At 38.5% G+C, this 144,179-nt stretch overlaps 3 protein-coding genes and 2 pseudogenes across 4 annotated transcripts in view; 3 read left to right on the forward strand and 2 right to left on the reverse strand.

The window, feature by feature from the left end:
* The window catches only part of Heph (hephaestin), an 88,517-nt gene extending 88,413 nt beyond the window's left edge, over window positions 1–104 (reverse strand). Inside the window, exon 1 of the mRNA XM_048335879.1 lies at window positions 1–104. This exon is cut by the window's left edge and continues 151 nt beyond it. The gene's annotated coding sequence lies outside the window, so the exon portion shown is untranslated.
* Window positions 105–11,333: 11,229 nt separating this feature from the next.
* On the reverse strand, window positions 11,334–26,479 carry LOC125343087 (annotated as a pseudogene).
* Window positions 19,561–19,676, forward strand: LOC125344393 (annotated as a pseudogene).
* Window positions 26,480–26,486: 7 nt separating the features above from the next.
* On the forward strand, window positions 26,487–71,084 carry LOC125343088 (heat shock factor protein 3-like). The gene is made up of 12 exons (XM_048335382.1): window positions 26,487–26,588; window positions 32,793–32,901; window positions 46,472–46,596; window positions 49,827–49,948; window positions 52,051–52,126; window positions 52,341–52,402; window positions 54,112–54,193; window positions 54,396–54,529; window positions 63,393–63,720; window positions 65,840–65,965; window positions 69,649–69,706; window positions 70,771–71,084. Exons 1-12 carry the CDS (start codon window positions 26,487–26,489, stop codon window positions 71,082–71,084), a joined length of 1,638 nt encoding a protein of 545 aa, XP_048191339.1.
* A 21,853-nt stretch (window positions 71,085–92,937) lies between these two features.
* Window positions 92,938–118,231, forward strand: Vsig4 (V-set and immunoglobulin domain containing 4). Of its 2 annotated transcripts, none has more exons than XM_048336489.1 (8): window positions 92,938–93,089; window positions 98,816–99,172; window positions 100,420–100,701; window positions 109,760–109,822; window positions 110,790–110,882; window positions 114,190–114,294; window positions 117,123–117,144; window positions 117,499–118,231. In XM_048336489.1, the coding sequence occupies exons 1-8, from the start codon at window positions 93,035–93,037 to the stop codon at window positions 117,740–117,742; spliced, it is 1,221 nt and encodes a 406-aa protein (XP_048192446.1). In that variant the 5' UTR covers window positions 92,938–93,034; the 3' UTR covers window positions 117,743–118,231. The 2 variants fall into 2 exon arrangements, with proteins under 2 accessions (XP_048192446.1, XP_048192447.1); XM_048336490.1 differs by having other exon boundaries at window positions 117,505–118,231.
* The last annotated feature ends 25,948 nt before the right edge of the window (window positions 118,232–144,179 follow it).

Consider the following 144,179-nt stretch of genomic DNA (forward strand, 5'->3'; position numbering starts at 1 on the left):
GGGTCATAAACCACTAGAGACTTTAGGGTGCTCAGACACAAAGGAGCTGCCACACACAATGCAGCCCTGGCCAAGCAGATTGTGGTCAAGGGAAACTGGATAAAGTCACGGCAGCACCTGGGATTATCTGCTTGGCACAGATGTGGACCTTGAAGTTGTAGGGGGAAGGTGGATCCAAATCCATTAACCTGGGATCTAAGTCCAGGCTCCAAGGCATTTATGACAGGGAGGGGAAGGGATAGGGCTTACTCTGACTCATGAAATGCAGCAAAAAACAAGTCATTACAGACGCTCTTGAGTCAACACAGTGAAGACTACAGGAGGCCAGCTAGGTTAGATTTCCTGGCCTCTATTATTTATTCACCAAATTTCACACCGAATACACATAGTGTCCACCTCTCCTGCACACCATGGATACATTTCTGATGACTTCTCTTGAAGGTCACTTAGAAAACATTATTAAGTTGACGCTGAAAGACCACAGTTTGGAAAGTTTCCTGGTAAGGGTCACTTAATAAATATTTTGTTTGCAGATTATACAGTTTCTGTATGTTGTAACCACTCCAATCTGCAGTTGTAGCTCATCAGGTGTGCCCATATGTCAATAAATATCATTTCAATAAAACAAACAGGCAAATTTTATCCATGAGTTATACAGTTCAACAACTGCTGACCTAGACTTTTGTTTTACAACATAAATGTCTGAAATGTGGCAGCATTTTTAAGAGCATGGAAAAGGAAATCAAATATCCTTGACTGAAATCTTAACTGTAGCATTTCCTCATTTGACAACCTTGAAAAAATATTTATTTATTTAGCTGTACTAAGGCTTAAACTCAGGGATGTCACACTGCCTGGACTTGCTCATCAGCTAGTGCTCAACTACTTGAACAACACTCCAGTCTACATATTTTGCAGGTTATTTGGGGGTTCAATTGGAGATTCTGCAGTTCTCAGCCTCTTAAGTAGCTAGGATTAAAGGTATGAGCCACCAGTGCCTGGCTCTTTAATTACTTTCAATCTTTCTAAGCCTCCATTTTTACTTCTGTAAAATAGTGATTAGATACTATTAGAGGCCTGTTCCGTGAGAACTGAAATAAAATTATACACATGAAACATATTTTGACACATTAACTGTCATATAGCAGTAGATAAATTTGAAGATTATTTTAATTTTAATAAATAAATTGAAATAATATTAGCTGTATTAATTCATGCCAAAATGTTATTATGAATCCTGGCTTTACATTGTAGTATGCTACTAAAGAACCTACAGTGATCCTGAACAAGTAATTTTGCCCTCTGGTAGTTAGTTCCTTTTCTATAGCACAGATAAGGGAATCTACATTTGCTTTTCCCCAAATTAACCTTGGCAGCAGAACCATTCCCCCATCAGTATCTTAGGAAACACTCACCACTAATGGGAGATGAAAGTGGATCTGTTCAAGGCAACTGTGGGGGTTGGGAGGTCAAATGGGCATGGCTGAGGAGACCCAGGGACATGCCCAGATAGTGTGCCTTCCCTTCACATGGACTCATCACAAGCACAGCAGAGCTGGTTTACCCTATTTGTCTCAGGAGCCTCAGATGAGCTTGTGCTGAGAAGTTCTTGAAAACAAGGGGAAAGGAGAAGGTGCAGACAAGGGGTTGTTTCCAAGAGGCTAAACCTCTAAATCTGGACTCACAGACCACACCTCTGACTCTACAGGCCTATCATTTCACAACTCCCCCTACACACACACACACACACACACACACACACACACACACACACACATCCGCATTATCCAGAACCCCTGAGGGTTTGTTAAGATGCTACCATGCCTCTCTTTGGGAAGTTTTTGGATGTACCAAGGATTCCCATTTCCAGAGTTCCAGAAAGCAGCAGTTGCTGCTGGTCTTAGAATCACTTTTCTAAAAGACTCTCACTTGGAAGCTCATACTCTCCCCATTCAATTTCCACAATTTCATGTGTGGTCTCATGCTTGAATTCCAGACTCTGCTGGTCTGCAGAAATTGACCTTCAGCCACCTGGCTTCTCATTCAGGTGGAGTCTTCTTGGAAGTTCTTTGAACACCTATTTGCCCAATCCTTCAGTCCCAGACTTTTTCGCTGGCATGGAAGAACCTGCCATTTTTCTTCCTCCATCCGCTACCTTGTCTTTCTTTCCAGATGTATGTCTGGGGTGGTTTGCTCAGCCTTTATTTGGCTATCTGGTGCTGTGGGTAGGAACAAGTCTGATTTGAGTCTTAGTTCTGCCTCACACTGAAGTGTTTGGTGTGGGGGGAAAACACTGTGTTCTCTGGCCTCAGTTTTGTAATCAGTATTATCAGTCTGTGAAAGTAAAATGGAAGAATGTTTAGCCAGCGCTGATGGCTCAAGCCTGTAATCCTAGCTACTCAGGAGCCTGAGATCTGAGGGTCGTGGTTCAAAGCCAGCTGGGGCAGGAAAGTCTGTGAGACTCTTATCTCCAATTAATCACCAGAAAATGGAAGTGATGTTGTGGCTTAAGTGGTAGAGATCTAACCTTGAGCTCCTAAGCGCAAGGATAGTGCCTAGGCCCAGAGATCAAGCCCTATGACTGATTAAAAAAAAAAGGAAGAATATCTCTAAAAGAATCTAGTGGAGCACCTGATCAGCATTATCATTCCAAATCCCATTTTGGTAAATCCTGTCATGTCTTATATTCTAAATACCTTTTATATTATGCCATAGCCATCTGGGCTCTTAAGTGGACCACTGTAAAAACCTCCTCACAGTTCTTTGTTACCTCATACCCCATCCTTGTCCACCCCCCCAAACTACTCTTCAAATAATAATCAAAGGCATTTTATTTTTAAAAAATATTTACTAGTCCTGGGGCTTGAACTCAGAGCCTTGGCACTGTCCTGTGCTAAAGGCTAGCGGTCTACCACATGAGCCACAGTGTCACTTCTGGCCTTCTCTGTTTATGTGGTACTGAGGAATCGAACCCAGGGCTTCATGTATGCTAGGCAAGCTCTCTATCAGTAAGCCACATTCCCAGCCCATCAAAGGTATTTTCTAAAAACATAAATGTGATTGCAAAGCCTTCTTCCTGTAATCTTTCAGTAGTGCTTGCTTTATTGGCTGAAATAATATAGAGAAAAAAGGGCCCCTGGATGAGAACATGCAAATTGCAGAAATGTTCCCTTTGTGTGAGTGTGAGTATACACATGGAAATATCAAAATTAATTAAAGATTAAATAAAAAAAACAAGGAACAGAGAGTGAGCATCTGTTGGGCTTTTTTGCCCCTCCCGGCTCAGACTCTTACTTCTTCCTTTCCACTCTCCCTTTCACGCCCTCTCCCCTAGTCATCCGACCTGCAAATAAGCTAGAGTGGAACGGGGGAGATAGCTCCGACCTGTCTTGCACGTGATCTGCCGCAGATATGTGCCCGCCTCCTTACGCTAGAAGTCTGGCGTACATATGCAACGGTGCTAGCTTCTTAGAGCGAACTTACTTTATTGAGTCAAGGACAAGGGGAGATGATTCCGACGGAGGGGTTTGGCCAGGATGTCTATAGGCTGAAAGGTATTACCTGACCCCCAAGAGATTTCGTCACTCGAGCGCGCCGAAACAGGGCGGGGTTGGTAGGCGCCGGGCTCGCTAGCGAGTTGGGTTGGGGGCTGTTTGCCCAACCGGTTTCTCTGGATTCCAATCCAGAGGGGGTAGCAGGGCCGCATTCCCCAGGGCTGGGGGAGGTGCATCAAGCCCCTTCCATCAAGGGGAAAGATGGATCCCAACAAGCATCTTTGTATTATTTTCATGAGAGCATAATAATATTCTTCTGGAAATAGTAAAGTATTCTTAGCAGTGATTTCTTTAAGGTAGAGAGGAATACTTGCTGGGACAAAGACTTTTAGTTTTCATTTTAAACTATTTGGATTTTTAGGCTTTATGTATTTTAAGTCTTCTTTTAAATTTTTTTATTTTATTGTAAAGTTGATTACAGAGGAGTTACAGTTATGTAAGTCAGATAAAGAGTACATTTTTTGTCAAACATTGTTGCCCTCATTTTTCCTCACTTTCTACCCCCAGTCTCCTCACCCCAAGTTGTAAAATTTATTTCCAACATGTGTCTTGTTGGATTGATTGTTGGATTGATCTTGTTGGACTGATGCATTGATTTGCCCTTTGTTCTCTGTCTCACCATTTTGTTATTCCCTTTCGCTTCCCCAAATCAAATTAACGTATATACAAGGCAATGGATACCAAAATCAAAAACAATGACAACAGGGGATAAACTAAAGGGGAAAAGAAGCAAAGGAAAAATAAAGCACTTCGCATAGTACATTAGAAAAAAAACTTGTTTGAATATCTTGGACTTCATTTTGATTAGTATCATTTTATATGGTCATATTACTCTTTTCTTAATGTATCTGATGGAAGGGGTGACACTGATAAAGATGCACTGCACTCATAAACTGACATGTTGAATTGAAAATCTACTGTACAAGTACTTAAGGATAATTTTTATAATGTTTAAGTATCTCTCAGGAAGTCAAAGGGATTTGGTTGGGTTATGGCTATGTTGAGAAGAGATTGTGAAATATATTTTTCCTAAAAAAATAAGTATCTGTATAATGAGTATGAACCCATTTCTGTTTCCTTCTTTGTACTTCTATTCCTGAGGAAAAGAACCTTGCAATTGTTAAATTAGGACATTTAAGAGCTTGGGCTGGGAATGATGACTTAACTGAAATTCAAGCTACTATGGAGGTAAAGATCAGGAGGATATCACTTTGAAGCTGGGAAGAAGAAAAAGTTAGCAAGACTTCATCTCAACAAATAAGCCAAAGTAGTGATATGGGTCTGTCTTCTCACCTATGCAGGAAGCTGTAGGTAGAAGGCCCAGGCAGAAGGATGGCAGTTGGTCCAAGACTGGTCCAAAGAGTGGATGGAGGAAGACATGAAACTGTATGAAAAATTAGTAAAGAAAAAAAGGGCTGAAGGCATGGATTACGTGGTAGAGTACCTTCCTAGCAAGTTAAGGGCATTGAGTTCAAATTCAAGTACTCCAAAAAAATCTTAAAAAGAAATTAGGTCTAGGGGTATAGTAAACTGACAAATTGTCTAGACATGCAATCCTTAACATCAAACGCACACACACACACACACACACACAGAGGCATACAGAGTGGTGTTACCCTAATAGAGCAAATATTAAACTCCTTTAGAATGACAGGACCCCTCCTAATCTTTGAGGTGCTACTTGCCCTGTCCTCATAATGTATGCCTCACTTATGCCAGTGTTCAGTATGTTATTTGCTTTTTCTTACCTCCATACCTTCTTACATGTTGTCCCTCCCATCTGACTTGAACACCTTTCTCTTATTTCTCCTCTCATTCTTCTTTTGGTTTAGAAAATTCCTGTTCAAGAGGTGTTCCTTGACAGTCCGTGTGTCTGGATTACATGCTGCTGTCATGTTCTCTCAAGTCACTCTGTTCATTAAAACACAATTGATTGAAGTTCTTTCCTTATCTGCCTCTCTCCACAGGTTATAACCAAAGCTCTGAGGTTACATATTTCTTGCTTTCCACTGTAGTCTCAGAATCTAGAACAGCATTTGATATATAAGAAGAACCCAGTAAATAGTTACCTGATGGATAAATGGTATGCATGATGAATGACAGCATGAATAAATGGCTGGGCTTCAAGGACACCAACATCTTATTATATATCCTCACAATATTAATGTTTGGACAACAGCCAAGTTTCCAAGGACTATGTGTATGGTACTGCCAGTCCTGGGTTGTCCAAAATAACAACTGGCTGAATACTGTTTTTATTCCCCAAATCTCTTGTGCCATACTCGTTTAGAAGAACTATGAGGAGCTAGAGGTGTGGTGTGACTCAAGTGATAGAGTCCCAGCCATAAGCAAGCTGAATGAGCATGAGGCCCAGAGTTTGAGCCCGGCAGAAAAATATAAAAATAAAAGAATTAAAGAGGGAAAAAAGAAGCATTAGAAACCTTGGAAGGTATTTCAGATCAAATTGCCTTACAAAGTTTGCCTTACAAAGGGGTTTCATTTATAGGCTTGATATTCTGGGTACGATAGCCAGGAAAACTTTCACTTGATGAGAAAATTCTGGACAAAATAAAATTGAACACCCTTGCAACCCCTCCCTGCCCAAATCCAGGCTGGATTTGTAACTGTGGTAATGTTTGCCTACTTTGTCTTGAACTTGACCCCTGGCACTCAGGCAGGGGGAAACATCTCAAATCTACCTATAGCATTATTTTCAACTCTGCTTGGATACTTCTAGTAACTGAAAGTTCAGTAGCTCCAAAGCAAGTCATTTCAACTCTAGATGAATTTTCTTTATAGTGACTGAACATACATATGCCTTCATTGTTTCTCTTTCTCAAAAATTCAGGACTTATGCATAAAAATGACTACTATTCATCCCACATCTTTGTGTGTGCCAATAATAATGCTTGAATTCAAGGCCTGGGTGCTGTCCTTAAGCATTTTGTTGAAGGCTACTACTCTACCGCAGCTCCACTTCTGGTTTTTGGGTGGTTACTTGGAAAAAAGAATCTTATGGACTTTCCTTCCCAGGCTAACTTTGAATCTCTATCTTCAGATCTCAGCCACCCTAGTAGCAAGGGTTACAGAGGTGAGCCACTGCTGCCCAGTGACCCACTCCTTAACAGCAAAGGAAGAAGCCTTCTGATGAAGATCCTTTCTCTTTTTAGGCACCTACAATGCAGTCCTGGCTCCCAAACTCCATCTTTTCTTTATTCTCATACATAATACTTCTTTTATTCCCAGAGTCCTATGGTAGAAAATCCCACTACGGTTGCAGGCTTAACCACCACCTGAAGGAAGTGGTCATATTCATAATGTGATTTAACAAGCTAAAAACCCACTTTCTCCCCCAAATTGAGCTTAATTTGGCTCCTATGAAGCTGGTCTTTGGGTGCCTTTCCAGCTCTCACATGCCATGATTCTTTGACTCAGGGTTTTGGATTAGAGCCCAGAAATATCTAGAAGATACATGCAAGTGTCTGAACACAATTTATTGGCCTTCTGAGTCTGCACAAATAACTTTATAGTAAGTTCAATGTTTGAGAAAATGAAGCATGTGTGACTTCAAGCTCTGACTTTCTTTTAGCACGCCGAAAACCCAGAGATCCTTCCAATGCAACTGCTCTTCCACAAAGTGTGAGTAAAGTGAAATTTTAGCATCAACTCCAGGCAGAAGAAAGTGAGTTTCTACTCACCTCTATCTTCAATACCAATTCATCTTGTCTCTATTACTTCTCTGGAAAATTTTGAATCCTTTTTTTTTTCATTGTGAAATACACATAGCAGTTTTTTCCCCTTTATTGTCAAAGTGAATTACAGAGAGGTTACATTTGCATATATAAGGAAGTGAGTACATTTCTTTTTTTTTTCAAATTTTTATTATCAAACTGATGTACAGAGAGGATCAAACTGATGTACAGAGAGGTTACAGTTTCATATGTTAGGCATTGGATAAATTTCTTGTACTGTTTGTTACCTTGTCCCTCATACCCCCCTCCCTCCTCTCCCTTCCCCCCCCCCCCCCGCGGAGGTGTTCAGTTCACTTACACCAAACAGTTTTGCAAGTATTGCTTTTGTAGTTGTTTGTCTTTTTTTACCCTGTGTCTGTCAAATTTGGTATTTCCTTTCAATTTCCTACTTCCAATACCAGTATACACAATTTGCAATATACTCAGATAAGATTACAGAGATAACCGGAACAGGCCTGAAGACCAATGGAACAGAATTGAAGACCCAGAAATGAACCCACAGAACTATGCCTACTTAATCTTTGATAAAGGAGCTAAAACAATAGTATGGAAGAAAGATAGCCTCTTTAACAAGTGGTGCTGGCAAAACTGGCTCAATACATGCAACAAACTAAAACTAGATCCTTATATATCACCCTGCACCAAAATCAATTCCAAATGGATTAAAGACCTTGAAATCAAAACAGACACCCTGAAAACACTAAAGGAAGGAGTAGGAGAAACACTTGGGCTCCTTGGCGCAGGACGGAACTTCCTTAACAAAGACCCAGAAAGGTTACAAATCAAAGAAAGGTTGGACAAATGGGACTGCATCAAACTGCAGAGCTTCTGCACGGCAAAGGACATAGCTCGCAAGATAAACAGAAAGCCCACAGACTGGGAGAAGATCCTTACCGGACATTAAACAGAAAAAGGCCTCATCTCTAAAATATATGCAGAACTAAAAATATTACCTTCTTCCAAAACAAAACCACAAAGAACCAATAGCCCCCTCATCAAATGGCCAAGAGACACATGAAAAAATGCTCTATATCACTGGCCATAAAAGAAATGCAAATCAAAACAACATTGAGATTCCATCTCACCCCAGTAAGAATGTCATATATCAAGAAAACTAACAATAACAATTGTTGGAGGGGATGTGGACAAAAGGGAACCCTACTTCATTGTTGGTGGGACTTTAAACTGGTTCAGCCACTCTGGCAAGCAGTATGGAAATTCCTCAGAAGGCTAAATATAGAACTCCCCTATGACCCAGCAGCCCCACTTTTGGGTATCTATCCAAAAGACCACAAAAAATATCACAGTAATGCCACCAGCACTACAATGTTCATCGCAGCACAATCTGTCATAGCGAGAATCTGGAACCAACCCAGATGCCCCTCAGTAGACGAATGGATCAGGAAAATGTGGTACATATACACAATGGAATTTTATGCCTCTATCAGAAAGAATGACATTGTCCCATTTGTAAGGAAATGGAAGGACTTGGAAAAAGTTATACTAAGTGAAGTGAGCCAGACCCAAAGAAACATGGACTCTATGGTCTCCCTTATTGGGAATAATTAGTACAGGTTTAGGCAAGTCATAGCAGAGCATCACAAGGCCCAATAGCTATACTCTTATGAACACATAAGATGATGCTAAGTGAAATGAACTCCATGTTATGGAAACAATTGTTATATCACAGTTGTAACTAATTTCAACGTCTTATGTGTATCTGTAGCTTCTATTATTGATGATGTTCTTGTATCACCTTCCTGTGGTTGTACCTACACTATCTCTGTAATGTTATCTGAGTATATTGGAAACCATGTACACTGGTATTGGAAGTAGTAAATTGAAAGGGAATACCAAAATTGAGAGACACAGGGTAAAAAAAGACAAACAACTACAAAAGCAATACTTGCAAAACTGTTTGGTGTAAGTGAACTGAACACCTCCGGGGGGCGGGGGAAGGAAAAGGGGGAGGAGGGAGTGGGGTATGAGGGACAAGGTAACAAACAGTACAAGAAATGTATCCAATGCCTAACGTATGAAACTGTAACCTCTCTGTACATCAGTTTGATAATAAAAATTTGAGAAAAAAAAAGAAAAAGAAAAAGATCGAAGGTTGAAAAAATAAATAAATTGCAATCCACAGATCTCAGCCTCCTGAGTTACTAGGATTACCGGCATGAGCCACCAGCACCTGACATGTCAATCACTTTCTAATAAGTCATTGTTTTGGTGTGAGGGTGACCTACCTGACCTGTCTCTCTCTTCTTAAGGACTGAGGCACATGAACTCACTCAGAAGAGTACTTTTCCTTCCTTCCTTCCTTCTGGTGGTAGAAAGCAAAGCTGTGGTCATTGCGGATGAAGAAATTTGATTTCTAAGTCCAGTGAAGTTAAATATGAGTACTGTTTTAAAGTAAGTTTACTGGGCTCATTACTGGGATCTCCTGGAGATAGTGCTGGCATAGTGCTCTGCCGATAAATCCTGTGTTGGACAGATTGAGCAAGGAATAATAATGGCAGCACACACAGTACAAAAGCACAAAACAGTTTAGGTTGAAATGGCTATCTGGATATCAGTCATACTTTCATGGAGAGCAAAGACTTGCTTGTAACTTTTCTTATTGCTTTTTATTTTCATAATCAACCTAAGTACTTTTTTTTGCCAGTCCTGGGGTTTAGACTCAGGGCCTGAGCAGTGTCCCTGGCTTCTTTTTGCTCAAGGATAGTACTCTACCTCTTGAGCCACAGCGCCACTTTTGGCTTTTTCTGTTTATGTGGTGCTGAGGAATCGAACCCAGGGCTTCACGTATATGAGGCAAGCACTATAGCCACTAGGCCATATTTCCAGCCCCAGTACTTTTTTTTAACTGGACTTAGGCTTTGAACTCAGGACCTGGGTGCTGTCCCTGAGCTTTATGTGCTCACAGCTGGTGTTCTCGCACTTGACTCCTAGTACCACTTCCAGTTTGGGGGTCGTTTATTGGAGATAAGAGTCTCAGATAATTTCCTGCCCAGGCTATCTTTGAACTATGATTCTCAGCTCTCAGCCTCTAGGATTTCAAGCTTTAGCCACTGATGCCTAGATCACAGTACTTTTTATTGATAAGTGTTTTGACACATTGTTAGAGTGAATCACGTTCTACCTAACTATAACTGTGACTTTATATAAAAGTTGTAGGTAATGTTCACTTGAGTTGAATACAACAATATGCCCATAAAGGACATACAATTCAGAGATTTTCAAGTGTAAGAAATAAATGGGTGTTGATGTGACTACATTATATATAAATAAATAAGTAAAACACGGTGTTTTGTAACTAAGTCTGAAGTTAGAATATTTTACTTGCCTTTAATAAGCATTTCAATCATAATAAACTAAAATGTTGGGCTAGGAATATGGCTTAGAGGTAGAGTGCTTGCCTTGCATTCATGAAGCACTGGGTTCAATTCCTCTTCACCACATAAATAGAAAAAGCTGGAAGTGGCACTGTGGCTCAAGTGCTATCCTTGAGCAAAAAGAAGCTAGGGACAGTGCTCAGGCCCTGACCAAGCCCCAGGACTGGCAAAGAAACAAAACAAAACAAAAAACAAAAAAAAAAACCCTAAAATGTCGCTCAAACAAAAGGAATACCAGGAAACTGGCACTTGAAAGGTGTGGTGGGTGGGAGGTCAAAGGGAGGAGGTTAGATAGATGAAGAGAGAAATGTGGGAGAATGAAGTCATACTATCCAATGCATATTCTATGATACTAGGAAATTTTAGGGAACATGTTGGGTTGGGAGGGTAGGTGAGAATGAAGAAAGGAGTAACATCGATCAAGATACATTGTACTCATAAACTGATTGGTTGAACGGTAACTCCTTTGTACAATGACTTTAAGATAACAAAAACACAACACAAAAGAATATCTCACATGCTGAAGCTGAAATGTCAAATTGAAAACAAGAGAATGCCCATAGCAGTAAAGTCATCAATCCTCCACACACTACTAAAAATTTTGAGATAGACATAGCTTCCCCCACCCCTTTTCAATTCAACCTGTGACCTCTTCTTTTTTCTGGCATTAGCAGTTCAAGACTGGCCCACCACAAGGGGCCAGCTTTCCTCTTAGTTGTCTCAGGCTCAGTGATAGTTACAGTTAAATAAATTCTCATCACTTCCCTAATTTCCAATTTTTATTAAATTCCTTCTCTTCTTCAAACACTATGAGGACACATAACAACACAGTATTTGCTTCTTCTCAACTAAGTTCTGGAAATTTAGCATATACTGAAATGATGACTTTACCCCCAGTCTGATACCAGTCATGTCTACACAGAACACCTTTTCCCCAACATCCATTTAGACCACATACTTCTTCTGTTGTACACTCCTCTTGGGCTAAGAATAATGTTCCACTAGAGAAACTCTAATATTTCATCCCCGCATGGGAAATAAGTCCTCTATAATAATAAACAGACTTCTTCTAGACTTTTTAGGCCCTGGTATGTCTTTGAAAATGCATCATTATTTACCATGAGGTACTAACCTTTATTTCAACACTGTCCTTTTCCTTCAACCCTTTTTCATTCCCTGAAGACAGCTTATCAAGTGTTTGCTTCAAGGAAACAGGTATTTTAATTCCAAATTTGTTATTTGTTCATCTGAGCATAGCCTTTTTATTGCTTCTATTGATGCTTAGCAGTTTGAATTATGTGCTACTGAAATCTGAATTTTGTTTCAGAGTGTTCTCAGTTGTCCTCACTTCAGGCTTGATTTGCTATGGTGACTTCTCATTAATATATCTACCTTGGGACAATCTACAAAGATTAAGAAATCAGAAAAATATCAGTTTTCTTAGAGTAAGACCACTCCTCTAATGCATCATGAAAGACTTGAATCGGGAAGAGTAAAAAAAAAACTGAAGGAATGGCTCCAAAGACATGTGAACAAGAAAGCTGAGTAAGAGCACAAGGCCCTGACTGGGGTCAAGCCCCATTGCTAGCACAATAAAATAAAATAAAATAAAATAAAATAAAATAAAATAAAATAAAATGGATCAGGATGTCCTTTCTTGGTGCCAGCTCTGGGCTTGAACTCAGGGCCTGGGTACCGTCCCTTAGATTTTCTACTCCACTTCTGGTTTTTTGTGTTTGATGAAAGTAAGAGTCTCATGGACTTCCCTGCCTGAGCGTGAACCATGATCCTCAGATCTCAGTTCCCTGAATAGCTAGGATAACAAGCATGTGTACCCTGCTAAAATGGACTCTTTTAAAATATTTTTTTTACTTAAAAAGAGTGGATTCTTCTCCTATTGAAACACTTATCTTCCTCCTCCATATTTTGTCTTCTCTCATTCATCCTTCCCACTCAAGCATTCCCTGTCCCATTTTCTATATTCTTTTTCCATACCTGTCTCTCTCTTCTTCCTTCATCACTGAGTCTCAATGGCCTCTCTTCCTGCTTTTTGGAATCTCGCTCCTCCTCTCTCCATCCTCTCACATCATTCTCTTCCCACCTTTACCTGTGTGTTAGTCTATGTCAGTCTGGTGGCCTGTGTGTGTCCTCACTTATCTGTCTCTCACTTCCATCTTAACTCAATCCCAGGTGAGCTCAAATCCCAAATGCTAGACTAATGGACTATGAATTGTATTCTCAACTTTATATGGTACAAACTGTATCATATCAGTTTGTAACATTTTGTGTCAATCCACACCGTACAGCGCTACTTGGTTTTATTTACAGTGGCTTTTATGGGAGTTCTCTCTAAATTATACTTTTGCAATACTTTTATACTTTTGCAAGGTGTAATATTAAATGAAGTTGCTCTGGATGTCACCACAGCAGCACAGGAAACAGCTGTCCGAAGTCAATCAAATCATTCAGAAGATTGCTTCAGAACGATGAGCGAACATATACTGAGAAGTAGGATTTGGGTGTTCCTGATTTGTTTTCTCTTTTCTGGGCCATTGCACTGGAGTAGAAAGTCAGGTGGCCTTAATTCAGTCCCAGTTCTTCCATTATTTTTTTTATGACCCCAGAATATGTGTCTCGCAATCTTCATCTGCTAAATAAGGAATAACAAACCATAGCCAGCAGACATACATTCCAGATTTCTCAAAACCCAATAAGAGAGTACATGTGAAGTGTTAGGAGAAAATATAAAATCTTTTCTATAAAGGTTCTAGATTCTTCCAGGTTACAAGCGCTCCCTCAATTGAGAGAAGGTCCACCAGGATTCTTACCTAAAAACTGAAAGATGACCATCACTGAAATGGAATGAAATGATTCTAAAAGGGAGTTGAGCAAATTTCCAGGACTGATTCCACACCCAAGATGAACACTGCAAGTCTCCCTGATGACTGATGAATTGACTGATGGTTTAGTAAATGACTTCCTGAAACATATTGAAAAGTAAATAAGCCTTTGCTCTTTTTTCTTCCATTCTTCTGAGCATGTCCTAGTCATCATCATTAAAAAGCAATAATTATGTATATTGCTCTTTCTGGTGCCGCATCAAACAAGACTTGATGTAAGTGTCCTCTGGTTACTTACAACAGAAAACAAGAATATATATTTTTTAAATAACGTGTTAGCCAGGCATCAGTAGCTTGTACCTGTAATCCTAGCTTATTAGGACTGAGATGTGAGAATCACAGTTCCAAAGCATCTGGGGCAGGAAGTTTGAGAGATTCTTTATCCCCAAGTAACTACCCAAAGAGCCAGAAATTGAGCTGTAGTTCAAATAGTACAAGCTCTAGCCTTAAACACAAATACTCAAGGACAGTGCCCTGCTCTGAGTTCAGGTCCCAGGACTGGAACAAAAAAAAAACAAAAAGAAAAACAAATAAAAGGTGTGTCAGGCACAGGTAGCTCATGCCTGTATCTCTTGCTACTCAGGATGCTGAGACAAAAGGATTACAGTTCAAACCCAGTTCAGGCAAGAAAAGTCTTTGAGACACTATTCTCAAATTAACCAAGAAAAGCTTGAAATGGAGCTGTGGGCCAAGTGGTAGCAAGCTAGCTGAGAGAGAGAGAGAGAGAGAGAGAGAGAGAGAGAGAGAGAGAGAGAGAGAGAGAGAGAGAGAGAGAGAGAGAGAGAGAGAGAGAGAAAGGGAGAGAGAGAGAGAGAGAGAGAGAGATAAAAAAACAACAACTCAGGGATAGTGCTTAAGCCTTGAATTCGAACCTCAGGACAAGCACACAAATAAAAGATCTTAGTATTTGAAAATAGTAAGGAATGGATTTGTGAAAAGGCTTAGAGTTCAGATACCTAGTTGGTACAGCAAGTTTTATCATCTCTTTGATTGTGCAGTCTGTCCATTGTAAAAAGAAGTGTGAGACTAGTTTTTATAAGGATCCCCTTCTGAGCCAGATGCTGGTGGCTCAAATCTATCACTCTAGCTACTCAAGGAGTCTGAGAGCTGAAGATAGTGATTCAAAGCCATCCCAAGCAGAGAATTCCACGAGGCTCTTCCTCCAATTACTCTAATCAAAAACCAGAAGCTAAGCTGTGGCTGAAGTGGTAGAGTGCTAGTCTTGAATAAAAAAGTTAAGGGAGGGCTGGGGATATGGCCTAGTGGCAATAGTGCTCACCTCGTATACATGAGGTCCTGGGTTCAATTCCCCAGCACCACATACACAGAAAATGGCCAGAAGTGGCGCTGTGGCTCAAGTGGCAGAGTGCTAGCCTTGAGCAAACAGAAGCCAGGGACAGTGCTCAGGTCCTGAGTCCAAAGCCCAGGACTTCCCCCCCACCCCCCCCCCCAAAAAAAAAGCTAAGGGAGAATGCTCTGGCCCTGACTTCAAGCCCAGGTACTGTGAAAAACAAGCAAGCAGGGGGTGGAGATATGGCTCAGCTGAAAGAGTGGTAGGCAACGAATGAAAGCATCTGGCACTAAGTTTAGAGACCTAAAAACAAAAGCTTCTGGCTCAGAAGTACCATGCATAGATGACCAGATAAGATAATTTAATTTAACTGGGTTTTTTCTTTCAAGTCCTTTTGATTACTTATGGTAAAGATGCAACATTTTTCCCTAGAAAATTGCATACCAACATCAGATGAAGGAACTCCTTTCCTCCTATGTACACTCACTTATAACTAAAAAAATACGTGGACTTAAGAAACACAAGAAGTCTCTTTAATGAGGGAAAGAAGAACAGGATCTGTAGGCATCTGGAAAAGATAATATAGTGATTGCTCTCACTTTACTGATGGCATCTCCATTTATTTGTGCAATGTACTCCCCAAACTCCCATTTAATGCCATCAACAAGATAAAAAAGTTCCAAGATAATTCTGTTTCCCATCTAAAGTCTTGAAAAAGAATTACATAAGAACGAGGATTTTTCTACAAACACTCAATCTTCCACTAGCCAAACTTAATGGGAAAAAATTCACATTTCCTGCTCACCCCACCCTCCAGCCAAAAGAAGTAGGTAATACTGGCAACATAAAGGAAAGGATAAATTTTCTGCTCCTCTCCCTCCATTGGGACAGAAGCTGAGGGGCTTGGTATCTCCCACTTCAGTGTTCTGTGAGGCTCCACAGGGAACTAAGACCTTCCTCTAGACTTTACACAGTGCTCTAATTCTTCACTAAGGTAATCACTATAATCTGGCCAGAAACTAGGTCCACCAGGGGGCTAGCCATCGGACATGTCCAGTTTTCTTTCCCTGGAAATCCAGAGTGGGATGGGAAGGAGCTACAGATCACCCACAGAGATAGAGAAACAATAGAGGCTGGTAGTTACATCAATGAGTGTTAAGAATAAATACTCCCAAATACATGATAATCAAGTACCTGAGAAAATTGAAGCTATTCTAAAAAGTGCTGGGGTGTGTGTGTGTGTGTGTGTGTGTGTGTGTGTGTGTGTGTGTGTGTGTGTGATATGCCTGAGCCTGCTAGTCAAGTGCTCTCTCACTGAACTAGATCAGGCCTGGAAGTAAGAGTGTTCAGCTTGAATAGAATGTGCTGATATATCCCTTAGGGATTAAGCACTAGGCCATTGGTTTTCCTGCAAAATCAAGTAGTTACTTAGATTACATTAAAAGGACTCTTCCAAGAATATAACAGAAAGAAAAAACAACAGGTATGTAAAAAAGCAACAGCTATGTACTGAGTGGCTAGTATGGATGGGACCTTGGGCTGAGAGTGAATTAAAATTTCACTAAAGTTGTAAAAAGACGTTAATGATCTCAAAATGACTGCAAAGCCATTGTAAAAACATAGGGGAGTCAGGGTCTGTGCTCTGTGGGAAAGTTTAAGCATGAGTTAGCTTGGCCCAAGTTAGATTCCTAATGCCAGAAAAATAAAAGGAGAGAGAGGGAGACATACAGGGAGACTGAAAGGAAATTGGGGATGGGGGGGAAGGAAAGAGAAAAAAAAGTAAAGTGTGAAGATGTCTTGCAAAAGAGCAGCTATATCTAGATTACCTGCTGATCACAAAGTCTTCCCACTTGGAAGGAAACTGAGTTGTTGAAAGTTGCTCTAAAGTGAAAAGTAACCATGTTCTTCTGGCTTCCATTTTATATTCTGGTCCTGTCCATAAGCTGCCAAAGCTAGTTATTTGTGTAATACTGCAGTCTTCTAATTTCACAGCGGCACAAAGCATCAATTAAAAGTCAAGAAACCTTTTCATCATTTAATTGCCTCAAGAGCTGATAAGATTTAGCTGGGTGTCAGTGATGCATGCCTGTAATTCTAGCTACTCAGGAGGTTGAGATCTGAGGATTATAGTTCAAAGTCAGTATCGGCAGTAAAGTCTGAGAGATTCTTGTTTCCAATTAACCACCAAAAATCCCCAAGTGGAGCTGTGGCCTAAGTGGTAGAGCACTACCCTTGAGAACAAAAGCTCAAGGACAGCATCTAGGCCCTGAGTTCAAGACATAGGATTGGTACACACACACACACACACACACACACACACACACACACACACACACACACCCCAAGTATGCTTTAAGGTAAAACATATTTTTTGTGGTGGTACTAAAATTTGTACTCAGGGTTTTGTGCTTGCTAGGCTGGTGCTCTACCACTCCTGGCACACTGTAGCCCTGCTTTTTTCTTTATTACGTTGGAAGAAGAATATTTGGGACTTTTCTTCCTGGAATGGCTTTAAACTTGGCTTCTCCATATTTCAGCCTCTTGAGTAAATAGAATTACAGGGTGAACCACTAGCATTCAGCTAGAGAATATTTATTGAGAGTCCTCCAAATGCTGAGCACTATGGCGACTGTTTACACAACTGCCAGTTCACTGTGTCCTCTCAATATTGTAGGACATTAGGGATTATAGTCCCTATTATACAGGTGAGGAATGAGAGTCTTAGATAGGTCACATCACTTGCCCTGGGTCACACAATTCAAAAGGTTCCAGCCAGGATATAAAATCTATTCTAACTCCAGATGTATTTCACACATCAAAAATTGTTGACCTTAACATGAGACTCTTGGGGATCATCGATCCTCTATCACAGAGCACCTCTGCAACTATCACTTCCTTTGTTAAAACAGGAACAATTTGATAATGTCCCACAAAACTGTCTTTTGTTTGTACTGTAACCAAGATCTAAGTATGTTGTTCATCAGTCAGTACTTAATGAAAATGAACTTGGTGAACAAGTGAATTAAAAAGAGATTGCCCTAGAAGGGTAAGGGCCTAGAAGGGTAAGACAGAAGTAATGAATGAAAACCATAGAAGCGTGTCAATAGACTGAGGTATGTCCCTGTTAGAGAAGGCTTAGCAGAGTTTATGGGGCTCAATTTGGAACAAGTATTTGGAAACTAGGCTGAGATAGTGAAGTGAAAGAAGGCATTTGGAGATAAAATCAACAAAAATCATTCAATTCAAGAGCCCTTGGGGATTTGAGGGAAGAGGAAGCAAAGTGACTTTGCAATGTAAGTTTGGGGCAAGAGCTAAGGGTTTTTGCATGCAGCCTAAGGCTTTTCAAGTTGTCATGGTAATCAGTCACTAACTATTCCATAGCAAGAAAAAAAAAACCACACAAGTGTACATTTATTTTGAAAGGAAATTATTTATTTATGTATTTATTCATGCATTAACTCATGCCAGTACTGGATTTGAATTCAGGGTCTAGGCACTGTTCCTTAGCTTTTTCACTCAAAGCTGGCACTCTGCCACTTGAGCCATAACTCCATTTCTGGATTTTTGGTGCTTAACTGAAGGAAAGAATCTCACAGACTTTCCTGCCTAGACTGGCTTTGAAGTGCTATCCTCAGATAGCAGCCTCCTGAGTACCTAGGATTACAGGTGTAAACCACCAGTCCCTGGCTTAAAAATAATTTAATTAGTATATCTTTAGTAATTTTTATGTATTGGTCCTAGGGCTTGAATTTAGTGCATGGGCACTGTCCCTTAGATTTTATGCTTGAGGCCGGTACTTTACCACTTACACTACAGCTCCACTTCTGGCCTTTTGGTGGTTAATTGGAATTGAGTTTCATGGACTTCTCTGCCAAGTCTGGCTTCAGATTGTAATCCTAAAATCTCAACCTCTTGAGTAGCTGCGATTACATACATGAAGCACTGGTGTCTGTCATCTTTTGTATTTTTAATATCTTTAAAAAATAATTTTAATCAGAGATATTGGATATTCTATTACTAGTCTGTGGGAAAGGCCATATACAAACATTAAGATAATAAATGCAATGGTGAGGGTTAAGAATGGAAAGAAGTGTAAGGATTGAAGAAATATTGCATTTAGAATCACAATGAGGCTGCTGTGGATTGTAGTTCAGGGATTAAACATGTGCTTATTGTGTGTAGGCTGTGAGTTTAATCCTTAGGAACACATATTAAAAACAAAAAAAAATAATCCACATGCACACAACACATTGATCTTAATTAAAATACCAAAAAGTAAGTGTTTGTATTTCATACTCATCAAGCATGCAAAAAATATACAAGCCTGTCCAAAATGATCTAAAATATTTGTTTGTCAAAAGATAGACAACTAGAGAATGACAATATAAAATGATGCTTATGGAAATAGGGAAGCATATTTTCTCTGCTTCAACTACCCCCCAAAAAATCAACCCCAAATATAATAAAGGCTTTACATCAGAGGAAAAGTAAACCTGAAAAATGACAGGAAGTAAGAGCTATGAGTACAGCATGGAGGTAGAGACTACGTGCAGAAGCCTTTAAATTCAATCTCCACCACTGCAAATAATATGGGGGGGTGGCAACTAAAATATATTATGTTTGAAATTCTACACAAGATATGGTTTCTTTTAAAAATTAATGAACATTCTGCAGACAATCAAGCCAAGTAGTTTCCTTTACCAATAGAGACTTGGTGTGAGCTAGCCGCAAACAGTAGCCTCCTCAGTGGCATTGCTTATATGAGTTATCCATTAGAGACAGTTTTCCAGCATATGTTCATGCCTCTAGTCTCACAAAGACCTCCTATCTAGGCTCCAGTCTGATATGCGAGGTGCTTTTGGGAAGTCCCAGGCCACAGTGCCAGGGACTGGAACTATTGACCAGGTAATCATGTCCATCCATAACAAGCTGCAGAATAAAAAGCATGTGATTGAGTCCTTATGTAGGGCCAAGTTCAAGTTCTGAGGCTGTCAAAATATTCACATCTCCCAGAAATGGAGCTTTATTGAGTTAAATGCAAATAGGCCTAAAGACATGGTAGCTGAAAATCATCTCATCTCTTATAACTGTAGTCAAATATATAACAAATCCTTTGGATAAGTGATGAGCCCTGTACTCCTGATGGCCTCCATTCACTGTGTTATACCACAACCCATCCCACTCCCTTAATCATCTGAATCATGATTACCATCTTGCATTGTGTCAATAGAGAGGGGGAAGGGGGTGGGAGGGAAGGACAGGATGGAAGGAAGGAAGGAAGGAAGGAAGGAAGGAAGGAAGGAAGGAAGGAAGGAAGGAAGGAAGGAAGGGAGGGAGGGAGGGAGGGAGGGAGGGAGGGAGGGAGGGAGGGAGGGAGGGAGGGAGGGAGGGAAGGAAGGAAGGGAGGGAGGGAGGGAGGGAGGGAGGGAAGGAAGGAAGGAAGGAAGCCAGGAGCTTGTAGCTCATGTCTGTAATTCTAATTTGCTCCTTAAAAGGCTGAGATCTGAAGATCGAAGTTGGAAGTCAGCCGAGACAGAAAAGTCTATGAGACTCTTATCTCCAAATTAAGCAACAAAAAGCCAGAAATAGAGGTGTGGCTCAAGCAGTAGAGCTCCTGCATTGAGAGAAACAAACACACACACACACACACACACACACACACACACACACAGAAACGATTGACAGAATTAAATGGTTGAATAGTTGTAGGTGGCAATGGAAAAGGAGTGTTGAATATTAAGATGATAATCAAGCTGAGTAACAAAAGGAACAAACTTATTCAGTAAGACAGGGAAGTGTGTGTGATGACATACTGTATCTCAGACAATGATGGTACTAAGAGCACTGGTTACTCCAGCGTGTAATCCTACTTACTGAGATGTGAAGATTGTGGTTCAGAACCAATCTGGTAGGAAAGTCTGTGGTATTACCTCCAGTTAGTCACCAAAAAAGCTGAAGTGAAGTTGTGGCTCAAGTGTTAGAGTGCTAGCCTTGAGCAAAATGCTAAGGGCCAGTGACTAGGTCCTGGGTTTAATACCCAGTGCATAAACACACACACACACACACACACACACAATCAGCTATGGCAAATTATAGAAGGGGAAAGACCTCATTTCAGAGACTGAGAAGGAAAGCAATGGGGAATAACAACTGCCACTGTTTCAGCCATCTCAAAGCCAAGCAGAAGAAAGTGATGAGCAGAGATAGGTAAGGATATCAGGCAGATAGATGATAGCAGAGAAACTGCTGGACTTACTTATTAGAGTTTATTGCTGACCCTGGAGAGAGCTGTTTCTGTGAAGAGCTTGGCATGAAATCCACAAGCAGACAGAATGTGTGAGTGGGCGGTGAGTGGGAGGCAGGGAGCGGAGCAATCAGCTACTGAGTGCTGAGCTGAAGTGGGTGTGGGCGTGATGAGAGCCATTTGCAAAGAGAATGCATTTTCAAGATCCATTGAAATCCAACTTCAAATGATACAGAATACTTAGGAATTTCTGGGAAATGACAGCTGGAGAAGGCAGATAGATTAATGTAATTTATAAGAATTCCTGGAATTAGTCTCATGCCTTTGTTTATCAAATTCATTTCTCTATATTAACTCATGTGATCCTGCCAGCATCCCTGGATACAAAACAGACCAGCTTTATAATTACAGGAGGTAAAATCTGGGGAGAGGGAAAGTGATTCACCTCAAAGCCAAAATGAATAAGTGGCTTTATCCTGGTAGGAATGGAGCAGTTCTAGCCAAACATGGATACAGGCCAGAATATAAAACCAATAAGCAGAGGTATAAATAATACCAACCTGGGTAAATAACTGTAGCTGCAAACCAAAGGCCAGTCTGCATGTGTGTGTAACCTAGAAAGAATTCCTAATCACACACCAGTCATTTATTTCAGTCACACATGGTTGGTATCGGTATCATGGTTACAGACATCTTATGACACAGCTGTCTAGACTAGATAAGAATAATTAAAGATTTCAGAATCTGAGCCTTTTTACATAGCCTTTTCCCTCCATGATGCATAAAGATAAACATTTTAGAACTATATGAAGAAAACTTGGGTGCTTAAACAAAGACTTGAAAAAAATTAGAAAGACAGTTTATTCTAAAATAGAAGCCTCAAAATTGGTTTTTCTCTTGAAGCTCATCTGTGTATTCAATATCACTATCTAAAAAGATTATTTTAAATAACTTTTAAAAAATGATACTCAAGGGGCTGGGGATATGGCCTACTGGCAGGAGAGCTTGCCTCGTATACATGAGGCCCTGGGTTCGATTCCCCAGCACCACATATACAGAAAACGGCCAGAAGTGGCGCTGTGGCTCAAGTGGCAGAGTGCTAGCCTTGAGCAAAAGGAAGCCAGGGACAGTGCTCAGGCCCTGAGTTCAAGGCCCAGGACTGGCCAAGAAAAAAAATGATACTCAAGTTTTGTGGGAAATGAAACCCATGAGAAGAGACAGAGTAGTTTTTACAAAAAAGAAAGAAAAGGAATGAAGAGGTACTGATCTTATTAGACATTATAATGTATTATAAGGTAATGTCAACTGAAAAAATTTTAGTAAAAATAAAAATATATATCAATAGAACAGAGTCCAGCAATAGGTCCAACATAGGAGCAACAGATTATTTAATAAATGTTTATGAATGAAAAGTGTTTCGAGTAATGTGAGGCCTTGTGTCAATCTGTAGCACTGAAAAAAACTAGAACAAGTGATTAGCCATTGCATAGCACACAAGCACACACATGCACGCACACACACACACATGTGCATGCACATACCCCAAATTAAATTTCAATCTCAACAAAAAAGAGAACTCCAAATAGAAAAATGTGCAAAGAAACATAAAAATTCATGTAAAAGAAAATATAAAATACAAGAAAGAAATGCAGCATAAAGAATGTTTTTCACAGGGTACCACCAAGGGCACAGGTCTGTTATCCCATCCACTCAGGAAGCTGAAATCTAGAAGATTGAAGTTTAAAGCTTGTCTGGGCAGAAAACTCCTCACGACTCCACCTGCAGAATAAGGAGAAACCAGGAGTTGACACATGACTCAAGTGGTAGAGTGTTAGCTATAAGCAAGAAAAATAAGATTTTCCAGCTATCTGGTTCATAAAGATAAAAAAAACTTGATAATACATATTACTAAAGAGAGTATTGGAAAACATTCATTCTCAAAATTAATGAACTGACTGAGCTAGAAATCAGTACACAATTTTTAAGAAAAAATTGAAATTGCAAAAATGCTAACCCATCAATTTCAGTTTAGAGAATTTATCATACAACTATGCTCATATGAATATATATTTATACACAAATATGGTACACACATAAACGTTTATAGTTGGTAATCACCAAAAAAATCCTGTAAGGCTTTCTTGTAGCCCTAGCCTTCTAAGTACTGCGATTATAGGTTTGTGCTACCAGACCTCAATAGGATTTGAATTTTAAACATTATAAAACAATTAATAGTGAATAGTTCATGTTAGTCATAGATAATTTTTAGATGAGATTTTGGCATTGTAGTTACATTAAAAGAAAAAGTGGCTATATTCCAGAAAGAACTCAAAGTATAGATTAATTATTTTTGAATTAATTAAAATGTTTGGATATTCAAAATAATCAAGGGATGATGAACATTCTGAATGGCCATGAGTTGATAATTATTAAAGTTGAAGAAAAGAAAAATATATATTGCTTATAAAACTCTTCCTACCTTTGTTTATGTTGAAAGGGAAATTATTGAATGGCTCTTAAACTACCATAATCCTAACTGCTGAAGAGGCTGAGATCGGAGGATTACAAGATGTTGGAATCTCATTATTAGATGGGATGGAGTCGAGGGCCTGTGTTTACTAGTCATGTACCCTACCACTATACTATACTTCCGTATTGAAATTTTTTATGATGAAAATAAGTTTAAACTTCTTGCTCAGTGTTATCTCCAGAGTTTGACATAGGAGGTTCCCAGCTTTTTTCTCTTTTTAAAAATTTAAATATATTTTATTGTAAAGATGATGTACATAAGTATAACAATGAGTAAATTTTTTTGTCCAACAGTGTTATCCCCTCCCTCATTTTCTCCTACTTTCTCTCCCTCCCAACTTCCCTCCCCCTTAAGTTTGTAAAGTTAATTTCCAACATAGTCTTGAGAGTATTGCTATTGCATTGGTTCACACTTTGTCCTTTGTCTCATCATTTTTATAGTGTTTTTTTTTTTTTTTCCAGAGCTGAGGACCAAACTTGGGGCCTTGAGCTTGCCAGGCAGGTGCTCTTCCACTGAGCTAAATCCCCAGCCCGTTTCATCATTTTGTTATCCCCCTTCCCTTTCCCAAATCACATAAATATATACATATAAGACACAGGGTACAATACAGAAAAACAGTGCTAGCAGGGGATAAGCCAAAGGGGGAAAATGAAAGAAAAAAGAAATAACTTCACATAGTATTTTAAGCAAAACAAGAAAACTCTTGTTTCCATATCTTGGAGTTCATTTGGATTAGCCTCATTTTATATGGTCATATGTACATAGCTATTGAGCTATTGTGATCCTCTGCTAAGTATATCCTAGACATATACTAATTATTACAAATGAGGGAAACCATGGAGCCTATGTTTCTTTGGGTCTGCCTTAATTTACTTAATAGGATTTTTCCAAAGTCTTTCCATTTCCTTATGAATGGGGAGATGTCAGATGTTCTGCTGTGTTTGCAATGTCACAGTTCAGCTATCAGATCTTCCAGACATGCCCTGGTCCTGAAAGTCCAAGTTAGGGCCCTCTACTTTCTCACAGCAACCTTTACCTATCTAATTAAAAACACTACAAGTTAATGTACTAAAACTTTCTTTAATTTATTTATAAACCCCATTTTCTTGTTAGAATTTTGTTAAGGATCAAATTTATCATGACATTTAAATTCCATCACCTAGAATGTAATAAGGCAATAGTTATTTGTTCAACAAACAATTCTCATCTATCAGGTAGAAGTAGATACATAACTTGTTGGGCACTAGTGGCTTATGCCTATATCCTAGCTAAGTAGGAGGCTGAGAATTCAGGATTGGGGTTTGAAACCAACCAGGGAAGAAAAGTACATGAGACTCTTATCTTCAATTCACCAACACAAAGCTGAAAGTGGAGATGTGGCTCATGTGGTAGAGCACTAGGTCTGAATAATAAAGCTCAGGGACAGAGCCCAGGCCTTGAGTTCAAGCCTCAGGACCAGCACACAAAAGAAAGAAAAAGAAAAGAACAAAATCCACTATTTGGTGCTTAGAATGCAGCTTAGTGGTAGAGTATTTGCCTTTTATAGATAAATTCCTAGGTTCCAACTCCAAATAAATTCACTATTTGCTAAAAAAAAAATAGTCACTGGGAGTCCATTTATTGCCAACTTAAAATTTAGAATGTTGAATCTTGACATTATTTCTCTTCTAACATTTTATGCAGTTGTGTCTATAAGTTACCAAAAATCTAGCAAACTACAAGTTGCTTTTTTGCTTGCTATTGGTAATAACTCTATAAAGGATGGGCAGTAGTGGCTTATACCTGTAAACTACTGAGAAGGGTGAGATCTGAGCACAGTGGTTCAAAGCCAGGCTGGGAAAAAAAATCTCAGGGACAGACTCTTATCTCCAGCTTCCCTCTTAAAGGGGAGGTGTGGCTCAAGCAGGACAGCACTAGTTATGAGAGTAAAAGCTAAGGGAGAGTGTGTGACGACCTTGAGTTAAAGACCCAGTACTTGCAGGCAAAACACACGACACACTATTACCAGAGAATTGCCAGAACTCAGCTCGAATTAGGGAGACACAGAAGATAGAAAACAGATGGTATTATGTTCCCTGTTTTCTAGTGAAAGGGGGTAATAAAAACAGGAATTGCCTGGAGTTTCTTAACTCACGTTTCTGTCTTCTTTATCTCCTTCCCGATATTATGAGTAGATGAAGGTCTGTTTTCTAGTATTTCAAGAGTGAAAAAATGTAGGCCCAGAATGTCCACCATTTCTCCAGAGAAAGAATCAAAACCATGTCCTGAAAATTGTTACTCTGTAAAGCCATTCAGTGTACCACCAATATACCTTCAATATGGTGCTGGTAAACTGCCATGTCTTGTGAGCCAGTTATGATGCATGTCATACAGGATAATTCCCTCAGCACTGTAACGTCATAACCACTGGCATATAAGTTTTGCCCTGAACTGTCTGCCGTACACACAAATCATGAACTACTTCAAAGTATGGTGCAGGAAATTGAAGCTACAGTAATTCCCCCCTATATTGGTGCGAAGAACCAGGAAATCCTTAGAAAACTCAACTTGAGGCATTGATTCCCAGTGTCTATTTGGCCTCATGGCCTTTTCCTGATCTTTAACATTTCCAGTCACGTGCCTGTAAGTCGCCAACAGCCGCCGTTGAACCAGCCAATGAGATTTGTCTGGTAGGCAGTTCCGTCCGCCCCCGTGTGCGTGGGCGTGCAACATCTGCAGAGGATCTGTACAAGCTAATGAGCTCGAAGTCTTGGCAGTTGCCAACCATTGACACAGTCTTTGACTTCCCCAAGATCCAGGTCTTCTTGGGCCATCGACGGGATGTGTAGTGCCGGTGAGAAGGTTCACGTTCCTAGCTTTCTTCTCAAATTGTGGACGATAGTAGACGACTCTGCATTTGAGAATGTGATTCGCTGGACTAAGGTAACAAGCCTTGGGAGGGAGGAAGCCTTGTGAGGAGAGAGACTGTCTAACATCTGGGGATACCTGGGACCTGTTTCCCACTCGTGGGTATTTGTCAAAAAGTCGAACACACTAGCTAGCAAGTCATCCGTCCTTACTGTCAAGATATGTATGTTGTGTGTTGTTGTTGGCCTAACTAGAGGTGAACCTAAGGTTCATGCCAAACAAGTTCTCTTTTCTCGTGCCACCCCTAGAAGCCCTTCTTTTATTAGTAACAGATGCTTTTCCTCTAAGTGTCCCTAAAATGACTCTTTTGGATGTTTACCAGAGGACTAGTTAACTATTGACACAGCCTCAGACAGTTTCCTTCCCACCAGCCCAGGTGGCTTTTTCTAGCCTAGTTCTTGGCTCAGACCTGAGAGGGGAGGGCTTCCAGGGAATTGCTTTAGGTCTAGCCCAGACTGGCCTTTGCTTTTTCCCAACCCTACAGGATCTGTGACAGGAAGATTGTGGCTACTTCTCTAATCCACTAATCAACATCATGACAAACTTGGGTAAAACTTTTTATTGATTATATAAAAAAAGAAACGCACACTCAAATTGGGACAAAGAACTCCCAAGTAACACAGACAACTGCACTAACTGATCAATAAAGGGATGGTCCCCGTACCAGAGGACCCCATTCCTGTACTGGCCCCCTCCTGTTTTATGGACAGGACCTACTCTAATGTTGTTGAAACAAATGTTACAGAGTGTGTTATTTCATTTATATCTTCTTAATACAGATTGAAAAGGAAGCAGTCTTGAAGTAAAATGTTAACACTTAATGCAATAAGGAGCTAGGAATGTGACCCAGTGCTAGACTACTTACCTTACCACATGAGCCCTGGGTCCCATCTGCCCCCCCCCTCCAAAAACCTCAAAAAGTGAAAGAAAACAAATGGATTCAGAGAGTTTAGAGAACATAATCCTCTTGAGTCCTACTTAGGGATTTTTATGATTAAAGTAGGTGATATATCTGCCTGAATACCTTCAACCTAAGTATTTGCAAAAGAATATGTACAAAAATGTTTGGTAAACAATGAAGTTCAACAGACATACATAGTATTCTTTATTATCTAAGTATAAAGCAATATAGCTGTTCATTTATTGAATAACCACTGAGATAAATATGAAAGCAGTGAGTGACTGACTCTAGTTTCACAAGAGGTTTATACAATTATTAGAGAGATACATAACTTCTGGATGAGTTACATACCTTCTGGATGAGTTAATTGATGGCTTTAGAAAAATGTGTAGTTACACAGCAAAACACTATTTTCTTTTCTTTTTGCCAGTCCTGGGGCTTGAACGCAGGGCCTGGGCACTGTCTCTGAGCTTTTGCTCAAGGCTATCACTCTAGCACTTGAGCCACAATGCTACTTTTGACTTGTTCTGTTTATGGGGTACTGAGGAATAGAACCCAGGCCTTCATGCATGCTAATCAAGCACTTTTACCACTAAACACATTTCCAGACCCAAAACATTATTTTCTAAAAATGTTATTATTACCCTTTTCCATCATTTCTGTGTATGTGTGGGGACACTATCCCCAAGCTCTTATACCTACTCTACAAATTTGAGCTCCCTTTCCAGCTTTTTTTGGTAGTTAATTGGAAATAAGAATCCCATGGACTTTCCTATTGGAGCTTGCTTTGAACCTTGATCCTCAGATTTCACCTTCCTGAGTAGCTAGAATTATATATATGAACCAATGACATCCAGTGTGTATATTTTTCACAAATTGTGCGCTGTCCCTGAACTTGTTTCACTCAAGGTTGGTGCTCTACAAATTGAGCCATAGCTCCACTTTTGGGTCTTTGGTGATTAATAGGAGATAAATATTTCATGGTCTTTGTGGCCTGGGCTGGCTTTGAACTATGAACTTGAGATCTCAGGATCCTGAGTAGATAGTCACTGGTGCTCAACTTTTTGAAAACAAAATTATAATATGGAAACTGGTTGCTCTCATTACTTTATCACTTGAGCCACAGCACCACTTCCAGCTTTTTGATGATTAATTGGAGATAAAGTGCTGTGGACTTTCCTGCCCAAGCTGGCTTTGAATCTTGATCCTCTGATTTCAGCCTCCTGATTAAGAATTATAGGCATGAGCCACTGACACCCAGTGTATACATTTTTCTTGTTGCAATCCTATTCAACCGCCAAAATTTCCTCAAAGGTTATATCATCTTAGTGAAAAAGTCCAATTTTCCAAGTTACATATTTAATTTATTCTCTAACAATCTTGTACATCACATTTACAATAACAATGAAAAATTTAAAAATTCAGAACTTTTCTCTGTACCTCACTGATTTTCCTTATACATGTGTTCTAGTTATTATTATTATGTCTCTTTTTACACGAAGTTTGTTGGTAGAAAGTAATATTTGAACTGATTGTACCTCTGTGCATAGCTCTACATTAAGACTTTATACTAAAACGTTGAAAGTACAATAGGGCTTCTAAATTCATTCTGTTTCAAACTTCGGGGTTTACACAACAAGCTTACAAGAGGTCTCTTGTGTCTCTACATCAAGCTGTACATGTGTTTGAGAAGAGATTTTTTTTTCTGAACATCATTTTATGCTTTTAGTTTTTTTCTTTGGGGGCCTTGGCTTTGCCATAGGGAAGAGGATACTCTTGATTTCTGACATTGTACTAGTGGATAGCAGGATTCTTTTTATTTACTTTTATTATTGTGACAGGAGGAATTGACCTAGACTCACCAGAAATAATGAGTAATACTTATTCTAATGTGTTCTAAACAGGCTCTGCACCTGTTCTTATTTTGGGTATCACTCTGTTGCTATGGTTGAACTGGAAATCCTTGGGGAGGGGGCGGGAACCTGTGGTAGTAGGGTGGGGTGGGTGAGAGTGCCGCCTGGTGACATTAAGTGATATTGCTCCTGAGTAGGGTTTCCTACTAAGCAAGTTAATGACAGACAAAATCGGTCAGCCTTTGAGTAGGTTCACTCGAAATAACATCATCATTTTTTTCTTGGCTTGGTGGTACTTAGGTTTGAAGTCAAGTTTCCCATTTCCTTTCATTGTTAATGTCCAGTTTCTTTTTTATTAAACTTTTTTCTTTATTGTCAAAATGTGGTACAGAGGGGATACAGATTCATATGTAAGGCAGTGAGTACATTCCTTGTTCAGCTTGTTACCTCCTCCCTCATTTTTCCCCAACCTCCTCCCTCTCCCTTTCCTTCTCTCCCCAAGAGTTGTGCAGTTGATTTACACCAAATGGTTTTGTAAGTATTGCTTTTGGAATGGTTTGTCTTATTTGTCCTTTGTCTCTCAAATTTGGTATATTTCTATACTGTATTTTGGATGGATATTTGAATTATTTTTATTGTTTAGGCTTATTCAAAATAAGCTATACTACTATGAACATTCTTCTCATAGCTCTTGTTGCTATGAACTCACATCTACAATAAGTTATATTCACAGGAAAATAACCATACTGGACAATACGAGAAACATGTTCAATTTGAAAAGATTATGACATGGTATTTTTCATTATAATACAACACTGATGATCAGTGTGTGCTCTTTTTCATTTTGCCCCATATTTACCATAGGTTACAGTTTTCTGTATTTTTAACTTTTATCATTTTTGAGAATATGTAAGGATATTTCACTATGGGTTTAATTTGAATACCTTGAGGACTAATAAGTTTGATCACTTGTTTGATGTTATTCAACCATGGCATCCTTTTCAGCAAAGGGCTTTGTTCAAGTCTCGTGCATTTTTAATTAGATTGGCTTTTTTCTTATTGTTTATATCAATTCTTTACTATGAATATACAACATACCAAAAGTGGTATGGCAGGATCATAAGGTAGGTCTATTTCATATTTGAGAAACTCTATACTGATTTTTTTCACAGTGATTGTACTAGTTTACATTCCCAACCACAGTGCACGAGGGTTCCTAAAGTTTTACTGCATCCTCACTAACATTATTTTTAAATTTTCTTGATGATTAACATGGTGACTGAGGGAACTTGGAATCTTAGTGTACGTTTGCTTTGCATGTCTTTCTGGCTATGGTATTTGAAAAATTCCTTCACATATTTACTAGTCATTTGTAATTCTTCTGAGGATGTATGTTTAATTCCTTGGCCCACTTATTAATTGAATTATTTGTTCACTTACCATTTAATTGTATGAGCTTTGTGTATACTCTGAATGACAGTCCTTTATCCATTGAATACCTGGCAAAGATTTTTTTCCCATTCTGTGGGTTATCTCTTGATTGTGGAAATTGTTTTCTTGATGTGCAGAAACTTCTTAGTTTGATGTCATCTCATTTGTCAATTCTTGCTCTTATTTCTGAGAAAATTGAGACCTTTTCAGAAAATAATTTTCTATACCTCTCTCTTTAAATATGTCCACTCTGCTTTTTATGGTAATTTCAAAAGTTTCAGATGTTACATTAAGACCTCTGATCTATTTCTAATTGATTTTTGTACAAGGCATGAGATAAGGGTTTACTGTCAGTTTCCCCAGCACCATTTGTTGAAGGTGTCATCTTTACTCCAGGGCATGTTTTTGATCTCTTTGTCAAAATTCAGAACCCTGAAGCTGTAGATTTATCACTTTATTTTTAAAGATAATTTCAGTATACATGTTTCATTTACATTTGTAATACTTAGTATGAGTGGGAGTTGTTTTCTACCTGCTATTTTTAACCAAAATGAGATAGTCTAGTACAAAATATTAAAATATATTATAAAGATCCCCAGATATACTAGATCTCATTAGTAATGAAAGGATGATATTACACTATTTATACTCCACAACTTTGTTTAGAAAGCCACAAGTATAGTTCACTCATTTAAATGGAATGCCCACATTTGTAGCAAAACTTTGTCTCTCCAAGTAGTTAATGTTTAGTCCACTACTGTGTCATATTCCTGGATATTTCCTGAGTGGTATATGAGGATAAACAAATGTAAAGCTGCAATGAGAATTTCTGATTTTATTGGGGAAGGAAATAAATAAAATTAGCCTCAATCAGTGAGAGTATAGCAAACACAAAGCTGTAAATGGGAAAACAAAGAAAATTACTAGAAAATTCAAGTTTCATAGTCTTTCAAACAAGCAAAATATTCTCCTATATACATTGGAACTTAATTGTTTTTCAGTTACAGTGTACAAGTGCAAGTTCTTATTTTGTGTATTGTGAATGGTTAAAACGTGTGGATTTTTTTTTCTCAAGACTAGCGCTCTACCATTTACGCCACAGCACCACTTCCAGCTTTTTCTGAGTAGTTTATTGTAGACTTAGACTTTCCAGCATGAGCTAGCTCCGTACTCTCATCCTCAGATATCAGACTCTTGGGTAGCAAGGATTACAAGCATGAGCTACCAACACCTGGCTACATTTACGCATTTTTAAAATATTTATGTTCAGCAGTACTAGGATTTGAATTAAAGGCCTTGTGCTTGTTAGTCAAGCACTTTACCATGAAACACAACTCCAGTACTTTTTAACTTTTAATTGTTTTAAAATTATTTGATATGGTCTTGCTGTTTTGAATATAAAACTATTTACTGTTCACCATTATTTACAATAAAGTAAATAATCTACAGTTGGATAAAATTCTGAATACTACTACTCCTGATTGTCTAGGATTGCCGGAATGAGCCACCAATGCCAAGCTTTGTAAGTGTTTTCAATGTTTGTGGGTCCATGTCTTGTTAGTTACATTGGCCCCCATGGTTTCCCTCTATCATATAATTTATTTATTTATTTTGCCCATCCTGGGACTTTAATTCCATGTCTGGGTACTGTCCCTGAGCGCCTTTTGCTCAAGGCTAGCACTCTACCACTGAGCTACAACACTACTTCCGGCTTTTCTTCCTGTTTATGTGGCACTGAGGAATTGAGCCCAGGGATTCATGCATGCCAGGCAAGCATTCTATCACTAAGCCACATTCCCAGCCTGTCATATACTTTATAAAGTATGTTTTATAACTGTTGGGATTGACCCCAGGGCTTTACCTCACTTTACCACTGAGCTACACCTCCACACTGAGTGTATTGGTTATATGGGCTTTATATTTTTACAAGTCCTTACAGTTGTTAGTTCCTAAAGCATTGTTGAAATATTACTTTGTTAAAACTTCCATTTTTTTTCTTCATAAATGACTACTTTGATTTTCTGTTATTTCTAGAGTGGACTCAGCTTTCAAATAGTAGATGAAAAATCATTTGTTGAACAAGTGCTTCCAAAATATTTCAAACATAGCAACATCTCCAGCTTTGTACGACAACTCCACATGTGTAAGTATGGCTTGTATCTGCAATTATTATTAAAATTTAGTGATACATGACAGAAAAAAACATATAGATAATCACTCTCAGATGAGTAAGAATCTGATTTTTGAAATACTTATCATGGGTTTGCAATGGTGGCTCAAGCCTGTTATCCAAGCTACTCAGAAAGCTGAGATCTGATGATCAGGGCTCAAAGCCAGCCCAGGCAGGAAAGTCCATGAGGCTCTTATCTCAATCACAGAAAAAGCCAGAAGTGTAGCTGTGGCTCAAGGGGTAGAACAGTAGACTTGAGCAAAAGGAGCTCAGGGACAGTGCCCAGGCCCTAAGTTCAAGCTCCAAAACCAGCAGGAAAAAAAATACTTAGTATTATTTATTTATTGGAGTTCCAGACATAAAAATTTTCTAGTGTAGTGCTGGTGGCTCACAGCTGTAAATCTAGCTACTCAGGTGGTTGAGATGTAAGGATTAGGACTTAGAACCATCCCAGGCAGGAAACTTAATGAGACTTGTATCTCCAATTAACCACAAACTGGCGGGGTATCAACTTGAGTGAAAAAGCATCTAGGCTATGAGTTGAAGCCTCAGTACTAGTGTGCACATGTGTGCTCAAGAGGACACATGCACACGCGCACACACACACACATACACACACAAAAAAATAAAAAAGAAAACATAAAAATTACCATTCTAGGAAGACTTACTATAATCCTTTTGAATTATACTATCTTAGAATTAAGGAATGAAGCCTCTAGAGATCACATATACTTGACAGATACCATATAGCCAGGCAATCTAAATATGGACCCAGGTAAAAGTACACACAAATATACAAATGAATACACACACACACACACACACACACACACACACACACACGGAATATCTTTTTAAACTTTTATTTATTTATTTATTTATTTATTTATTTGGACAGTCCTGGGGCTTGGACTCAGGGCCTGAGCACTGTCCCTGGCTTCTTTTTGCTCAAGGCTAGCAATCTGCCACTTGAGCCACAGCGCCACTTCTGGCCATTTTCTGTATATGTGGTGCTGGGGAATTGAACCCAGGGCCTCATGTATACGAGGCAAGCACTCTTGCCACTAGGCCATATCCCCAGCCCTAAACTTTTATTTTTAATCTGACACTTTATCAGAAATATTTTCCTATATTTAAAATATTTGATCATTTCATGCACTATCACGTGATCAGTATTAAAAATGATTTTACTTTCTTTTCTGTTACTTTCTTTTTTTTAAAGTTTTTATTATAAAACTGATGTACAGAGAGGTTACAGTTTCATACGTTAGGCATTGGATACATTTCTTGTACTGTTGTTACCTTGTCCCTCATGCCCCCCTCCCCCTCCCCCTTTCCCCCCCTGAGGTGTTCAGTTCGCTTACACCATACAGTTTTGCAAGTATTGCTTTTGTTGTTGTTTCTCTTAATTTACCCTCTGTCTCTCAATTTTGGTATTCCCTCTCAATTTCCTAATTCTAATACCAGTATACACGATTTCCAATATACTCAGATAAGATTACAGAGATAGTGTAGATACAATCCAAGAAGGTGATACAAGAGCATCATCAACAGTATAAACTACAGATACACATGGGATATTGAAAGTAGTTACAACTGTGATATAACAATCATTTCCATAAAATGGAGTTCATTTCACTTAGCATCATCTTATGTGATCATAAGGGTATAGCTATTGGGCTCTTGTGATCCTCTTCATAAAGGTTTTGTTTTTCTGATTTTTGATTTTTTTTTTGTGCCAGCACTGGGGCTTGAACTCAGTTAGCTTTTCTACTCAAGACTAGTGCTTTACTACTTGAGCCATACTGCTTCTAGCTTTTTGGTAGTTGATTGAAGATAAGACTGCCAGTGTTTCCTGCCTGGGCTGACTGGCTTTGCACTGTGAGCCTCAGATCTTAGCCTCCTGAGTTACTAGGATTAGAGGCATGAGCCACCTGTACCTGACCAATTCTAGTAATGACAAATCATTATAAAATTTTCTAAAAAGCTGCTCTCCACTTTAATGTATACATTATACCTAATCAACAACAATGGTTTGTAGACGAGCACTAGTCTCACTTTGTGTAGCCTGCTGTAACCTTTCTGGTATCAGTGCCTTTCTTCAAATTGCTTTCTTTGTGTGAAATGCCCTTCCTCCTCATTCGTTGTTCTTGGCTGTCTGCTTCTCAGAGTTCTGGTTATCTTTCAAGTTTCAAATTACATTTGACCTTCTTCAAGAAGTCCCATATGCTCATGTCAGGAGTAAATCTCTTCTTTTTGTATATTCCTACAATATTTAATTTACAAGACATCACAGGGCTTATCATGGTCTGAATTTTTACTACACAATTCATATACATATTATACAATTTTCCCATTTGAAGTGTCCAATTCCTTATTTTTTTATCATGTTCACAGGGTTGTACATAACCAAAATTTAAAATTTACTTACTGCTGGTACTTGCTAAGCTTGCTTGCTCATGGCTGATGCTCTAGGACCCGAGCCACATACCCAGCCTGGCTTAAAAAAAATTTATTGTTATTATAAAGGTGATGTACAGAGGGGTTGCACATACATAAGTAAGGTAAAGAGTATATTTCTTTTTGAACAATATCACTCCTTTACTTGCTCTCACCAGTCTGGATTTTTGTTGGTTGATTAAAGATGAAGTCTGCAGAATTTTTTTGCCTGGACCTGCTTTGAACCACCATTCTCCAGGTCTCTGCCTCCTCAGTAGTTAGGCTAATAGGGGTGAGCCAGTGATGATCAGCTACAATCTAAATTTTAATACTGTTTTGTGCAGGTTGTGAGGCTTGAACTCAGAGTCTTGGCAGAGACCTTGAGCTTTTTTGCCCAAGGCTAGCACTCTACCATTTGACTCACAGCTACATTTCAGCTCTTTGGCTGGTTAGAGATAAAAGTGTCACAGACTTTCCTGTCCCTATTGGCTTCTAACTGTGACGCTCAGATCTCACCCTCCTGAATAGCTAGGGTTATAGTCTTAGCCACCAGGACCCAACTTAATTTTTATACTTTTGTGGCCCTAGAAAGAAACCTCATACTGATTAGCAGTGACTTCCCTCTTGCTCTGCTCTAGACAGCCTTTTACTGTGGTTGTGTTGTGTGTTTATGTTTAAGTATATTTCACAAAAGCTTGTTACTTGTTAGATAATAAAGATTTGAGATCTTGTGAATATCTCTAAAGCATAACTATGAGCTTTATAATGATTATCACACATTCCATAGTAGTTGAATTGTTAAATAGACAAGTTGTTCGATAATGCAAATAAGTTTTTTTTTGTGTGTGTGTGTGTTAGTACTTGAGCTTGAACTCAGAGCCTGGGTGATTTCCCTTAGCTTTATCACTCAAGGCTGGTGCTCTACCACTTGAACCACAGCTCCATTTCTGGGTTTTTGCTGATCAATTTGCAATAAGAATTTCACAGGTATGTCTGCTTCAGCAGCTGGCTGCAAACTGTTAGCTCTCAGCCTTCTGAGTAGTTTGGAATCTAGGCATGAGCCACAACAATTTTAGAAACCTCTTTTGTTGAAATGTTTTTGGTGATCATCAGAATTTTTCACAATTTTGTGACTTTGAAAACTTATAGATGTCAAGGAAAACTATCTCATTTCTTTTTTCCCTTTTTCTGTGTTAAACATGCCAGCAAGTATTTTAAAATCCATCAGTATATATTGGACCAAATGGTTTGACACAGGGTTTCTTCCCATGTAATTCTGTATGAGTGTTGTTGTTCTTTTAAACATTTGTATGTTTTTTATTAATTTTATCTTTATTGAAAGGATGATGAGCAGGGGGGTTACAGTTACATAGGTAAGATAATGATTACTTTTGTTTTAAAGCAATATTACCCAATCCTTCATTTTCTCCTGCTTACCCCTCCCTACTCCCATTCCCACCCCTCAAGTTGTAGGGTTGATATCCATCCTAGTGTCAAGTGAGTATCAATGTTGCATTATTTCATCCTTTGTCCTGCTGTTCCTGTGATTCCCTTTCCCTTCCCCTGGTCAAATAATCTTATATACAAAATACAAGGTACAGGAGCTGGGGATATGGCCTAGTGGCAAGAGTGCTTGCCTCGTATACATGAGGCCCTGGGTTCGATTCCCCAGCACCACATATACAGAAAACGGTCAGAAGTGGCGCTGTGGCTCAAGTGGCAGAGTGCTAGCCTTGAGCAAAAAGAAGCCAGGGACAGTGCTCAGGCCCTGAGTCCAATCCCCAGGACTGGCCAAAAAAAAAAAAAAAAATACAAGGTACAGAAAATGAAGAGATGAAAGAAAAGAATAACTAAAAATAAAATACATAGAAATAAAAAAAATATGTACAGGACATTAAGACTCTCTTGTTTCCATATCTTGAGTGTTTTTATTCTTGTGAGAAATTTATTTTTTTTCTTTTATTTTCAACCTGATGTACAGAAAGTTTACAGTTTCATACATTAGACATTGGATACATTTCTTTTACTGTGTATTACCTCCTCTTTCATTCCCTCCTCCCCCCTGAGAAATTTATTTTCTGGAAATAAAACATTATATTTTCATACTTGTTTTGCCCAGTATTGGTGTTTGCTCTCAGGGCCTTAGCACTATTCCTGAACTTTTTTGTGCTCATGGCTATGGTGGTCTACCCCTTGAGCCACAGCTCCTCTTCTGCCTTTTTGGTGGTTAATTGACGTTAAGAGTCTCACAGACTTTCTTGGCTGGACTGGCTTAGTACCTCGACCCTCAGATCTCAACCTCCTGAGTAGCTACCTGGCTTGATTTTTCACTTTCTAGGTTTTAATTGAAAATATAACTAGACATATCCCTATCCATTGTAGGTATAATGCATTTTTCCTCCTATGATCTTCTTATATGATATATTGTAGGAGTTGTAAAATTTGTGTTATAGAAATTGTGAATGGTACTTTCTTGCAAACAAGAATTTAAACATGGTTTGTGTTTCCTCTAGAGCCTAGAGCAAGACGAAATTAATTTTTCAATAAATGGTAGTTAAATGGATATATGATAATAAAACTTATAGAGTAAAAGACCAGGGAATATGTTAGCTTGTTTGTTAGTGAATATATTCCAAATGGAAATTAATTATATCTTTCTTTAAAAAAATATCAGTTTTTCTGGGCACCAGGGGCCCATGCCTGTAACCCTAGGTACTCAGAAGGCTGAGATCTGAGAATCAAGGTTTGAAGCCATCCAAGGCAAACAATGTACAACACACTTATCTCTAATTAATCACCTATAAAAAGCCAAAAGTTGAGATGTGGCTGAAGTGGTAGAGTGCTTGTCTTGAGGGAAAAGACTCAGAGATAGTACCCAACCCTGAGTTCAAGCCTCAGGCCCGGCACCAAAAAATAAAAATAAAAAAACAGAAACAGAAAGAAAAGTAAGCATCTATGCTATCTGCTTTGATAGAGGTTGTAGGAAGTGGAAATGAAGTTAAACTTTTTACCACAGGAGGGAGAAGTAATGTTTTTGAAAGTAATTTCTGAAAGAAAAATGTCTCCTTTAAAATACATTCTATGTAAGATATAGATTTGTATGTGCCTATATTTTAATTGCATTTAGTTGCCTAAATATTCTTTTGTCTTTAACATATGCCAAGCAGACCTTACAAACATTACTTATTTCAAAGTAAATAATGATTTCCCCTATTCTAAAACATTCTCATGAAATTAACTCATTTAAAAAAATTATTTGACCATGAATATATTTACTTTTTATCAATAAAAGTGGTGCTTGTTCAATAAATGTATATGTTATGGTCAAATTAATAATTATCATATCAATGACATCAAATATCCATCATGTTTTGTGGCCAGAACTTTCAGAAATGTTTACCCATCTAGCCTTTTGGGTCTTATACTACAAAATGAAACATCATAGAAGAGACAACATTTTTTATACACATATCATTTGTATATCTTCTTTTGAGAAGTATCTTCTTAAGTTTATTGCCCATTTTCCAATTATATTATTTGTTCTGCTTTTGTTTTGTGGTTGAATTGAGTTCCTTATATAGTGTGAACTTCTAATTAAAATTTCTTTTTTTGTAACATGGGTTTCAACTCAGAGTCTCGGGCTTGCTCAGCAGGTACACTTCCATTGAGATGCCTTTTCAACCCTTTTTATGCACTGGTTCTAATTACATTTTTGCTGGCCTTGGGGCTTGAACTCAGGACCTGGGTACTCTCCCTTAGCTTTTTCACACAAACCTAGCGCTCTACCAGTTGAGCTACACAGCTCCACTTGTGGTTCTTTGGTGGCTAATTGGAGATCAGAGTCTGATTATTCAATCAGTGGAAGGGGAAGGGAATCACAGAAACAGGACAAAGGATGAACTAATGCAACATTGATAATCATTGACCCTATGTTGGATATGAACCTTACAACTTGGGGGGAGGAGAGGGAGGGAGGGGTCAGTGGGAGAAAATGATAGATGGGGTAATGGTCTTTAAAAACACTGTTACATGTATAATTGTAACCCACCTGCTTATCACCTTTTAAATAAAAATAAAACATAGTATCAAAATGCAAAAACAATTTAAAAAGTCTCATAGACTTTTGTATCCCGACTGGCTTCAAACCTTCATCCTCAGGTGTCCTTTTCCTGAACTAGGATAACAGGCTTGAACAGTGTGTGTGTTTGGTGTTGTGTTTGTATGTTATGTATGTGTGGGTGTGGTGTGTGGGTGTGTGTTTGTGTGCATACACGTGCTAGTAGTATGGTTTGAACTCAAGGACTGGGTGCTGTCCCTGACCTTTTATACTCGAGACTTATGCTCTACTACATAAGCTATAGCTCCACTTATAGATAGAATTTTGCTGGTTAATTGGAGATACCAGTCTCATAAATTTTCCTGACTGGACTGGCTTTGAACTGGTATACTCAGATCTCAGCCTTCAGAATATCCTGGATTACTGGTGAGAGCTATTGGTGCCTAGCCTGGCAATTTTTTTCATATTGACTAGGCTATCTTTTCATTCTATTGATTGCTATGCAGAAACTTTTTAGTTTAGCTGCTAGAGCTTTGAATGTATTTTGAAGTGTGGTAGTATAATACCTCTAAATGTGTGCTTTTTTTCTCAAGATGGCTTTTTTTTTTGCCAGTCATGGGGCTTGGACTCAGGGCGTGAGCACTGTCCCTGGCTTCTTTTTGCTCCAAGCTAGCACTCTGCCACTTGAGACACAGCACCACTTCTGGCCTTTTCTATATATGTGGTGCTGAGGAATTGTACCCAGGGCTTCATGTATATGAAGCAAGCACTCTTGGTACTAGGCCATATTCCCAGCCCCTCAAGATGGCTTTTATCATTAGCATCTTTTGTGCTCCTATATAATTTAGGATGATTTTATATTCCTGAGATGAGATGGTATTTTAGTTGCACTGAACCTATGGATTGCCTTGGGTACTATGTACATGTTAGTAATATTCTTTCCATTTACTTGTGTCCTCTTCAATTGCATTTAAATAGTTTTTAATGAAGTTTTTGTTCACTTTCTTAAATTTATTCCTAGATATTTTTGTAGCTATTCTAAATGCAATTGATTTTTTAAATTTTTTTCATATAGTTAACTAGAAATGTCAGTGGCAACTTGAGAGGTAGATATCAGGAATATTTGAAGTTTGAAACCAGTCAAGGCAAAAAGTTTGAGAGGACTCCCCTCTCCATCTCATCAATAGCTACCTGCAGTGGTGTAGGCTTGTCATCCTAGATACAGAGGGAATTCTATTTTCAGGCTAGCCAGGACAAAAAAAAATCACAATACCCCATTTCAATGAAAAACAACCCAGGCATGGTAGTAGATGTCTTTCCTGTTAGCTACATGGGAAAGTGTAATTAGGGGATTGCATTCCAAACAAAAAGTAAGAGCCTTTCTTAAAGACAGCCAGAATAAAAGGGGCAGGAGGCATCACATAAGCAGTAGAGCTCCTGTGTAGAAAGCATGAAACACTTAAGTTCAAACCCCACTGCTGCAAAAACTAAATTGTACTGATTCTTGTAGCTTGCAATCCTTCTGATTTCAGTTTTAGTTTTAACAGTATTTTGGTGTAGTTCTAGGCTTTTCTCTATATACAGGATTATCTCCACAAACAGAGATATTGACTTCCTCCTTTCCATTTTAAATGCCCTTTAATTTCTTCCTATTGCATACATTCTGGCTAAGATTGCCGGTACTTCCTTAAATATCAGGGGTACAAATAGGCATCCTTATCTAGTTCATAATCTTAGAGGAACAGTGTTCAACTCTTCACCATTCAATGTGATGATGTATATAAATTTGTCATATCTACACTAATTTGTTGAGTCATTAGTCTTAACGTACACAAGTGGGTTCCCTAGCTAATTCAGTATATACTTTATTATGGAGCAAAGGTGATCTAGGAATTTCCCTTCACATGCTTGTAGAGACACATACTCAGAATGTATGTACAAGCATAAGGCAGAGTGGTTGATTTTTCAAGAGGGACCGAACTACCACTATAAATGTGAGAATGCAAAGCTGGGTGATGTTAGCTCTTACTTGAAATCATAGTTACCCAGGAAACTGAAATTTGAGGATCATGATTTGAAGCCAGGGTAGGCAGTAAAGTTCAGGATATACTTATTTGGTATTAAACATTAAAAGCTCAAAGTGGAAGTATGGTTCAAGTTGTAGAGTGTCAGCCTTGAGCAGATAAAGCTAACAGTGCCAGTCAAGTCCCAGTACCAGCACACACACACAAACATAAACACACAGAAAGGTGCGAAAACAAAGATACTGTAATCTTTATTACATTGTTTCATGGGAAAATGTAATTTGAGTGGTGTGTAAGAACATAGAGGGCTGGGAATGTGGTTTAGTGGTAGAGTGCCTTAGAATTTAGAGTAGTGTTTAATTTGTAACTCAAGAGAATTTAATGATAATAGAATGGCTTAGGATAGACAGTGGAAACTATTAAAGAAAAATAGGGAAGAATGAATGGCTCAACACCTAAAAAAATACAAAAGATCAAGGGAACTGGGGTTCTAGCTTTTGTATACACCACAAAAAGAGATCAAAGAATAAGAAAAGCTTTTTTCTTGGCATTGTTAATTTATTAAGTGAAGGTATTTGAAGATGTCTCCTTTCAAGCTTTTACCATGGCAAGAATATTTATTTCCTTTTGCATTTCTTTCTGAGAAACTGCTCACTTCACTTGCCCATTTATTAATTGCATTATTTTTACTTTTGATGACCTAACATTTTTTATTTCTTTATATATCCTAGATATTAATCCTGACCTACTGAATAGCTGTTGAAAATTTTTCTCATTCTGTGGATTTTCTTTTGGTTGTGGCTATTGTATGTTTTATTGTATGTTTATTTTAGATTTGCCTGTCAATTTTTGCTTATTTTCAGTGCAATTGTGGTCCTATCCAGAAAATAATAAACTGTGCCTATATGTTCCAGAATTTTTCAACATATTTTCCAGCAGTAGTTTGAAAACTTTCAGATGTTACATTAAGCTCTGGTCCATTTGGAGTTTATTTTTTTCATTTCTTTATTGTAACAGTGATGTACAGAGGGGTTACTGTTTCATACGTAAGGGAGTGAGTACATTTCTTATTGGACTTGTTACCTCCTTCTTCATTTTCCCCTGCCTTCCCCTCCGTTTTCCCTCCCCACCCATGAGTTGTACAGTTGATTTACAGCATATAGTTTTGCATATATTGCATTGGTTTTTCTTTTTATCCTTCGTCTCTCGATTTTGGTATTCCCTTTCCCTTCCCTAGTTCCAATACACATATATACAATATCCAAGGTACTAAAATCAGTTACAGTGATATCAGGGGTAAAACCATAAGAAAGACAAACAAAAGAAAAAGGGCATAATTTCACATGGCATGTTGAAAATAACAACAATGTTGTATGAGGTGAGCGATAGAGGCCTAGTTTCAGTCTCCTCACCAGTTTTCCTAGAACTATGTGTTGAAGAGGCTGGTTTCTGTTTCTTTCTTTTTTTTTTTTTTTTTGAGGACGAATACTTTCAAGGCAAAAGTCTTAGTAAAATTTTAGAGTTGTGTTTTTAATATGGGATAATAAATTTCTTTTCGGTTGTGGCAAGCCTGTTATAGTGATGTTTAAGGCAAAAGTAGTAGACTTCCTACATTGAGTATTGTTTCTAGTCTATAGCGATATAAAGGATATGCCTGAGATCCTTTTAGATCAATGACTAACACATTGTCCACAAACTGGAATGAGATAGAATCTCTAGATTTTTGCCACCAAAACCTTCCTGAGGGGAGGCAAAAAAGAAAAATTAGACTTCTAATACAAGTAAACAGTGTTTTACTACTTTCGTACACAGATATACTCTGGTTAACAACTACTAGTATACTCTTTTCCTTCCCTTGCCTTGCTTCTGTTAACTATGAATTTATGCTTTTTTCTGAAATGCAGATTCCTTTTTGCTTGGTAAACACTCTTCCACTGTATTACATCCTCAGCTTAGGTCTATTCATTTTGAAGTAATGTAACACATAAGATTTAGTTATATAGTTGTGACATTTTTCACACAAAAATACACACAAGCTTGGCACCAGTGGCTCACTCATGTAATCCTAGCTACTCAGGTGGCTGCAATCTAAGGATTGTGGTTCAAAGCTACCCAGGCAGAAAAGTTAGTGAGACCCTTTTATTGTAAAGGTGATGTACAGATGGGCTACAGTTACACAAGGCAGGGAGTCCATTTCTTTTCAAACAGAGTTACCCCTCCCTAATTTTATCCCATTTCCCTCCTCCCAACTCCTCTCCTCCCCCAAGTTGTAATGTTAATTTCCAACGTATCACTGTTGCATTGGTTCACCCTTTGTCCCACCATTTCTGTGATTCTCCTTCCCATCCTCAACTCAGAGTATATAAATATAAGACAAAGGATACCGAAATTAGAAACAGTAACCACAGGGAATAAACCAGTGGAGACAAAAAAGAAAGACAAAAGAAAAAACTTCCAAAGTACACCACTAAAAAAAGGAAGAACAAAGCAACCACCAAATAAAACCCGCTTGTTTTCATATCTTGGAGTTAATTTTGATTAGCATCATTTCATAGGGTCATATACATAGCTATTGGGCTATTGAATCATTTCTAGGACTATCCTATATGTTATCATGCATTAGTTCATACCAATGGAGTTCAGTGATGTGTGTGTGTGTGTGTGTGTGTGTGTGTGTGCATGTGTGTTTGTATTTTGTTTTGTTTGCTTTCAGACAGTTTATTACTGTGTTTCCTTGCCTGGCTTTGAACTCCCAGGTTCAGAAGGTCAGCTTGTCTTAGCCTCCAGAGTGTTCCACAAGTGTGATATTTTAGCATATGTGTGCAACATGCACTAGTCAAGTCAGAGTAGTTAGCATTTTCCTTTCCTTATCATTTCTTTATGGTCAGAGCCTCTGATATTTCTTCTATATCTTCAAAAGCATATACTAAGTTACTCTGCACCATAATCATTCCTCTGGGATATGGAACAGTAGAATGTATTTTTTTAGCTATCTTTGGTACTCATCCAACCTTCTTAGATCCATGCTCTCCAACAAACATTTTCCAACCTCTAGTAATCATTATTCTCCATATAAGTGCACTGCTTTAACATCTATTTATGGGAGAGAACATGCATTATTTGTGTTTCTGTGTATGGCTTATATCACTTAACACAATTCTCTCCATTTTGCTGAAAATGACAGGATATCATTCTTCTTTCATTGGTCTGTTGATGGAACTAGGTTTATTCCCTATCTTGTCTAATGCAAAGTGTCCCAGTAAGTATGAGTGTGCAGATATCTCATAGGAAGGCAAATTTTTCGCCAATACTGGGCCTTGAACTCAGGATTTGGGTACTGTTCTTTAGTACTTTTGCTCAAGGCTGGTACTCTTCCCCCTTTAGTCATACCTTCACTTCTAGTTTTTGGTGATTAACTGGAAATAGGACTTTCCTATCCAGGAAGGATGGCTTCAAGCTGTAATCCTCGGATCTCAGCTTCCTGAGTAGCTAGGATTATATGTGTGAGCCATCAGCACCTGGCCCAGTAGAAAAAATTTTATTTTCTTTGGCTATAAATCCAGAAGCAGAGTTAATGGACCATATGATAGATTTATTTTCAGTTGTTGTTATAGTTGTTTTGAGGAATCCCCACAGTGGTTATATTCCAATAGAGTTCCCTTTACTTCACACCTGGGTTTTCTTCCTTTCTTATTATCTCCATTTGTACTAGAGCAAGGTGATACTACATTGTGGTATTTATTTCCATTTCTGTGACAAACAGTGATGCTGAACATTTTTAATGTATTAGTTGGTCATTTGTCTTTCTTCTTTTGAGAAATATTTATTTGAATTGATAACCCATTTTGGGGGTCTTTTCTTACTGATATGGGCATCAAATCTAAGACGTTGCACTTGCTAGTCAAGCGCTTTGCCACTGAGCTACATCCCAGCCCCGGAACACATGTTTAATTTGTTTTCATGATTCAGAAGCAGGTGATCTATTTTGCCACCTTTCTAAAACCCTTTGCATTTCTTCCTTTCTCATATTGGTTTTTCAGTCTCAAGAGTTCCTATTCAGTTTTTTTTTTTAAAGGAAGAACAGAACAATAAAAGGAGATGAAACTCAAATCATTTAATTTTGCTCCCACTCAGTAATCTTTGAGGTATATTTAGTGGGTGGTCAGAAAAATTTGAAGCTATTGGTAAAAATAAGTTTGAGTATTATATAAAATTTTAATCATCCACTAGTATTCTAGAATTATTTGTATTTTCCACTAAAAGACATTTTACCTCTTAGGAAAAGAACAGTAGTGTTTTGTCATATATCAGTACTGGAGCTTGGAGCTTGAACTCAGTGCCTAGTGATTTTGCTTGGCTCTTTCTTTCAAGGCTACAGTTCTACCACTGGAGCCATAGCTACACTTGCAATGTTTTAGCTTAATTGGACATAAGTGTCTGGTAGACTTCCCTACCCCCAGGTGGCTTCAAATCTCAATCATCTGATCTCAGGTTCCTGAGTATCTAGAATTACAGGCAGGGGACACCAGTGCCTGGCAAGAACAATACTTTTTTAAAATTTATTTTTTATTGTCAAAGTAATGTACAGAAATGTTACCGTTACATACATAAAGCAGTGAGTACATTTCTTATCAAACTTTTTCAGAGGAGGTGCAAGTTTGATCAGAGGAATACTTTCTACCAGTCAAGTTTCTAATAGAAAATAGACTCAACAGGTCCACCAAGAGAGGTCTGTACTGCAGAGAAAACTGCATGGGTATACATCAGCAACTATTTTTGGAAGAATTATTTCAGTGCAAGAGTCTTTTTTCAGTTTTATATAAGCAAAGGAGAATAAACTATGGAGATCTTGGTTCCATTAGGTTTGAAATGGTACTACTGTATAATGCATCAACTTAGTTATATTATGGCAATAAGATATTTTGAATATTGCTTATATATCCTGGGAATTTTCAACATTCCTGTCAAGAGTTGTTTGCCTTTGTCTTCATTATTTCATTTTGGTGTTTATTGTTTCTTTTAGATGGTTTCAGAAAGGTGAGTTCAGGGGAGAATGACAAATCTAGTGAGGAAAAATTCAGCATTGAATTTCAACACCCACTGTTCCAAAAAGGAGGATCAAGTCTTCTAAAAAACATTAAGCGCAAGGTAGGAATGTGGACTATTTTCCATAGAATTTTGAGTGGCAGCCAAACTTCCCTGGCTGTAAATATTTTCTGGTTTCTCTAAGTTACTGAAATATGCCAACGGTAAACTCATTGATGATGTATTTTCCTAGTTCTCTTATGAAATACATTTATCCCCAAACAGAATATAGACAGAAAGGCTTGCACTTATGAGATGTCTATGTATGTTTATATGTCACATGAAGGTAATGGTCAAATGATGACTGTACTGTATATTGAAAGTTCAGGGCCAAAAGCAAATTAAGAACTATTTGGAATATCACTTAGTATAGTGGTCTTCTACACATGAGGTTTTTTTGGTCATACTGAGGTTTGAACCCAGGTTCTAGCTTTTTGTTGGTTATTTTGGAAATTGAAACTATTGAGCTTTACTGCTTGGGCTAGCTTTCAACTGTGATCCTTGGAATGTCAGCCTCCTGAAAAAGTTTGAAACACCAGTGCCTGGCACAATGCATAACTTTTTACCTTCTAGGAGTCTTGAGAAAATTTTGAGAGACCTATGAGATGAAATATCTTAATAACATTGAAATATTATTTGTAATTTCTCCAATTTTTTATTCTCATGAGTACACTTAAATAGTTTCAAGGATACATGGTGTCTGATTGTATCATGTTAATATGAGAGGCTCATATAATTCTAACTTTGAAATTAGTGTTTAAAATTGTATCAATTTAAATTCCAGTATAGTAAATATTTATACATATTACCTGTACAACAAAATACCTTTCGGTTTAAAAAAATAATTAAGAGTAGTTTGAGGACTAAAGAACCATTGAGATTAACCAAATTCAGTTCATAGTATACTCTTTCTACACAACCAAAGCAACATGACCTTCATTTTAGTTGTGACCTTGCAAAGACCTTTCCCACTATGGAAGGTAGGAAATTTTTTTTAAAAAATGCTAACCTCAGTGCATCAGTATCCAATCGCATATGCCAGTGGCTCATGCCTATCATTCTAGCTACTCAGGAGGCTGAGATCTGAGGATTTCGGTTCGAAACCAGCATGGGCTTAATAGACTAAACCTACTCTGCAGAACTAAAGAATTGTCATAGAAACATGACATGTGGGAATCAATTGGAGAAACAGGCAAGGAACCATTAAAATCTCATTTCACATGGGGAAAAAAGTGTCATATAGATTTCTCTGAGTCTACTGAGCCACTCTATCTTCTTAGCTTTATTTATAGTAATATAGATATACGAACTGACCAACACTTATTTTTGAGTTAAAAGCCCTTATAATAGACATAACTGTATCTTATATCTCAGTAGTTACTGCAAGTGATAATCTTGGTATATGAAAACTGATGTACTTTTGTATGGAAGAAAACAAGACTTTCAAATGCTTTTCTAACTATTGTGTTGACTTTTTCAAGTCCATTTGTTTAATGAATATTTGGGAAGTGATACTTTCCATCTACAGAAATGACCAGGTTATGAGCTAAACAGATGACAGGCAATTTTTTCATTATCATAAAATCAGAAGAGACATCTGCTTCACTGCAAATGCAATTGCTCCCTATTCTGAATCTTGATGAAATTTTTTATCTGTGCTACTCATTTGCCGTTTATTACATACTGTTTTTGGTAGATAGTTATCATTTTATGTTTAAATAGCTAAGCTTCTCTTTGGATCAGTTAATTACATGAGGGATGTTTGACAGACCAGTTCATTCCTCAGACACCTTTGCAGCAGGAAAAAAAAACAAGTTGAAAATCTTCTTCAAAATTTTTCAGTTACAAATTCAGACACATTGAGTTTATAGTCTTTGCTTCTAAAACTCAGTTTTATTTAAGGAAGTGGAATGATGTAAAGCTTCAGTTTAGAGTTATTGATGATATGAGGCTTTATTGTCTTGAGAGTTTTATTTTTATTATTTCTCTTATCTATACTAAATGTTTGAATACACTCTTTTATTGTACCTATACCATGAGAACCTGAGTGAATAAAACTGTTTTGTGTGTTTGTCAGTCCTGGGGCTTGAACTCAGGGCCTGAGCACGGTTTCTGGGGTTCTTTTGCTCAAGGTTAGTACTCTATGACTTGAGCTACAGCTCCACTTGTAGCATTTTATAGTAATTTATTGGAAATAAAAGTCCCATGGACTTTCCTGCCTGGGATAGCTTTGAACCACAATCCTTAGATCTCAGCTTCCTAGGTAGCTAGGATTACAGTTTTGAGCCACCATTGCCAAAAAGAATGAATGATCCTTTTTAAAAAATTTGTTAACTATGGTGACAGTATATCTTACAGGCATACAAAGCCACTCTTGAAAGTGTTTCTAATTACAAGTTGTTGACATAATTACAACATTGTTATTATTGTCATTGTTTGACATTAAATTGTAGAACTCTAGCATGTGTGTTGCTTATAAAACGTTGACTTCATTGTTCTCATATCCCAGTAGATTTAAGAAGAATCTACAGTCTACTTCAGAAATTAACCACATTGTAGATTATCCATAGATAAAATTTCCTCCTCAACACTGCTCTAAATAGGAAAGTCTAAACAGAATGACAGGTTTCTCTTCAGATATATTTCTAAATTAATATACTTCCTATGTATATCAAAGTCACATATACTTTTTTAAAGATTTTGTCTTGTTACAGTTCCTTGTGTGTATGTGTGTGTGTCTTTTTCCAAGTAGATTATTTTCAGAATATGTATGTATATACACACACATATATACATCTGTATACATATATACATACATATATGTGTATATATATGTCTTTAACATTTCCTGAGTAGAAACTCTGACACATCCATATTTTTTTCTGGTTAAGCCAGGGTTCTGCTATTCAGCTCCATCTGGCCTAGAACTCACTGTTTTCCGGAGCATCTGCGTGCCCAGCTATACAGTTTGCAATGTGCAAATTTTACTCAAAGTTATATGATGAAGTTAATAAATGTTATTAGAAGACTATGTGTAGAGTGTTCTGAGAATCAGAGTTAAGGACAGCTAGAGAAGATATTTCTAATCTTCCAGACATTTTCAGTGTAGCAGGAAAGATGTCAGTGTATGTAAAAAAGTATAATACGAGGTATAATTTGTTTAGTGCTATAGTAGAATTTTTCTACTGTTTTAGATTAATCATGTCTATTTTACCTTCCAGTATGATCCATAATGAAGAATTGATGGTTTGTAAAATTTCTAATCAGCTTAATGTGTTTTGTTTCCATTTCAGGGACCATTAAAAATCGGAGAAGTCAGAATCTACTATGATGAGGTACAGAAAATGATGGCTGAAATACAAAGCTTAAGAGCCAAGCAAGGCAATGTGAATTCCAGACTGGCAGAACTGGAAAAGTGGGTATTGATCAAGATTTCCAATGCTTGTTTCCAAGATTTTCAGACTGATTGCTTCTGAGTTGAGGTTTCTTTTAAGTAAAACCACAGCACTGAATCAAATGCTTTAATGTTTGGATTGTTGTTAATGTTCCAATGGGATCACATAACTTTGGCTGAGTAGCAGACCACTAAATAAATCAGAAGTAAAATGACTAGCATCCAAGATAACTATGCAGGTGTGAATAATGTGGGAAATAAGTTTCCATTTCACACTAGGAGAAAAACAACCAAAAAGATGTTAAATATTTATGTTCTGCCTTACACTTTTGCCTTATTTTCTCATTCATTGGCCCATTTTTAGTTTGGCATATTAAATAAATACTTTGTTTTTTTTAATAGTTTATAACGAATCAGAGTGTGTAATTTCTGCACACAATGTAAATTAAGGCCTTTTATCTGGGTAGTAGTATTCAAAGGCAAAATGTAAAGTGTTAACATGTTTCACAATAATATGGAAAAATATTATGGCCCATTTAGAGGAAATGTGTGTTAATATGTTCCACTAAATATGCATTAATATTCCAATTAAATGTGACTGTTTCTGCAAATGTTTCAATGAAGTACAGATATATCTTTCATTTCATGATTCTATCTTTGGTAATAATTGATTTGAGGAGTTACACTTTTCACAACCAGCAAAAAGAAAAGAGACAGGGATTGGAAATTTCTTGCTTTTACATTAACATTGAAAATAAAGCAAGAATTTCATTGATATTGACTGTGAATGAACCGTTCATGCTAATTTTTTATATAAACCAGTTGGTGAATGTTAACCATAACATACGTGTGTATCATATGGGTTGATAGAGTTCCAGTGTATTTTGGCTGGTTTTATAGGTAAATCAGACCAAAAACTATTGAGAAATAATGAACTAGAGTAGCCTTCTGAGGGTCCTTCTTGCCAAATATTTGATATATTTTTCCCCTTGTGGAATTTGAACTATGTGTCAGAAAGCTATCTTTACTTCATCGCATACCATGTGTCTCTTGTAATATTGTTTAAGGGAAGTACAGATATATTAGTATGGTATAAACCCATTAGTCTAGAGATTTATCTGTTCTCTCAACCTTCTATGAAGTGGTTTTTCTACTCCTGTGATTGCTAGTAAGAAATTTATATTAGTATTATGCTAAATTACAGTGTTTTTCATTTTCTCACCTCTAGAATATTAAAGTAATCTGTACTTTAAAAAAAATTAACATGGAACAGAGTGCCAGTGGCTCACGCCTATAATACTAGCTACTCAGGAGAGTAAGATCTGAGGATTGATGTTCAAAGCCAGTTCAGGCAATAAAGTCCGTTAGACTTAGGACCAATTAACTACTCAGAAAAACAATAGTGTTGTAGCTCAAGTGGTAGAGGGCTAGCTTTGAGCAAAAGAAACTTAGGGACGGTGCCCAGGCCTTGAGTTCAAGTCCCAGGGGAAAAAATGTGGGAAGGGATGACATTGATCAAGAAACATTTTACTCATAAATTGACTTATGGAATTGTAACCTTTTTCTTTTTTTCCTTGTCATTCTTGGGGTTGAGCTCAGGGCCTGGGCACTGTCCCTGAGCTTCTTTTGCTCAAGGCTAGTACTCTACTGCTTGAATCACAGCACCACTACCAGCTTTTTCTGTATGTAGTACTGTGGAATCAAACCCAGAGCTTCATGAATGCTAGGCAAGCACTCTACCATTAAGCCACATTCCCAGCCCAAATTGTAAACTTTTTTGTAAACTATTTCATAGTAGTAGTAGCTGTAAATGATAATGTGTTGTTTGGAGATAGAGACCCCAGAAGTCGTGTTTGCCTAGCCTGTACACTGCCATAAACTCAACCTTTAACACTGTAAAAAAATATTACTGTGTTATTGGTGTGGAATAATTAACAGAAAGATAGTGAATTTTAAATAATAAGCCTGAAATATTCTGGGAGGGTAATAGGGGTATAATATTCATGAAATAACATTTGGAATACTAGTAACTAAGACAGGTCAGTAAATTACTAGATTTAGCTCCAAAATTCTGCAGGAATATTTTCATCTTGCTTAATTTGAGGAATCTGTTTATGTTGCAGGGAATATGCCACCCTTTGGCTTGAAATGTCAAACCTAAGAAAGAAGTATAGTGAACAGCAGAATCTCTTAACCCAGGTTAGTATTTGTCCTTTAAAAGGTTCGTTTTCATAAACGGTTGCTTTTCCATGAAAGTTTGGTTTAAACAGAAAGAGACTACAATGTAAAGTACTGTGAAGGCCAAAAGAAAGTATTTCATTTTAGTTGTACTTGGTGGAATCTAACTTTTCTGCTTGTTGAGTTCCCTAATTATTGAGCATAATGTCCTAATTAAAATATGCTCTTTTTTCAGGTTCTACAGTTCATTGTGAATTTGGTTAATGGAAAACGAACAGAAAATACTAACAAGAAAAGGTGAATTAATTGACTCCAAAGTTTTCTGATTACACAGATATTCTCTTTATTCCTATGTATCACTCTTATTTGCTGGATTAGAATATTTATTCATGTATGAATTATACATGTATTATAAGAAGACAAAATTATATATACTATAGAAAATCATCATCTCAGTCATTGTTCTCCCACTTTTAAGTGATCACAGACTAATTTGTCATAGAATGATTATGATAGATGTACTGTACTTGCTGGCTCTTGGTTGTAGGTTCTTTCTGTTTATATTCCTAAAGTGGTTCTATGGTTGCCATTGAGTACTCATCTATAGGCCTACTAAGTACCAGGAATTCTAAGGCTTCCAATCAGCTCTTAAAGGGCAAAATAGAACTGGATAATATATTAAAATACGATTCTTTTAAATTTATTTAAGATGACTTTTATTTTTTTTTTATTGCTTACATATGCTAAGCATGTGGTTTACGAGACAAGCACTCTTGCCACTAGGCCATATTCCCAGCCCCTAAGCATGTGGTTTTAAAGTGGGATACCCTTGCAGTCCCTAGATCACTTTTATTTATTTACTTTTGGGTGCACTGGAATTGAATTTAGCCTTGTTCTTGGTAGGCAGGCACTCTACCATTTGAGTCATGCCTCCAGCCCCTGGTTTCCTTCCTACATCTTCCATGGGATTCTCCTGAAATAAACTGGGATGTATTCTTTATAAGGATCCATGAACCTTCCATAGATGTTGTTTATACAAGGGATTAGACTGATGAGACAGAACTAAGCCATTTCACCCGTGATTTCTGATATGATTAGCTACAACTTCACTGCCCCACTGCAACTTTAAAGCCATAGGCTTTTTGTGCATGTTTTAAAAAAAACAGGATGTAATAGTAAAATATTCCACAGTGATCTGGGAGCCAGTGTCTCATGACTGTAATCCTAGCTACTCAGGAGACTTAGATCTCATAATCACAGTTAGAAACCGTTTCAGGCAGGAAAATTATCTCTAATCAGTGAGCAAAAAGCTAGAAGTAAAACTGTGGCTCAATTGATAGAGTGCCAGCCTTGAGTGCAAAAGCTAAGGAAGAGGCCCTGAGTTGAAGCCCCAGTGTTACACCATCTAGTCATATTTGAGGAACAAACTTCTCTGTTGTTGGAGAGATTCCTCTAACTTGATTAAGCAACTTAGAACTAATGTGGAAAAAATTAATGACTTTTTATTGAGTACTGAACAGTAACAGTGTGCTTAGTGCCTTGCATGGATTATTTCATTTAATTCAGAAAATCCTACTAGACAAATTTTAATAGTATCCTCATTTCACAGATGAAGGAACCAACCAAGTCATGACAAGTTTACATTATCCAAAATCACATAGTTAATACATGATAAATCCAATATTGAAATCTGGATAGTCATTGACTCCAGAGCCATCTGGCTCTCATTCGATTGGGCCTACTTATATTTTAAAAATCTAAACTCCTGGAATATCTTCCTACAGACACTCAGAAGAAATCTAAGGATAATATTCCATACTGCAACTACTTCTTTTAGTCTACCTGTCATTTAAATGTAATGGATCCTCTTTTATTGTTAAGATTCTACAACATTGGTCTAATGAAGACCATTGTGACAAAGGATGTTTAAAACGAAGGTTCCATACAAGAGAGTTGGCTAATGATTGCTGCATTAAGACAATGTGGAACTGTGAATCTCATTGCAGGTCATTGCAAGCCCTATCTGGACCATCAACATCAAAATGTGCCCGACAGTATTTCCATTTTCCAGAGGAGAAGGAGGAAGCTGTAAGATTCTGAAATAAGAGATGATGGTGGTTGATGGGTATAAAAAGTATATTCAGTGTCAGGAAATTTTCCAGTGTCTTTAGCTGTGCTTGCCTTTGTTAATATTAAATATTCTTGATATGAATCATATCAAATAGGATCTAAGAAAAGCCAGATGTATACAAAGGTATCAACTCTCATTTTCTCTAACCTTCCCATTCAGATGGAAATGGTAAACGACGGTTACACACTTGTTGAAGAGGAATATAAACATCTTCTGGACAAAACTTTATTTGTTTTGAAAGATGAATCTAAGAACTTATCTTCATCGACAGTACAAATAAATACAAATGATAGGTAAGCAACCTTGTGGGAATTCAAAACTCCAAGTCCAGGACACAAACAAAGTGAAGTGAAGAGGGGGGATGAGAGGGTGTTAGAGGTTGAATACACTCCAGGTATATGCATGCATAAGAATAGCTTAATGGAACCTAAATACTTAATAAAAGAAAGGGGGAAGAAGTAAGGAAGAGTAACAATAATAGAGGGGTGAATTTGATGAAAGTACATTTATATGTACATATGGAAATGGCATAGTGAAAACCTCTTTGTACAACTAGCACATTCTAGTAAAAAAATTCCCAATTTATGAAAATAACAAAAAATTAAAGGGCTTGTCCTATCATACGCAAGGCTCTGAGTTTAATCCCACGGACTATACACATTTAATTAGTAAATACTATGAATTGATTAGAAATCAGAACTTTTCCGCCAGTTTGGGAAAACAAAAGTGGCCCACAAATTTGAATGTTTCTATATGTGGTAAAGAAAATAGAGAAATAAGAGTAGTGCTGGTCGCTCATGCCTGCAATCTTAGCTACTCAAGAGGCTGGATCTAAGGATCATGGTTCAAAGCCAGCAGCCCAGGCAGAAAAATCTCTGTGAAACTCTTATCTTCAATAGACCATTCAAAAAAAAACAGAAGTGATACTGCAGCTCAAGCTGTAGAGCACTAGATTTGAGCAAAAGAAGCTCAGAGGCAGTTACTAAATGTTTATATTTTTAGTAAAATGTAGTATTTCTCTGTGTTTAGTACATAATGGTAATGCATATGCACAAATTACAATAATCAAATCTGCACATCAAGCATTTCCATCTCTTCAAATGTCAACCATTTCTAATTCAATTCTCATCTACCCATTTTGAGATATAGCACAGATAATTATGTTTTAACTGACAATTACCCTCCTATGGTAAAGCAGAATTAATTCCTGTGCTCCATGTTTTCATGACTTTTATTTAACTTCTTTTGGGCGACCATCCTCCTATCTTCTGAGTTTTTATCCTTTCTTCTATGCGATTAACATTTTTTTTCAGATGGTGACAATACGTGGTATTTGTCTTTTGTGTCGGGCCTACTTTCTTAAACACAGTAATCATCAATTTTGTTCATGTTTCTGTAAATGAGAAGATTTATTTCCTTTCTATGCCTGCATAGTATTTTATTGTGTATAAAAAGCACATGTTCATCCTTCCTCTACTGATGGGCATCTGTTAATTGCATGTTTTCACTATTATGAATTGTGTTCTGATGAACACAGAAAAGCAGATATCCTTTTGGTAAAATTAAGTTCATCTCCTTTATTTTGAGAGTTAATTGTATGGTAATGCTATTTTTAGTTGCTGAGAAATCTTCGTACTGTTTTTCATAATGACCATACTAGTTTATACTCCTACTACAGTATTTAAGTTTCACTGAACGCTTACCTCATTTATTGTTTTTGATCCTTTTGGTCCTTTTGATTATAACCATTTTAGCTAGAATAAAATGACATCGCTTGTAATTTGGATTTGGACTTCCTGATGATTACATACATATATTGGCCATTTGTATGTTCTCTTTTGAAAAGTATCTCTTCAGAGCTTTGGCCCATTTTAATTGTATTATTTGTGGGTTTAGAGTATATCTTTTTTTTTTTTTTGTACTACCAGGGGCCTTGCATTTTGCTAAGCACATACACTATTAATTGAAGCATACCCAAATCCTGTTGATTTTGAGCTTGCTTTTCTTTCTTTCTTTCTTTTTGTCAGTCCTGGGGCTTGAACTCAGGGCCTGAGCACTGTCCCTGGCTTCTTTATGCCCAAGGCTAGCAGTCTGCCACTTGAGCCACAGCGCCACTTCTGGGTTTTTCTGTATATGTGGTGCTGAGGAATTGAACCCAGGGCTTCATGTATATGAGGAAGGCACTCTTGACACTAGGCCATATTCCCAGCCCCTTGAGTTTGCTTTTCAAGCAAGGTCTTGTGTGAACTTTGATTGAGCTGGCCTCACACTTGGGATATTCCTACTTCTGCCTCCTGAGTAGCTGCAGCCACAGACATGTACCACTACACCCAGCTTCTTCTTTTTATTTATTTATTTTTGCCACTTCTGGGGCTTGAACTCAGGGCCTGAGCACTGTACCTGGCTTCTTCTTGCTCAAGGCTAGCACTCTACCACTTGAGCCACAGCGCCACTTGTGGCTTTTTCTATATATGTGGTGCTGAGGAATTAAACCCAGGGCTTCATGTATACGAGACAAGTACTCTACCACTAGGCCCAATTCCCAGCCCCTTCTTCCTTTTATGGAAAGGAGGGCAGTATTAGGGTTTGAGCTCAGGCCCTCATACATACTCAACTTGCTTGTACAACTGGTCTTCTACCATTTGAGTCATACCTCCAGCCCTTCTTTTTTGTTGGTTGTTCTGGAGATGAAGCCTTGTGTACTTTTCCATTGTCTTCAAACTGCAATCCTCCTGAATAGATAGGATTACAGAAGTGAGCTACTGGCATCTGGTGCTGACTTTTTTTTTGGCCAGTCCTGGGACTTGAACTCAGGACTTGGTCACTGTCCCTGGGCTTCTTTTGCTCAAGGCTAGCACTCTACCACTTGAGCTACACCACTTTGGGCTTTTTCTGTTTATGTGGTACTGAGGAATCAGACCCAGTGCTTTATGCATGCTAGGCAAGCACTCTATCACTAAGCCACATTCCCAGTTTCTGGTGCCAACTTAAAAAGTATTTTTATCATTAAGTAGTTGTACAAACTAGTTTCCATTTAACAGCAGTTTATGAATACAATGCATCTTGATCAATCTACAGTCTCAACCATCCCTCTCAACCTACCTCTTCCCTCACCTTCTAATTTTATAGGATATACATTGAAATCTTGAGTGCATTCTCTCCCTCTTAATTCATTTACCTTCTCCCATTGGACCCACCATTCCCCTTTCAAGTATCCATTTCCTAATATTTATTTTGTTGAACTTTGACTTTGCCTTTCTAAAGAATTACACTATTTGGATTCATCTTTGAATGTACCATATTTCAGTTGTATTTGTATACATTTGCATACCACCAACATATTATGTGTTTATAAGCTTATTCTAGATTCCACTAAGAGGGAAAACATGCAACCGTTGTCTCTCTGAACCTAACCTATTTTATTTAATTTATTTTTCCAGGTCTTCCCATTTCTTTACAAATAATACAATATTATTCATTCCAATGGATAAGTAAAACCCCACTGTATACACACACATACACACACACACATCACATCATGTTTTCTTGATCCTTTTTGTCCATTGACGAGCATTTGAGATGATTCTATACCTTGGCTAAGATGAGTAGTGCTTCAATTAATGTGGTTTTGCTGGTGGCTTTACTGTATCCTGGTTCATAATCTTTTCAATAAATGCCCAAGAGTGGAATTGCAGGATCATAGGTAGGTTTTTGTTTGTTTGCATTTTTAGGAACTTCTATACTGCTTTCCAGAGTTATTGAATAAGTTTACATTCCCACCGATAGTGTATTAGGGTTCCTTACTGTCAACATCCTCACCCACATCTGTTATCATATGTTTTCTTGATAATGGCCATTCTATCTGGGGTGAGGTGGAATATCAGTATTTTTTAATTTCTGTCTCCTTTATAGCCAGAGATGTGAGCATTTCTTTTTTTTTAATTTTTTTATTTTTTTGTTTTTTTAATTTTTTTATTTTTTGGCCAGTCCTGGGCCTTGGACTCAGGGCCTGAGCACTGTCCCTGGCTTCCTTTTGCTCAAGGCTAGCACTCTGCCACTTGAGCCACAGCGCCACTTCTGGCCGTTTTCTGTATATGTGGTGCTGGGGAATCGAACCCAGGGCCTCATGTATACGAGGCAAGCTCTCTTGCCACTAGGCCATATCCCCAGCCCAGATGTGAGCATTTCTTCTTCTGTCTATTGGCATTTTTACTTCTTCAACTTTTAAAAATCTACAACAAATTAATCCATTCTTTATGTTAAAACTGCATTATCATGAAACTTTGTCCAGCTTCTTTTTGAGACAAGGTCATACTGTCTTTTTCCTAGGGTGTCCATGAACCACAGCTCTCCTGTCTCTGCCTCCTAAGTTTCTAATATTATAAGTGTGAGCCAACATTAGTGGCTCTTAGCATCACTTTAAAATATGTGTTACAGATGGTAGAGATCTAGATGTCTTTAAAGGAAGGTCAGTTCTTTAGACATCTAAGGCTCAGTCATCTCATTTGCGTAGGTGGAAGAGCCAAATGTAGAATAAGGAATATGGTGAAGGATGGTAATCATTTTAGGCCAGGATACTTGGCAAAAGAGGGAAATGTTGGAGGAGAAGCCTTCCAGTGGAAGTTCATTTAACAGGCAGAGTATTATGAAATATTTTTTGGAAGCAGTCGAAGGAAACTTGAAAGGCTAGAAGATTTTTATAGGAATCGTGTTTGAGGGGGAAGGTCCTTACAGGTGTGAACAAAGATGCCTTAGAGCCTGGGTGTATACAGAGAAGAAGCAAACCCTGAGTCAGTAATGTCCGTAAACTGTGGTATTTGGACTCAAAATAATGAGAAAGGAACTTCTGAGCATTTATCCAAAGGATTACAAACAAGGCTACCACCTCAACCATGTTCATTGCAGCATTATTTGCATTATTTAACATAGCTAAAATATGGAACCAACCCAGATGCCCCTCAGTAGGTGAATGGCTCAAGAATATGTGTTATATATACACAATGGAATCCTATGCTTCTATCAGAAAGAATGGCATTTCCCCATTCTTAGGGAATAATTAGCATAGGTTTAGGCTAGTCACAGCAGAGGATCACAAGCGCCCAATTGCTATGCCCTTTTGAACACATAAGATGATGCTAAGTTAAATGAACTCCATGTTAAGGAAACGAGTGTTATATCACTGTTGTAATTACTTTCAACATGCCATGTGAAACAGTAGCTTTTTTTGTTGATGACCCTCTTGTATTCCCTTCCTGTGGTTGTCCCTGTGCTTTCATTGTATCTCATCTGAGTACCCTGGATACTGTATATACTGGTATTCGAACTAGGGAACGGAAAGGGAATATCAAAATCGAGAGGAAAAGAATAAAAAGACAAATGACTACAAAAGCAATACTTGCAAAAACATTTGGTGTAAACCAACTGAACAACTCATGGAGGGGAGAGGAAAAGGGGGATGGGGAAGGGGAATGAGAGAGGAGGCAACAAACAGTACAAAAAATGTACCCATGGCCTAATGTATGAAACTGTAACCCCTCTGTACATCACTTTGACAATAAATGAGTAATTATTCAGAGAAAAAAGAAAATGGAAAGACTTGAAAAATTATATTAAGTGAGGTGATCCAGACCCAAAGAAACATAGATTCCATGGTTTCCCTCATTGATAATAATTAGTATATGTGTAGGATAGTCCTAGAAGATCATCACAATAGCTCAGTAACTATGTACATATGATCATATAAGAAGATGCTAAGTGAAATGAACTCCAAGATATGGAAACAAGATGTATTTTATTGTTGTTGTTTTTAACGTAGTACATGAAATTATTTCTTTTTTTTCCTTTCATCTTTCTTTACTGTGGTTTATTCCCTGTTGTCACTGTATTTTATTTTGGTACCTGGGTTTTGTATATACATTTATCTGAATTAGAGAAGGGAAGGGGAACATCAAAATGGCAAGATAAAGAATAAAGGGCAAACCAATGCAACAGTGATACTCACAAGACAGTATGTTGGAAATTAACTTTACAACTCCGGTGGTGACAGGGGGGAGGAGACAGCTGGAAGGGGGAAGATGGGAGATAGGGGGATAACAAGTTTGACAAGAAATGTACTCACTATCTTATGTATGTAACTGTAACCCCACTGTACATCACCTTGACAATAAAATTAAATTTAATAACAATATAATGGGAAAGGAGCCAGAAACTGGCTCCACTGGCTGTACTCCTACATACTCAGGAGGCTATCAGAGGATTGTGATTCCTGCCAGTCTGGGCAGGAAAGTTCATGAGGCTCTTAACATCCAATAATCCACCCCAAAACCAGAAGTAGAGCTGTGTATCAACTGTTAAACTGCCAGCCATGAGCAGATAAATCTAAGCAAGGGCATGAAGCTCTGAGTTCAAGTTTCTTTACTGGCACACACAAAAAAAGATAAGAAAGTTGGATTTCTGGAGAATAAGGTATGAATATAGGATATCAGTTCTTTTTTTTTTTTTTTTTTTTTGGCCAGTCGTGGGCCTTGGACTCAGGGCCTGAGCACTGTCCCTGGCTTCTTGCCGCTCAAGGCTAGCACTCTGCCACTTGAGCCACAGCGCCGCTTCTGGCCGTTTTCTGTATATGTGGTGCTGGGGAATCGAACCTAGGGCCTCGTGTATCCGAGGCAGGCACTCTTGCCACTAGGCTATATCCCCAGCCCCAGGATATCAGTTCTTACATTAAATTTTCATACAGAAATTGGTAAAGCCAACAGAATGAAAGCCATCTGGGCACTGGCTTAGAAGAATGACATACATGTGTTCTCTTCATTGTGTTCCCCAAGTGGACAGCCTTGCAGAATGCTCAACACAGCCACATCTTAAAAAAATACCGAAAAAGAAGTCAGTAGATCTCAGACTTTCTGGCATCGAAAATATTGTAATTGTAATAAATGATATTTAAACATCTGTACACCGAACCCTTGAAGCTAAATTAAAATTCAACTTTCAGGGAAATTGCATAGAGGTGTGACAGTTCACTAAATGTCAAGTCAGAAAGAATATGGAAAATATGGTTACCTATCCAATTTAATTATTCTATTGAAAACAAACATCTAATCTTGTGATAAAATTAATCTCTGCTGTATCTGTACAATAGTTTTGTTGAAATTTTAGACTATTCGTTGGACTTTTTATCTTGTATCTCATAAAAGCCTCTGTAATATGTTTTAGAATATGAAAAACAATTCAACAAGCATTTATCTTCCCTTTATAATTCTCCTTTTGCAGCACATGGTTTGAAGTCAGGGCCTCACACTTGCTAGATGGCACCATACCACTTGAGCCACATCCCCAGTCACTACTTTCTCCTTTGTAGGATAAGCAAATATTTCCCCATTCTATTTTTGCAGTACAAATGAGATGAAAAAGTTCAGTGCCTATACTGCAGAGTAGAAAGTGTGGCTCGGAGCTCTGAGTGCAGGTCCTGTTGGATGCCGTGACTTTGTTGTGAGATACTATGTGTGTTATGTGCAGAACTGGGGAGCCTTTTATCTGCTAAAGGCGATTTAGTGTGTAATGTTATCTAATATTAATGTTTATATTGCTATGAAATAATTCTGCCAAGATTTATTGAATATTAACTCCTGCTTTTGTCTTGGAAGGGCCAGACTAAATGATTTTGAGGGTCTTATGTAGCCCCTGGGCTAGACAGTTCCCACCCCTACATATAGCCTAACTGTTAAATAAGCAGACAGATATACATATAGTCATATGATAGTTGCATTTATGCATGCATGTGTGTAGTTAAGATTTATATGTGTATATTAACAACTGGGAATTATTCTATTTTAATTTCATAATTAGATGATTTATAATTAATTTACCGATTGTTCAATCTTTGCCACAATCCTGTATTTGAGCATTTTGTCAACCCATACTTAGTACCCATTTAGTAAGCTTACTTTTTTCTCATTTTCTTTCTTTTCTCCTGTTTTTTATTTGCAGGGTAAGGAGTGTGTTTTTTGTTTGTTTGGTTTTGTTGTTTTTGTGCCAGAGCTCTGCTTCCAGGTTTGTTTGTTTTTTTTTTTTGGCTAGTTAAAAGTCTCACAGACTTTTCTACCCAGTCTGGCTTCAAATTGCAATCCTCAGATCTCAGCCTCTTGAGTAGGAGGTGTTAAACCATCTGTCTGCTTCTATCAAGTTAACTATTCTGGACATTTCATATCTGTGGAATCATAAAAAAATGATCTTTTGCCTCTGGGTTATTTCACTTTACATATTTCCAAGATTCATCCACTCCATATCATAGATTGGTATTTCAGTAATTTTATTGCTAAATAATATTCTATTATATGTACATACCATATTTTGCCTGCCTGTTTATTCTATAATTGACATTTGGTTGTTTTCTAATATTTTTGTTATTATGAATAAAGATGCTGTGAATATTTACATGATAATCTTTACATTTGCATTTTTCTTTATCTTTAGCACTTAACTACAAACAAAATTTGTGTGTGTGTGTGTGTGTGTGTCTGTGTGTGTGTGTGTGTGCCAGTACTAGGATTTGAATTCAGGGCCTGGGACTTGTCCTGCTGGCTTGTTTAGCTGGTGCTCTTCCACTGGAGCCACAGTTCCACTTCCTGTTTTTGGTAGTTAATTGGAGATTAGACTTTCGAACTTTTCTGTCAAGGCTGACTTTGAACTTGAGCCTCCAGGTCTCAACCTTCTGAGTAGCTAGTATTGTAAGTGTGAGCCATCAGTGCCTGGCTAAAAACAAACAGAATTTCTATAAGCATATGGAATTAAATGGAAATTATACTATTTAATAAAATGAAAAACTGTTTCGCAAATGGATATTCCATTTTTCGCCAGCAAAGTGGGTTTCTACCACTTGGTTTTGTCTGCCCTTTTATTTTAGCCATTCCAAGTATAAGTACCTTCTCATTACATTAAGACAATGGGACAGCTACTCAGCTAGTATTTTCAAATGTTTGACATTTTATTTTATAATATGTGAATGAATTTAAAAGAGAACTTGTTGGTATTTTATGAATTATTTGACTGGAGTATCATAAATCCACTGAGGCTATATAATTTATGTATATGATATAGCCCTTATGATACATATTCTTACAATATATTGCATGACTGTTTTCCCACATTATTTCTCAGAAAAGATCAAGACGTGTCAAGTCAGGATGTACCTATGACTGAAGACTCCCTGACTCTGAATTTGAATTTTCCTGTACTGTATTTTCAAGAATTACTGCTTGACAAATCCTCTGGACAGGAAGCTAAAGATGATTCTTTGGACTTAGTGTCTTTTCTTGAGAATAAGTCAATCTTGATGGAAGACAAATCAGACACTCAGTGTTACATTTCAGAAGAAAGGTATACAGTTTATTCCTTCTCTAATTTAGGGGACCCTTTACCTGTCATTAGGGAAAATGTTTATTCTGGTATTTTTTCACAGTCTGGAAGAGCTAAAGAAAAGCAAGATGTAACAATTATTTGCAGAGTCTTTGAAGACTACCTTTCCCTACTCTTTTCCTTATACTTCTATAAAGATCCTAAACATTATTTATGGGGGTGATGAGTCTTGGATATCTGGGTATATACCTAGTGACTCTCACTGGGGAGAGATAACCTAACCCATTGTTATGTAGTTGAATATTGAATTAAGTCTATTTTTACTTTGAAATTTTAACCTATTAGATATTTTAAGAAAGATACTAAATTTGGTTCAATAGTTTATACTGATTCTTGGCTCTTACATAGAGCTTGTGTTTCTGTGGAAATACAGATATTGATTTTTCAAGTATATAGGCTTCTTCCTTGTGTGTATGATGGTACTAGGCCTTGAACTTAGAAGTCTAGGCACTGTCCCTTAGCTTTATCACTCAAGCCTAGTGCTCTGCCTCTTAAGCCACATCTCCACTTCCATATTTGTTGATTCAGTCAAGATAGCCTGCCTGGGCTGGCTTCAAACTGTGATCTTCAGATCTCAGCTTCTTGAGTACCTTGGATTACAAGCATGAGTAACCAACACCTGGCTCAAGTATACGTACTTCTTAGGTTGGAAAATTACTTATTAATATAGGACACAATATTATTGTGAGGCAAATTTCTCCTTCTATGGCCTTCTGAAAGAAGAACCAAATAATTTTATAAAATACTTTATCTTTTATGTGAAATTTGATCTGAAAGTAGGGTGAACTCTTCTGCTTACCTCATAATTATAAGCAAAAAGAGAAAGAGATGTCTTCATTTCCTAAAACTAGGAATTTGTGTGTGCCTCAGCAGAAATACTAAATTAGACACACCAAAGCACTATGATCAGCAAATATCCACCCATGAAAACCCTGGTGGCATGTGGAAGAGGGATGTTAGCCTAAGTTTCACCTCATCAGCAGTGCTTACATTTGTCTGTTTACATGCTTTGTCATCTCATATTTGTATTATTTCCTGCTACTGACCCTCATTTACTGCCCACCCTCAGAGGGACAAAGGTTACATGTGGGCCTTGGTAAGCCTTTTCTTGAGAAACAAACCCAAAAGGGAGCCCTATAAAGCTTCTTCAGCTTTAACTGAAACCTTAGTTTGGACTGTCAAATCCATTCCCAGACAATGAAATAATCGTCATTTTTCATGGTGCTGCGTTTCCTTAAAACATTTAATTCATCATAGAAAATCAGTCTCTTGATTAAGATGATGATTTTGAGTTGCTTTAGTATTGTTTGATTTGGCCATCAAAGCCAGGTTCAAGTTCTGCCAGATTGAGACTGTCAAAGGGAAGACTAGTGGCTCCCTGTGTTCATATACCATAACTCGACAGTATTTTGGGCTCTTAAATCCAGTTAAACAGTTGATAATAATACAGCAAATGGTCCTCAAAGCACCTGGTTTTCCTAATGAATGCACCATAAAATGAAGCTAAAAGCTTCAAAACTCCATAGGGTAATTTCAAAATAGGCTTTATTTTCCTCAACAACAGTGCCATACATTCTAATCCTGAAAGTCTGTAATTCTTATCTGTTGATGAGATTTAGACTGATTGTTGTTCACTGGAAGGAATAGACACTTCAAAGCCTATGTTTGGAGTATATAGAGTCTAATAAATGGAAGGATTGTAGAGGCCATCTGGATTAGCTACCTACATTGTTGTTATGACTTGCATCTCAATGTTTTATGATTCTAGACAGTGATTTATTATCTTTACTTGGCATTAGGTATGCAAAAAGATAACCTGTGGCTACTGACATCTTTCCCAGGCCAGGATCCTATTCAAGATTCCTAGGGAACAGATTAAATGTGTTATTTCTTCCATCATTCTTTTATGGGCCTCTTCAGGATGAAAACTCTGGTGTGTTACTTGGAAGCGGGCTATACTGGCTGAGTTATAAGATGAATTATGTATTTAACTCTTCTGAATAGCAGTTAGGCTTTAGAGTAGAGAAGTGAAAGATCATTAAATGGGAAATGCCATTTGGTTTGTGGCTTCTTGGTTGAGAATATGCCATAACCTGTGCAATTTATTATGTTTGTGGGATTTTCTCAAAGATTGTCTCCTGGAAGTTAAATTAACATTTTCCATCCACCTTCATTCTGCTTGGCATTAGAGCTGGTTGATTCCCCACCTCTTTATTTTTCATTTAAGTGATGAAATGCACCTGCACTGTATTGAAGGAAACCTGGCTGAAATATCAGGAAAGGAAGTGAATCACAACTCTGAACATGTCAGCAAGGTAAGCCTATCAATTAATTTTTGAGAATTTACTGCATTGGTATGCATGATTCCAAAAGAAAAATGATGTAACTCTTGGCACTTAAAATATTAAGCCTGGGATTCAAGAATACTTGTGTCCTTACCTTGCTTTTCCATTTATTTGCTATATATGAGGTTTTTCTTGTTTTTTTGAACTAGAAAGTGAAGAGGTTATATTTCTTGTCCTTGTGGTACTATGACAATTTATGTGTTGTTTTGTGGTGATTTTTCCATTCTCTAATCACTTAAAAATGGGCAGTATGAAAAAGTATCCCTTTGTGTCCAATCTGATGCTTTCAAAATAGTTCTTCATGGATCCAAAGGCTATCTTTTCTCTTTTGCCAGAACTGGGGCTTGAACTTGGAGTCTTAGCACTGCCCCTGAGCTTATTTTTCTCAAGGCTAGCACTCTACCACTTGAGCCACAGGGCCACTTCTGACTTTTTCTGTGTATGTGATATTGAGGAATTGAACCCAGGGCTTCATGCATGCTAAGCAAGCACTCTAACACTAAGCCAGGTTCCCAGACCCAAAGGCCATCTTTTCATATGGGAGGTTTGCAATGATATAATTTCTTTGAACAACTAACTTTTACAGTATAACAAAATGAATACTAGGAAGCTAAGACAGGTATTAGTGGGAAGGGTATGAGGTGAAAGAGAGGTGAGTAAATGAACAGAGAGAGGAAGTGTGGGTGAATGCAGCCATATTAAATGCACATATGTAAAAATGGAACCAGGTAACTTGAAGGGGATAGATAGATGGGGTTGAGAGAGATGGAGAGAATGACAGAAGGAGTGACATCAATGATGCATTATACTCGTAAAACAATGTGTTTAATTGAAACACCTTTGTACAACTACTTAAAGATGATAATATTTAAGTTTCCTTACTTTTAACATAATCTCTTACTATTGTCTAAAAGTCTTTTCCCCACTACAACTTTAGAATATTTTATTTATTTACTTATTTTTATTTATCTATGTTTTATTATCTTTAAATAGTTGTACAAAGGAGCTCAATTAAGTTTTATATTTAAAGGACATGTTTCCTAATTCTTTATTTTGTTTGCAGCTAGTAAGTTAAAAACTTCCCACATTGGTGGAAAACAATAACTAAAACTTTACTCAATATGAAGGTCATTGTAGAAATAGATGTAAGGTTTATTTTATGTGATTGAGGTTTTTTTTAACCATCCAGCCATGAGGCTTGTAGTATACATTTACTGATGAAGCTTGTTATAGTAGTAGATTCTTTCAGAAAAGCTTTTCAGTTAAGTGAATGATGGAATGTGGTCACACTACCTTCCTCACACTCTCCCCTGCCATAATATTGATTTACTCCAAAAAATAGCCAGTCTAAGTTGTTACTTTTACTATTATTCTATGTGTGCAAGATACATTAGCATTCTGCTTAGCAAAGTAGAACCTCTTTGTAAACATGTGTCCATATGGACACTGATAAAAGTAACTGACAAACCAGGTGCACTGTTGTATATGTACAGTCCTAGTTACTCTACTTGGGAGACTGAAGTAGGAGAATAATTTGAGCTGAGGAAATTTCAAGCATCCTGAGGTCATATCAACCCCTGGACTCAAAAAATACAATTTGTTCTGAGTGAACTTATTGCTTTTCTTTGCAATTGATTTCTTCATAAATTATATAGAGAGGAATATTATTCTGCACTTGTGTATGTGGTTAAAAATGGACTATGTATTCTATTTAAAGGGCTTTTTTCTGTCAGTACCATTCTGAAATAATTAAAAAAAAACTTCCTTCAGAACACTTGCCTCTGTGGCCAAGGGAAATATGAAAAGACATTTTTTATTTTATCCTTTTTTGTTTGTTTGTTGACAGTCCTGGGACTTGAACTCAGGGCTTAGGCACTGGTCCCTGAGCTTCTTTTGCTCAAGGCTAGCACTCTACCACTTTATCCACAGTGCCACTTCTGGCTTTTCTGTTCTTGTGGTACTAAGGAATTGAACCCAGGGCTTCATGCATGCTAGGCAAGCACTCTACCACTAAGCCACATTCCCAACCAGTGTGTGTGTGTGTGTGTGTGTGTGTGTGTGTGTGTGTGCACGCGCACGTGCACGCGTGCACGCACGCCAATACTAGAGCCTGGATGCTGTACTCGAGTTTTTCACTCAAGAGTAGTGCTCTGCCAGTTGAGCAATAACTCCATTCTCATCTTCTTGGTGGACAATTGGATAAGAGTTTCACAGACTTTTCTGCCTTGGCTGAGTTCAAACTGTAATCCTCAGATCTCAGCCTCTTGAGTATCTAAGATTACAGCTCCTGGCTATATAGAGAGTATTTAAGGGAGTATCTTAGAGACTATTCAGCCAGAAAAACTAACTGGATTAACATTAGTGTTACCATATTAACATCTTCTTGATTTTTTTCAAATGTAATTTCATATGCTAAGGTGTCTTCTCTTATGACATAAGTCAGTGACTACGGGTGACATTTTTGTGTGTGTGCCCATACTGGGGCTGGAACTTTGGGCCTGGGTGTTGTACCTGAGTTTTTGTTGTTTCTGGCTAACACTTCCATTTTAGCCACATCTCCACTTCTGGCCTTTTAGGTAGTTATTAAAGGTAAGAACTTCACAGACCTGCCTGGCCAGGCTGGCTTTGAACGGCGATCCTTATGATCTCAACCTCCTGAGTAACTAGGAATATAGGCATGAGTTTAGGGTTGACATTTTAATGAGAACATATAAAGAGAAAACCTGTGCTTTTTAGATGGTGACAAGGTTAAATATCTGAATATTACATGCACTAATGTATTTTAGAGAAGTAACCAAATCTTTTCTATACAACGAAATCATATATTTGGACTAAATCTAGTCAGGTAGAAAATGGCCATCATTATGACTGGAAATTGTGAGAGGACTGAAAAAGAACAGGACATCTGTTTTTAAAAACTGTCTTTATTAAGCTCTTCCTCAACCTCTTGTGAATAGCAAGGAAATTCAATTTTTACCAATTTACAAATGTACTTACATATGTCTTTCTCTAAGCTTAGTATAGACTTGTTGTTGCTGTTGCTATTTTTAAGACAAAAAATAAAACCCTTCTAGTTTCCCGTAACTGTTTTGTCCAGTTAGGGAAGATTTTTTTTTCTCTCAGTGACCAGAAAGTAATGGTGTTAGACCCTGAGGGCATTGCTCCTTGTTGTATTGTTTAGTTAGGATGACATGAAAGAAGTGCTCATTTCTTTTGGCCAGACCTAGGAGGAGTGTTTGATGAGTCTTATCATTCAGGTTCAAACACTCAGGCTCAAATCCAATATTTACTATGTTTGCTTCTGTCTTGGCAGATAAATATTGGTCAATATTAGTTCAAACTAAGTGACAAATGGACCTACATTGTATAGTTGGCTTTTGCTGCACTATGAATTGATTTTTCTCCCTTTTGTCTAAAGAGTAGTTAGTAAAGAAAACTACAGCCTTTAGAAAACAAAATAATGGAAACGCTGACCTTCATTTTTGTTAATCTCTCAAGATCTTCAGCAAGATGTGCTGAAGATACCTCATACTTGCTGACCACCTTAAACTCTAACCCCATGGGATAGTTGTTTTTTTTTTTACTTCAAAAATTTAACTTCATCTCTTCATAATGATGCATTGATAATGATCTCAGAGTTTTTTCTTTTCTAGAATCTAAGTCTGATGGAAAGTAAAGAAGATGACATAAATGGAACTAATGGAGCAAAAGGTAAAAGGGTATTTGTAGAGGGAAAGTGATGAGAATTCCAGTAAAATACCCAAATGATAGAATTATCTAGCTTTGAAAATAATTGGTAAAATCAGTTGAATATAACTAAAAAATGTAGAAGGATCAGAAGTTATATGTCGACAGTCCCAGTGGATATCTTACTATTCAGTTGACCCTTGGCAGTCATTGAATCCCTGTGAACTCCAGCTTACTCCTGGATAAGCATAATCATAGGTGCTTTTCTTATTGAACAAATTCTTCTGAATAAGAAGTAAGACAGTATGCATAAAAGAGCCCTGCTAAATATCATATAAACATATGAGAACATAATCTCTAATTTTAGTAGAGAAATCATGTCAAAACATCCTGAGTGTGATGTCATATAACAAGTTTGGTTTCTCAGATGGCTTTCTCAGATGGCAAGCTCCTTGTTTATTCCTAGTCCACACTTTGACTTAAATTTTGTTTCAGGAAGTGTATCCTGCAAATATCTATATTCTAGTGCTTAGTGTTTTTCTTAAGTCCCAAAAAAGATGTGGATGTAATTGCATCACATTCTTCTCCTATAGAAACATAAATATATGGAAATAGTATATCTCTTAGTAAGACTGATAGATTAGCTTCTAGGATCTGAGACAGTAGTACATTTTCCATGGTTAATATGTTTTAGCCAGGCATTGGTGTTTCATGCCTATAATCCTAAGTACTCAGAAGGCTGAGATCTGAAGATAATATTGGAAGTCAACCAGTGCAGGAAAGTCCATGAGGCTATCTACATTTAAGTAGAAAAATGCTGAAAGTGGAAGTATGGCTCAAGTAATAGAACACTAGCCTTGAGCAAAACAGACAACCAAGAACGTGAGGCCCTAAGTTCAAGCTTCAGTATTGACATGAAATAAAAACAAAGTTACTTAGCTAATTTGGGGAATGTGATTCAGATGAGCAGAAGGATAAACCCTCATTCTGTTTTGTGATGTATTTAGTAGGGTAAGGCTTGTGAATTATATTTTATCTTACCCCTTGTTCTATATCATATATATTAACAAAGCATTGTCTCTCCACAGACAAATACATGATAGAACACAAGGAAACCCCCCTGTTTTTCCTGTTAGAAGAGGTGCCCTTAAGCGATTGTCAAGAAAAATGTCAAGATTCTAATGACTTTGTTTTGGAAGATCTGAAGAACCCATCAAATGTCTTATCAGATGTTATACCTCAGAATACTCCCTCACAAGAAGATACAGAAAATCATGTTGAAAACATGATACCCCAGTTAGATCTGGAAAGCAGTGGAGGTTCCAGTGCACTCCCCTTGTTCTTTCTAAGCCCTAGTACCAGTTTTTTTGAAGAGTGTGTTGAAACTGAATCTTCTCCTTGAATTGGTGAAGAATTCAACTCAGTACAACTTCTGAAAAACAAGAATGCTACTGTTGACTCTGTGGTCAGTTTCTCTTCATCTCAAAACCTGTGTAGCTTAAATATGTAGTTAAAATTAGAAAAAAATGTAAATAAAATAGCTGACTCCTGATATCTAAGCAAAGCTTAACAACTGGAATAGAACTCAACCCGTGCTTCCTCCCCAAAATACAGAGAATAATCAATGTTAAGAGAGATAAAAATGTTCCTTAAATTATTTGTTGCTCACATGATGGAGTATCTGCCTAGCAAACACCAGGCATTGAGTACAAATACCAGTACCACTTTTAAATTAAGAAAAAAACATTTTTCCCAGAGCTGGTGGCTCATGCCTATAATTCGTAGTTATTCATGAGACTGAGAAATGAAGATCATGGTTGAATCTAAGGAGCAGTGCCCAGGCTCCAAGTTCGAAGCCCCAGAAACTGCACATGCACACAAAAAGTTTTTATTTGCGTTTTTCCTCTTTTATTTGGCAGTCCTAGGGCTTGAACTCAGGGCTTGAGTGCTGTTGCTAAGTTGCTTTTTCCCCTCTCTCAGGACTCTACCACTTGAGCCACAGATCCACTTTCTCCAAAAAAGTTTTAGGCCAACATTCTTCTAATATCTTATTTATGTGCAGAACAGAAATTTATGACAAATGGCACTAATTGTGGCAGTTTTCTAAATTAGCAATTTTATGCAGTTAGTGTCTGCTTTATAATAAAGAAATATGTTATTCTGGGATTTCTTGGGAGAGTTAGATCTGATTTTATAAAGCAGGACTTTTAACACTGAAAAGGATGGCACTGGAGTTTTCCCTACGTTTTGCAGTTTCCTTTATCTTATGCTTTTTATTTAGTGTGCTTTCTTTATGCAACTTCTAATTCCTAAGGGGAATAGAAATTTCAACTGAAAACAGTATTTTATATCCCATTGGTCTTCTGTTTCTCTAGTAAAGTGTTCCCTTTCCTTAATTAGTTAAATTCTATAATTTTCAACCAAAATAGTGTTTTATAGCCCATTTATGGTCTCCTTTTTTAGTAGATGGGTCTTTTTCCTTGGTCTGTTAAGTTCTACCTATGCCTGAGTTAGAATTCTACAAATCAAGCTCTAGTCAGTTTTCTTCAAATCATAATCCAGAATACGTCGTTTGTTAGAAATTAGTTAACACATTCACAACCATTTCTCAACAATACTTCCCATCTCTGCATCCCACCTCTGTTTGCTTCAAGTATACTTGGACATGTATATTATCTTTCAATTTTGGGAAATATTGCTATGCTTCATTAATATGGAATAGTTTTCATACAAAATGTTCCACTAGTAACTCATATTTGTCCACAAAACTAGACTGTAGATCATCTGATTAGGAGAGGAAGCATTGTAATATATATAAGATTTCTCATTTCTATATTGACTACAGAAACTTGAAGTTAAATTTTTAAGAGGTCAATTTGTGGTACTTTCCAGTGGTTTTATTCCGTCTGCTAAACTTTACAAATGGACTTATTTTTTAGTCCTTTTACTTTACCAAGTTCCATGTCTTAAAAGGAAAGAGGCAACTAGCACATCATGAAAAGAATATGATTATGTCAGGGTAATGAGTGTGAAAACTTAAAAATTCTTAAGATATTCCCAACTTCCTTTTATTCACTCATGAGCTTTTGATATACAGGAACAAACAGCATAGTTTTAAAGTTGAAAAAGTTTTGTCACTATAATATTATTACACATATTACTTAATGAAGTATTGAGCATGCATTTCCTAATGTCTGTCTTTGGGGTAAACTTGGCTCTGTGACCAAAAAGAATGAAGCCTTTAGACTGCATGTCCACATACATTTGAATTTGTGTTTGCCTTTTTTTCACTTCAAAGAAATTTACTAAGCTGTGTTTCCTTGTTGTGTGGTTCTTTGCCTGGTTAAAAGCATCACAGGGCCATAAGTAACACAAATCATCATGAACAAGCGTAAGTTGGTCTGACAGGTGTTCTATGATGAACAGAAAGGTTGACTTCAGGATTAGACCTTAAAGAATACAGGGAGTTCTAAAGAAAGAACATAGGGAAAACTGGATTTAAGATTGGCATAAATGGAGCAGGGCTACAGATAGGATGAACCTGATATGTAATACTATGGTAAGTGAGCTGAGCCTGACTACATTTTGATTGTATGTTTGTCAAACATAGAACTTAGTTTGACTTCCTAGGGTAATGTTTCTTCTATATGCCTATACCAAAAGAGGAAGGCAAGAGAGATGGTAATCTCTGGAACTCATTTAGATTTGCAGTGATAAATACAGGGCTTCTCAAGCCTACCTGCACATGAGAATTGGTTGGAGAATTTACAAACTACTGATGTCTGGGTACTGCTTCCGAAGACGTCAGTTTAATCTGTCTGCAGTAATATCTGAATATTGGAACTTTTAAAAAGTTCTCCAGGTAATTCTAAGTGTAGCCTGTAGCCAGTATGAGAGACAAACCTTTATGACCATGATTATTTTGACATCATTAATCAGAGTTCAAAAAACTGATTATTTGGATCCCTAAAGTTGAAAAGCAATCCTAACGTAGTTGGACCCAAACCAACCTTCAAAGTTCTTTTAAACTAGAAACAATTTGAACATATTCCCCTAGATAGCATGAGAAATACATGTTACTCCCTAGTGCCTGAAAATATTTATTTAAAGTCCATTTTTTTCACATTTCAATGGCATAAGAATCTGAGATATAGCAATTAGAGGGAGATAGTCATCAGATTTAAATAAGAGTTTAAGATTTTCCATGGCTATGTCTTTCAGAGTGGACATAGACAACAGTTGCCTTCAAATTGTTATGTAATCTATATAGAAAAAGCAGCATCTACAGCTACAGTTTGTAACTCCTTTAGATCTATCTGTTTAAGTCTCCTTTTTAGCAAAAACATTTTATTATAAAAGTGATGTACAGAGGGCTGGGGATATAGCCTAGTGGCAAGAGTGCCTGCCTCGGATACACGAGGCCCTAGGTTCGATTCCCCAGCACCACATATACAGAAAACGGCCAGAAGCGGCGCTGTGGCTCAAGTGGCAGAGTGCTAGCCTTGAGCAGGAAGAAGCCAGGGACAGTGCTCAGGCCCTGAGTCCAAGGCCCACGACTGGCCAAAAAAAAAAAAAAAAAGGTGATGTACAGTAGGGTTACAATTACATAAGTCAGGCAAGGAATACATTTCCTTTTGAACAATATCACCCCCTCCCTCATTCTCTCCCAGCTTTTCCCCTCCCATCTTCCCCCTCCCAAGTTGTACAGTTCATTTCCAACATAGTGTCTAGTGGGTTTTACTGCTGAATTAGTTCACACTTTGACACAATGTTTCTGTGTTTTCTCTTCCCCTCCCCAAATCAGATAAATTTATGTACCAGACAAAGGGTACAAAAATAAAAAAACAGTGACAAGAAGGGAATAAACCAAAGGAAACAAAGAACTTTGAACAGTGCAATAAACAACCTCTTGCTTCCATTTCTTGGAGCATCGTTTTATATGATCATATGTACATTTTCTCTCACCATGTGAATGTTTAGACTGCTGCTTAATTAATCATGTCCAAGTATAATTATTTGCCTTTTACTATCCATTGGGTTTACTTGTAGATTTATAGGAAAATTCTAGTGACTACAAATGAGGGAAACGATGTAATCTGTGTTTCTTTGGATTTGGTTTGCTTCACATAGTATAATCTTTTCCAAGGGAGCAGGGCCTTGTGCCAGTGCAGGGCTCTTCCAGACTGTGCCCCACTCCTGGACAACCCCAGGGGAGCCTGAGCTCCTTTCTGGCACATTGGGCTCAGGGGTAGGCACCTCTCTGGGTGCCTGTGGGGGTCAGTGAGTCCAAGCACCTACCTTCCCTGCACTGCTGGGACTGGGATTGTCCTGGCTCATCTCATCTCATACCTCCTTCATAATACTTCCAGCCAGGAACAGCTTGAGAAAGAATAATAGCATGTGAGGCACTGAGGGCCCATGCTTGTTATCCTAGCTACTCAGAAGGCTGAGATCTGCAGACTGTGGTTCAAACCAGCCCAGGCATAAATGTCCATGAGACTCTTGTTTCCAATTAACCAACAGAAAAGCCAGATGTGAAGCTGTGGCTCAAGAGGTAGAGTGCCAACCTGGATTGGAAAAGCCATGCATGGGTGTGAGATCCTGAGTTCAAGTCCAAGAGCACCAGCAGAATCAGGAGGAGGAGGAGGAGAAGGAGGAGGAGGCAGAGGAGACAGAGGAGGAAAGAAGAATGAGTGAATAAATTTTAAATCACCAATGGTTACCTAAGTTGACAAGTCACTAAGTCACTCTGTAAGAAAGTATCAGTTGATCTTCGAAATTCTGGGCCTTCTGGTGACTCCTTTTAAAACTTTTTTCATGATTTTGTCCACCTGACCTGTCTGACCCCTATTTCCAGTCAGTTGCCACATCACCCTAGTTACTACATGTTCCATGGGAGTAGAGTTCTAATTTCACTGTTAAGTAATCAGGCCATTTTCCATCTCAGTCAGCACACCCTCTGAGATTGCTTGAAATTCCAAATCCCCCAGTCATGAGGTTAACTACAGCAGCTTGCTAGAATATAGCTATTAGGAAGGAAACCTTGTAAGAAATATTCAAGGCCTTGTGAAGGAAAGCTAATTAAACAAGTATTGTACTTCACAGGAAAAAAGACATTTGGGGATAGAGTATTAAATGAAGGATTATCTTGTTTATAGTCCATAAAGCTTGGAAACTATGCCTCATAGCACATACTGTTTTCTGCTAAGCTTAGATAGACTTAAGGTACCACATAAAGATAATCTATACTGGAGTTTCTTTATATGAACAGAACTGAAGATGATATTTCTCCTTTACATTCTGGACCATTTAATATGTATTACATAACACTTACTATATGTAGCCATGAAGTCTAGTTTCTAGTCTGGATTCTGGGTTTACTGATAGTAGGAAATTTTATTTTTGTTTTGGTATTTCTAGTACCAGTTCAGTCAGGCACATAGACACTCAATCACAGAATGATATGTGTAACAAAAGAATACACTTTTTAGCAGTGATAAGTTTATAAATAGGAAAATATTTTCAAGATCAGCTAGGCTGGGAATTGTGGTTCTTGCCTATAATTCAGTTACTCAGGAGGTGGAGATGAGAAGTATCCCAGTTCAAGGCCATCCCAGGAAAAAGAATGAGGTCCCACCTTAACAACAAACAAGCTGGATATGGTAATTCATGACTGCAATTCTAGCTATGTGGGAGACATAGGAAAATCGTGGTACAAGGCCAGCTTGGACAAAAATCACAAGATCTTATCGAAATATAGCATAAAGCAAAAAGTATTTGCTGTACTTGCCTCACCAGCACAAGTCATTGAGTTCAAATACCAGAATCTTACCAGCCCCCATCTCAAAAACAAAAAAGTGGTGTCTTATACCTAAGAATCTATAACTTCTGAGCTTCAAAGGCCTCTTTGACTCTTATTAGAGCACTCCAAAGGAAGTAAGTGAAGTATATTAGAATGTTCACTCATTCATTTTGCTTTAGGCAAAATTGTATCACAATAGTCAAATATACTCTGTCATGGAGCTGATAGACTATCAGACAGTAAAATTCAGAGGTAAATATAGCTCAAGCCTAAAGTTCTAGTCTGCAGCACCAAAAAGGAAAAGGAAGAAATCCCTACTTAGATAAAAGGCCTGCCATTTTGAAGTCCAGGATTAATGGCCTGGATGATCTAAGGCAAATTATGAGAAGGAATTGGTGAGGAGCTGTGAAGAAGTAGAAAATATGATCAAGATAGAATGGGATAAATTTACACTTAAATTTAATCTAATTTAGTCACACTGTGTGCTACACAGAACTTCAGTGAGAAGTTTTCCTGTCAGGCTGAAGAGGAAAGTGCAGCAGAAAATATGTAAGCATAGAAACAGGAGGAAGTCTATTTAGAAATTTATGTATCGGTCACATTCACAAGGATTTGTTATTTGTGTTCATTTCAACATCCCTGCTCCATCTGGCCTTTGTCAGCTTTTGCCACTTCTGCTTTGCTCCCAACCCAGTGAAATAGAAGAATTTGGTTTGCTCGAGTTCATAGCTGGATGCCTGTTTCAGCCAGGAAATGGGACTTTCACTTCCGCGTTCTGGTTCCTACAGCAAACAAACAAGTGTGTGAAAAGAAATGGGTATGCAAGAGACCCAGGGGAAGCACCAGAGAAAGTTTATTTTATCTCCACTTAAATAAATCAGGACAGTGTTGTGCAATGCAAAAGAACACCAAGTTGAAGACACATATGAACCAGATAAAATTGCTGGGTCTGCTCTGGGTGGCCTTGGGCAAATCATTTGGCTTCAGACCCTCTTATTTTCATCTGCAAAGTAGAGTAGTAATTATTGTCATGTTTGAAGTAATACATGTACAAGTGCTTCAGTTTCCAAAAACATGAGAGCAGATATATAAGACTTCTCTTGTCCACAGAGCTCTTTGGAACCTTACCAGATGTCCAGATGTTCTCCCTATAGGGAAGTTTTGGAAAAAAATTGTCCAGCCAATACTGGAAAACTGAGTGATAATTTTCCTTCCCTTTTTTTTCTGACTTCAGAAACAATGCATGCAAAGTATTAAAATAGGCAACTATACTAGTATAGCAGGATAATTGACATTGAGCACCTTTGTGTATTTTTTCCATTTTAATTTCAGGAGAAATTTAGGAAGAAATGTATCATGTTAGCCTGGTGTTACAAATGAGAAAAGGGAAATTAATGCATATGACATCTCAGACTTTAATAAGTAGGCTTATGGTTAAAATTCAGTCCTCCTTTGTAGAAAGTACTAGTTCCTGTATATAAAAATTTGACTTATGTGCCACACAGTTTTCTTCTCCATATGTTAAACCTACATTTTAAACAAAAGTGGGCTTATATTGCACATTCTCTTTTAAAATTGCTTTCTTCACGAAACTATTTCAGACATTTTCTGCATCTGTACATAGAGGTGTGCTTCCACTCTCCCTTCCTCTCTTCCCTCCTCTATTCTCTCCCTCCCTGCCTTTTTTCTTTCTGTCTTTCTCTCTCACACATCCTTCTTTCCTTCCTTTTCAAGATAATGTGTCCCTACATAGTCCAGGCTGGCCTTGAACCTGCAGTCCTCCATCTTCAGCTTCCCAAGTGCTGGGATTTCAGGCATGTACCACTACTCCAACCTCTATTTTTATTTTCCCTCATTCATTTTTAATAACTTCCTAGTATCCTTTAGTGTATTGATGAACCAAAATTTAAACAATCCCTTTCTTGCTATATATTTTTTTCTTTTACCTAAATAATCACTGATGTGGTAAACATATATGTATTTCATTCTATGCTTGTATAAAATTTCTGTTGTAAACCTGGAGCCAGTGGTTTACGCCTGTAATCCTAGCTACTTGGGAGGCAGATCACAGTTCAAAGCCAGCCCAAGAAGAAAATCCTTAGATACTTATCTCCAATAACTACCAAATAGCTGGAAGTGGAGCTGTGGCTCAAGTGGTAGAGCTCTAGGTTTGAGCACAAAAGCTCAGGGATAGCACCTAGGCCCTGAACTCAAGCCCCAGGACAGGCACACACACATAAAAGGTTTCTGTTGCATAATATTATAAAACTTCAGTTGCTCAATAAATAGTTTATAAAGTCTTTTTTCTTTTCATTATTATATTTCAAAATAGTTTCTTTTTATGTCTTGATATTGGCAACTTTCTCTCTAAAGTGGTGCACTAGTGTACCCTCTGGTCCTCTCAGGAGTAAAATATCTTTAATTTTGGCCTTTACATCAATAGGCAGTATCAACTGTTTTCATCTGCCTTCTATTATAAATGAAGTTTAGCTATTTTCATGTGCTATTTATGCAAATGTGTTATTTCTTCTACAAGCTGTCTCCTAATGATTGTTCATTTTTATTAGTTCAATTAAATTACTTATTTATAGATGCTAGAATATGTAACGGATATCTGATGGTATTTTCAAATACTTTAGTTTGTCTATTTAAAATAATACTTTTCATTATAGAAAACCACAAAATGATGAAAAATAACAAATCTTAAAAGAAATATCTTAAATCTAAAAAGAAAATCAGTATCTCCATATAGATGCAGAAGGTTTAAAAAATGTTATTAGATGAAAGGGGATCATTAGGAAAATGGAAAATACAGAAAACTTAAAAGCAGCCCATCATATTTATAATGTAATTAGGTTTGTGGCTTACACACAATTTCATACTCTGCTTTAGTACTTCATATTATAAAAGTTTTTCCTGGGCCATTAAAATGCTTCCAAAACTATAATGACTTTAACACTTTTATTGAGATATAATTTACACACCATAGATTTCTCCTATCTATTGTGCCCTTTCCAGCCACTTTTTGCCTGGGGCCTATCTTAGACTAAAATCTTTTCACCTATGCCTCCTGTAGGTGGGGTTACAGACATGTGCCTCTGGCATGGTTGAGATTGGGATTTATGAACATTTTTCCAAGCTGGCTTGCAACCACAATCCACCTGACCTTTGCCTCCTCAGTAATTGGGATTACACATGTGAGCCACTTCTGGTCTCAAATGGATCCAGTATTGATTTTCAAGCATATTCTGAGATGTTCCAGTAAATTGACTGCTTAAAGGATGGCAACTGAGACCCAATATGAACAAACCAGGTCCACTGTACAGTCTATAAGCAGCCTCTTCTAGTTCATTTCCAAAAGTGATTATGTAAGAGCTGCAAAAGTTGGTGCTATAGCTGGAGCAATGTGTTGCACTTAAAACTAGTCTGAGTTGTAGATCCGCCTGTGCCACTGACCTTTACTCAGCATCCTTAAACAAATGTCATTTACTCACTAGGCTTCTGGTTTCCTTCTGTGTACATTGAGGCAAAGCAGGAGTCATTATGGTATCAAAATGTCCTCTGGGTTTTGACTTTCTAGAAATGATGGTGCAAAGGAGATGATGGCAAAGGAGAATCTTGGTCACTCCATAGAACTTGTTTTTTCCATCTAGGTTTTTGCCACTGACTTGCATTTACACACTCCCCTCAAATTATGATATGATTTCTGTCACTGACTTGCATTTACAAATGCTCCTTGGCTTATGATATGTTTATATCCTGACAAATATATTGGAATTTGACAATATTTCAAGTCAAAACTTCATTTACTGCTGGGCACCAGTAACTCACACTAGCTACCCAGGTGGCTGACATCTGAGGATTTCATACAAAATTTGACAGAGCAGAAAAGTCCATAAGATTCTTTAAAAAAAAACTATTATATTTTTATTATCTTTAAGTAGTTGCACTTGCACCCCCTCCATATGCCTAGTATTCCCTTTTACCAATAGATGCCAATCATGCTCCCTTCATTCAGCTTTCTCTTCAGCTACCTATACTCTCTTCAGCTATACTCTCTTCAGAGAGTATATAATTCCTTATTTCTCTCTGTATTCAGCTGCCATAACATATTAGTATAAATTTAAAGTCTTAACACAGGACAGGTATGGTGGTTCATGTCTGTAATCCTGGCTACTTAGGAGGCTAAGGTTGAGAGGATCACAGTTTTAGACTACTCTGTGCAAAAGTTCGTGAGCCTGAACATAGATGCAAAAATTCTCAACAAAATTCTGGCCAATCGACTTCAACGGGTCATCAAAAAAAATCATACACCACGATCAAACTGGATTCATCCCAGGGATGCAAAGTTGGTTTAATATACGCAAGTCAATTAATGTAATCCACCACATCAACCGGAGTAAGGTAAAGAACCACATGGTTTTATCTCTGGATGCGGAAAAAGCGTTCGATAAAATCCAGCACCCATTTATGCTAAAAGCCCTGGAAAAACTGGGATTCCAGGGAACATTCCTGAATATAATCAAGGCAGTTGATGACAAACCAACAGCAAGCATAACTCTAAATGGTGAAAAACTAAAGCCATTCCCTTTAAAATCAGGAACAAGGCAGGGATGTCCACTCTCTCCCCTGCTCTTCAACATAGTAGTAGAATTCCTAGCCAGAGCAATTAGGCAAGAAGAAAATATAAAGGGGATCCAAATAGGAAAAGATGAAGTTAAACTTTCTCTCTTCGCAGATGACATGATCCTATACCTAAAGAATCCCATAGACTCTACCCCCAAGCTACTAGAGCTGATCCAAAACTTTGGCAAAGTTGCAGGATATAAAATAAACCTTCAAAAATCAATGGCCTTTCTCTATGCTAACAACCCGAAGACCGAGGCTGAAATCAGGAAAGCAACTCCTTTTGCAATAGCCCCCCAAAACATAAAATACCTAGGAATAACCTTAACCAAAGAAGTGAAAGACCTCTTTGATGAGAACTTTAAAAGCTTGAAAAATGAAATTAAGTCAGAACTAAGAAAATGGAAAAACCTCCCATGCTCCTAGATTGGGAGGATTAATATAATCAAAATGGCAATATTGCCAAAGGCTATTTACAAATTCAATGTAATACCCATTAATATCCCAACACCATTCTTTAATGAAATAGAGGAAGCAATCCAGAAATTCATATGGAACAATAAAAGACCTAGAATAGCAAAAACACTCCTAAGCAGAAAGAACAGTGCTGGAGGAATTACAATACCCAACTTCAAGCTGTATTATAAAGCTGTAGTAATAAAAACAGCTTGGTATTGGCACCGGAACAGGCCTGAAGACCAATGGAACAGAATTGAAGACCCAGAATTGAACCCACAGAACTATGCCTACTTAGTCTTTGATAAAGGAGCTAAAACAATATTATGGAAGAAAGATGGCCTCTTTAACAAGTGTTGCTGGCAAAACTGGCTCAACAAATGCAACAAACTAAAACTAGATCCTTATATATCACCCTGCACCAAAATCAATTCCAAATGGATTAAAGACCTTGAAATCAAAACAAATACCCTGAAAACACTAAAGGAAGGAGTAGGAGAAACACTTGGGCTCCTTGGCATAGGACGGAACTTCCTTAACAAAGACCCAGAAAGGCTACAAATCAAAGAAAGGTTGGACAAATGGGACTGCATCAAATTGCAGAGCTTCTGCATGGCAAAGGACATAGCTCGCAAGATAAACAGAAAGCCCACAGATTGGGAGAAGATCTTTACCGGACTTTCAACAGACAAAGGCCTCATCTCTAAAATATATGCAGAACTAAAAAAATTACCTTCTTCCAAAACAAAACCGCAAAGAACCAATAGCCCCCTCATCAAGTGGGCTAAAGACTTACAAAGAAACTTCTCTGATGAGGAAATGAGAATGGCCAAGAGACATATGAAAAAATGCTCTACATCACTGGCCATAAAAGAAATGCAAATCAAAACAACATTGAGATTCCATCTCACCCCAGCAAGAATGTCATATATCAAGAAAACTAATAATAACAATTGCTGGAAGGGATGTGGCCAAAAGGGAACCCTACTTCATTTTTGGTGGGAATGTAAACTGGTTCAGCCACTCTGGCAAGCAGTATGGAGATTCCTCAGAAGGCTAAATATAGAACTCCCCTATGACCCAGCAGCCCCACTTTTGGGTATCTATCCAAAAGACCACAAGCAAAATCACAGTAATGCCACCAGCACAACAATGTTCATAGCAGCACAATTTGTCATAGCGAGAATCTGGAACCAACCCAGATGCCCCTCTGTAGATGAATGGATCACGAAAATGTGGTACATATAGACAATGGAATTTTATGCCTCTATCAGAAAGAATGACATTGTTCCATTTGTAAGGAAATGGAAGGACTTGGAAAAAGTTATACTAAGTGAAGTGAGCCAGACCCAAAGAAACATGGACTCTATGGTCTCCCTTATTGGGAATAATTAGTACAGGTTTAGGCAAGTCATAGCAGAGCATCACAAGGCCCAATAGCTCTACCCTTATGATCACATAAGATGATGCTAAATGAAATGAACTCCATGTTATGGAAACAATTGTTATATCACAGTTGTAACTACTTTCAACATCCTATGTGTATCTGTAGCTTCTATTATTGATGATGTTCTTGTATCACATTCCTGTGGTTGTACCTACACTATCTCTGTAATCTTATCTGAGTATATTGGAAACCGTGTTTACTGGTATTGGAGGTAGGAAATTCAAAGGGAATACCAAATTTGAAAGACACAGGGTAAATAAAGAGAAACAACTACAAAAGCAATACTTGCAAAACTGTTTGGTGTAAGTGAACTGAACACCTGGGGGGGGAGGGAAAGGGGGGGAGGGAGGGGGGTATGAGGGACAAGGTAACAAACAGTACAAGAAATGTATCCAATGCCTAATGTATGAAACTGTAACCTCTCTGTACATCAGTTTGATAATAAAAATTTGAAAAAAAAAAAGTTTGTGAGCCTCCATCTCAGCCAGTAACCTGAGGGTAGTGGCACAGTTATGCAGGAGGTACAAATAGGACCATGATCCTAGGCAAAAATGTGATATCCCACTTGAAAACTAATCTGAAAAAGAGTTGGTGACATGAACCAAGTAATAGAGCACTTGACTAGTGCAAGCTTGAAGACTTGAGTTCAAAATACCAAACTTCCAAACCAAACTAAAATAAAACATACATTTGAGCCAGGTGTGGTGACATATGCCTGTAGCTCTGGCTACTCAGGAATCTAAAGCAGGAGACTCCCCTGAGTTCAGGAGTTAGATAATAGCCTAGACAACATAGTGAGACCTTGACATGAAAGAGGGAAAAAAAGGAGGACAGGAGAAGGACATAACAACGCACTAATTTTTCATCTTATAGCTCTGTAGGTCAGGAGTCTGTTGTATTTCATATTGAGCTAAATCAAGATGCCAACAAGGATTTTTTTTTTTGCTTTCTAGAAGTTTTGGGGAAGATTCAGTTCTCTTTCCTCTCTCAGCTTCCAAATGCCGTATACATTCCTTGGTACATGCTGTCTTCAAAGCCAGCTATCTTGCCTTCCTTCTATGGCCACTTCTTCTAGCTCTCATTTTTCTGCCACCCTCCCCACTTTTAAGAACCCTCCTGATTACTTGGATTTTCCGGATAATTGAAGGTGCTCTCCCTATATGCAATCAGTTGATTAGCAAGCATAATTCCACCTGCAATCTTTAGTTTTCTTTGCTTTGTAACCTTACTGTCAAAGGTACAAGAAATTAGTTTGTAGCCATCTTTGAGAGTCTACTATTCTTTCAGTCATACTCTATCCATGGCCCTTACATTACATACAACACACACATCTTCTAATTAAGTATTCAAGAAAATCAAGTCTGAGCTGGGAATATGGCCTACTGGTAAAGTGCTCGCCTCGTATACATGAAGCCCTGGGTTCCATTCCTCAACACCACATATATAGAAAAAAGCCGGAAGTGGCGCTGTGTCTCAAGTGGCAGAGTGCTAGCCTTGAGTGAAAAGAAGCCAGGGACAGTGCTCAGGCCCTGAGTCCATACCCCAGGACTGGCAACAAAAACAAAACAAACAAACACACACACACACACACACACGCACGCACAAATCAAGTCTTTCTATGAAAATTGTTAAAAAAAATTTTTTTTCGAGAGATTATCACTTTCGATGCTTTCAATTTACTTTTTTGAAAATTTGTTGAGTATTTGTCTGTAACTAACATACTTTATATACTTAACTCTCATTTACTCTATCAACTCTCTTGAAAGTTTATATATAGTTCCTATCGTTCTGTTCTTCCAGTTTACTACCATAAACAAATTATTCATACGTAATTTTTGTAGTGGTAGAAAAATGCAGTGCTTACAGGTTTAGGCAAGTCACAGCAGAGGATCACAAGAGCCTAATAGCTATACCCTTATGAACACATAAGATGATGCTAAGTATCTTATCTGAGTATATTGGAAACTGTATGTACTGGTATTAGAACTAGGAAATTGAAAGAGAATACCAAAATCGAGAGACACAGGGTAAAAAAAGACAAACAACTACAAAAGCAATACTTGCAAATCTGTTTGGTGTAAATGAACTGAACAACTCATGGCGGGGGGGGGGGGAGGGAAAAAATACAGTGCTTAAAATACTGGTACTTTATAACTGAATCATGTAGTATATAATCATTCAAATTACTTTATTTCTATATTTAGTTATTTAATATCTGTTATGAGTAGAACAGAAGTTCCAAGTTTGTTAATTTCCTACTTTAGTCCAGTGCCTAGAATAGTGTCAAAAACAATAAACGTACCCACATACATTTGTTCAATACTTACTATGTGCCCTCTCTCATGCCTGGGCTCTTATATCAGAACCATTTATAACCAGATCTACCAAACAGGGTTTTAAAGGTAAGACAATATGTAATTTCAAATCATTTTTGTGCTAGCCCTTGGTATTGAATTTAGGGGCTGGGCACTGGCCCTGAGTTTTTATTCTCAAGGCTAGTGCTCTATCATTTGAGCAACAGCTCCATTTCTGGCTTTCTGTGATTAATTAGAGATAAGAGTCTCATGGACTTTCATGCTCAGGCTGGCTTTGAACTGGAATCCTCAGATTTCTGCCTCTGGAGTAGCTAGGATTACAAGTGTGAACCACTGACATCTGATTTGATTTCAAATAATTTAAATCATAGAACTATTTTACTTTATTTTATTTTTTCCAGTAATGGGGTTTGAACTCAGGATCTTGTGCTTGCTCCACTTGTCATAGACTAATTTAAGAAAAATGACTTGTGAGAATCTCAGTAGTTCTAGCATTTAGAATAATCTGCTTTGATCAGAGTGAGTTTAGAGTAATGAATCCAGTTTTGTGTTAAAGTCTGTCAACTTTGATGAAAAAAGGAATGGAGAGAGCTGGGGATATGGCCTAGTGGCAAGAGCACTTGCATCCTATACATGAAGCCCTGGGTTCAATTCCCCAGCACCACATATATAGAAAACGGCCACAAGTGGCGCTGTGGCTCAAGTGGTAGAGTGCTAGCCTTGAGCAAAAAGAAGCCAGGGACAGTGCTCAGGCTCTGAGTCCAAGGCCCAGGACTGGCAAAAAAAAAAAAAAAAAAAAAAAACGAATGGAGACTGGGGAGTCACAGCTGTAATCCTAGCTACTTAGGTGACTGAGATCTAAAGGATCAGTGTTTGAGATCAGCCTAGACAGGAAAGTCTATGTGACTCTTATCTCCAAAACAACCTGTAATGAAAGTGAATGTGTGGCTGAAGTAGTAGAGTACCAGATTTCACTGACAAAAAAAAAATCAAGCATTAGCTCAAGGTACTGAGTTCAAGGTACGGTAGCAGCACAAAGCAACCTGTAAAGTGGACCCAGAGTTTGATTCAAGACTTTTGAATCTCAAGAACTTTTACACAAATTTTAAAAAACAAAAATTGACTGACTGGAAGTGTGGCCTAGCCTAGTGATCTGAGTTCAAAGCCCTACACCACAGAAAATGAAGCCCTGGATCGTGGCATTGTGGGTTAATATGATGAGCATGAAATTGGGAAGAATTCAATTTAGCTCTAGTATGCATTTAACCTAAACCTTCTTCTTTTTAGCCCATTCCGATCCCACCAAGAAATCTCCTAAACAAAGTCTGAAAAAAATCCATGGATGCTGATCACACCTTGAAGGCACAGAGAGGAGGATGAAGCCAGACTTGCTAATAATAATAATTGCAATACATTATACTGCCAGGAGTTTAGTTAGTCTCCCATTTCCCTACTTCCAATGTTCTCTCATCATTTCATTTTATTCCTTCTAGCTTTACCTTTCTTTGTTCTTTTTGTTATTATCTTTAAGTAGCTGTACAAAGGAGATGACATTTAGAAAAGCAGTTTATTAGAATACAATATATCTTTTGGGTAGAGGGGTTTTGGGGCTTGAACTTTGGGCTTGGGTTTTTTTCTGTGATTATTTGGAGATTACTTTCATGGACATTAATGCCTAGGCTGGCTTCAAACCATGATCCTCAGATCTCAGTCTGCTGAGTAGCTAGGATTGCAGGCGTGAGCCACTTGGTGCCTTCCATCCCTTTCAACATTCTAATTCATTCTTCCAAACTCATACCTTCTCTCCTTTAATTTTGTAAGACATTCACTGAATTCTTGATGGCACTCTCTACCTCGTCTACTCTTCATTTGTCAGCCACTTTCCCTTGACACTACTACCCCTTTTGACTTTTTTCTTTTTCCAAGTGATTTGACTCTAAAAGACTGCTTTCCACAGCAGCAGGCCTCTGCTTCACCATAAAACTTTCCATAGAAGATTGTAAGGTCAGGTAGAGGTATCTTGGCCTGGTTTCCAAGACCTTCTCTAATTTTCATTGCTCTTTCTATGCCTCAAGCTAAAGTCCAAATAATTTTTTTTTCACCAGAATTCTTCTTGTCCTTGCATGGCTCTAGGTAGTGTCTTGTCACTTATCTGTAATTTCTTCTCCATCCTCTTTGCCTATCCAGTATTAACCAATCCTCAAATTCCAGTTTTCACCACAGCTCCTCTGGGAAACCATTCTAACCAATGAAGTTCGTGGACTGTTGCTACCAGTTATACATTCCCACCAGGCAGACAGATTTCTGCTACTCTCCTGCCCCTGCTATGTAAGGCTTCTTATTGTTAGTTTTCTTTATTTTGTGCATGTGTGTAGGTACTGTGATTTGAACTCAAGATCTTGTACTTGCTTTGCTTTCATACTTCACTGGTGTTCTACCATTTGAGCCATATCTCCAGTCAGGCATTTTGCTGATTATTTTGTAGATATAATCCTGGTCTCTTCTGCCCTGGCTGGCTTTGAATCTTAATCCTCCAGGTATCATCTTTTGGAGTAGTGGAGTAACTAATATAACAGACATGGTCCACCAACACCAGACTTGTTAGTTTGCTCTTAAACCCATGCACTTTTATATTTTTATCTATTATGGGGCTTGAACTAAGAGCCTGGGCACTGTCCCGGAGATTTTGTGCTTAAGGCTAGTGCTCTACTATTATGAGCCACAGCTCCACTTCTATTTTTTTCCAGTGGTTAATTGGAGATACGACTCTCACAGCCTTCTGCCTGGGCTGGCTTTAAACTGAGGCCCCCATTTCTCAGCTTACTGAGTAGCTAGGATTATAGATGTGAGCCACTAACACCCAGCTCCATGTGCTTATTTTTTAAATGTTATTTTTGAGATCCTGTTCATATGTGTATTTTTGCATTTGTTGTAACTATGTTTATATTTGTGATCACAATGTATGTGTTATTTGTGCTCTATTTGAGTTATATGAGTTTGTGTTTAAGAGCTTGTTTAGTCTGTATGCCTATTTCATATGTCTGGTTTCTATGTATATTTTGTATATTGAGTTTCAATGGGCTCATATTTTATGTCTAGGGCCATTTTATGTGCATATACATATCTATATCCCTATTACATTTGGCTGTCTATATTTGCATACATGTTTTAATGTGGTACTTGTACATTTGTATATGTGCATATGTCCTCAAGCAAAGCCTATAAAATACATTTCTGTGTGCCATTGCTTCCCTCCAGCACAGCCACAACCAAGGCACTCAGCAAATACTTGCACACAGATACATTGCTCCAAACTTCTTTTTCAATCTTTCTAGGAAGGTGAGCTATAGGGGTGAGAGAAGGTATGGAGCTTCAGGGACCTCTGCATTCTGACCTTAAGGACCTCTGCTACTCCTCCACAGTCTATGAATTGTCACCACACACACACCATTATTTCAGGCAGGAAGCCCTGAGTATAACCATAGGAAAAGAGCAACTCCCTGGACTAAAGACCTATCAACTTTTCTTCCCTTCTCTTCATCTACTCCATCTTTTCTGGCTTAGCTCATGGAACATCTTTGAGGTAATAAGGAAAAGGATAGAATTTTTGGAAACAAGTCAATTTGGATGGCAATTCTTACTTAAGCCATTGTGTGCCTATTGATAGGTTCTATAGTACCTCTGAAATTTACTTTCTACAAGAAAATGGTGTTTGTGGGGCTGAAGATGTATGTCATTGATACACTGTGTGCTAAGAACAGGCAAATCCTTTAGTTCAATCCCAAGCCTCACCAAAAAATAGATTCATAGTCTTTCTCACAAGGTAAAGCCTAGCAGTAAGAGGCTGAGCCCCAAACAAGAATTCTATAAATGACAGCATTGATACCATTTCTCTGAGAAACCTTCCACATTGCTATACCATCATTATATACTATCTAAATCATAAGTTTTAAATCTCAATAGATAATTGACCCTGTATACATGTGTATGTGTGTGTGCCCATTAGTATGTCTATACATGTGTGTCTTGACTTTATCTAAACTAAAATCTTACTGAGAAAGAAACCATGTCTAATGTCATTTTTCTCACATTCTCACAACATACAGAGGTCTAGAAATATTATAAAAATTGTCATTATTATGACCATTGAAATTATGATCATATGAAATATTATGAAAACTATATGAAAGAACTCAGGAGTCTGAAATCTGAGGATTGTGATTCAAAGCCAGTGTAAACTTGTTCAACCACTCTGGAAAGCCGTATGGAGGTTCCTGAAAAGGCTAAACATAGAGCTCCCCTATGATCTAGAAACCCTACTTTTTGGCATCCACCAAAAGATTACAAGCAAGACCACACTAAAGCCACCAGCACAACTATGTTCATCTCAGCACAATTCATCATCACTAAAATATGGAACCAACCCAAATGCCCCTCAGTAGATGAATGGATCAAGAAAATGTGGTACATATACACAATGAAATTCTATACCACTATTGGAAAGAATGACATTGCCCCATTCTTAAGGAAATGGAAGGACTTGGAAAAGAATTATACTAAGTGAAGTGTGACGGACCCAAAGAAACGTAGACTCTATGGTTTCCCTCATTGGTAATAATTAGTACACATCTAGGATAATCCTAGCAGATAATCACAATAGCTCAATAGCTATGTCCATATGAACACATAAGATGATGCCAAGTGAAATGAACTCCAAGTTATGGAAATAAGTAGTTTATTTTTGTTGTTATTTTCAATGTACCATGTGAAATTATGCCTTTTTCTTTTGTCTTTCTTCCCCAGGGTATTAGCTCTGATGTCACTGTTACTGATCTTGGCACTCTGAATATTGTATACATGTTTATTGGAACTAGGGAAGGGAAGGGGAACATCAAAATAGACAAAGGATAAAAGATGAACCAATGCAACAGCAATACTTACAAAACTATGTGTTATTAAACAACTGTACAACTCAGTGGGGGAGAGGAAAGAGAGGAGGGGGAAATGAAGGAGGAGGTAACAAGTTGGATAAGTAATGTACTCACTGCCTTACGTATGAAAATGTAACACCTCTGTACATCACTTTAACAATAAATTAATTATTTTTTTCAAAAGCCAGCCCTGGAAGGAAGGTTTAAAAGACTCATCTCTAATTAACCACCAAAAAGCCAGAAGTGAACTGTGGATCAAGTGTTAAAGTGCTAGAATTGAACAAGACAGTGCTTGAGCCCTGAAATCAAGCCTCATTATTGGTATGTATATGCATGCCAGAACCCACAAGCACATGCATGTGTGCATGCATGTGCATGCACGTGCGCACATGCACACCCAAACAGCCTAACAGAAGAAGATGAAAGTGTGTACAATAACAGCCAAGGGATTTTAAGAATCTAGTTAAATAATCTCCAAAAGGTGCTTATTATTGTGCCTGGAAGAGCAAACTTTAATAAACAAACTTATTATATGCATGGTATTGTTGGACTTTTAAAAATCTTACATGATATACACATCAGTCTAATCATGTTTATATTACAATTAGAGAATGTTAGATTGAGGGAGATTGATTTCCCATTTTACTTTCTTATGATCAACAGTGATGCCAAGCCCATTGCAAGAGCAGAAAGCTCTTCCAGAACATCTCTTTGTTTTCAGATCCCTATTCTCCTAACAAGGTGCAAGCAGCTCAAAAGATAGATAACCATAGCTAAGAAATGTGGCATATGTCTGTAATTCAGCATTCAGGAGGCTGAGGGAAGATTTTAAGTTCTAGGTCAGGGAGAAAGTGACACTAGTCCAATGGACTTGCAGCCTCTTAGCAGGGAATCCATAAGGGAGGGAGAGGATGGTGTGTGTGTGTGTGTGTGTGTGTGTGTGTGTGTGTGTGTGTGTGCGCACGCGCGCACACGATGTGCTTGTGTGTACTGGCAGTGATGGTTGGTACTGATGGTAGGGTGTTGGTTGAAAAATACAAAAAGAAGATCCTCTGAAGTTCAGTTTTCCTTGAGTGAGATCCCCATGGAGATTGAATGAAAGTTTTAGTTAGACAGACTGAATGAAGTAACCAAAAATCAAGAAGCAACCAAAATAGGAGTGGGGTATAGTAGAGTGCATTAGGTTCAGGAAGCAAAGAGGCTTGACAGAATTCCATGTGATAGTGGGGCATCAAATCCTAGGGTCTCCTCTTATCTCTTGTATATCCCCAAATCATCTGTATTGAACCCACTCTTGGCAAGTATGTCTTTCTATAGAGGCTCCAGTCCCCTCTCTGCACAAGCCCCTTCCCCTGAACAATACCTGGGATCCAATAAAAGGAAGTGCACTTTAGAACAGGGAATGGTGGTTCATACCCATGAGGCCTGATCTTTGGGAGAGGAAGGCAGGCAAATCAAGGTTCAAGGACAGACTGAGCAAATGTGAGCAAGATATATCTTAAAAAGTATACAGTCTGGGTGATGCACAGCTATAATCTGAGCTACTTTCGAAGCAGAGATAAGAGTATCTCAGTTCAACGCCAAGCTGGACAAAGTTAGCATGAAAACTTGTCTGAAAAAGTAAAAAAAGCAAAAGGATTGGGGTATGGCTAAAGTGGTGGCATGGTTTTGTAAATAATGGGAGGCCCTGAATTCAATCCCTAATATCACAAAACGAAAGAAAGAAAAAGAAATCTTAGACATTATAGTGCTATATGATTTGTGGGTCTCTCTGTCTTTGGAGAATTTCTTGTAATTTTGAAGCTTTGCTGATTGAAGATAGTGCTAAGCCTAGAATTAGACTACTGATGAAATGACAGTCACTTCAGGGGCTATGAAGAGCAATTGAGGTTCACTCGAAGGCTTCATCTCACTCACTTGTAGTCCAGAGTCTGTGTCAATTCCAAATAAAAAAGTTCAGCCTCATAAAATATACCACTATCAATTCAGTGATCTAGTGCACTTGAAGTGAAGTTTTTCTTTACCTTAAAAGAGGTAAGTAATAGGTGTCTCATGAAAACGCTCAAGGGTATTAATGAAAATGCAATATCACTTAACCACCAGGAAGGTGACTATATCAGACAAATTGATTCAAAGAGCTTTCCCATTATGAGATACAGGACACCCCCCCTCCGTCATATCTATTGGGCTTGCCAATTATTTAACCTTTGATGTGCAGAAAGCCCTTTCACACAGTAAGCTCTTGTTCACAAGCTCACAGATGCCCCCAATCCCAACAGACTTGAGCAGGCCAGGGGTTAGCCATATAACTGTGGAAAATTACATATGCCAACAAAGTGGATTTCTTCTACCTGGGCCCATCAGGAAGGAAAACACTAGAGTAAGCAGGTTCATCCCAAAGGTTGTCCCCAAACTTCTGAGCCTTGTGGAGGGGGCCCAAAATAAACGCAGTCTGGGAGATCAAAGGGCAGAGAGCTGTATTGGCTCCAGGAAAAGTGAAGTAAATACTCTATCTGGGGTAGGGGGGGTTCGGGGGTGGGAATTGCTTCACTCATTCTCAAATCTCCAAACCAGTGGGAGGAGGAGGGAGAGCACCCCAGCCCACGTGACTACTGAAATAGGGAAGGAAAGGGAGTGCATGCAATGGCACTAAGTGAGTGAGTGATATAGACAAGGAAGGAAAGTGAGCAGGCACAGACACTGGCAGCCACCAGGAGCTCAAGTCTCCTTGGAAGCAGCAGGCTAGAAGAAAGGACAGAAGTGACTCTGGCTGTGATGGGTATCTTACTGGTCCTGATGCTACTGGGCCACCTAACTGTGGTCACCTATGGTAAGGAAGCAAGTTAGGGCCAGGCGGCTATGGCTAGCAGCTGGCCCAGGCAAAAATATTTGGAGAAGGGTGTTAATGGAAAGAGTACTGAGAAAAAGCCTATTCCTGCTAGGCAGGTGAGTGTCTGTTAATGCTATAGCCTTGCTGAGTACTGGGCAGAAGAGAGAGAGGGTGTTAAAGCTGCTGATCAATCTGGGAAGCAAGCTTGGTAGAAACTGAAAAGGTATTTCCTTCTTAGAAAACTTCTAATGTATGTCAGGGACATCAACTGCCACCCAAATCCCCTCCGTTATGGGAAAATCTACCATCAGACAGACTAACTTTGGTTTCTGTTAAGAAATTGTGTATGTGCTAGTCCTGGGGCTTGAACTCGGGGCACTGTTCCTGAGTTTGTTTGTTTTTTTTTTTGTTTTTTTTTTTTTGGTTCAAGGGTAGTAGTATACCACTTGAGCCACAGCTCTACTTTCTGATTGTTGTTTTTTTGTTTTCATTTTTTGGTGGTTAATTGTATATGAGTATTCTGGACTTTTCTGCCTGGGATAGCCTTGTATCACAATCCTCAAATCTCAGCCTCCTGAATCACTAGGATTATAGCCATGAGCTACTGTTGCCAGGCTCTGTTAAGATACATAGTTTAAAAAGAACACATGTGGCCTAATATGTAGATGAGTCTTTGCAAATACCTTGTACCTATACAAGTATTCATCATTGTCAGTTGGATGGTGGATAGCAGTTACTACCTTCTCACACTGTCTAATCTATACAGATGGTATTTATGGTACTTAAACTAAATCCTAATCCTTGTGTCTTTCATCTGAAAGATCCAGCTCTCTCCTCCTCCTCCTGCTCCTCCTCCTCCTCCTCTTCTTCATGTTCATGTTCATGTTCATCTTCCTTTGTTCTTTGTCTTCCTTTGTTCTTGTTCTCTTCTTTCTTTGTGGGCCCATTTCCTTTGCCTTTTCATTCAAGGCCATTGCTTTATCACTTGAACCATATCTCCACTTCTGGGTTTTTTTCCCTGGTTAACTGGAAGTAAGTCTCAAGGACTTTCCTACTGAAGCTGGCTTTAAACATGTGATCCTCAGATCTCAGCATCTTTTGAGTAAAGATTATAGGCATGAGCCACTGATACCCAACCAGCTCTGCTTCTTGCAGTTAACAAAGCATATATCTGCTTCCTTTCCCTGTAACAGCCCTTCAAAGATTTGATGGAAGAGAGTTATGACCTCCTGAGCTCTTAATTCCTCTCTTCTCCAAGATAAACATCCCTAACTCCTTCAATTGATCTACAAAGGACTTGCTTTCTTATACACTCCTGGGCCACTTCACTGTAGATATGCCCTGTTTCTCCAGGCTGTTTGTTGGAACTTAATACTAGATTGTCCCAATAGAGGCTGAAGTGGATTTATTTCTGTGGGTCTTCCTCCCTGCTTATTAACATCCCTAAGAATTAGATGCCTTTTTAGCAGACTAAGCTTGGGTAATAGTTTAGGGATGCTCAAGGTTGGGTAAGGGGACTCTTGTAGAACCTCTGCTTTTTATTTTCATATTCCTAGACAGAGTCTAGATGGGTTTTAGTTTGGTGGAGTTGGAAATCTAGCTTTCCATAGCTCACTCAGAGTAATTTACCCTAACCTGGCTCTTTGACCCATCAACTCCTACAACCTTGAGTTTGAATGAATCCAATATATATTCTACCAAATTAAGAAAAGTGAGAGAAGAGATGTGTAGGAGACAGATGGTTGAGAATGTTGGAAGGGGTGACATTGATCAAGATGCACTGCATTCATAAACTGCTTTCTTAAATGACAACTCCTTTGTACAACTACTTAAAGATACGAAAGACCTTAAATGAGAGAAAAGAATTTGCCCCTCAAGCTACCACATTAACTTAATGCTTCTGAAAACTCAGATTATTTCTACAATACTTTTATTGTCTAGCAGATTTTTTCCCCTGTCACCGAAGCTTGAACTCAGAGCCTGGAGCTTTGTTCTTCTTTTTCTGTGGGTTGTAGGGCTTGAACTCAAGGCCTGGACAGTTTCTCTTAGCCTCCCAGTGCTCAGGTCTAGTGCTCTACTACTTGAGGCACAATGCCATTACTGGTTTTCTGGCAATTAATTGGAGATAAGACTCTCACAGACTTTCCTGCCCATGCTGGCTTTGAACCACGATCATCAGATCTCAGATTCCTTTACAGCTAGGATTACAGGCGCAAACCACCAGCGCCAGGCTTTTGTTCTTCCTTTTTGCTCAAGAGTGACACTCTGGGCTGGGGATATAGCCTAGTGGCAAGAGTGCCTGCCTCGGATACACGAGGCCCTAGGTTCGATTCCCCAGCACCACATATACAGAAAACGGCCAGAAGCGGCGCTGTGGCTCAAGTGGCAGAGTGCTAGCCTTGAGCGGGAAGAAGCCAGGGACAGTGCTCAGGCCCTGAGTCCAAGGCCCAGGACTGGCCAAAAAAAAAAAAGAGTGACACTCTGCCACTTGTTCCACAATTCCTATGTGTCTCATTCTTTGTCCAGCCTATGATCTCTTCCAGCACTGAAAAGAGGTCTTGAATTTGTGTAAAAAGACTTACTCTATAGACCTGAGGCTTAAACTACACTAAATAGCCAATAGAACCTTCACCATCCCTGGAGCTCAGGGTCCCCATCTCATTGGTACATTGAAATTAGCTTGGCTGGCCTCAAAGGGACCTACCAGCTGCAACTGCACTGTGAGACCATGACTTCAATGGAAAAGACTCTAGGGGCCAGAATCAGCTGTGTAAGTCTCTTCCTGTGTGCTAAAACACATATGGAAATAATGACAACAAAAAGTCCTGACATCTACATTTTATAAAAGTTTTAAACATTTTACAAATGTTTTAAGTATTTTTAAACTTTATTGAAGGTAGTTCTCTATCCAAGAAATCACTGAGGATAAGCCATGGGGACTGGACGTACAGGGTGTGGGAAATCTTGTTCTTCCTGTGAGCATGGAGAAGGAAGCTCCAGAAAAAGACTCAAAAGGGGTACTAGAAAGGAGCCCATTGCCAACAAATCTAGCTTTTTTTTTCTTCAGCACCACTGGGTAATCCTCAGACCTTTACTTTTCTAAGTCCATGTCCCAGGATCTGAGTTATTGTCCTCTCTTTATCAAGCCAAATCCTCCTTCAACAAACTCTTTGAACTGGTGTTCAGTCCTGGTCTTTTTCCTGACCAGTATTTAATGGAAAGCCAGCTCTTTCTGGAAGGGAAAAACAATGTTCTATAAAGGCTTTCCACCAGCTGGAAGATGGGGGCATTTTTTTCAAAGCAAGTTAATCAGCTTAATTAGAGGAAGATATATTGAAGACTTCTATAGGAAAGGAAGAATCAATACTAATACAAGTTTTACTTGAGCCGTAAGACAAGACTGACATTTATTCAGCACTTTATGTTAAGTGGTTTCTCCTAGATGACTGAAAGCTCATTTAATTTTAATAACAACCCTCCACAGGATATTTACTATTACTTTCCTTTGATTGACAGTGCCCTAAATTAATGTTCATATACGTTTCGTAATTTACCAAACAACATACAGAAATGGGATAAGATAGACTTTGGAGGAGGGAGAGTGGAAGAAAATGTATATAGGGAAAAGTGCCTTTCTGAAAAGTCTAGTTATCAATGACTGCATTAAAATTTAGAAGAGTCAAGTCTGACTTCAGAAATTAACTCCAAAATTGTGAAATTGGGATTATATGACCATGTTCCTAATAGATCAGAGTAGACTCTGAGAATTTCCAGCAAATTCCCTGAAGGAAATGCAATCCTGACCTTGTAGCTCCCCTAAGGTCAGAGGGCAGACATGCATACACACAGAAAAAGCAGCTCCAGATGTCCTCACAGAAAAATGCTTCTCTGATGTTCAGAAGGGAAATGTGAGAATGTTTTTCAGTGGACATAAGGAAGATTGGGGAGGGTCAGAGGAAGATCAGTGGGAAAGAGTGCATTAAGCCAAAAGGCTCAGATGTTTTCTTGAGGCCTAAGGAGCCTATGTTTATGCTTCCATGTAGCCCAAAATATGTATGGACATATGTGTCCATGTATCTCTGACAAAGATCAGCTGTATCTGCATGCACATAAAAGCATGAACTGCTATCAATACCACAGTGAAAACTACTACCTGGTGAAAGGTTACCATTGGCTAGAATATGCAATTATTTAACTTGTTTCCATTACAGTTATTTGCACTGGACCATCTCAGTTTGGATGGGAATTTAAGAAGAAATGCTTTCTAAGAGCCAAACAGAGTTTAGGACTTACCCCAGATGGCCAAATCTATCCATAGAAAACTGTAGTTATGAAGTTCATTTTATGAGGACAAACTAAAATCTTCCCCCTTTGGTTCTCATTCCTGGGTCTGAGTTCTGCTGCCTGCCACGTCTGAAACTCCCCAGAGAGTATGGAGTGGATTTAGCATCATGAAGTTGTGTTTATTTATTATTTCCTCCTCAAGGCCTTTATCATGTCTAAAAAATGCTGTTCATATTCCAGGAGTCCCTGGTGAGGGCCTAGGCCAAAAGCTTAACTTCAGTATCCTCTTTGAGAAAAGCCTTAGTGCTTAACAACATATTCTGGAAGAAAGAAAGCATATCCTCACCAGAAGGTGTCATCTTCCATCTGCTAAACTAAAACCTGGGGATCCTAGGATGAAAAAAATAGCTCACATGTTGAAACAACCTTTCCAGAGGCAATATAATGACATGGCCTCAGTACAATTCCCTACTACTGGTTCCACATCCTCAAAGTATGAGCTTGCTGATAGAGAATTATGATGGCAGACATTGGCTGTTCCAATGATCCCATATTTTCCTCTAGATTTCCATCCCAAGGTGGGAAATTTCCCTTTATCCCAAGGAACAATCTCCCTTTTTTAAAACCACCATAACTAGCACAACCAGCTTCAAAATATTACTCAGATCCTTTATTTCACCAAACCAAGCATATACAACATCTCCCCCTCAGGATGGAATTTTCCAATGTATCTTTGATGAGTATTAACAGAAACCAAATATGGAAATAAACAGAAAAAAGAAATCAGAACAAAAAACTCAGTCAGGCTTACAAAATTCAGGTTTCTAACTAATGAATTTGTTGGACAAGAATGTATATCCAGCGTCTTTTCTCACCCCTCAGATTTGCCTTTGTCTGCTTCATCCTGCCTTCCTGAAAAGAGTTGGACCTGGGACCCTGATCATTGAGACCTTCTCCTGAGAGAGCAAGAGGGGAAGAGCCTTGTTTTGCCAACCCTTGAAACCCCAGTTCTCCAGGCTCATATTCACAAAAGTGAAATAGTCCAGACCCAACTGTTCACTTTTGCTCCTACATCTCTTTTGGAAAATGTTGAAGATAATTTTTTTCATTAAAATGTAGAATGTGAAGATTGTGGATACTTTCTGCCACATGATCAATGAACCACATTGGTCCTTTAGTGTGGAACTGGCTTTCTCCAGGTCACCTCCTAGCAAGGAAGGACCTGAGACTTGTAGAGGTAACAAATGTAAAGCACTTGCCTTCTCAGTACTGGTTTTGATGGGAACGCTGGGAAAGAACAAAAGAGCACGTGGTATATGAAAGTATGATGGAAGGAAAGTTGAAGAATGTTGCTCAGATACCCTTGAGGCCTCTCTTTGCCACCCTAGTTTCTAGATGTGTACACCATCTATTTGTTTTCATTTCTTATTTCTTCTATTCAGGCCATCCTACCCTGGAAGCACCAGAGAGGGTGACTGGGCCCTGGAAAGGGGATGTGACTATCCCCTGCACCTACGGCCCTCTGAAAAGCTATACTCAAGTCTTGGTGAAGTGGCTGGTACAACGGCAGTTACACCCAGTCACCATCTTCTTACATGACTCCACTGGTGACCATATCCAGCAGGCAAAATACCGAGGCCGTCTGCATATACGTAGTCAAATTCCAGGGGATGTGTCCCTTCAACTGGATACTGTTGAAATGGATGATCGAAGCCATTATACATGTGAGGTCACCTGGCAGACCCCTGATGGCAATACTGTGGTGAAAGATAAGATCATTGAGCTTCAAGTCCAGAAATGTGAGTCACTGTGCTGATAGAAAAGTGCTTAGAGGCAAAGACTCAATACAGTACTGTCCTAGAAATGTCTGACAAATTTTGAGATCTTGATGCACCTGTATATAAACTCTCACATCAGTTCTATGTGCTAAGCAGAGGGATTGGACAGACAGAGGCTCCCTGGAGTCCTACTCCCATAGTAAAACTTAAGTATTGGGAAAAGTTTCTGGCTTTCAAACCCCTACCTCTTCCAGCATCCTGCCATTTGTCTTCCTTACATTCTGGGCCTGAAAATGCATAAAATTAGCATACTTCATCCGGATATTGAAGGATAGATTCTGACAGAGAAGCTCTGGAGAAGCTGCCATGAGAATTATAGAAAGATCTGTACCTGGTAATCCGAGACTGCAGATAACTAGGTATTGGTGGTTCAATCCTGTAACTACTTGGGAGGCTGAAATCTGAGGACCATGATTTGAAGGCAGCCTGGGTAAAAAAGTTAGTGAGACTTTATCTTCAATTAAACAACAAAGCAGTAGTGGAGCTGTGGCTCCAGTTGTAGAGAGCTAGTCTTGAGTAAAAAAGCCTGATGAGAGTGCAAACTCTGAGTTCAAGCCCAAATACCATCACACACACACACACACACACACACACACACACACACACACACACACACACACACCAGGTGCAGATAATTCAAAAACAATTTAATGACAGTTCAACTCTGTAGTTTTCAACATACAAAGGTTCCATCTGCCTTATGGGCACTGTTACTTGATTAAATATATTATTTTGAGCCCAAGTAATGTGTGCATTTATATTAGTACTTCAGTGCCTAGGTTCTTTTTTATTCTTATTGATGTGTAAAATTACATAATATTGCTTCCAAGTTATGAATAATTTCTCTCTTATGATGATTCATTTTAAATATTACTGACTCTAAAATATTAAAATGTGTTCTAACCATTAAAGGTCTTTCTCACCTGTAAAGCAAAACAATTTCAGCCTAAAACATACTATTATTTTCTTGAGGAAGTTATTTGTAACTCCAGATAAACCCTGATTATATACCATGTTACCTGATCCTCCAAAGAAACCCCTTTTCATTTCCATTGCCCTTTCCTCCTCTGCCATTCCAAGTTAAGAGATCCTTTAGTTCCAGTGGCAAGATATACACAAATTTTTTTGCCCAGTGGAGATAACTTTGGCCTTGTATCCCCATATTTGAATGATTTTCCAGATCTCTTCTTTTGTCTTTCCTTTTACAGTGTCTGTCTCCAAGCCCACAGTGACAACTGACAGTGGTTATGGCTTCACAGTGCCCCAGGGGATGAGGATAAGCCTTCAATGCCAGGCCCAAGGCTCTCCCCCAATCACTTATACTTGGTACAAGGAAGAGACTAATAACCCAGAACCTATCAAAGTAAACGCCTCAAGTACCTTGTTCTTCAACCCTGCAGTGATGGCTCACTCAGGATCTTATTTTTGTACTGCCAAGGGCAGAGTTGGTTCTGAGCAGCGCAGTGACATTGTAAAGTTTGTGGTTAAAGGTAAGGATTTCTCTTTTCTAGTACCTTCACAAACCCACATGGAAGTGGTTATGCCTTAGAAGAGATAGAACCCTTATGACAAAGAAAGGGGGAATTGGGGTCCTGAATAGGCACACATACAAACACAATTTGAAACTGGAAATAGCAGGGTCAGTGACAGCCCCTGTCTCTAAAAATGGCAAAAAGTAAAGTGACATTTAGTAAGTATCTCATATTTGTCAGATACAGAAGTTCAACACTTCAACATACATTATCTTGTGTAATCTTGCTAATGTCTCATGAGATGTCTATAATTACCTCATTTTACAGAAAAGGAAATTGAGTCAAAAGGAGGAAATCTAGACTCATAGCAAGAAAATGCAAGAGTGGCTATTTTTATAGCACTGTTTCCAGAGTATCACAAAGTATGCCTTGAAGACTGCAGGCTAGAGTTAAATGAAAAGCTCAGAAGTGATACAACCCATTGACTTTTCTTTTCTGCCAAGAGATCTTTAAAAAAACAAGGTTAGTTAACAATGAGCAAAATCTTCCTGAGATGGTCTAGGAGCTAACCAACAGAAAAGCAAAAGTATTCCATTGTCTCTAAGAAGTTCACACATTGGGGGTTCTGGTCATGTTCTGCTCTCTCTGCCTAACCAGATTCTTGTATTTTCAATGATGGCTGATTATTTCTCATGGTTGAAAACTGTTCTTCTTTTTAAACTAATTCTTCTACTTGTTAGCTTTGTTTGTTTGGGTTTGTTTGGTTTATGAGATAAAGCCTGGATCTCTGCATATTTTCTTTTAATCTCTTCTTCTTAAAGGAAAATGAATTTTCTGGTTGAGGTCATCGTGAAGATAAGACTGCAGTTAATCAAGGCCTTTTACTTATGAATACCCATTGCTTCTAGGAACAATGCTCAGCACTGCCCCAGACTGTCACATTAGGAAATCGAGGCTCAGAGAACTTCCTCTCAGTTTCCCACCCTGCTTTGTTGTCTGAACCAAGTCTCTAGGCTTCCTCTGGCCTACATTTCTCTCCACTTCAACCTGGTCCCTAAGTTTTACTGCCAACTTTTTATGGGGAGCTCTCAAACCTTCACCCCTGCACTGCACTTTACCTCTGTGCTGTTCCACCATTCTGCAGTAGCCCTGTATGCCATGACTTTACTCATAGACAGCTGAGCTGTGCTGAGCAAACAAAATACAAATATTCATTTGAATCCACTTAGGGTTTATTCTCAGTAACATGCACCTTCTGTCCCCAGGCATCTTTGTCTCATTCCTTGTAGCAGCAGTTCAGAACATTTCCACTTTGTTTCAGGCAGCCAGTCCTGCTTGAAGAAGATAAGACCACCCCATTTTTGTGCAAAAAGATCCAGATGTGTGTGTGTGTGTGTGTCTCTTTGTGTGTGTGCACATGCACACATGCCAGTACTGGGACTTGATCTCCAGGCCTCATGCTCTCATTTAGTTTTTAGCCATTCAAGGCTGTTGTTCTACCACTTGAGCCACACCTGCACTTCTCCTGAATTATTAAATCAGCTATTCCAGCACCCTGCTCCACTTAGTATCCTCTCTTTAGGACAAAGAGAAGGGGGACGGAGAGAAAGATACTTAGTATATATGTATCCAAGGCTAATATGTATATATAAATAGATAGCATGTGTGTTATTTAAAAACTGTCTACCTATCACCACATCTCATAGTCTTATGAAGAAGGTATCTTCCACCAGTTGTGCCTCTCAATTTAACACAAAAGTTTGCAAACTGAAATCATTATTGACTTCCAAATAACCAAAGCCAAGGTTTTTCCAGTGTCCTATCAATCACTGTTATTAAAAACACCACTTTTCCATCTGTCAGACTGTCCTTTTCACCCTTCAATTATAAGTGTTCTCAAAGGCTTCAAGTACCTTCTTCATGTATCTGTAACATCAGTGGATTTTATTGACTTCTGGACCTTCTATGTGAATGGGTCTCAAACCATAATTTTATACTTAATGTACTTTTTCTTTTGTACCAATACTGGGGTTTGAGTTCGGGGCCTGTGCACTATCCCTGAGTATTTTTGCTCAAGGATACAACTCTACCATTTGAGGCACAGCTCAACTCCAGATTGTTTGGAGGTAAATTGGAGATAAGAGTGTCATAGACTTTACTGCTCAGGCTGGCTTTTAACCTTGATCCTCAGATCTCAGCCTCCTGAACAGCTACTTTTCTTCCTTTCCCTTCTTATCCTCCTTCCTTCTTTTCTTTGCTTCATCCTTCCTTCCTTTTTCCCTCCCTCCCTTCCTCTCCCTTTTCCAGTACTGGAGTTTGAAGTCAGGGCCTCATGGTTACTGGCTTACTTGCTCAGTTGGTGTGCCATCACTTGAATCACTACTTCAGTCTGACTTTTCGCTGTTTATTTTGGAGATGAAGTGTCTCAGTTTTCTGCCCAAGCTAGCTTCGAATGGCATTTCCCCAGATCTCAGTCTCCTGAATAGTTCAGATTACAGATATGGGTCACTGGCACCTGGATCTATCATTCTGACATATTTCCTGATTCTACCTGCACACATGGGGCTCTTCCCTTTGTTCTTCTGCTCCACATTGTGTTTCCTCTCCAAAACTTTACTACCCTCCTCATCCTAATCATTGGGCTATTTTAGAGGCTTCTTGACACCTTTGTGGCTAGATATGGCACTGTTGCTCTTCCCCAGACCCTGGTCCTTGAAAAAAAATCACTTACTAAGTTGTTCATTTTTCCCATATCCAAATAGTCTCATCGTGTGTGTGTGTGTGTGTGTGTGTGTGTGTGTGTGTGTGTGTGTGTGTGTGTGTGTTGGTATGGGGGCTTGAATTCAAGGCATTAGCTTTTTTTTTCAAATTTTTATTATCAAACTGATGTACAGAAAGGTTACAGTTTCATACGTTAGGCACTGGATACATTTCTTGTACAGTTTGTTTTTTCCATTCAAAGCTGGTGTTATACTGCTTGAGCTACTAATCCACTTCCAGCTTTGCACTGGTTAATAGGAGATAAGAGTCTCATGAAATTTTCTGCCCAGGCTGGCTTTGAGCTAGGATCCTCAATTCTCAACATCCTCAATAGCCCATCACTCTCCATGTCTTTCATCACTGAAATTTTAGTGTTCTAAATGGTCTTACCTAACCTAGCCTTCTTCAAGATTTCAACTTATTGACTAGATTTCTGTTTTATATGACTAGACTGTAAAATCCAAGACTGCAGCATTCTGCCTTTCTTTTCATGGTTGATCTCGAGTCCAACAAAAACTAGGTGCACAGAAGACATTGAATGAATATTTGCTAATAGTGACCAACATATCATACTCTCACCTTCAAAGTTTTCATTGCACTAGTTTCAGAACTGTCCCAAAATTTGCCTGAGGGAAACTTTTTACTCCCTTCTTTAGAAACCTTCAGTTACTTTCCATGGATTCTTCCATCAAAAGAACAAAGCCTAAATACCTTTAGTGTGCCTCCAACTTTGTCTTCTCATATATTTCTCCACATCCAAAACAGCATGCTGTTCCCTCTGCTTACAATTTGATTCCATGTTATCAGAGAACAGAAATTCTACTCATCTTTCACTAATGTCTTTCATTATATATTAAGAAAGTTACAACCTGAATGCAGAGTCTCACACCTATAATCCTAGCACCTCAGGAAGCTTGGATCTGAGGATCATGGTTTGAAGCCAGCCCAGTCAGAAAAGTTCATGAGACCCTAATCTCCAATAAACTACCAAAAAGCTGGAAGTGGAGCTACAGTTCAAGTGGTACGGCTATAACTTTGAGTAAAAAGCTCAAGGATAAGCCAGGCACCAATGTCTCATGCCTGTAATTCTAGCCACTCAGGAGGCTAAGTTATGAGTATCACGGTTTGAAGCCAGACCAGGCAGGAAAGTTCACAAGACTCTCCAATAAAGTATTCACAAAAATCAGAAAGTGGTGACTGGGGAATATGGCCTATTGGTAGAGTGCTCGCCTGAAGCCCTGGGTTGGATTCCTCAGCAACATACACACACACACACACACACACACACACACACACACACACACACACACAATCAGGAAATGGCACTGTGGCTCAAGTGGAAGAGCTCTAGCCTTAAGAACAAAGAGTCTCAGGGATTTGGCTCACTTCACTTAGTATAATTTTTTCCAGGTCCTTCCACTTCCTTATGAATGGGGCAATGTTATTCTTTCTGATAGAGGCACAGAATTCCATTGTGTATATGTACCACATTTTCCTGATCCATTCTTCTACTGAGGGGCATCTGGGTTGGTTCCATATTTTAGCAATGAAAAGTTGTGCTGTGATAAACATTGTTGTGCTGGTGGCTTCTGTGTGGTCTTGCTTGTAATCTTTTGGATAGATGCCCAAAAATGGGGCTGCTGGGTCATAGGGGAGCTCTATGCTTAGCCTTCTGAGGAACCTCTATACTGCTTTGCAGAGTGGTTGAACAAGTTTACCTTCCCATCAACAATGTAGTAGGGTTCCCTTTGGCCACATCCCCTCCAGCATTTGTTATTGTTAGTTTTCCTGATAATGGACATTCTTACTGGGGTGAGGTGGAATCTCAATGTTGTTTTGATTTGCATTTCTTTCATGGCCAGTGAGGTAGGGTACTTCTTCATATGTCTCTTGGCCATTCTCATTTCCTCTTCAGAGAAGTCTCTTTTTAGGCCTTTAGTACACGTTTAGGCTAGTCATAGCAGAAGATCACAATAGCCCAATGGCCTTTATGACCACATAAAATGATGCAAAGTGAAATGAACTCCACATTATGGAAACAAGTGTTATATCATTGTTGTAATTATTTTCAACATGCCATATGAAACTGTACCTTTTTTGTTTCTCTCATATTCCCTTCTTGTGATTGTACCCCTGCTATCACTATCTCATCTGAGTACCCAGGATACTGTATACACATGTATTAGACTAGTGAAGGGAAAGGGAATATCAAAATTGAGAGGCAAAGGATAAAAATACAAATTATTCCAAAAGCAATACTTATGAAACCATTTGGTGTAAACCAACTATACAACTCATGAGGGGTAAAGGAAAAGGGGGAGGGGGAGGCGAGGGAAAACGAGGGAGGAGGTAACAAGTTGAACAAGAAATATACTCACTGCCTTACATATGAAACTGTAACCCCTCCGTATTTCACTTTGGCAATAAAGGGGAAAAAAGGCTCAGGGACAGCTCCAAGGCCCAGAAGTCAAGCCCCAGGGCCATCAAAAATAAAAAGCTCAGGGATAGCACCCAAGTTCTGAGTTCAAGCCCAGGACCAGCGCACACACACAAAGAAATGTTCCACATTTTAAAGTGTGCAATTTAGTAGTTCCTGTGGTCAAACAAGTATTACCAATATCTAGTTCCAACACATTTCAATCACCTACCTGCTGTCAAATCGAACCCATATATATGTCAATACTTGTGTTCATCTATCCCCCTAAGCCCTACAAAACACTTATTTTCTATTTTATAGATTTACTTATAGTGAATTGTTTAGTTAAGTCATGGTGGGCAAGGTATACATTAAGCTCAGCTACAAGGCAATGTGTATTTAGAACTGTGGTCTGAGGTTGGCTTGGGGCAAAAACACCAGTTCCTATCTAAAAACAACAAAAAACAAAGGAGGCTTGGAGATATGGCTCCTATAAGTGGCATTCTACCTTAGCAAGTGTGATTCCCTGAATTCAAACCAGAGTACCATCAAAAAATAAAAATGAGTCATAGAATGTGACCTTACTGCCTATTTTTTCCACTTAGTTCAGTGTTTCCAATGTTCATTAATGTGTCACTGCTTCATTCTTTTTAGTACCTAAAAATGTAGCACTACATTCATAGACCAAGCTATCCATTCCTGTCATTGGCATTTGGATTGTCTCTACATTGTAGCCTTTATGCAATGAAGAATTGTGAAAAAATGTTCTATAGACATGTTTTCTTTTGTTTTCTTCAGGTATATGACTAAGAATGGAATGGCAATGTCACATAGTAACTTTTTGAAAAAGTAGCTAAGGCTTCAAGTGACTACAATTTTCCTTTCCCACAAGCAGTATGGGAGGATAGGAGAGCTGCAGATTCTCCACATCCTCACTAACACTTATTTTCTGTCTCTCTTTTTGTTTTTCTTAGCTTACATTAGTTATATAAGGCAGATTTCATTGTGACATTTCCCTACATGTTTACACTGTATACCAGTCAATGTCACATCTTATATCATTCCCCCTGGCTCATTTACCCCCTTTCCAAAACAATTTCAAGAGATTTTCATTGTTCTATTTGTATAGTTATAAACAATCTATTTCAATGGTATTCATCTTTTTTAGTTAACTTCTTTTAATTTTTTTTTGCATTAAGTCTTTTTTTAAAAATTCTTTTAATTTTAAAAAAACATTTTCCAGGCACTGGTGGCTCATGCCTTTAATCCTAACTAGTCAGGAGGGTGAGATCTGATGATTGAGGCTTGAAGATAGCCTGGGTAGAATTTCCTAAGAATCTTATCTCCAATTAATCAACAGAAAAGTTAGCAGGGAATTTTTGGCCCAAGTGGTAGAACATACTCATGAGAGTAACAACCAAGCTTGAGTCCAAGCCCTAGTACTTCCAAAAATTTAATTGCTGACCTCTTACTAGGTGTGAAGTGGAATTTGCATGTCTCTAGTGATAGTGTTGTGGATTATCTGTTTCAGTGCTCCTTGATTATTTTGTGGTAGCTCCAGTCTTCTTTGAGAACTGGCTAGCCAAATACTTTAGTCATTTTTTGCCAGTCATGGGGCTTGAACTCAGGGCCTGGATGCTATCCCTGAACTTTTTTTTTTTTTTTTTTACCACTTTGAGCCACAGCTCCATTTCCAATTTTCTGGTGGTTAATTTGAGATAAAAATCTCAGGCTTTCCTGCCCAGACTGGCTTGAAACTGTGATCCTTAGCTCCCAGTCTCCTGAATAGCTAGGATTACAAATGTGAGCCACCAGCACCTTGCTACGTTAGTCATTTTTAAATCAAGCTACTTGATTTTTTTTGTAGTTGAATTGCAAGTTATTTATATACTTAGGATACAAGAGCCTTATTAAATACAGGATTTGCAAGTCCTGTTCTATATACTATCTTTTTATTGTCTTTGTGAATGTCTTTTTGTGTCTTGTTAGACATAAAATACTTTAATTATTGTTCTTTTTTATCTGTCTTTCTATCTATCTAGCTAGCTCACTTTCTAATACCAGTGTTACAACTTAGGGTTTCATAGTAGCTTATTTTTTGGCTCATACCTGGTGTCTACCACTTGAGACATGCCTCCAACACAACTATTTGGTCAACATTGGCAATGGAGTCCCACAAGTCCTTGAGATTTTGTTCAATTTTATTCACTCATATTCCTTTCTATTCTTACTAGATAAGTTCAAAAATTTCATATCTTCAAGTTAGCTGGTGCTTTGTTCTACTTGCTTAAATATGCTGTAGTGCATTTTTCTTCCTTTTAATAAAGTTTTCTTTTAGTTATGCTTTTTAACTCTTGTATTTCTGTCTGATTACTTTTTATAGTATCAGTCTCATATTAGCATTCTGTATTTGGTTTGTACCATGATCATCTGTTTAGTTATTTATTTTCCTTTCATTTTAACATATCTAAATTGTTTTATCTATATTTCCAATACTTCCTTGTGCTAAATTGTTTTATCTATATTTCCAATGTTTCCAATGCTTCCAATTTCAGCATGGGCAATTGCTACTGAGTGATTTTCCTAACCTACTTAAGTCGTATACTTTCCACTTTCTTTGTATACCTTTTTCTCTTTGCAGGCCTTCTTTGCGTGGCAACTTTGACTCTCTTTCCCCCTAGGACTTGTTCACACACATTGCTACAATAGTTTTCACTTTCCTGAATGAATTCTCTATATAGGCTTAGGTAATCATTGTCATGGAAGAGCACTGAAGGCTCAACTTGGTTATCTTATTGATTAGATAGAGATATTCTTCCAATATTTCTGGAGTCAATAAATCTTCCAGTCTTTATCAGAGAAGTATGTTGCATGGTAAGGTATGTCTTCAATATTGCCTAGACAGTTTAGACTGTACCACAATGATCCCCTACTGCTTTTATTGAGACTCAAGGATAACCACAGATAGGAACTTATGGCATTCTCATGTCCTTCTTGAACAGGCACAGCACTGTGCTTTCAGGTGGCCTTCTAGATTCCCAGGAATGTGTGAACATTTCTCAAAGTTCTTTTGTACATCTTACATCCTGGCTTTTCCTTCTAGTTTTTGGTTAGTCTCTTGCTTCTCTAGACAGTTATTCATTGTCTAAAGCATTTCTATGGAAAATATTCTCTCAATCTAGAGAGGCTCTGAGACTTGAGTGACAAATAAAACAAATCATTGGAATCAAATATCTCAGAGAAACACCAGTCACTTCTAATGCTCACAGCTGTTTGAGAATGAAGTCAATTCTGCTCACCCAGCACCTTACATGGCATTTTCTTTTCTGACTACTTCTGAGCGGGGAAGGGTTAATAATGGGAGTCTGGTAAATTAAAATGCCACAACACTTGCTATTCTTACTAAAACTGGGATGATTTTTTTCTATAAATCTTCCCTGAGTTCCTTCCAATACTTTCTAAAATTTTGGCAAAAGTTGATTGTGTAAAAATTTTCCAGTTATTTTATTGCTTTTGTGAAGAAATAAATTTTTGGAAATCATTACCCAACCACTTCGACTGATGTCACACTTTGCCATTTTCTCTGTGAGACTTCCAAAGTCTCTGTCAAGAGAATAAATCATTAAATTTCAGTTAAAATATAGCCTCTCATCCATGTTTACATACCCTGTGAACTTTAGCCACAGATTCCTTTACTATCTGTGAGGCTTGATGGACAGCCCTACCCTAGACTGGTGTGTGAGTGGTGAACAAGCAATGGAACTTAGCAGCATAAGGGAAGTGTTGAGAGGTTCAATTATGGACTTGACTGGACTTTACTTACTTCCCAATTTTCCTAGGACATTCAACTGTTTATGCAAGGGTACCAGCACCCTTGACTGGGCTCCCTTTTCCTTGTAGACTCTTCAGATCTATCCAAGACCAAGACAGAGGCATCTACAACCATGCAATCCTTCTCAGAAGGTGAGTTTTGCTATGGCTTTGTGGGACTAGAAGTATAAAATGGCATCATAGGAACCAAGACAGGAGTCGCAATGTCATTCCCTGAGGTCTAAAAGGTTATTGGATTCCTCAGGGAGAACATAATAATAAATGAATGAGAACAAGAGAAAAATAGCAAGGTATAAAGAATACTTCCAAAGTAGATATGTGAATATATAATCATCTTTGTGATAATGGTAGACCAAAAGAACACTGTGACTTAGTTTTTGCTCCTAGTCTGCCTTGTTGTGTGACTGTGTATATTATTTCTCCTTTTTCACTTTCTATCCATTCACCACCCCCTAACAATAAGAAAGTAAGATTTGGGCTGGGAATATGGCCTAGTGTTAGAATGTTTGCCTCGCATACATGAAGCACTGGGTTCGTTTTCTCAGCTCCACATAAATAGCAAAAGCCAGAAGTGGTACATGGCTCAAGTGGTAGAGTGCTAGCCTTGAGCAAAAAGAAGCCAGGGACAGTGCTCAGGCCCTGAGTCTAAGCCCTGGGACTGGTAAGAAGGAAAGAAAGAAAGAAAGAAAGAAAGAAAGAAAGAAAGAAAGAAAGAAAGAAAGAAAGAAAGAAAGAAAGAAAGAAAGAAAGAAAGAAAGAAAGAAAGAAAGAAAGAAAGAAAGAAAGAAAGAAAGAAAGAAAGAAAGAAAGAAAGAAAGAAGAAGAAAGAAAGAAAGAAAGAAAGAAAGAAAGAAAGAAAGAAAGAAAGAAAGAAAGAAAGAAAGAAAGAAAGAAAGAAAGAAAGAAAGAAAGAAAGAAAGGAGGGAGGGAGGGAGGGAAAGATGTTTCACATCACAGCATAATAATCAATTATGTTGACCAGCACTCTTAGAAGCTTAGTACATATTCCCAGAGAAGATTCCCAACTTTGCCGCCATCCCACATCTCACAGATCCTTGCTGGAAGAACAGCTTCTAACCCTGATCTTCTGTTACCATAGCAACAACCTGGGATGTGGCCACTGAAGTGACCTCAACCTTGGACAGGACCACTGAAGTGGACAGAAACTTTCAGGATACTGTTGCTGGACCGGGTAAGTCTAATGACAAGACTTGTAACCTTCCTTCTTAAGTATCAGTTTTGTGTCCATGACTCCCCATTATACACACTGTTCTGTGTAACGTATGCCTCTTAAAACCCATCAAGTGCCCTGGAGTAGAGATGGTGCAGAAATGGAGAGACACTGATAGAGGGAGGAATACGGTTATAGTGCAGTTAAAAGATGTGGTAAACAAACAAAAATCACAGTAAAGCCACCAGCACAATAATGTTCATCGCAGCACAATTTGTCATAGCTAGAATCTGGAACCAAACCAGATGCCCCTCAGTAGACTAATGGATCAGGAAAATGTGGTACATATACACAATGGGATTTTATGCCTCTATCAGAAAGAATGACATTGCCCCATTTGTAAGGAAATGGAAGGACTTGGAAAAAATTATAATAAGTGAAGTGAGCCAGACCCAAAGAAACATGGACTCTATGGTCTCCCTTATTGGGAATAGTTAGTACAGGTTTAGGCAAGTCATAGCAGAGGATCACAAGAGCCCAATTGCTATACCCTTATGAACACATAAGATGATGCTAAATCAAATGAACTCCATGTTATGGAAACAATTGTTATATCACAGTTGTAACTACTTTCAACGTCCCATCTGTATCTGTAGCTTCTATTATTGATGATGTTCTTGTATCACCTTCCTGTGTGGTTGTACCTACACTATCTCTATAATCTTATCTGAGTATATTGGAAACTATGTATACTGGTATTAGAACTAGGAAATTGAAAGGGAATACCAAAATTGAGAGACACAGGGTAAAAAAAGACAAACAACTACAAAAGCAATGCTTGCAAAACTGTTTGGTGTAAGTGAAGTGAACACCTCATGGGGGGAAAGGGAAAGGGGGAGGAGAGAGGGGTTATGAGGGACAAGGTAACAAACAGTACAAGAAATGTATCCAATGCCTAACGTATGAAACTGTAACCTCTCTGTACATCAGTTTGATAATAAAAATTTGAAAAAAAAAGTTAGGAAAAAAAATAAAAGATGTGGTAAATTTATTCTTAGTATAGTATCTGTTTTATACTAACACAGTTCCCAAGCACTGTGAATAAGAGTAGAGATAAGGCTATAACCTCAGCTGGCTGTCACTGGACACTGGAGCAGATAAGGACAATAACAGTACCTTACTACATAAACGTAGGGGTTCCCCAGCAACTTGCAACTAATTTTTTTGGTTTGTTTAAAACCTCAATGACTTTCAAGTCAGAGTGTCAGGAATTGAAACCTTGTGTGGTAGTAAGCTGATATGCCTTGACATGACTGCAATGATAAATAAAATAATGAATTAATTGTTTTACAACCCCTTTTTAATTTGTCAAGACTTTTCAAAAGATTTTTGAAGGAAAAGATCAGATTTCTTTAATGAATTACTTTTAGATCAGTTGATAATTTCTTGCTTCTCTTATACTATGAGTTCCCTACCATAGCCCATCTGCTAAAACTCTGTAGATTACCTCGTAGTCTGGAAATAACAGTGTCAATTCTCAGTACTGCAATATCCCTGTAGGGATCTCTATGAGTCCAGGCGTACATCCATCAAGTCTCTGCTTGAACTAGTTGATATCAAAAACTTACAGGACTATCATTCTTGGGCTCATATGATGTCTCTGTATCATTGAAGATACTTCTTAATGCCCTTTCTATCTGTCCTTTTCTGATTACACAGCTTCTTAGTTATCTCCAAGCAGTTCTCAACCATACTTCTTTTATTACCTTTGCCTTGCCACTTTGAGCTTGAAGGTGTCTATAATTTCATGTTTTTCTCAAGGCAGCAGTGACAGAGAGATGAGAAGTTAGAATGCACCTCTTGGAAAATTGGTTTGTAAAAATTAGAAGACAACCTTGGGAGGAGTATAAATTCTCAAATGTTAGATATGTGCCCTATTTCTTCTATCAGATTTTTCATGATTTGACTTCTGTCAATGGAAAATCTTGTTTTATCTGAACTCTCAGTTCCAGCTAGAAGCTCAGAAAACCACGGATAGCCAATTTGGGGGGAACGGAACATCATGAAATCTATTTTTTTAGTAAAAAGACAGTTGCAGCAGCAAATCTGAAAGACACTGGAAGTTTGTTTTGTTTTGTTTTTTTTTGGCCTTTGCACTGTCTATCCTCTGATACAATCTTTTATATTGAGAGTATTATAGCTAGAATTACATTCGATATAATCTATATGTTTCTTGAAACTGTGGGGAAACTAAGACCCAGTAACAGTCATCAATTTGATGACTTACTGTATTAATTTTTCTATGTCTGTTGTTAAAAGCTTACTGAAAGTCTGGTTTGAATAGTTATTACTAAGTTACTATCAAGTTGTCAGTAGGACTACCTTCCTTCTAGATGCTCTGGCAAAGAATCAATTTTCTTAACTTTTCTAATTTCTAGATGCTACCTGCATTCCTTGACACACAGCTCCTCTTTTCGATTTTAAAAACTAGCAATGTAAGAATACTCAAATCTGCTACTCTAACCTCATATCTATTCCCTCCACTTTTGGAATGAATCTTATGATTACATTGAACTCATTCAGATAATTGAAGATAATCACCCTATTTCAACACCAGCTAATTATTAACTTTAATTCTGCGTGCAACCTCTTTGTCATACAAACTGACATACAGGTTCTAGGAATTTGGATGGAAATATCTTTGAAAGACCATTATTCTATTATAGTTATACAAAAAAAACACCAATCCATAACTGGAAACCCAAGACAGTGGGTTCTTTCAGTAACATGTATTTTATGAAATACATTTTGAGAAAGAAGCAAGTTGAAAGTTTGGTCAATGAGCATTTCAATGGAAAGAACTTGTGACTAGAAATAACTGAATAAAATCTGAATGAACACGGTTGCATCTCAATAAAGCTGAGAAGTGAAGGGATCATGAAAATCTCCTGTCTCTACAAACAAACAAACAAACAAACATAGAAGTCTGGTGCAAATTCCAAAATTATCAAACTGTGGATCTAAAAGACTTTATGAAGGTCTCTGCCTTTCTTAAGACTTTCTAATAGACCTGGAATTTTGTTTATTTCTGTGACAAGCTAGAAAAAATTAGACAATACAAATTGAAAAGAAAAAATTGGGGCTAATAAGGGCTGATCTTTAGATCTTTTGTTTCTGGTATGTATGTATGTATGTATGTATGTGTATGTATTTGTACTAGGGTTTTGATTCAGTGCCTCTTGTTTTCTAGGCAGGAGTTCTACTACCAACCTATGCCTCCCCTGGCCTTATTTTTCACCTATATGATTAGTCTTGCTCTGTCTCCTAGGAAGGGGTCTACCTATCTTTGCCATCATCCTCATCATCTTCTTGTGCTGCATGGTTGTTGTCACTATGGCTTATATCATACTCTGCCGGAAGACATCCCAACAAGGTAAGTGAGGACTATGGCTGATTGGCTTTTGATCATTCACTCATTTGTGGCTTATTTACCTACACTATGTATGAAGCACTGTGTAAGGTACTTCAGTAAGCTCAAAGCCTAGCTTTAAAGCTTAGGCAAACAGACATTCTTGCCAAAAAATTAGGGAAGTTGATGGAAAAATACTTGGTGCCCAGTCAAGTACAGCCATTCTTGTAATTAAATATTTTATAAGGATACAAGGCAAGTTTTTTTAAGTTGCTTAACATTTATGAAAAGGGCTCAAGGTTAAAGCATGGAGTTTATAAATAAGACTGTAAAGCAGTAAATATTATGGACTCAGCCAGGAATGGTAGTACATACCCATGATCAATGGTGATGCAGGAGGATTGAGAGTCTTGTATATGAAGCAGCAAAATACTGTCTCAAACAAAACAAAGCAAAACAACCCCTCAACACAAAATCAAAACCTGAAAGAGTCAATCAGTATTAAAGGGATACCAAGGAGATAGGAGTTAATGCTAGGCAATTAATAGGGCCTTTCAGGAAGGAATATGGTACTAGGCCAAATAAGGTGAAAACAATTTATGATGGGCCAATATTCAAATATGGGGAAATATATGAACAAAAGTATAAAAATCTAAAACAACTAAGTATCAAATCATCAATGAAAAGATTTGTGTAAATGAGCAATAGAGAAATACAGAAGGAAATCAAAATTCATTTTTTTAAATTAACATTCTTATTAACAGGTATTACTTGCTCAAAGGGACTTCATAGTGATATTTCTACATGTGTATACAATACACTTTTATCTATCACCCCCTCTATTACTCTCCAAAAGTTCATTTCTAATTAAAGAAGGCTTTGAATGACACCCTAAAGAATTTAGACTTTCTTTAGTAAATCTTGCAAAGGCACTAAAAGTCACCCTACTTTTTAGTAGGGAAGTAACATGATAAAGACACTACTGTCAGAGCCATTTAATAACTATGGGACAACAAAGAGGATAAAAGAATTGAATATGAGTCCAGTGCTTCATGTCTATAATCTTAGCTACTTGAGAGAATCGGGGTTCAAGGTCTAATTGGGCGGAAAAGTTTGTGAGATCATTTGCCAACTCACAACTGGGTACAGTGTTGTATAACTGCCATTCTAGACTTTGTGGGAACATTCTTCCAGGCTATACTGTGCAGAAAAGTCTATAAGAGTCACAATGGCAAGATATTAGGTGTGGTCGCACATGTCTGTTATCCAAATTAGGCCAGGAACCCTAAAATAGGCATGTACCAGAGCAGGAAGCAAGACTCAATCTCAAAAATAACCAGTGGAAAAGGGGCTGAAGGCATGGCTTAGCAAGACAGCAACTCTCTAGCAAGCATAGGCCCCAATACAACTGGTAAAAAAAATGGAATCTTTATTTCTAAGAAAAATCTAATTTCTGAATATTGTCCATTGTACTAGTCAGTTTGCCTAGCATTAACTTTTGTCTTTCTCTGTAGCATTTCCAATCACGAATAATGTCTTTCTAACCAAAGACAAGGGAGTCTTGAATACCTCCTTCCCCAGGATCTAAAGTATAAGCTCTGTTCTTGGTTATCCATCAGGATAAACTTGAGTGTAGACAACATTTAAATGGACACAAATTCCAGTAACATAAAAAGGAAAGCATTATTCATAGTCTTGATATGCCTGAGCATAAACAAGATCCACATTACATTGTTTCCCTCTTTTAAAATATTTCAAATGAGGGAAGAAGTAACAAGTTTGATAAGAAATGTAGTCACTGCCTTACATATGAAACTGTGACCCCTCTGTACATCACTTTGACAACAAATAAATATATAAAAATTTCATAAATCCTCATGGCTCTAAGGCTAAAAGTCCAAATGTAGCATTCTGTTTAAGATGTTCTTTGAAAAGGCTCTAGCCTAGTTTCTGAACCTCCTTTACTCCTGCCTATCTATTCTCACTTCCAGTCACTAAACTCAAACAAATAGGCCATATGCATTATGCCTTTATGTTTTCCATTCTTACTTGCATCCCACAAATTTGAGTTTTCTATTTCTATATAAGAGAGACTACCTCCAGGGTATCTCTACATATACTTAATGAGAACCTACTATTCATATAAAGATGAAAATATGTAAGTATAGATATCTCTAGGTCAGTGGAGGAGAGAAGACATGGAAATTTGAGACACTACTATGAGGCAGAAGTCTTGGGGATTGCCTTGTTTACTTTTTCATGACAAACGATATATACATTTCCAAGTTGCTCCTTTGAAGGATTATAAGCACTTAGAGAAAAACACCAAGCACTATCCATCTTTGAGCCTAAGCTCGTGACACTTCTCTTACACAGACATGAGAGGGCAATGATGACCTATTTCAGAAACTTCCTTGGCTCAGGGGTGGAAGTGAATGTACTTGGGAGTGGCTTGAGCCAAGGTTTCTGACATTAGACAAATCAGCCATTTCGTCCTAGATACTGGCCTGACAGTCAAGTTTCCTACAGGGATTCTCTGAGGATCTTGGGTAAGATTCCTGGGTGAAGAGCAGGCCCAGTTCCAGTGTCCTCTACTCATCCATAACAATCAACAACTCCAGTCCAATATCTTGAGTCTTAGATGCTGAAGAAGACAGTAACCATACTTGTATCCTCCTCCTTTCTCTAATAAATATGTTTGTTCCAACTTATCTCTTAACTATTGGAAATCTCCCAGTATTGGAAAGCTAAGACATTCAGAATCACTCTCTGTGCCCTTACCTCATTTTTTGACTGGTACTCAGGGTCCATTTTCTATAGAAATTCTAACCCAAATCTTTCTTCCTTTTTAGAGCATGTCTATGAAGTGACCAGGTAAGATAGTCTCTCCTTTCTCATTTTATGACCTTTTTCCTGCCCTCAATTATGTTGACAATTGGTAGGAAACATGAAAGAAGCGGCAGTGTAGGAGTGGGTAAGCATAGAGCATGGAGCTAGTGTAGTCCTAAAGCCAGAGACCCCCAGGGTTAGAGCAGTTTTCTATTCTCTCTGAGATTCCTGAGGTTCTATCTTGGCTCAGTGAGCACAAGAGATTATTTAGAGGTACCATCCGTCTACTCCCAGAATGTGCAACAAAAGCCTGAAAGTCAGTTGGTAAGGACTTACTTAAGCATAATTGTGGGAAAATACGGTCTGAGGCTCAAATCTCTTCTCATGATGGGCTCTCAGCCATAGGATACATCCCAGGGAGACCAGTGACTCCGGAGAAAACATGAGGGTGTCCATCTTTGCAAGTGGCTGCACCATCAATGAGGCAGCTTCCCAGGCTTTGAGTAATGACTATTCTGATGATCCCTGCCTGGGCCAGGATCAACAGATCATTGCCCAGATCAACGGTGACTACGCCCACCTGCTGCACACAGTACCAACAGATTATGAGATGCTGGCCAGTGAAGGCAAGAACATCTTTTAAAAATGCCCCACAAGGTCAAGATCTGCTGATATAGTTGCCTTATTCAGTTCTTGCCTTCTGTATATAGGCTCCTTTCCTGCTACTTCTCTTCCTGGATAGCCCAAAGTCTCTATCCTGCTGATGCTGCTGCCCCTGAATGTAACTGCCTTTTCCTAAGAGATTTTGGGTGCATACCTCAAGCAAGACAACTGTCAGATTTGGCCCTGGACTCTTCTAGTGTCTCTGCCTGATATATCACTGCTCCTTTCCAAACACCAGAAAATTACCCATGGTACTAGAGCTTGGTCGGCATGTCTCCAGTGTATCAGAAGACTAGAGAAGGTTCGGTTCTGCCAACTCCAATGATCAAAATCATTTCCCCTTCTCCAGGGCCAGACAATTTTTAAGTAGTGTTATCTCACAGGCTGTGGTTCAGTTTTGCTACCACATAGTGAGTCTTTTGCTCTGGTATTCTTTTGATGCTCAATAAATATCTAATCATGCTGGCAACCTCAGTTGTTCGTCTTTTCTCAAGGTGTGGTAGCACCTACCAAGAGTGCTGAATGCAGGATTAGTTAAGATTGATGGGACCCCTGGGGGAATGGATTGCACATTTGGGGCATTTTTTGTTTTGTTTTGTTTTTCTCCTTCCAAAACCCTATACAACATCCCTACTTCATACCACAGATCATCCCAGCTGGGGCACAATGGAATATTTGCTTAAATAGGTGTTTACTGGCTTCCATTCCCTTCCCTGTCATCCTGTCAACTCCATCTGGATGGTTTCCCAAAACAATTGGTAGTCTGACAAAGAAGTATTCCTCTGTACATCTCATATTCAGGGGACTTCGGATGTAGAGATGGAAAGATTGCTCCAGTTTCAAAATGTGTATGTAGGCATCATTCTAAGAATTCTATTTTTCTGAATCATAAAATTTTTAGGACAGTTGCAGTCTTCATAGATTTATCCTTTGACCTCTTCTTACAATATGGAACGGGACAAGAGCAATGAAGTCTTTTCCCTGAAAACAAGATAGGGGTTAGGAATGTGAGGAGGGGGTGTCTGTGTACACACAGTGATGCACCTTTAAATCAAGCTACCGGAATGGACCTGTTTTGATCTAAGTTTACACACACATCCTTTCTCTCATGTAATTCATGTCAAATAAATTTCTTTTCTCTTCATTGGAATTGCCAGGTTGCCAATTTAAGTCCCAATACAGCACAGGTTGGAAGGAGATGCTTCCCTACTGGGATGATTACAGAAGTCAAAATAGCTACAAATGTGTGTGTGTAAACAAAGAGGAGCCTCTGCTTTACCACCACTCAACATCATCCTTTCCCTCATCCATGGATGCTAGATTTACAAAATTGGTGAAAATACAACTTCTTCTTTCTTAATGTTCTTACAAGCCTCTGAAAGAGGGCCTCACCAGGGGAACTTTAGCTTCCTTCTGGAAACAGCTCTGTGTCTATATCCCACAGCCTTTGAAAACCCTCATAATCTTTCTCTACTAGACTCCTTTAAAAAAAAAAGGAATCTCTGTTTGAAAAGTGAAATTTTAGAGAAATGACTCACAATTTGACGGAACCTAATCCATAGGAACTATGAGTCCACAGGGATTTTTCAGAATCTTTCATCTTATAATCCTAACTCTTTCATATTATGAATGAGGAAAGAGTGACTTGTTTATAAAGTCAAACGTTTCAAGTCAGTGGTAGAATGGAGATCTAAAGCAAGGCTTATGAACTTCTTGGCATATTTATTCATCACAACAAGAATATTTTCTTTGCTTCCAAACTTGTTTTCAATATAGAAAAAAATCAGAAAGTGATTGCGAGGTATAGAAGAAGCCCCAGTCTCCAGGATAGTCCAAAATCAATACGAATGACAACATGGGACCTGTCTTTGGATGCTAACTTGCCTGGGAAAAGCAAAGAAGTGAAAAGAAGCAGTATTTCCAGAAGAGAGGGACACTATGAAATTTCTCTAGGGAAGTTTTTTTTAATTGTATTATCTTTTAGTTCTACAAAGGGGTTTCAATTTAACTTGTCAGCATATGAGTACAATGTATCCAGATCAATGTCACCACATCCATTGTTCTCCCTCATCTTTTCCAACCCCACCGGTCCTCTCAAGTTACTTGGTTCAACTTTCACATATGTACATTGAATATTATAGAGATATTCACCCACCCTTCCTCTTTCCATTTGTCTGCCCCTGGTCTCCTTGACTTCCTCCCAACTAAACAAGTTTCAACTTCCTGGTATTCATTTTGTTAACCTGTTAGTTGTTCAAAGGAGTTACATAATTGGAATTCTCCCATACATATGCCATACTTAAGTCAAATTGTTTGTATGGATATTTACATATATATACATATCCCTGTATATGTTTTCATGTATGCTTATATTTTGTATGTAACTTCCACAGGAAAAAAAAAAACATGCATCTTTGTCTCTCTGAGCCTGACTTACTTCACTTAACATGCTTTTTTTAGGTCCATCCATTTTTTCCAGGGCAGTTTTCCAAACTTTGTTCTGTGGAATATTTGATCCAGGAGATATCCCATGGGAAAAAAGCCTACTTGGTCAGAGAAGTACAGGAGCTACTTCATTTTCTACCTCCATCCTAGAGATAAGCAAAGTAATATTCAAATATTAAGGTCTCTGAAAAATTCTGCAATAAAGCACTCGTGTAACTTTGTTTAACCAAGTAATCCCAGAATTTGTTTGCTCTCTGAACTCATTTTTGCCTTCCTTTTTTAATCCTTGGTTTTATTTCTCAGGAAGGGAATAGCCTCCATGTTTGCTGATGCTCTGTACACTCTCTATGATGTCCACAGTGTGATTTTTTTTCTTCCACAAAATCCTAGGTGACATTTGGTACTCAAACCTGATGCTAATAGACTAGTGAAAATGAAACCAAACAGTAAAACATTGATTGAATAGTTAAATCATAGTTAAAATCATGGTTAAGTCATAGTTAAGATGCTAGGCAACTGTAGTGGAAGCATTCATCAAGGAAATAGCCATGTCTTCTGAAGCTCACAATACAATTGAGAACTCAATAACATTCCCTGAGAAAGCTCATTAGCAATCCAAAAGGTTATTTTAAATGGTAGGAGATATATGAGCACATACTAAGACCCAGACAGGAATGTTTTGTAAATGACAAAAGGAAAAGTATAGGTTATTTTGCAAAAGTGATAAGAGACTGTACTCTGACAAGGCCAAGAAATATAGGGACAAATTGGACAGGCAGAAAGAAATGGAACATGTGATCCAAGGAGAAAAGCAAGAGGGAAAGGAAGAAGGCAATAATTAAAGTAAAGAAAGTGAGTTTCTATGCCTTCATTTCTCACATAAGTCATAATACTTATATGAGACTGCTGGTCTTGGCTGTGAGAAGGGGGATATGAAGAAAGAAAAGAATAATGAGTCAATGAACATGCCCCTTTCTGTATCCCCTATGCCTTGAAGACTTTGCGTACTCCTCAGCATTCTCAGGATGTCTGCAGACACATCTTGTAGTAGTTGCTCCCAGAGCGGTGTTACTCTCCCCCTGTATGCTCACATACAGTACCTTAGTTCCATCAAAAATCATAGAAAATAATGGGACAGCTTGATTTTTGGCAACTATTCTTTTATCCAGATGACAGTTTATTCATTTTGTCCCATCTGCCCTGGCCTGGAGTTGCTAGGCATGTACCGCACTTGGGGTATTTGACAAACTGACACTCTACCACATGGAGTGTCCAACTCAGCTTGTCAAATACACGGAGCGTGGCACTGCAGGAAGCCAGACCAGGGGCTTCCTTGGAGCAGTGAGATCTTTGTGGAAGATGTGGCCCTGGAAAGAAAGAGAGAAACAATAGTGATGAAATCACACTCAAATTTTCCAGAAACTTCAGAGGCTGGTGGAACCAGCCTAAACTAGCAGCATAGGGAAATAAGCAAAATAAGGCATACAGCTCAGCCAGAAGAAGGATTATAAGTAGCCATAGCATCTCAGGATTCTCCATCTTCAATGGAGTCCTGTAATGGGACGATTTGGTGATTATCTTGACTTCCTGACTTGAGGAAAGGGCCAGCCCCATAATTCTTGCTCTTATCCAATTTCCCCAAGTTTTTTAAAACAAATATCAAGGTTAGACTACATTTTAACACAGGCTTGAATCCTTACTCTGTCATCTAACTAGCTAGACAACCTGGACAAATTATTTCACCTCCATGAGCTCTATCCTTAATTACACACAAAATGTATACCTATTTTGTAAAATTATTGGGAGAAAGATGTGATAATGCATGTCAACTCTTTTGTATTTTCCATATAACAAATGTTCAAAATGGTGGCTGTAGCTGAGCATTATGGCACAGGCCTGCAATCCCAGAAACTTCAGAAGTATAGGCAGGAGGTGATTCTGCTACCCGAAATAAAACAAGAGTGAATGACAATTGAGTTAACAGAGTACGTACACAATGGTGACAGTGGGTTTTTTAGGCCTTATTCTTGTATAACTTGAACACTTTACCCATAAGGAATACATAATAAAAGTGTTATTATTGATCATCTAGTCCCACTCACTAACAGTTATAAATGGGAAATGCAGGTCAATATTTGGTGAGAAACTTGTTAATATCATTTGTAGTTAGAGGTTATGCCATATATAACCCTATTGTACCCTCTAGAGTTCCTCATTTATTCTTTTAGCTATATCTGGGGAAAGGAAAATATTTGTTAACAAAGAGCAAAACTTGACAGTGGATTTTGAAGTGTGATATTGGGATACTTGCCACTAGGGCAAGAAGAAAGCTGCCAGGATCAAAGTCAGGCCTAAAACTTCTTGGAGAATTCCCTTAGGAAGAGCTAGAAGCTGTTACTAAAATTTCTAGGTTGCCCTTCCCAGCTGTAGCAGTTACTCTACAAGAAAGTAGCTGGTCTATATTCAATTCTACCATAAAAAGTAGCAAACATCCCAAAATGACAAGGAATGGAAAACTTCTTAATGGGGTTTTTCAGCAAGTGTTTTTCCCAATTCTTTGAGTTGACTGTAAAGGGGTAATATGCCCCTTTAATTTAAAATCTTGGAATGATTTCAAAGCTAAGGATCAAGACTATCTTTGCCACTCCTTTACTTCCCTCTTTACCCATCCAATTTAGCCTCAGCCTCCCAGAAGTGTAGCTCTCAGCCAAAGTAGCAATTATGGTTATCATATGCATTATAGTGGAAAAAAATCAGAGAAATTTGGGTTCTAATTACATTTTGGCTACCAACTAGCCAATCATAACTTGGGAAAGTCTTTCAACTTCAGTTGTCTTTTCTAGAAATGAGGATGAGAAGATTTACCTGGCAGAGTTGTTGGAAAATGGTAAGCTTTCCAGAGCTTCTTTATAGAGGAGCTTAAAGAGACCTTGGCTCAGCACCTGGAGCTGTAAATGAAAGCTAGCCAAAAACGGTGGTTAAAAGAGTTGAAGTTAGGGGTGACAGAGGAGAGAGAAATGGTCTGGTATCTTTCTTCCATCATGTCCTCTATTGTCTATCAGCTATATGAAGAAGACTTGGATAATCTGAAGGTATTCACAGTCTTCCAAATACCCTCTCTGATTTTATCCACCCCAGGAAGCCAAAAGAGGGGTATGAAAGAAACTAAAGATTCTGAGTACACTGCATTTTGAAGATCATAGAAGACAGTCTTTTCTCAGCATTGATGAAAGAAAGAGTAGCTAAGCTGGAAGCAAGGTAGTTTCATATCCGCCCTTGCTGTTTTAGTACTCTGCAATACAGTATATATAAGCAAAGCTAGTTCTTTTGAGAAAGATTAGCCTGACTCATAGAAAGAGAGAGGCTATGGATACCCACAATGGGGGAGAGGGGTTTGAGGAACTCAGAAAGCTCTTATGTTAGTTAATTATATATACTATGTGTAATATCATTCATCCACATCTGAACTGCAAAATTCTCCATTGGAGATATCCCCAAAGCTATGATTGAGACAAAGAATAGATTGGCTTTGATTAAAGGAATTAGAGGGGATAAACCTGGAAAAGGAGATGTAAGTATCTGGGGATGTCCAAACATCCAGACTGAACCAAGGGTTTGAGAAAGGATCAGAGAAAAATAAGGTCTCAAGATCATGCCTGAAAAATCTATACTACCTCCAATATACTGAGACCCAACTGGATCAGTCATGGGAGAACTGTTTCTTGGTGTCTTGTTCCGCCTTGGGTAGAACAGAAAGCACAATGACCTGAAATCCAGAGGCATTGTGTCACAGATTCTTTGCCTGACCTTTGGCAAATACTTTTCTTCCTCCTTCTGGATGTCTGTTTTCCCCATATGTACTTGATCTCCAAGGATCATTTTAATTCTCAAATTTTAGTTAGCCAAATAGAAAACTAGATAGGAAAGAACACTCTTAGAGAGCCTGCATAGGTCACCCCCAGGAGAGTTACCTAAAGATTCTATTCAAGCATCACTTCAATCTCTTCTCAACAGAGGGATAACAAGCATCAAAATAAGAGAAAAACAAAGACTTTAGATGGCATTCAACTAATCCTTCTTTTATCTTCCTTGCAAAAGGAATTCAAACAATGGGTCCCAGATTGAAGAAAAAAATCACCCCAGGATTGTCAAGTAAATGACAGTCAGGTTTCTAGTCAGATTTGCTGACTCCTGGATGCAGAAGACTACTCACTTCCATATGACTACTATCTCCTAAACATAGGTCTTTGGAAGGTAATGTCCATCCTTGACTACTGTGGACACTGCCCAAACTTGGCAATCCAAGAAGAGAGCAAATGGATACTATACCTTAGCCACAGGGGGAGCACAGGTTCACTGATGCTGAGCCAAATTGGAGAGGCCACAGAGAGAGAGAGAGAAAGAGAATGAGCTGGTCTTTATGCTGTGAGCAAGAAGGTCATGTGTTTTGAAGGGCTCTTGGTGTCTTGAAGAGGAAAAAGAAATGAGGAAGATAAAGTTGAGGTTAGCCAACGGAAATCTGCGTGCAAAATGACAAAAGAGGGCTGTTGTGAAACGGACTGCTAATGCAACAATAGTCCTCCCTGCTGTGCCCCCTCCCATTCCCAGCCAACCTCCAACAGAGGCAGGCTCCCTATGCTGCTGAGAAGAAGAGCAGAATGCTCCTGGCTGTCGGGCAGGGGAGCATGGTCCATTGTAACTGAGGGAATCCTGGAATGTTAGATTTTCATTATCTAATGAAAATCCTGTTGTCAAAATTAATAAATGGAGTCAACGAGGGATGAAAGGAGGTGTCCAATATCATGAAACATGTTTATGGCAAAACTGAAATTGAATTGCATTTCTCTTGCAATCATGTGTTCTCTCACTCTAGCCAAATGCTTTCTGGTCCTGGAATGACCCTCTGCCTTGTCTCCTAGCACACAGAACCAGCATAATTTGCAGGTCCCAGCACAAAATGAAAATGACAAGTCTTTTGTTTAAAAATTAACAATTTTAAGATGATGAAGGCAGGATCTTTAACCAAGTGTGTGTGGGGGAGGGGGTCCTTGGAAGTATGGGGCTCTGTGAAATTGCACCCACCACATGGTTATGGAACTTACTCTGCTGTCACAGCTATGTCCACAAGTCACTTTAGGGTCTTCAGGAGACTTATAGAAATGAAAACATGAGGAAATTCATATTTACTACAGTATTTATTATATATTTTGCCTACATTATCTCATTTTTTCAACAACATTTTTTTTTTTTTGGCCAGTCCTGGGCCTTGGACTCAGGGCCTGAGCACTGTCCCTGGCTTCTTCCCGCTCAAGGCTAGCACTCTGCCACTTGAGCCACGGCGCCACTTCTGGCCGTTTTCTGTATATGTGGTGCTGGGGAATCGAACCTAGGGCCTCGTGTATACGAGGCAGGCACTCTTGCCACTAGGCTATATCCCCAGCCCCTCATTTTTTTTTTTTTTTTTTTTTTGGCCAGTCCTGGGCCTTGGACTAAGGGCCTGAGCACTGTCCCTGGCTTCTTCCCGCTCAAGGCTAGCACTCTGCCACTTGAGCCACAGCGCCGCTTCTGGCCGTTTTCTGTATATGTGGTGCTGGGGAATCGAACCTAGGGCCTCGTGTAGCCGAGGCAGGCACTCTTGCCGCTAGGCTATATCCCCAGCCCCCCCAGCCCCTCATTTTTTCAACAACTTTTTGATATAATATTATCACTATTCTATCTTGTGACTTTTCTAAGAAAACAAACTGAACTAGGCCATAATGGATGAAGCAGAATTCCTACTTAGAGTCGGCTCCAAACTTTAGCCTTTTCCTACTCTTCCACACTGGCCACAGGAAAGAAAAGAAAAATAACTGACCTTATAAAATAAAAAGTAGTTAACAGACCCCTAAGGTGAACTGTGACCTTCAGTTTGAACAAGAGACCTAGATCCTCATATTTACAATCCCTAAGAAGTCCCACCAGAAAGATGATCGGTTTACATTCTATATACTCCTCCATCATATATTGTAATGACTTAGAGAACAAAAGGAACAATCGTTTTCATATTTTCAGGATACACTTGGGAAAGCCTTCAATGATTACAACTCCCATATCACAGTTCATAGCTACATCAGTAGAAGGAGGGCTCTAGGTAGTACTCAACCCCTGGTGAACAATTTATCCAATCTATGTATGCTTATATAAAATTAGATTAAAAAATGATCACATCCTAGGCGCCGGGATCCTAGGACCCTAGTTCCTACCCTGTTCCTTCTGAGACTTGATTTCCCACTAAATCATTGCAAGTTAGACTAGATGGTGTCTCTAATTCCAACATTCCCCAGTTTTTTTTAATGAATTTGTCCATCCATACTTATATTTACCACTGTGGGTCTCCCTGTAGTTCCTTCTACCATAATTTATTGACTTAGGCCTTGAGACTAAGTTTCTCCAGATCTGGCATCTACAAAGATTTAGTTCCTGTTCCTTTTTGATTTCTGACTAAAGTTTTAGGGGGAAGCCAAATGGTCCTGTGGGTGTTTTGCTTAGAATGGACCTTCTCCCTATTTACACCATACAGATTAAGTTCAGCTACCATTCTTTTTTTCCTTTCTTATCTATCAGTAAAGCTACTTTACTAGATATTTTTGTATTTTCCTTTTCTTTCAACATTGGAGGTTGAACCCAAGCATGTACACATGCTAGGCATGTGCTCAACTACTAAATAATATCTCATCTCCTTTATCTTATTGGAGATAATGCCTTCACCTAGAGGAGAATTTAGTGATGTTTATTGTGTGCCCCATAGTAGGCCCATGAGTCAGGAAGATCCACAAATGCTTTCTATGCAGAGTGCCTGAATTAGAGCAAAGAGTGCTGTGCTCTTTCAAGTTCCTCTTTACAAACAGAAACTATGCTTGGAAGGGCCAAATTTGCAACAATTAGCACAAAGTGTCCTCTATTTTAAAATATTTTTGAAATGGAGACTTGCTTTATATTCACGGCTGAAATGAGGTCTTCTTGCCTTTGCCTTCCATGCCTGGCTACATGGATTTCTTCTTTTAAGTTTATTATCTGAAAGTCAGAGGCATCCTAATATGGATTCTGTGAGCCACAGCCACACTTGTAAAACAATGAAGATGGACAGGACAAGAGAATGGACAGGTAGTCATGTAATACTACTAGAGTCAGTGCTGGTGTAGAAAGAACACTGATGTAGAGTCCTTATGTCTTAGACCCCAAGTTATAACCCCTGGGTTACAAAACTAGCTATGTAACTCATTTATTATGTGACCTTGAATAATCATGCATCATCTGCCTGAGAGAGTCATCACATCAGATTGAAGAGTTCTCAGGCTAGGGAGGAAGGAAAGACAAACTTTTACCCAAGAAACTCTGTCATTCTATAGAATATGACAACTGAATTGATAGAGGTACAGTGCCATCAGAGGAATAGATAGAAAGACAGGACTCTTCCAGGGTGAGAGAAATATGATGGATATGAGACCATTCTCATAAGAATAAACCTTAGGTATAGAAAAACTAATACTCTCTGGAAAAAAATGTCTGAGCATCTTCAACAAAATTACTTGCACCTTATTTTGTACTCTATTCCCAAAAAACTCTACACTGTGTCTGGGTATGTGTCTATGTCTGCCAGGAGGTGAAAGACTGCTCAAAGTAAAGACTTTTTTTTAGTGATCCCTTACTATCTTCTCAGGACAAGGAACAATAATTTCCCTAGAATGACTTCATTCATCATGAAAGGAAGGAAACTTCATGGCTGAAAATGCCCACATTCTTTAGTTTATCCTATCTCCATGAAAAAAAGCTGAGATAAACTCCACCCCCTTTTACTTTGAGTCCATCTCCCTTCTCACTCTGTACCACTTCCTTTCAGAAGCCTTTCTAGAAGCCCAGGGACAGTTGCAAGGCTATGACCACTTCCTGTGCAAGAGGCCAGTGTCCACATACTCCATCTCAACCCTGGTGATTGCTGTGTATAGGATTGCATCGGGCTTCCTCTGAGATGAAACACCAAAGCTGATGCAATGTGCGGGCAACCTCAGACCAGGACTGAAGAACCCCTTGTACACCTGACTCTGGGGATAGAAGTTTCACTGTGAGGCTCCCTACAAGGCCAGTTATAGAAATTATACAAGGGCAATGATAGAAAGACCAGGGGTAGAAATTACCCCCTAACTACAGATCTACTATATTCAACCAAGGTGTGTTGTAAAGCTCTATTTGGCTCAAGGGGAAAAGTAAATATACCAAAGTGCAGAAATACACAATAATTTAACAGAAATACAACATGAACTACAAATACTCCAAAAGGCATGTTAATTTTTAAAGTTTGTGAAACTAATTTCAATAATGTTTTATTTATTTCAGTGCAATCAAAATGTTATTTCAATCTGTAAGGAAGACATATGTTTACTAATATAATCCATAGTACATATCAGCTTGGACTGGTCAAGTCTCTAGTAATCAATTGCTATGTATGGCTACTGGCTGCCATTCTGGACAAACTAAGTATAAAATGAGGCCCGTGTACCCAAGGAATTGACAGTGTTGTTTAGGACTCAGACTGCTACACAAGTACATGTAGGGAATGAGTACCACTGTGGAAGTACAAGTATGAAAAAGAACAGTGCACCCAAAGTCAGAAGACCTGAGCTGTATAGTCTTTTCTCTGGCACTGATTCTCTGACTTGCACACATCCTCTACTTTCTGGGCCCTCCATGTTTCCCTCTCAAAAGTAAGCTTGAATTTGATTCATTTACTGAGAAAAGTATGTATTGAATGTTGCTCTAAATGTCAGGCATATTATGAGAAACAAACTATAGAACTGAGCCTGACAGAGAAAATATCCATGTGGAAAGCAACCATTAACAACAGGGATTGTGACAAGAAAGAAGCATCGGAGACAGTTGGAAGAACATATAATAAAGAAATCTACTAAGAAGGCTTGGAAAGAGAACAAAACTTCTCCAAAATAAGTAGCTTTTTTAAGGCAAGCTTGAAAAATGAAAAAGAAGTCAGGTGTGAGTGGTTTACACCTGTAATCCTACCTACTCCGGAGGCTGAGATCTAAGAATTAAAATTTAAAGTCAGGGTCTGGGAATGTGGCTTAGTGGTAGAGTGCTTGCCTAGCATGCATAAAGCACTGGGTTTGATTCCTCAGCACCACATAAACAGAAAAAGCCAGAAGTGGTGCTGTGGCTCAAGGAGTAAAGTGCTAACCTTGAGCAAAAGGAAGCCAGGGACAGTGCTCAGGCCCTGAGTTCAAAGCCCCAGGACTGGCAAAAAAAAATTGAAGCCAGCGTGAGTTTCACAGAGAAGTCTGTGAGACTCTCATCTTCAATCAACCAGCATAAAGGCAGAAGTGGAGGTGTGGTTCCAGTGTTAAAGTGCCAGTTTTAAGCAAAAAGGCTAAGGAACAGTGCCCATGCCCTGAAGTGAAGCTAACGTACTGGTGCATAAAGAGAGAGGGAGGGAAGGGAGAGAGAGAAAAAGAACAAAGCAAAGAAGGAAGGAAGGAAAGAACAAAAGAAGGAAAGATATGCAAAGAGGTAGGTGAAAAGCAGTTCTAAGCAAAAGAAATAATATGTAAAGGTGCGGAGATGGAAAATAATGTGGCATACTTCAAGAAAGTAAGGAGGTTGATGTGGCCCAAAAGAGGGAACAAAAAACAGAATAACAAAGCAGATTAGATATTTACTTATGTAGGGGACCAAGCTGAAGAAGACCTGGTATGCTAATGTTATCTTAAGGATTCCGGACTTTGTCAGCTATGGGAAGCCACAGAGAACTGGGATGTTATTATCCAAGCCTAAGATTCAGGCAGTTTCAGTAATGGAGAAAAAAAGGAAAGAAAAGTTCATTCCTACTGGGTGGTTTAGCAACTTTAAAGAAGAAACAGCATGCTAAATCACCTTTGAAAGATAACAACAGGATCAATAATTCAATCGATAATTTCTTCCTACAAAGAAGGGAAGCCCTGAGTAAAAAGTATAGAGGTAGGACAGAAATGTAGCTCAGTGGTAGGGTACTTGTTTAGCATGTGCGAAGTTCAATCCTCAGCAGCAGGGGAAAGAAGTGCAGAAATAAGAAGAATATGTTGTGCTTCTATGAGTAAAGGGACTACTGATGCAACAGAACAAATATAAGCTTAAGTTTAATTTTTTGCTAGTACTGAGCTTGAACTCAGGGATTTGTGCGTTTGATCATCTTTCTTGCTTATAGCCGGTACTCTACCACTTGAGCCATACCACCTTTATGTGTATTTTTTAAAATATCTAGAGATGTACTAAAATACTAATGGTTGAAAGGCCTAGTCAATGTAGCAATAAGCAATGAGGGAAACCAAGCAAAGAACTTGGACCTAATCAAGAGATCCATTTTTACTGTAATTACAAGAAAATAATTATACTGTGAGCTGATTAGGTGTAGGGTACTATTTCAAGTATATACCTCATTAGGAAGATTCAATATTAGTCTTATGCAATAAATGAGAAGCTAAGGTTTAGAAAATTTACATTACAGTTAGTAAATGTTATGCCATGAATAGGAGAAGCCTTGTGGAAATTTATAAAAATGAATAAGAAGAGTCTTGTGGAAATCTATAAAAGTACAGAATATTATTCTGGCTAAGAAATATGGAATTCCAATCAGTTACCCTTTCATTCTGTAAGAGCAGTTTCATGCTGAAAAACCTCATTAACTTTCAGTCTATGATCACTAGGCCAGGGGCTGTGCTGAAGCTCCCTTTCACTTGACCCTTAGACAAAATTAATGAAGGGAATACAATGAGAGATCTAGGACTAGTGGTGGGGTGAATAGCTCAGTGGTAAAGCTCTGGCCTATCATGTGTAAAGCTCTGGGTCTACATTCCCATCACTAAATGATAGGGAAGGAGTTCAAAAAAGTTTCACTTGTTTTATTTTAATTTGCTTCACCTTCTTCACTGGAGACACAACTCTACTTCAAGATTTTTTCTGGTCAATTGGACAGAAGAGTTTCTCAAATTTATCTGACATGGCTGGCTTTGAATAATGATCCTAAGATATCAGCCTCCCAAATAGCTAGGATTACAGGGGTGAGCCACCAGTACCCAGCCAGACTTGACAGAAACACCAACTAGTTCCACTCCTTACTCCACACACTTACTCCAAATCAGGGTCCTTTGTAAGTAAGTTTCCATTCATGACAGAAATAACTGAAGTGACCTTAACTAACCATTTTTATCTGTTTCCTACAAAGATCCATCTAACTGTTCTTATAATTAATTCAGCAGTTCTTAATGGACAAGGAAGGAAGGAAAGAGGAACCAATGTGCCTATTGCAAATACATGGAGGCAACAAAGTTTAAAGAATTTCTTTAAAATATCCACTACTACTCAACCATAAAAAAGAAGGAAATTCTGTTATTTTCAACAACATGGATGAACTGGAGGACATTGTATTAAGTGAAATGAGTCAGCCACAGAAAGGCAAACACTGCATATTCAAACTTCTGTGTGGATTCTGAAAACAAACTCATGAAAGTAGAGAGTAGAGTCTACAAAGGCTACAGAGGCTGGGGGCTGGGAAATGAGGAAATTATAATCAAAGGGCCCAAAGTCTTAGTTAGACAGAAGGAATAGTAAGTATTCTGGCTGAATATAGTTAATGATAGTGTATTGTACATTTCAAAATTAAAAGAAGATATTTCAAGTTACACATTCATAGAAGACAATTTTGAGGTAATAGATATGGTAATTATCTTGATTTAATTATTCCACAATGTATACATAAAATATAACACTACTTTGTACCTTATAAATACAGAAAATTTAAATGTACTTAAAAATCCCAAACTGATTGTGTGTGTGTGTGTGTGTGTGTGTGTGTACACAGGGTGGTGGAGAGAGAGAGAGAGAGAGAGAGAGAGAGAGAGAGAGAGAGAGAGAGAGAGAGAGAACGAACATTTAGAGCTTTTACCATAGCTGGTCGTTTCCTAGAACTCATAGAACTCAGTTCAACACTAATTTAGAAGCTGCCCATTCCTTTCTTTTGCATGCCAGTAGTGGGGATTGAACTCAGGGCCTCACACTCTTGTTAGGCTTTTTTTCTTTGGCTCAAGGCTCATGCTTTAACACTTGAGCAATACCTCCACTTTGATCCTTTTGCTGGTTAATTAGAGATAAGAGTTTCCTGTATTTATCTTCCCAGCCTGGCTTTGAACCACAATCCTTAGATCTCAGCCTCCTACGTAGTTAAGATTACAGGTGTGAGCCACTGGTGCCTATCTGCCAGTCCATTCCTAATAAGCAATCACGAAGTAGCTCCATGAGAGGAGCTTGCCATGGGATTTCAAAGAAATTGAATATCTGAGCACTCCTAAAAGGAACTAGGTAGAAAGGACAAAAGCTACATATTGGCACTTGAAGGCACACTGGCCTTCTGTGTTCAGTTCTGGGAAGATGAGGAGCAGGAAATGAAGAAAAACACAAGTTGAGTTCTTCCTAAGTACCAGGTACTCTCACATTTAACATATCTCATATTATTTTCTCCAACATTGTAAAATAAGATTTATTCTCATTTCACAAATGAGGATAATAAGGTTCAATGATGTCAAGCAATTGCCCTCAAAATCACATCAATTAGTACCTGGTATAGCTGAGAGTCAGACTTTTATTAACTGTGTTCCAAATACAGAGTAAGAGGAGCTATTCAAGATTAACCATCTCTTTTAACCCTGCAGCCCAGCTATTCTCCTTGGTCTTGGAGAAAATGAGCTCTTCTATTAGATTGCAAGCTCCATGAAATCAGGAGCCATGTCTATTAAATCCTGTTTTGTTTGAGTTGTTAATTTATTTTTCTTAGTTGATTTTAGGAGTTCATTACATATCAGGAATCTTATGCCTTAGTATGTAATATGTAAAATATTTCCACCAGTTTATCATTTGCCTCTTATACAGTTTGGTGTATCGTCTATTCCCCAACCAGAATTTAAGCACGATGAAGGCAATGATTATCTTACAACTGTGTCTCTAGTGCTACGTTGTCGGGATCTCTGAGGACCCCTTCTCCTCCCTTCCCCGGAGGAGATGTTCCAATGTCGGGGTCTCAAGGACCCCCTTCCTCCCCCCATCTCCCTGGGGGAAATGCCTGAACCTTGATTCTGTGGAAGAAACTCTGCCCTACCCCTCATACCAGCAGAAGGAGTAAAGTGTGTCCTTTCTGGACTGCTCTAGGCTAAAGTGGGATGCCGAAATCCCTTCCTCGGCCCCCCATAATGTGTCAGGAACCACAGGACAAAGATAACGGGGAGACGGCTGGATGGTTGAATGAGTTTCAAAGGCTTATATAGGGGGCTTATATAGCTGTAATGGCTGGAAAGGAAAGGACTTGGGCCATTGGCTAAGCCGAACTACCCATCAGGTGATGTCATGAAACTTCCTTTGTGGGCTGGACAACCCTATCATGGTGGCACGCACGTGTTCGCCCCCAGGGGAGGGGGGCTTCTTTTCCAGTTGAGGCCAGAAGGTGGGAAGGGCTCCCTCCCACACTGTCCCAGGGCTGGGGGAGGGGCAGTGCCTCGCTCTTGGCGCCCTTCCCCCACCAAGGCCAAAACTGAGTCCCCAACATCTCCCCCTTTTTAGTTTTTTAAATGAGCAGGGGATGCTGTAAATACATGGCATGTGTGGGCATAAGGCAAATGCTGACACAAGATCTGTGGGGCCCCTTCCACAAAAGGGGTGAGGGGTAGGTAAGGGGCCATCCATGTGATTTCGTCCAGACACTGGAGTCGTTAGCTGGTCTCGCGCCAAGTGCAGACATTCCTCTTTTGGCGGTAAGGTAGAAGTAGGCTGAAACTCTGGCATTCCTGGTAGTTCACAGTAGCTGATAACTTGAACATAAGTGATTAGTAAAACATTCTTTTATATATAAACATTGAAGCGAAGGCATTAAACCTTTGTGCTTACTTTTCTCAAACATTTCTATCATAAAACATTGGGGTTGAGTGTCAATACCCTCAACTCTTATCTTCTTTCCAACGGGACTCCCCAAGTCTAGCAGCAGGGGGAGAGGAAAGGAAGAAACACCGTGCAAATTTTTTTTAGTTTTTGTGCAACGCTGTGGGCAATATCGCCACGGCAAAAACATTGTGCCATGAGGCACTCAAGAAAGAATCTAGAACGCAAACAAGGAGAGGAAGCTTTGTTGCCTCCTACCGGTCTCTTGCCGGTCTCCTACCAGTCTCCTACGTTCTTTCTCAAGGTGCTCAGTAAATACTTGTTGATGAGAAAGGATTCTTCCTGCTGTGTAGGTCAGAAAATTCAACAATAACCACATATTGAACGCTTGGATCTTCCCTTGGTCCTTGTCCCTGATGAACAGTTGCAGGAGCAAAGTTGAAGGTTCATTCAGAACAGAGCCCAGAGTGTCAGGAGACCCCGGTTCCAGGCTCAACCATGCCATAGCTTGTATTATGAAATTGGGAAATTTTATTTATTCTGGTTACCAGTCTCCTCATTTAGTTTGGAGTACACTCAATAGTCGTTAAGAGCCCTCTTCTTTGATGGATTGTCCATTAATTTGGGTGACAGAGGTAGCAAAATTTAACAAGACTCATCCAGATCTAATCTTCCCAAAACCTATATTTGAAGAGGGAGATAGGCAGTCAGCAAACAATCCCACAATCAAAATTCAAGTGTGATGGAGGATAAATTAGAGTGTCATGGAAACAGAGAATAGCAAACCCAACATAGTGTGAGAACTTAGAGAAACAAATCTCCAAAATATACTTAAATTAATTAACACTTGATCTCTTTACAGGGGGCAAGGGTGGTACAAAGATGGAAGGAGGAAGGGTGAACAAATGTAGTCATGCTATTCAGTATACACTATGAAGAAAATTATCTATGCAAATTGTGGGCAGGGACTAGAGGAAGATCCTGGGAGAAAGCAAAGGAAGGGGTAACATTGTACAAAAAAGAAACATACTCATTACCTGACTTATGAAATGGCAAGTCCTCTGTATAGTATCTTTTTTTTTGCCAGTCCTGGGCTTGGACTCAGGGCCTGAGCACTGTCCCTGGCTTCTTTTTGCTCAAGGCTAGCACTCTGCCACTTGAGCCAAAGCGCCACTTCTGACTTTTTCTATATATGTGCTGCTGAGGAATCGAACCCAGGGCTTCATGTATATGAGGCAAGTACTCTTGCCACTAGGCCATATTCCCAGCCCCTCTGTACAATATCTTAACAAGAATAATAAAATTATATTTCAGGTATCTATCTGAAAGATGATACAGACTAAGTAAAAGTTTCTGAGCACTGTATATGTATGTCACATGATATACATATAAAATATTAGTATTATATCCATGCCTGTTATTTAATAAATGTTTATTTTTGTATTTATTAAATAATAGTATTTGTTAAAATTTTAAACTTTACTGTAACATTATATATTTTATGTTTTGCTTAATATGTGAAAAAATTAAGAAACATTTGCAACACTGTAAAGGGATAAATTTTCTTACATGACTAAAAGTTCCTCTGAACTTGTTTGGGGTCTCCATAAGTGGCCCTCATTGAGAATCCTGTGAGTCTGGATGAGAGATTGAATTTGACTCCCATAAGATATATAGGGGAATCTACATCTAACTATATATTCTGTCCATGTCTTTGACCCAGTGACTATTACTAGATATCCTGGAAGGTGTCTGGCTCTTCTACAAGGCTTGACAATAAAGGTGGGAGACAGGAAGAATGAGAGATCTACAGGCATCTCTGGGAAGCATGACTCCATCTGAGAAATGGCAAGCTTTAGACACTGTGGCATAGATTCCCAGCATTCCAAGACCTCTCGTGTATTTTTATTATCTATTAATGGTAAAAAAAAAAAACTGAAAATGACCAGTGTTGGAGGAGCGGGGCTAGAAATAGATAGAGGCTTCAGGATATTGTATTGATAAAAGTAGAGCAATAAAGCAAGTTAGGGGAGGGGGACAACAACTGAAGAATAATAACCACTGTTTCCAAAACACTGGGCTGAATGTTTGATGCACACCCTCTCCTGTTAGGCCTTTGTGTTGTGCCATTTTCACAGACCTGGAAGCTGAACTTCAGAGTGCCCAAATGAAGACATATTTTGAGAAATTTTAAGCTAGGCTGGAGCCCTGACCAACTTTCTTAGTGTCTTCTATACCATATGGCATTTAAGTCTCTTCTACTGCCTCTGAGATGGGTGATAGCAACTTTTCTCTTTTTTTCTTCCCCCAAAGCAGAAGTGTTTCTAAATTTTGGTAGATCACAAATAAGGAGATTCTCTTACTTCTCTTGTTATGAGCCATGTTCCTCTGGCAGGAAGTTGATCCTCACATTTCATCTGAACCATGCCTGTTGTGGTTTGTCAACTTCCTCTCTCTCAGTCCTACTTCTCCTCTGAACACTCCTCCCTTGGTGGTAAATTGCAACCTCCAAACTTTTGTGCTTCTTATAAACCCCTTACTTTGAACCCTTAATGCAAACAAAGGGGGTTCAGAAGTGAATCTACCACTCTACCACAGCCTTTGTTTGACAAAATCCATCAATACAATGACCTCTTCTCAGAAAGCCTGCTCTTTTTCCCCCTCTTCTGTTGATCTTTCAGCCTATACACACATTTATGTCAGAACCAACTGAAAAATCTCTTTCTAGCTCATGCATCATTCTTCAGATCACTCAGTATGGTCTTTTCAAAAAAGCATTTTTTTATAGATTGCCCCTCAACCTCCTAACCTATCATAACTGGGTTTCCCTTTTTTTCTCTATACTCATTTCTATATTGACCCTTCTTTCCAGGATTGCCAAATTTGTTTATCACAAACACAAAATAAACAAAAACAATTATCTTTCTATCAGCCCTCAATGTCTCTGTAACGGATGACTTGATTAGCTATTACTTTTTTTTTGGTTAGGTTGGCATATGGTATTTCTACTTAGCTATGGAGTTTACAGTACCCTGATATGCATTTACAATGCAAAGTTATCAAATCAGCAACTGGTTTAGAGTATATCCTCCCTATTCAGACTTAATTCCATTATCAGAAGCCAAACAAGTGTAGTTCAGATGAGTTGTAAGCATTAACTTCAAGCCAGAGGACATGAAGTCCCTTCAAGGACTGCCACATTCATTCATATCCCTAGTACCTAATGTAGTACTCAGTACGACTTGTTAGATTTGATTCTTTATACTCTGCAGATTCACCCTTCTTCCTGAGAATGCTCTTGGTTTCCTTGATGGCTCCTCTTTTCTCCTACTTTCTGGTGTTTCCCAGGATTCTGCACTTTTGTTTGTTTTTTATTTTTCCTCTTTGGTTTTTGTTGCTGCTGTTGTTTTTGTTGTGGTACTGGGACTTGAACTCAGGGCCTCTTGCTTTTGCTTGGCTCTTTTCTTTTTTGTTCAAGTCTATGGTTCTACCACTTGAGCCACACCTCCACTTCTGGCTTTTTACTGGTTAATTGGAGATAATGGACTTTTCTGCTCTGGATTCAAATCATAATTCCCAGAACTCAGCCTCCTGATCAGCTATTATTAGAGGCATGACGCTCTAGCACAGCTCTTTTTGTTTCTTATACCTCATTATGTTTGTTTACTCCTTTCTTTATCCCTCACTTCCATACCAGTGAGTTCAAGTGACTATTGATCATATGGTACAAATGTCTGATTCCTTATATATTTGACCCTGCATGTCCACAGATCAGGTCATTATCTTATATTTCTTATCTCCATTAACATAATTTATATAGGTAATCCATACTAGAAAGATCAATTATCTTTGACCACCATAATGTATTTTATTAATATTCTAATTAGAACACTTTGTACCTTATAATGTGATATTTTATGTTCTTGTCTTTTCTTCATTTGTGTCCTGAAATTCATTCATGCACAAAGATCTCTAAAATAATTTCTGCATCACCAGTGTTTGGTACAGAGTGGTTATTTGTGAAATGTTAGTTGAATGAATGGTGATGAAGTCAGTTCCCAGAATGCCTATTTTGAAGGAGAAGATGGTATTGTTCCTAATGATTAAAATGAAAATGGAAGGAAAACATGAGGATGATGCTGGTTTTCAGGCAGTAATATCTTTGTCCTTAACTTTTGGCATTTACTGCCAGAAGAGTCTTTTTTTTTTTTTTTGGCCAGTCCTGGGCCTTGGACTCAGGGCCTGAGCACTGTCCCTGGCTTCTTCCCGCTCAAGGCTAGCACTCTGCCACTTGAGCCACAGCGCTGCTTCTGGCCGTTTTCTGTATATATGGTGCTGGGGAATCCAACCTAGGGCCTCGTGTATCCGAGGCAGGCACTCTTGCCACTAGGCTATATCCCCAGCCCCCAGAAGAGTCTTTAACAATACAACACTAATGGTCATGCTGCACTGCTTTTATGTAACCATTGCCATTATAAATTTATTGGTCAGATGATCAGAGCCTTTCTTAACAGTTCCACAAGTTATGCCTTCATCTGTTTCTACCCATTCTATATTTCAAGTACAATATGTTTTATATACAAATATACCTCTAATTGTTACATACATCTCTGTGAACCTGGAAAGCTTCCTTGCTCCATTACATGTCCTGCCAAGAGACTTTGTATTTGTTCTTCAGGCCAAGAATAATTGTCATCTTCTCATCAATTAACACTGCCTATTGGGAAACATTTGGCTCTTTTCTCCTGCACTTTGTGTGGAAAAAGGACTAAAAAACATGCTCCATCAGGAATCTACCTTGACTTATTCAATATTGATTCCCAGATCTAACCCAGGCTAACTTCTAATATGAGGTAAGCTTTCTGTAAATGTAACACCTATGGAAGCACTGAGGTGTTTCTCCACGGATTGTCTCCATCTTGGCTCTTAGATTCTTTTAATACATTTTCATTTCTGACTCCAATTTCACTGTGGTTACAATATCTTCAGATGGCAGTGTATCTCTCTTCTTGGGATCCCTACTTTAAACACAATAGGCTTTTAGTAAAAGATCTGGAGTCAGGATCTGGCTGAAGATGGTTTTACCAATACAGGAAACCTCTACTTTCTTTCTTCCCATGGACATAATGGAACCAAATTTTGAAAGGTACAAATATAACTTCATCTAGGGTTACATTCTTGTCACCTTAGGAAAAGGATGAAAAAGAGAGGGCAAAGCTGGAAGGGCTGGAGGAGGGAAAACAAAAGGTAAAGCTGAAAGTAGACCTCAGCGTCTAGGAGAGTTATTAGACACTTTAAAATCAATTCATTTAAAAATTATATTTCAGTGCTAGGAATGTGGTTTAGCGGTAGAGTGCTTTCCTAGCATGCATGAAGCCCTGGGTTCCATTCCTCAGCCCCACATAAGCATAAACAGTGGCGTCACGGCTCAAGAGGTAGAGTGCTAGCCTTGAGCAAAAAGAAGCCAGGAACAGTGCTCAGGCCCTGAGTCCAAGCCCCAGGACTGGCAAAAATTTTATGTTCCAGAGTTCATAGAACCTGTGATTCTGAATTAGGAACATGACAGATTACAGAATCCATATAATATTTTAGGATGGGTGTCAATGCAGGACAAGTCTATGGCTTAGGACTAGATCTTGACCTATCCCCTGATATACTGCAGAAATATTGACCTGTTTCTTTCTCTCTTTGGACTTCAGTGTCCCCATCTGTAAAGTAAAAGACTTTCTTCTTTGATGTAATAGAGTGATATACAAATACCCCTCCCCAAGCCTGGAGCTTCCCAAGCAAATATCTCTAACCATAGATCAGAAGATTCCATTTCCTCTAAAGTCCATTGGGAGAAGACAGCTGGAGTTGATCTGACTGTACTCGATAAACTGACTCATGCAAGTCAAGCTCACAGGAAGCAGGTATAATCCAGAGGTTTTATGTGTTTTTTTTTTTTTGTCCTCCAAACAGCTGCAATGTCTCATGTTGGCTGAACAGCAATTTCTTTCTTGCTCAGAAAAATCTATTCTGAAAGCCAAATTAATCAGAAAGTTCCTTGATGAGAACATGCACAGGATGAAGGGGATTAAATGAGTTTAGCAAACTCTTCGCTTCCCCAAACTTCAACTAAGTTGGGTAAAAGGAAAGGTTAGGGTCATCTCTCTTTACTCTGTCTCTTAGACATCCCCATGGAAACAATGGCCATTTTCACCTCTTGGAATTGTTTTTCTCTAGTTTTAGTGAAGAACCCCTACCTGTTCCTCTATGGGTTTTTTGTATAGCTGAGTTAATCCTGTTGATAGGGATTCTACAACTTTTTTTACACATTCAGTCAGACCTCTTGAGATTCTACCTTAATTACATTTCTGATTTCAGCAAGGCTGTATTCTTTCTTGCTTTGATTAGTAAGAAATAGCTTCCCTCAAGACTTCTCCAGATGGCTAATCTCTTATATGGTTATTTTACTGGTTGAGCTTTCAAGGGAAGTTTTTTCTTTGGATGAGAGTGGAAAGGATAAAAAGGACCTCACTTTGCCTCTAACCTAAGGGACAAAGGACTATACCCTCTTTGGTAGAAACCGGAGTAGGCTTAGAAGATTATAAATTGTCAGAGAAATTTTAGGTACACTTTATTTTATTGAGGGGATCCATTTGAAGAGCCTGGTAACCAATGTGTTAGGTTCTTATGAAGGTCTGACACTATTTCATGGAGAAGGCTTGAGAGTTAATAAAGCTAGATTGGTGAGTTTACTAGCTAAAGAGATTTTCCTTTCCTTTCCTTTCCTTTCCTCTCATTCCTTCCCTTCCCTTCCCTTTCCTCCCTCCCCCTTCCATTCCTTCCTTCCTTCCTTCCTTTCTTCCTTCCTTCCTTTCTTTCTTTCTTTCTTTCTTTCTTTCTTTCTTTCTTTCTTTCTTTCTTTCTTTCTTTCTTTCTTCTCTCTCTCTTTCTTTCTTTCCTCTACTAATCCCTCCCCTACATCATCTTATTCTTGTTCTTCTCTACTTTTTCCCTCCTTTCACCATCTCCTATCCTCTCCTTCAGTTTGGGGTAGATATTAGGACCAGTGAAGGGATAAAGAGGAGAAGCAGCAGAAGCAGAAGCTGCAGCAAAAATGGCTACTGGAAGCAAATGCAAATGGACTTGAAATATCAGGTCTCCCAGCAAGGCATAACGATTTTTGGACTTTCCATCTAACCCTTTTCCAAGGTCTCTGCCTGCACCAAGATAAGCCTTATCCACCATAAGAGTGTGCTACAGTTTCTACCCTTCCTGGAAATATCTGCTACTAAGAAAAGCTTTTCTGGCATCCACAGGAACAACCATATTGTCAAAGGGCTCACCAGATAACCTCCGCCTCCCCCTTTATTCAAGATTGAACTCCTCTATTCGTACCTTGCCCTATGTTGTATCAAGGATATGGCTTGCTCATTTCTTTTTGGACAGTGCTTTGTCTTTATTATTGTAGGTGGGCCGACTTATAGTTGAGGAAGAATGTACACATCCACCAAACAATTGGAGACAAAAGAACTTTGTTTTTGAGAGTCTCTCAGTTTTATAAGTAGTGGTTGGGATCATACAGTGAACCAATTAACCTCTCTTAGCAGTAATAGTCCTTAAGAATGAACTAGTCTAACTGCACTGTTATATAGATGATCTTGCTGAGAATCAGGTAAATTAAAAAAATGTGTGAAAAGGCCAGGCCTGGCAGATGCCTAGCATATGGTAAATCCTTTCTGCCCCATTTAAAGAACTCTAAGCAGGGTGGGTTTAAAAGCAAGGTTACATCTACTTTGATACCATACTCCCAATAGATGACTGTCTAGCATAGTGAGCTAGTTGTCGTACACTGTTGACTATTTTCTACCTCGGAGCCTTTAAAATTTCCTTCACGTTCTTTATCCTTCAGATCTCAGTTGAAAATATCTCATCCACTTATGAAACTGTAACCCCTCTGTACATCGCTGTTACAATAACAATTTTAAAAATACCTTGGCAAAAAACTGATCTTCTTGTAAATCCTAGCTAAAATAGCTTTTCTTATTCATTTTCCCTTGCATACTTGCTACTCTATTGGTTTTCTTCATAGCAATCATTATCATTTGAAATAACTTACTTTGGTCAGTCTACATGCTTACCAGTGGTCACTACCATGGTTATAGACACTGTTTTTGTGCTAAAGTGCTCTATGAGTTTTACAGAGCTTATGTTTTATTCATTGATATATTAGCATAGTACCTGGCACATGACAGTATATATTAAATACTATTTAGCAAATAACTTAAACCTTTCACACAACATAAAGTACACTGGAAGGAATTGACCTCACTGGGGTTGATATTATGATGAGATTAAAACACAGAAGTTGAATCATCAAGGACTAGTTGGTTAAGTTAGTTGCTTGTTTTGTTTTTTGCCGGTGAGCACTGTCCATGGCTAGCACTCTACCACTTTAGCTGGTTAAGTTAGATGGGCATGAGACTCAACTCAGGGCAGAGCTCAGGCTGTGGACCTGGAAGGCCCAGGAGTTAAGAAAAGAACAGCTGAACAAAGAAAAAGGCTGCATCATGGCCCACTTTCTCTGGGACTCAATATCAAGTGTAAAATAAAGGTCATAATCTTTTCTCTGCCTACATTGCAGTCCTACTGTTAGGCTTGATGTAAGAATAGATGAAAGTGGTATGGACTGGGAACACATGGAGGAGTAGTTTATCTACAACCACTCCTAGCTCAGGGTTGGCCCAACGTAGCCTCTGTAACCACCATCCCAGCCTCTGGACTGCAGAGTCATTGCTGAAAGGAAGTCCCAGCACCAACAGTCTGGACTTCTAGCCCATACCTCTCAGTTGCTCAAGAATGACAGTTGGTTTTTACATCAGAGCCTATGTACCATTCTGCCCTTCCACCCCACCTCTATATCACTCCCCCAGAGTATCTATGTAGCAATTTTCTGGCTGAAGTTTCCTCATCAATGTGGCAAAGTTCTGGTCTCTCAGACTGTCCTCAGGGACCTTAAAGTAGTTAGGGGCCCCTCGACATGACATCTAGTCTATGCAGAAACATGTCTTTCAGGCCACTGTGTCCTCTCCTAAACTGCTCATCATTTTGAAGTTTTAGATTAATCTAATGAGGGGGTGGCACAGGGATGTAGCACAGAGGCAAATCACTTGCCTAGCAAGTGCAACATTCTGGGTTAGATCCCCAGGACCAAAGAAAGAGAAGACCTGAAAATTCAATAGATTAATCTGATGACTGAAATTAGTCATCTTAAGAATCCAGAATTTTTTAACTTGTGTTAGATCAGATTGGTTCTCACAAGCAATAAACAATCCAAATGTCATAGGCCAAGCTATATGAACCAAATACTGGCACTATCTCTTTCCCAACTAGTTGTCTTCATCACAAAGATTGTGTGGTTCCTGCTGAGAAGGGAAAAGTCAGAAGGCAATCCTTACAGTGTCTGTTTCCCATTCTTCCTTTTGTTCATTTAGCAAACACATAGTATTTACTCTGAGCCAGGTCCCTTTCTAGTGGGAAAGATAGCAAAATAAACAAAATGTTTCAATTAGTCCAATGTGTTCATCATCACAATATGTTCAAATACAGTACAAAGATAGTACATATAAGCCACAGTGCCAAAACTAAAGGAGTAATTCTCTTTCTTGGGAGGGTGGGAACAGTTTCACCATCAGACTGAACTGAGACTTAAAGGATAAATAATCTTAGCAAGCAGATTACAGCGTGGGAAGTAGGGCATCCTTGGCATTCTAGAAGGGTGTTCTAAAAGAACGCATGAAAAGATATGGATGCATGGAACACAAAAACAAGTTTTAGTGAATAAGATCCTGTATGGTTGGCATATAAAGATGGCAGGAAATGAGTGTTGGGGGCTCATGTCTATACTCTTAGCTACGCAAGAGGCTGAGATCTGAGGACCTTGGTTCAATGTCAGTCTAAGAAGTTGAGTAGGTGAAAGTCTTTTCTTCAATCAACCAGTAAAAAACCCAGACATAGAGGTATGGCTCAAGTGGTAAGGGGTC

This window comes from Perognathus longimembris, chromosome 28 (genome assembly GCF_023159225.1).
Source record: "Perognathus longimembris pacificus isolate PPM17 chromosome 28, ASM2315922v1, whole genome shotgun sequence".
NCBI classification, from domain to species: domain Eukaryota; kingdom Metazoa; phylum Chordata; class Mammalia; order Rodentia; family Heteromyidae; genus Perognathus; species Perognathus longimembris.

What these genes read in the sequence shown, in the direction of transcription:
- Vsig4 (XM_048336489.1), top strand. Translation starts at nt 93,035, where the DNA reads ATGGGTATCTTACTGGTCCTGATGCTACTGGGCCACCTAACTGTGGTC. An exon ending in CCTAACTGTGGTCACCTATG is followed by an intron (nt 93,090 to 98,815) that starts GTAAGGAAGCAA and finishes TCTTCTATTCAG; the next exon opens with GCCATCCTACCCTGGAAGCA. An exon ending in CATGTCTATGAAGTGACCAG is followed by an intron (nt 117,145 to 117,498) that starts GTAAGATAGTCT and finishes ATGGGCTCTCAG; the next exon opens with CCATAGGATACATCCCAGGG.
- LOC125343088 (XM_048335382.1), top strand. Translation starts at nt 26,487, where the DNA reads ATGTGTAGTGCCGGTGAGAAGGTTCACGTTCCTAGCTTTCTTCTCAAA. An exon ending in AGACTGGCAGAACTGGAAAA is followed by an intron (nt 49,949 to 52,050) that starts GTGGGTATTGAT and finishes TTTATGTTGCAG; the next exon opens with GGAATATGCCACCCTTTGGC. An exon ending in CAGAGGAGAAGGAGGAAGCT is followed by an intron (nt 54,194 to 54,395) that starts GTAAGATTCTGA and finishes CTTCCCATTCAG; the next exon opens with ATGGAAATGGTAAACGACGG.